The sequence below is a fragment of the Vulpes lagopus genome, chromosome 5, assembly GCF_018345385.1.
Source record: "Vulpes lagopus strain Blue_001 chromosome 5, ASM1834538v1, whole genome shotgun sequence".
Lineage (NCBI taxonomy): Eukaryota > Metazoa > Chordata > Mammalia > Carnivora > Canidae > Vulpes > Vulpes lagopus.
In genome coordinates, this window is record NC_054828.1 from 75,277,891 (window position 1) to 75,415,283 (window position 137,393).

The 137,393-nt window shown below is 45.4% G+C and overlaps 10 protein-coding genes across 26 annotated transcripts in view; 8 read left to right on the forward strand and 2 right to left on the reverse strand.

Moving 5' to 3' along the window:
• Positions 1-3,486: 3,486 nt before the first annotated feature.
• On the reverse strand, positions 3,487-8,267 carry LOC121492118 (hemojuvelin). 7 transcript variants are annotated; one of them, XM_041757429.1, is made up of 4 exons: positions 8,088-8,266; positions 6,147-6,183; positions 5,478-5,575; positions 3,487-5,024 (listed from the first exon to the last, which is right to left on the reverse strand). In XM_041757429.1, the coding sequence occupies exons 2-4, from the start codon at positions 6,151-6,153 to the stop codon at positions 4,401-4,403; spliced, it is 729 nt and encodes a 242-aa protein (XP_041613363.1). In that variant the 5' UTR covers positions 6,154-6,183; positions 8,088-8,266; the 3' UTR covers positions 3,487-4,400. The 7 variants fall into 7 exon arrangements, with proteins under 7 accessions (XP_041613363.1, XP_041613359.1, XP_041613362.1 ...); XM_041757425.1 differs by adding an exon at positions 6,581-6,752 and having other exon boundaries at positions 5,525-6,183; XM_041757428.1 differs by lacking the exon at positions 8,088-8,266 and adding an exon at positions 6,581-6,989.
• A 3,984-nt stretch (positions 8,268-12,251) lies between these two features.
• Positions 12,252-13,922, forward strand: LOC121490443 (hemojuvelin-like). The gene is made up of 2 exons (XM_041754126.1): positions 12,252-12,496; positions 12,950-13,922. The coding sequence occupies exon 2, from the start codon at positions 12,971-12,973 to the stop codon at positions 13,571-13,573; it is 603 nt and encodes a 200-aa protein (XP_041610060.1). The 5' UTR covers positions 12,252-12,496; positions 12,950-12,970; the 3' UTR covers positions 13,574-13,922.
• A 13,073-nt stretch (positions 13,923-26,995) lies between these two features.
• On the forward strand, positions 26,996-31,130 carry LOC121491687 (thioredoxin interacting protein). The gene is made up of 8 exons (XM_041756830.1): positions 26,996-27,526; positions 28,038-28,110; positions 28,251-28,398; positions 28,618-28,720; positions 28,856-29,112; positions 29,201-29,357; positions 29,466-29,617; positions 29,758-31,130. The coding sequence occupies exons 1-8, from the start codon at positions 27,277-27,279 to the stop codon at positions 29,791-29,793; spliced, it is 1,176 nt and encodes a 391-aa protein (XP_041612764.1). The 5' UTR covers positions 26,996-27,276; the 3' UTR covers positions 29,794-31,130.
• Positions 31,131-35,027: 3,897 nt separating this feature from the next.
• Positions 35,028-56,171, forward strand: ANKRD34A (ankyrin repeat domain 34A). Of its 2 annotated transcripts, none has more exons than XM_041756854.1 (2): positions 35,028-35,267; positions 53,675-56,171. In XM_041756854.1, the coding sequence occupies exon 2, from the start codon at positions 53,791-53,793 to the stop codon at positions 55,309-55,311; it is 1,521 nt and encodes a 506-aa protein (XP_041612788.1). In that variant the 5' UTR covers positions 35,028-35,267; positions 53,675-53,790; the 3' UTR covers positions 55,312-56,171. The 2 variants fall into 2 exon arrangements, with proteins under 2 accessions (XP_041612788.1, XP_041612787.1); XM_041756853.1 differs by lacking the exon at positions 35,028-35,267 and adding an exon at positions 50,941-53,123.
• POLR3GL (RNA polymerase III subunit GL) lies at positions 41,411-54,786 on the reverse strand. Of its 2 annotated transcripts, XM_041756857.1 has the most exons (11): positions 54,663-54,786; positions 53,977-54,188; positions 50,773-50,897; positions 45,851-45,890; positions 44,248-44,415; positions 43,808-43,937; positions 42,893-42,961; positions 42,502-42,558; positions 42,159-42,232; positions 41,913-42,026; positions 41,411-41,633 (listed from the first exon to the last, which is right to left on the reverse strand). In XM_041756857.1, the coding sequence occupies exons 5-11, from the start codon at positions 44,371-44,373 to the stop codon at positions 41,547-41,549; spliced, it is 657 nt and encodes a 218-aa protein (XP_041612791.1). In that variant the 5' UTR covers positions 44,374-44,415; positions 45,851-45,890; positions 50,773-50,897; positions 53,977-54,188; positions 54,663-54,786; the 3' UTR covers positions 41,411-41,546. The 2 variants fall into 2 exon arrangements, with proteins under 2 accessions (XP_041612791.1, XP_041612790.1); XM_041756856.1 differs by lacking the exon at positions 45,851-45,890 and having other exon boundaries at positions 54,663-54,784.
• A 1,750-nt stretch (positions 56,172-57,921) lies between the features above and the next one.
• Positions 57,922-76,586, forward strand: LIX1L (limb and CNS expressed 1 like). The gene is made up of 6 exons (XM_041756780.1): positions 57,922-58,314; positions 67,413-67,576; positions 71,365-71,505; positions 72,802-72,897; positions 73,202-73,279; positions 73,831-76,586. The coding sequence occupies exons 1-6, from the start codon at positions 58,023-58,025 to the stop codon at positions 74,071-74,073; spliced, it is 1,014 nt and encodes a 337-aa protein (XP_041612714.1). The 5' UTR covers positions 57,922-58,022; the 3' UTR covers positions 74,074-76,586.
• A 3,072-nt stretch (positions 76,587-79,658) lies between these two features.
• On the forward strand, positions 79,659-81,711 carry RBM8A (RNA binding motif protein 8A). 2 transcript variants are annotated; one of them, XM_041755577.1, is made up of 6 exons: positions 79,659-79,797; positions 80,073-80,132; positions 80,255-80,329; positions 80,471-80,607; positions 80,961-81,097; positions 81,197-81,711. In XM_041755577.1, the coding sequence occupies exons 1-6, from the start codon at positions 79,731-79,733 to the stop codon at positions 81,240-81,242; spliced, it is 522 nt and encodes a 173-aa protein (XP_041611511.1). In that variant the 5' UTR covers positions 79,659-79,730; the 3' UTR covers positions 81,243-81,711. The 2 variants fall into 2 exon arrangements, with proteins under 2 accessions (XP_041611511.1, XP_041611510.1); XM_041755576.1 differs by having other exon boundaries at positions 79,661-79,797; positions 80,252-80,329.
• Positions 81,712-86,644: 4,933 nt separating this feature from the next.
• PEX11B (peroxisomal biogenesis factor 11 beta) lies at positions 86,645-92,165 on the forward strand. 2 transcript variants are annotated; one of them, XM_041755575.1, is made up of 5 exons: positions 86,645-86,864; positions 87,659-87,774; positions 88,170-88,371; positions 90,960-91,400; positions 91,794-92,165. In XM_041755575.1, exons 1-4 carry the CDS (start codon positions 86,809-86,811, stop codon positions 91,363-91,365), a joined length of 780 nt encoding a protein of 259 aa, XP_041611509.1. In that variant the 5' UTR covers positions 86,645-86,808; the 3' UTR covers positions 91,366-91,400; positions 91,794-92,165. The 2 variants fall into 2 exon arrangements, with proteins under 2 accessions (XP_041611509.1, XP_041611508.1); XM_041755574.1 differs by having other exon boundaries at positions 90,960-92,165.
• Positions 92,166-92,313: 148 nt separating this feature from the next.
• ITGA10 (integrin subunit alpha 10) lies at positions 92,314-109,151 on the forward strand. 6 transcript variants are annotated; one of them, XM_041755568.1, is made up of 30 exons: positions 92,314-93,675; positions 95,316-95,427; positions 95,628-95,737; positions 95,944-96,044; positions 96,247-96,361; positions 97,041-97,168; positions 97,315-97,463; positions 98,144-98,294; positions 98,496-98,661; positions 98,794-98,867; positions 99,115-99,259; positions 99,447-99,595; positions 99,824-99,967; positions 100,107-100,310; positions 100,824-100,954; positions 101,551-101,717; positions 101,812-101,954; positions 102,349-102,462; positions 102,663-102,748; positions 102,905-103,046; positions 103,216-103,308; positions 103,448-103,524; positions 103,631-103,720; positions 104,154-104,232; positions 104,392-104,505; positions 104,761-104,841; positions 105,000-105,113; positions 106,397-106,492; positions 106,758-106,871; positions 107,169-109,151. In XM_041755568.1, the coding sequence occupies exons 1-30, from the start codon at positions 93,624-93,626 to the stop codon at positions 107,232-107,234; spliced, it is 3,507 nt and encodes a 1,168-aa protein (XP_041611502.1). In that variant the 5' UTR covers positions 92,314-93,623; the 3' UTR covers positions 107,235-109,151. The 6 variants fall into 6 exon arrangements, 5 of the variants coding, with proteins under 5 accessions (XP_041611502.1, XP_041611503.1, XP_041611505.1 ...); XM_041755569.1 differs by having other exon boundaries at positions 95,944-96,035; XM_041755570.1 differs by lacking the exons at positions 92,314-93,675; positions 95,316-95,427 and having other exon boundaries at positions 95,463-95,737.
• A 14,033-nt stretch (positions 109,152-123,184) lies between these two features.
• ANKRD35 (ankyrin repeat domain 35) overlaps positions 123,185-137,393 on the forward strand; it is a 16,930-nt gene continuing 2,721 nt past the window's right edge. The window contains exons 1-11 of one of the 2 annotated variants that reach the window (XM_041754054.1): positions 123,185-123,538; positions 128,927-129,057; positions 129,818-129,906; positions 130,260-130,324; positions 131,139-131,196; positions 131,388-131,458; positions 131,764-131,870; positions 132,694-132,881; positions 133,708-133,745; positions 133,911-135,902; positions 136,993-137,082. In XM_041754054.1, coding sequence (XP_041609988.1) covers positions 123,500-123,538; positions 128,927-129,057; positions 129,818-129,906; positions 130,260-130,324; positions 131,139-131,196; positions 131,388-131,458; positions 131,764-131,870; positions 132,694-132,881; positions 133,708-133,745; positions 133,911-135,902; positions 136,993-137,082 — 2,868 coding nt within the window. In that variant the 5' untranslated portion in view covers positions 123,185-123,499. Of the gene's footprint in view, positions 123,539-128,926; positions 129,058-129,817; positions 129,907-130,259; positions 130,325-131,138; positions 131,197-131,387; positions 131,459-131,763; positions 131,871-132,693; positions 132,882-133,707; positions 133,746-133,910; positions 135,903-136,992; positions 137,083-137,393 lie in introns of those variants that run through there. The other variant, XM_041754055.1, reaches the window with a different exon arrangement.

A 137,393-nucleotide genomic window follows, 5' to 3' on the forward strand; every position in this document is an offset into this window, starting at 1 on the left:
CAAATAGTAAACGTAGCTTTTGCTTTTTTGTTATAGTAATTGGAATGTCGGCTTTCACATCATGTTGTAGATCTGCCTTCTCCTTCCTCTATTCCCTCATCCTCCTGATAGTTATACAATTTGTATATCAATACATAGTGTTTGCATTACTGTCGCTGTGTAAATAATATCCACTGTGGAGCCAAGTAGTATATTTTTATTGTTTTCTGTCTTGAACAACACTTTGTTGTAAGGTTATAATAATTTATTTAAATAATGTATTTGTTTAACTGTGCCCCATCTCCAATTTATTCCTGAAATGTCAAATGTTTATTAGACTTTTCACTCAAATGATCAACATATCTAATAATCTAAGAAATCAAATTTCTTTTTCTGGGACACTTGCCCCAGCTCCACTGAGAATTCTTTTTAGTCACCATCGCCATCTGCTGACTGTTGGTGGAATGGAAAGACAGAATTATGAGGTGCAGGGCTAATATTTTTAAGCCAGAAAATGTCCTTACTATGGTATTTGACCTTTGGAATGACAATCTGGAGGAAGGAATATGTCCCTGTGATAGGACTAGAAAAGAGCATATAAAATCTTGAAATATTCTCTCTCCCTTATCCCGTCATCTTCTTCTTTTCTGTGTTTTTCTAGAAGAATGAGTTTGTTCTAAAATTCCTTGTGATGCTGTGGTCATTCTGAACCTTTGTCTGATCCAACAAAGGAAAAACAAAAGATGGGCTACCTGTTTTTTTGTGTGTGTATGTTTTTTTTTTTTTTTTGGTTTAATTACAGCTTCATTGGGTATAGTTGATGTGAGATAAACCACACATATTTAAAGTATATAATTTCAGGGGCTCCTGGGTGGCTCAGTGGTTGAGTGTCTGCCTTTGGCTCAGGGCGTGATCATGGGGTCCTGGGATCAAGTCCCACATTGGGCTCCCCACCGGGAACCTGCTTCTCCCTCTGCCTATGTCTCTGCCTCTCTCTGTGTCTCTATGAATAAATAAATAAAATATTTTAAAAATGAAGTATATAATTTCATGGGCTTTGACATATGTATACCCATGAAATTGCTGCCACAATCAAGTTAATGAACATGTTGCTCCTAAAATTTCCCCTTGCCTCTTTGTAAACCATCCCTCTCTCCCTTAACCCGTTCCCAAGCAACCACTGGTCTCCTTTCTGTTGGTGTGTATTAGTTTACATTTCCTAACACTTTATAAAAACAGAAACAAGCAATATGTACTTTCTGTTGTTGTTTGGCTTATTTGCTTGCATGATTATTTTGAGATTCATCGTGTTATGTGCACTAGTAGTTTATTTCATTTTATTGCTGACTGATATTCTATTGTCTGGATTTGTCACAATTGATATATCCATTCATCTGTTGATGGATATTTGAGTTGTTTCCAATTTTTTTGGTTATTACAGAGAAAACTATAATGAATATTTGTGCATAAGCCTTTGTGCTGACATATGTTATCATTTCCCTTGGGTCACTACTTAGGAGTGGAATGTTTAGATCATATGGTAGGCGTATGCTTAACTTTAATTCAAAGAACCTGCCAGACCATTTTTACAAACTGGTTGTACCATTTTACATTCTCACCAGGATCTTGTGAGAGTTCCACTTCTTGCCAATACTTGATATGGTCAGTCTTTTTAATTTTAGCTATTGTAGTAGTTGTGTAGTGTTTTCTCATTGCAATGAATCCGATTTGCACTTCCCTAATGACTAATGATGTTGAGCATCTTTTCACGTGCTTATTTTGACCTACTCATTTTTAAATACTTCGCTGGTATTTAAACAGGACTAACCTTAATTTTGAGCAAAGGAGATGATATTACATGACAGGTACCATAGAAGAATCTCATTCACCAGTTGGCTATGAAATTCTTAACTGACTTGAAATTCCCACACCTGAGGGATAAAGTTACTCTTTTGAGTTAAGAGAACCAATATAAGGAGCAGTTTCTAAAAAAGATGTTTTGAGGAAAAATGAAGGGACAATCTTGGATGTTTTCTCCCCCATTTTCTTCCATTAGAACAGATTGTTTTCTAGATTCGCCTCGGGTCATTTCAGAGAGTATAGAGAGTGTGCTTTGAGGGTATGGCAGAGTGGCTGTAGTCCTTAGAGGAGATAGAGAGGAAGGAATAGGGGATGAAGAACTGCAAAGGAATTTGAAGTGGCAGGCCAGATAGTACACCCTGCCTGGTAAGCTCTGGGGGAGTTCAGGGGGTGTATGGCCAGGTGGGTGAGACTAAGAGAAGAAGAGGAAGAAAAGTGTGAACACTTGATTAGGTCAGGAAAGGCAAGCCCCAGATAATGGAGTACCAGAAGGGGGAGACTAAGACCAGAAACAGGGGGGCAATGCCGAATATAAAAATTACCTGCTTCATAGATTTATTCAGAGCAGCGTTTGTTACTTTAGAACATTCTAGATTAGAACAGCTTCTATTCTCAGTCTTCTCTTCTACAAACTAGATTCCTTCAACTTTGGGCTTTTGTGTCCCTGTTGTCACCCCCCACCCCCACCCCCCGCCCCCTGCTTTCCCAGCATTCCCTTTGGGCTTCATGTAACAAAAGGATGTTGCTTAATGTGGAGTCAGCCACAGCCACAGCTCACTTCCTTGCCCACCTACCTCCATAACCAGAATCTTCAGTGGCTGTTTCCTTGACAACACAGTGTAGTGATTAAGAGTTAAGGCTCTTGGAGCCCACCTGCCTGAGTTGAACAATTATTGTCAATTAATGAATTAGTTAGTGTTCAACCATTTATCAGCTGTAACTGTGGGCAGGTTGCTTAATCTTGCTGTACCTCAATTTCTTTATATGAAAGTGAAGATGAGACTATTAACCTTCCTTAGAGAGTTGTGAAAATTAAATGAATTCATATTTTAAAAATGTTTCAAACATTGCCTGGTAGGTTTTAAGCTCTCAAGTGTTAGCTATTAATTTAAACTCCTTAGACCTCTTTCAAAGTGCCTCTAATTTGGCCTCTTCCCACTTTCCATTCCATTGCTTCCTATCTACTTCAAGTTTTGCTGGTTTCCTCGCTGAAGCATGAATCTATGCACAACTCTAGGTGGTTTTCTTTGCCCTGGAAGGCCCTTAACAATTCAAATCCTACTCAATCTTCAAAGATCACTTCAAATCCCATCCCTTCTATTGCCTCTTATTATTATTTCTTTAGTTCTCATCAACTATCTTCCCATCTGAATTCATAGCACCACAGAATTTAGGGAATGATTGCACACTCATCACTTCTTCATGTGAATCAGTCTTTTTCCTGAATAGCCTGTAAACATCCTGAGGGGTGGAAGTAATACCTGATTCTGCTGAGCCCTCTTTCAATGGAGTGAATACAATGTCTTTACTCCATTTCAAGCATCTGTAAAGAGATTCAACACAGGCAACAGAAGAGCATGTGAAGAATTCATAGCTTTATTTTTTTTAAGATTGTATTTATTTATTCATGAGAGACACAGAGAAAGAGGCAGAGACACAGGCAGAGGGAGAAGCAGGCTTCATGCAGGGAGCCTGATGCATGACTTGACCCCAGGACCCTGGAATCACGACCCGAGCCAAAGGCAGACATTTAACTAGCCACACAGGCATCCCAATTCATAGCTTTAATAAAGATTAGTTAGGGGTGGGAATGCTAGTTTCTTTCCTATCTGTGCCGTTCTCCAAAGGCAGAGTTTCCTTTCTCCTAAGATCCAGACAACCCCTATTTCATTTCTGAACGAAGAAAGAACACATCTTACCCACTTTTATTTGTCAAATAGACTCCATCCTTAATCATTTCTTCCTCTTTCCATCTTCTAAGAGAAAATATCGTTACATTTTTAAATCTCTCATAGGTAAATGATCATGTCTTCCTCTTCCAACTCTTTCCTCTTGAAAAAGTTTTCTACTGGTCATCAAGCTTCTAAGTTTGTTGGGGTGATTTCAGGAGTAGCTAGACTAGAACAATCGCTTATTATAACTGGGCCTGGGAAAATTGACGAAGAGCACTTATAGAGATCTAGATTGCAAAAGCTTTGCCCAGAATCCTTATTCTGTGATCGTTTCAGTCCTGGACTGCAGCCTTATCTGACTCCGGTTAAATGTCATTATTTCAGGTGTCTTTTTTTTTTTTTTTTTAAGACTTTATTTATTCATGAGAGACACAGAGAGAGAGGCAGAGACACAGGCAGAGGAGAAGCAGGCTCCCTGCAGGAAGACCTGTGTGGGACTCCATCCCGGCATCATTCCCTGAGCCAAAGGCAGACGCTCAATCACTGAGCCACCCAGGCATCCTTTTCAGGTGTCTTCTAGTTCCCAATGTTCTCTTCACTGATTTTCACGTTCTTCCCTGTCTCTAACCCCTGATCATTTCTACACCAGCCACAGGGTTGCTGGCCTAGTTACTGAATGCAAAGCCACAGAACAAAGAGCCCAGACATGAGTGGAGCCAGGAGGGTTCCTGAGGAAAGAGGAACCCCAGCATCTGAGGGGAAGACGTGCAGTTTTTCTAAGTCTGGCAGGAAAGCTCGGGCATCCTCCAAAGCTGCCTGAGCTGCCATAGTGAAGTTGGGGTCACCAGAGATCAAAACATCAAAGACACAGGAATGGAAGTAAGCATCTTCAACTGGCAGCCCTTCCTTGCACAGCTGTTTAGCAGTATCAATGTTTATAGCTCCCCGACGACTGCGATCTGAACGGGAGAGTCGCTGACTTGGGGGGCACCCCCCGACACAGAGCTGCAGGTCCTGCTCAGCTGAGAAGGCCCTGGCCACATCCTCCGCTACCTTGATGGAGAAGGAGAGCTGCCCGGCTGATTGTCGAATGATTATAGTTGTGCCAATATAGGCAGCTCGGATCTCCACGTGATTCCCAGGGTTAGCAGTTCGAATGGACAAACTTGAACCCCCAGGTCGGTGGCCTCCATTGATAGAACCATCTTCAAAGGCTGCTGGAAGATTGTCCACCTCAGCCTGGTAGACCTTCTGGTCAATGCATTCCTGCATGTTCTTAAATATAATGGTGAGCTGTGAAGGCAAGCAGGAAAACAGTTCATTTTGGGCTCAGTGCTTCCTCCACTTACCACAATCAGCCCTCCACGCAGTCAGGGATCTGATCTGGGCAGAGACGCCAGGCTTACTGCTGGGGTGGGGGGGTGTCTACCCCCACTCTGATCCCTTCTCTTGGTGCTCTAGAATTGCCCCAGCCCCACTCCACCCCTCCCTGTCCTTTCTGGTCTCAATCTCAGCAACTCACAGGGGAAGGGAGTTTCCCTCTCTAACTCCTCAACCTAGGACTCCTCCGCTCTCCTCTCAACGTTCTCTTGTGTCTTCTGCATCTGCGTGACACTCCCAGCCAGGGAAAGTGACTTGAGGAGCAAGTTCTTGGTGGGAGGGGGTGGCGGGAGATGCGGGAGCAGTCAGGAGGAGAGGGAAAAGCGAGCGTCTCTGCAGAACCGTGGGGATGGGAGGGAGTGGTACCGTGGGGCGACCGTGACGGGGCCTGGAGGAGCTGCTGAGTCCCTGACCTTCCGCGTGGCGGTGGCGTTGGCCCCCGATGCCACGGGGGAGCTGGTGGCCTGGACAAAAAGGAAGTCATTATCCAGCAGGGGCCAAGCTCCCTGGACACGGCACGTGTGAAAGTGGTGGTGGAAGCTGCGCACGTGGGGGTCCCCGAAGGAGGCGCAATGCAGGAAGCCCGGGGGACGACCGTGCAGCCGGGAAAACTGGCCTTCGTAGTCACAGGGGTCCGGGGCTGGGGGGCCAGAGGAGCGGACAGGGCCCGAGCCCGGAAGGGCTGGGCCGCGGGGCGGGGGAGGGGCCGTGGGGCCCTGGCGGGAGCAGTTGTGCTGAATCATCAGGTCTTCGATGCCGTGCACGGCCGAATGGAAGGCCAGGTCTCCGCGGCAGGTGCGGGCGGTGCGCCGGGTGCAGAGAGCGTAGGAGCGGAGGGCTCGGCAGAGGCCGCCGGAGCCCACGGCTCCACCCCGGCCCCCAGCTTCTGCCCCTCCTCCTGCTCCTCCAGCTCCTCCAGCTCCTCCTCCTCCCCCTCTCCTTCCTCCTCCTCCTCCTCCTCCTCCTCCTCCTCCTCCTCCTCGAAGCGCTCCCGGTGAACCCCCACCTCTAAGGCTCAGGGTGGATGATACATACTCAGCATTGCAGCGGAGGATCTTGCATTGAGAGTGAGCTGAGGACAAAGGGAGAGGATTGTGAGATGGCTCTTGGATCCCCACTTAATTCTCCCAAATCTGATGAAGGAAAATTTCAGCTGCTCCTAAAACCCAACTGATCCCAAGTTCCAGTCCAGTCCCTGGTCCTCAGCCCCCAGCTCCCTAGTGCCTGTGTTCACTACGTTTTGTTAAAAATGTGTAAGCCCGCTAGGTCTCTTCTCCCTATGGATCAAGCGCTTTTCCAGTGTCCTTCCCCAAGGCGAATGGGAAATAAAATATATATCTATTAGAGAGCCAGGCGAGTGACTGGAACTCTCCAGCACCTGTCCCTTCTCCACACACATGCTCACCTGCCCACCCTTGCACAGCAGAGGACCCTCTAGGTTCCCCAGCCCTTCCCTAGCCCTTCCTTACCATGTCCACAGAGAAGGAGCAGGAGGGTGAGAGTGCTTAGAGTTGGGGGGCTGCCATGGGGAGACCAGCCTGGATCCCCCATACCTATGCGGCCAGGTCCCCCCAGGCTCCGGCTTTTTCCAGCTGACGACCCTCCTACCTAGTGAATTTTGACCGGACCTCCTGTAAAGGACTGAAAAAAGAAACTTGGCTGGGCATGGGGAGAGAGAAGAGTCGAAGATCATTCAGGATGATGTGAAGAGAATCTGGGAAGATCAGGAAAAAGGATGAGCGGTCGGGAGTTTGGGGAGAATAGAGCTCCCCCAACTGTAAGTGTGGCTGTTAAGCCTCTGTGCCTTGTTCTTGTGGCCACTTTCAGGTCCCTTATGCAACACCCTGAGGTGGGGGTGGAAGGAAGGTTGACTAGACTGGTGGGGGGGGGGGCGGGCAGAGTCCACTGTATTGCCCCATCCTGAGCTACCAAACAGCAGAAATGTCAAAAAAAAAAAAAAAAAAAAGGAGGGATTGTGGGGATGGATCAGACCCCAGTCATCCCAGTGGGCTCCTCAATATAATTAGGATTTAAAAATACTTCAGAAACACACCTCTTATTTGCTTCTCCCCATCCAGAGGGACACCCTCCAGGGGGTGTCATTCATTTCTCTTCCTCCTTTGTGTCAGAATGTTTAGCAAGAAGGAGTGAGGGTAGAATACCCATTCCTTCTTTAGAACATCAGTATTCAAATGAAAAGGGACCAATCTCTTTCATCTGAGACAGCTAAGATTATAATCCCCCTCTCTCACAGAATAATAGGATGCAAACCAAGCATGCAAATCCATTCTTGTGTGTGTTGAGTCAACAGTTCTTGTATTTTTTTTATTTTTCCAAATCTGACTGAAGAATCACTCTTTTCATCTTTCCTTTGCAAATTCAGAAGTTCTCAGTCTTTTGCAGAGGACAGGCCTTGGGGCCTTGGGGCCTGTCCTCTGCAAAACTCCTCCTGCAAAACCCCTCCTGCCAAACTCCCCATTCTTGGCGTAAGGGTATGATTGGGGTCAAAGTCATGCAGGAGGGAGAATAGGGTGGGAAGACTGGAGTGTGTAAATAAATAATTTACAACAAGACATAGCCCCTACCGTTGGAAGCCCAATGTGAAGGTCACTGCCAAGTAGGGGCAGGTAGAAGGGTACCAGTGACTAATCATCTGAGGCTAAATCTGGCCATGGTGAGAAAACTACAGAATAGGGCATATAGGAAACTCCTAAAACTTCACCAGAAGTCTGAGGCAACAGAGTAAGGAGAGAGCTAAAACGGCCAGAGGAGAGACAGAAGATGAAACTTCAAGTGGCAAGTGGCCAGCAGCCAGAAAGAAATAAGACAGGAGGAGAAATGGAGATGGGGCACCTTGGTATGAAAAGAGATCCTAGCTTTTGGACTAGGGACATTCAAGTAGGTGTCATAATTTTCTGAAAGTCTAACTTCATTCCAAAAGCGTATTAAAGGAATTGCAATTTCATTTTGACTTACTGTTTCCAGAGGTCAAACATTACTCTGATATCCAATCCTCCAGCCATGACTGCCTACTCTGTCGGTCAGCTCCAGCCAGGGGATCCCCCGTCTTTTTCCATGTCTCCCCCAGGTCCCCAGACTGGCTGCAATCTCACTGAGGTTAGGGAATCAGAGAAGATTTGGGTGGGGGGAAGGGGGAGTAAATGGCTGGCCAGAGTACTGGACAGCTGAGCCGGGGAGGGAGGTGGCTACTGAGTTGACTGTTTTAAAAATAGCTAAGTCCAAAATTCCAGGAACGTCAGTGGCAGTAGGGTGTGGGTTGGGGGGATGGGGAGGGTAGAAGGATTAGAAAGAATATGGAATATAGAGTGCCAACTGGGGAAGGGGCAACAGAAATATTATAGGCAAGTCAGATATCCACTTCCAGGTTATGTGACTCTAGTCACTGCCTACTCCAGGCAGCCCTCCAGCATTCTCAGTAATGAGCTCCCAGCCTTTAAAAACTAGAAGTGGGAAATTACACTCTTCTTTCACCGCTTTCATCCCTGCTATGTTAAAGATTGCATTTAGTTTCTATTGGTCACATCTAGAAGGTAAGTGACTTCAGATAGGGTCCATAGCAGAGGTAGTTCACACCCCTTCCCCCATCTTTGCAGAGTATTTCAGAAGGACTAAAAAAGCCAGCTGTCCAGTGGAGAAATCCGAGCTCTGAGTTGCCTAGGTCTGTTTCAGTCTACCAGAACAGATCCTTGCAGCTGTCTATCCCCCTGTCTCCTCCATTTCATTCTCTTAGTTTATACAGTAATTCCTCTTCCTTCCCTCTTAACCAATTCACACACAAAATATAAGCTCCCTAGTTGTTAGAGGAGGAGGCTAGCAGAGGCAAAAAGGTGAAGAAGGAATAAGAATAGAGTTTTTTGAAAGTTATTAATCCACAGCGTTTGGGGGTGGATTGGGACTTGGAAAAATAAAGTGAGATAAGAAGAGATTCAGAAAGATACTTTTGTGGAATAACATAATCTTGTGACCTTTTAAGATATTGCAACCAAGGAATTTAGCCATATCTTATTTTTTGCAGTTATAGGCATCTGGGATCATCATCTTATATTTGCCAAGTGAAGTGAACACAAAGGCTGATTCCAAATAGTGTCACTAAGGCATTTGCTTAATTGGCTTGCATTTAATTCATAATCTAGCAGTCTGCACAGTACTCTTATTATGCATATATTTCTGAAAAATTTAGATTTCTCTCAACCACATGAGTCCATAGCACAAGGATTTTATTGCAAAAATATGAAATGCCAACCAAACTATTCAAGTGACTTTAAAACACAGTAATTTGGGATCCCTGGGTGGTGCAGCGGTTTGGCGCCTGCCTTTGGCCCAGGGCGCGATCCTGGAGACCCGGGATCGAATCCCACGTCGGGCTCCCGGTGCATGGAGCCTGCTTCTCCCTCTGCCTGTGTCTCCCTCTGCCTGTGTCTCTGCCTCTCTCTCTCTCTCTGTGTGACTATCATAAATAAAAAAATAAACATTTAAAAAAAAAAAAACAACACAGTAATTTGACTATGACATCCCAAGTGGGATTTACTCTAGGGACAAAAAGAAATGCAAAAATATTTTCAAGTAGTCCTATTGTTGGTGGTAGTATTGGTATTGTTATTGTGCAACTATTGTGGGTGGTAGTATTGGTATTGGTATTGTGCAACTATCATGGGTGTTATTGTGCAATTACCATTGTAAAATAAACAAACAAGGATTAATGCTAGCATCTTTGTGAACCAGGATTTTTGGTGTAGAATAAGGAGATACAGATTTATCATTGATGAAATTAAGTAAAAACTCTGTAATTCTGATTTAAATTGGAAATAAAACTGCGAGCTTGAGGCATATTTTATCCTAAAACATTTCCTAGCTTATGCTGATAAGGCCTAGAAATGATAACCGAATGGCCATGCCTACATCCAAACTGAGCTTTCTAAACACCATTTCCCACTGAAAGGAACTCATTAGAGAAATGGCTCATTTCAGGTATGAGTGAGGAATTGTCCAAGCTAAGCAAGGAAACCTTCAAAAACTATTAGGATTGCATCAAAAGGACTCAGAAACAACTGAATAGTTTGCACTGGCCAAAGATGAGACAATTTGAGTGTCAAAAGGATACTATTTGCGTATTTGATATGTTCAACTATCATATTTGTATCAAATATGTTTAAATCTATGAGTTTCCAACAATACTTAAAAACACAAACTCCTTACTGGAGAATGCTAGGGGATCAACTCATTATTTTGAAAACTGCTAGTAATTGGAAAGAATAAAACGTTTATCCTATTCTTACTGTGGGAATTCAAGATGAGGGGGAAATTTCTGTTTATAGAAGTTTTCTAGCAGATAACTGAAAAAGGAATGGCATAATTAAAAAATCAACATTTATAGTTCTCTCTTCTAGAATTTGGGCCTCTTTTGGATACTTCTGAACTAGAGTAAGCATAGCAATTTTGGAGTGAATATTGCCAAGAAGCAGAGTTATTTCAATGATTGGGTATATACTTGGGAGGCAAAAGAACTGAACAGGGATTGGAATTGAAACTGGTTAAAACAACGACAAAAAAGCAGCAATTACTCATGTTAGTCAGAAAAGGAGATGATTCCTCATTTTTGTGGTTGCAGAGGGTCTTGTCTGTATTTTATTCCAAACTCAGTTGTGGAGAGTCTGATAAGCTGAGAGATAATAATTATCAACCTTAACTTCTATACTCAGCTTAAGTATTATTCCAGAATTAAAAATAAGAAAAACATTTCAAACAAAACAAGAGCACCAATAAATCCACATCAAAAGAACCATTAAAAAGATTTACTAGCAAGAATGATTTTGAGCAAAGAAGGATGGATTAAGGTGAGAGAAGGAATGGTAAACAAAGAAATACATATGTGATTGAATCTAAATACTGAATACTGTATGTTTAAAAATGACTGCCTCTGGCAGTAAACACAATAATAACACATAAAACAGAATGGGACTTGTAATTAAAGCTGTTTGAGCTTTTCATATTGTTTGGGAAGAATGTGTCAAAACTGATTTTATGCTTTAATTAATATTTAAGTCTGTGTTGTAAGGGTAGGCACCAAAATAATAGAAAACATAAAGGAGGAAAAGGGAATTAAGATAACAAAACAAGACAAAAACTTGATCAATCCAAAAGAAGACAAGAAAGGAGAAAAAAAGAAAAGAAAAAGTGTACATTAAATCACAATAATAATTCACAATCTAAATTTTAAAACTGGGGAATTTTCACTGCTCTGTAGATATGATTTTGGAGAAAGGAAGGGTTGGAAGCAAAGTCCCCCATCCAGGACTATGACTGTGGTCAGGAAACAATGAGAAGTAGGCAGTGTTGAGACATATTTTAAAGGTAAAGCTACAGGACTTTTTGATGCTCAGATGTTCCCAGGACTGATTTTTACTACTTTTGACAATGACTGATTTTTGAAGTAAATGAGATCATTTCTTTCATGATTGTTTTCTTGTAAGGCCTTAAATTGCTCTGTTTTCTATAATTCCATGGCCTTTGACAGGAAAAGTTTTCCAACTCTTCAAGAAGATGGCCAATAGTTCTTTGTTGCACCCCTCAGGATGATTCAGAACATGGTTCAAGTCATTGAGAACTTTCCCATCCCATTTACAGACCCATCACCTTTACCCCTTTGGGGTCACCTCTACAATACTTTTAAGTTACTGCATGGTCCTTCAGGGTTATAAAGCTGTAAAGAAGCTGCACCAGGAAAGGTAGTGGAACCAGCTAGATAACATATTATTTGTACTAGCGTGAAAAATCCCACCCGTGGCTAAGAGGTGAGCAACATTTGAAAGCACAGACAAGGTTAAATGATAGGAGAAACACAGCAAGAGGATGTCGTGTGGGTTTTAGAAATGAGTACAGCGAATTGTCATGAGACACATTAAAACGGATCTACCTGGAAAAGGGTACTCATCATAGTAGAAATAGTTTATCGTTGATCATCTACTGGTACCACATGCTATGCTGAGTGATCTGATGATAGCATTTCTAATCCTTACAACAAAGCTGAATGGCAAATTTTAACCGCATTTTATAGAAGCTAAAGCTCAGAAAAACCATCTTGTCCAAGGTTATTTAATTCAGGGATGCCTGTGTGGCCAGTTTTCCCGGCTGCACGGTCGTCCCCCGGGCTTCCTGCATTGCGCCTCCTTCGGGGACCCCCACGTGCGCAGCTTCCACCACCACTTTCACACGTGCCGTGTCCAGGGAGCTTGGCCCCTGCTGGATAATGACTTCCTTTTTGTCCAGGCCACCAGCTCCCCCGTGGCATCGGGGGCCAACGCCACCGCCATGCGGAAGGTCAGGGACTCAGCAGCTCCTCCAGGCCCCGTCACGGTCGCCCCACGGTACCACTCCCTCCCATCCCCACGGTTCTGCAGAGACGCTCGCTTTTCCCTCTCCTCCTGACTGCTCCCGCATCTCCCGCCACCCCCTCCCACCAAGAACTTGCTCCTCAAGTCACTTTCCCTGGCTGGGAGTGTCACGCAGATGCAGAAGACACAAGAGAACGTTGAGAGGAGAGCGGAGGAGTCCTAGGTTGAGGAGTTAGAGAGGGAAACTCCCTTCCCCTGTGAGTTGCTGAGATTGAGACCAGAAAGGACAGGGAGGGGTGGAGTGGGGCTGGGGCAATTCTAGAGCACCAAGAGAAGGGATCAGAGTGGGGGTAGACACCCCCCCACCCCAGCAGTAAGCCTGGCGTCTCTGCCCAGATCAGATCCCTGACTGCGTGGAGGGCTGATTGTGGTAAGTGGAGGAAGCACTGAGCCCAAAATGAACTGTTTTCCTGCTTGCCTTCACAGCTCACCATTATATTTAAGAACATGCAGGAATGCATTGACCAGAAGGTCTACCAGGCTGAGGTGGACAATCTTCCAGCAGCCTTTGAAGATGGTTCTATCAATGGAGGCCACCGACCTGGGGGTTCAAGTTTGTCCATTCGAACTGCTAACCCTGGGAATCACGTGGAGATCCGAGCTGCCTATATTGGCACAACTATAATCATTCGACAATCAGCCGGGCAGCTCTCCTTCTCCATCAAGGTAGCGGAGGATGTGGCCAGGGCCTTCTCAGCTGAGCAGGACCTGCAGCTCTGTGTCGGGGGGTGCCCCCCAAGTCAGCGACTCTCCCGTTCAGATCGCAGTCGTCGGGGAGCTATAAACATTGATACTGCTAAACAGCTGTGCAAGGAAGGGCTGCCAGTTGAAGATGCTTACTTCCATTCCTGTGTCTTTGATGTTTTGATCTCTGGTGACCCCAACTTCACTATGGCAGCTCAGGCAGCTTTGGAGGATGCCCGAGCTTTCCTGCCAGACTTAGAAAAACTGCACGTCTTCCCCTCAGATGCTGGGGTTCCTCTTTCCTCAGGAACCCTCCTGGCTCCACTCATGTCTGGGCTCTTTGTTCTGTGGCTTTGCATTCAGTAACTAGGCCAGCAACCCTGTGGCTGGTGTAGAAATGATCAGGGGTTAGAGACAGGGAAGAACGTGAAAATCAGTGAAGAGAACATTGGGAACTAGAAGACACCTGAAAAGGATGCCTGGGTGGCTCAGTGATTGAGCGTCTGCCTTTGGCTCAGGGAATGATGCCGGGATGGAGTCCCACACAGGTCTTCCTGCAGGGAGCCTGCTTCTCCTCTGCCTGTGTCTCTGCCTCTCTCTCTGTGTCTCTCATGAATAAATAAAGTCTTAAAAAAAAAAAAAAAAGACACCTGAAATAATGACATTTAACCGGAGTCAGATAAGGCTGCAGTCCAGGACTGAAACGATCACAGAATAAGGATTCTGGGCAAAGCTTTTGCAATCTAGATCTCTATAAGTGCTCTTCGTCAATTTTCCCAGGCCCAGTTATAATAAGCGATTGTTCTAGTCTAGCTACTCCTGAAATCACCCCAACAAACTTAGAAGCTTGATGACCAGTAGAAAACTTTTTCAAGAGGAAAGAGTTGGAAGAGGAAGACATGATCATTTACCTATGAGAGATTTAAAAATGTAACGATATTTTCTCTTAGAAGATGGAAAGAGGAAGAAATGATTAAGGATGGAGTCTATTTGACAAATAAAAGTGGGTAAGATGTGTTCTTTCTTCGTTCAGAAATGAAATAGGGGTTGTCTGGATCTTAGGAGAAAGGAAACTCTGCCTTTGGAGAACGGCACAGATAGGAAAGAAACTAGCATTCCCACCCCTAACTAATCTTTATTAAAGCTATGAATTGGGATGCCTGTGTGGCTAGTTAAATGTCTGCCTTTGGCTCGGGTCGTGATTCCAGGGTCCTGGGGTCAAGTCATGCATCAGGCTCCCTGCATGAAGCCTGCTTCTCCCTCTGCCTGTGTCTCTGCCTCTTTCTCTGTGTCTCTCATGAATAAATAAATACAATCTTAAAAAAAATAAAGCTATGAATTCTTCACATGCTCTTCTGTTGCCTGTGTTGAATCTCTTTACAGATGCTTGAAATGGAGTAAAGACATTGTATTCACTCCATTGAAAGAGGGCTCAGCAGAATCAGGTATTACTTCCACCCCTCAGGATGTTTACAGGCTATTCAGGAAAAAGACTGATTCACATGAAGAAGTGATGAGTGTGCAATCATTCCCTAAATTCTGTGGTGCTATGAATTCAGATGGGAAGATAGTTGATGAGAACTAAAGAAATAATAATAAGAGGCAATAGAAGGGATGGGATTTGAAGTGATCTTTGAAGATTGAGTAGGATTTGAATTGTTAAGGGCCTTCCAGGGCAAAGAAAACCACCTAGAGTTGTGCATAGATTCATGCTTCAGCGAGGAAACCAGCAAAACTTGAAGTAGATAGGAAGCAATGGAATGGAAAGTGGGAAGAGGCCAAATTAGAGGCACTTTGAAAGAGGTCTAAGGAGTTTAAATTAATAGCTAACACTTGAGAGCTTAAAACCTACCAGGCAATGTTTGAAACATTTTTAAAATATGAATTCATTTAATTTTCACAACTCTCTAAGGAAGGTTAATAGTCTCATCTTCACTTTCATATAAAGAAATTGAGGTACAGCAAGATTAAGCAACCTGCCCACAGTTACAGCTGATAAATGGTTGAACACTAACTAATTCATTAATTGACAATAATTGTTCAACTCAGGCAGGTGGGCTCCAAGAGCCTTAACTCTTAATCACTACACTGTGTTGTCAAGGAAACAGCCACTGAAGATTCTGGTTATGGAGGTAGGTGGGCAAGGAAGTGAGCTGTGGCTGTGGCTGACTCCACATTAAGCAACATCCTTTTGTTACATGAAGCCCAAAGGGAATGCTGGGAAAGCAGGGGGCGGGGGGGGGGGGGGGGGGGGGGGGTGACAACAGGGACACAAAAGCCCAAAGTTGAAGGAATCTAGTTTGTAGAAGAGAAGACTGAGAATAGAAGCTGTTCTAATCTAGAATGTTCTAAAGTAACAAACGCTGCTCTGAATAAATCTATGAAGCAGGTAATTTTTATATTCGGCATTGCCCCCCTGTTTCTGGTCTTAGTCTCCCCCTTCTGGTACTCCATTATCTGGGGCTTGCCTTTCCTGACCTAATCAAGTGTTCACACTTTTCTTCCTCTTCTTCTCTTAGTCTCACCCACCTGGCCATACACCCCCTGAACTCCCCCAGAGCTTACCAGGCAGGGTGTACTATCTGGCCTGCCACTTCAAATTCCTTTGCAGTTCTTCATCCCCTATTCCTTCCTCTCTATCTCCTCTAAGGACTACAGCCACTCTGCCATACCCTCAAAGCACACTCTCTATACTCTCTGAAATGACCCGAGGCGAATCTAGAAAACAATCTGTTCTAATGGAAGAAAATGGGGGAGAAAACATCCAAGATTGTCCCTTCATTTTTCCTCAAAACATCTTTTTTAGAAACTGCTCCTTATATTGGTTCTCTTAACTCAAAAGAGTAACTTTATCCCTCAGGTGTGGGAATTTCAAGTCAGTTAAGAATTTCATAGCCAACTGGTGAATGAGATTCTTCTATGGTACCTGTCATGTAATATCATCTCCTTTGCTCAAAATTAAGGTTAGTCCTGTTTAAATACCAGCGAAGTATTTAAAAATGAGTAGGTCAAAATAAGCACGTGAAAAGATGCTCAACATCATTAGTCATTAGGGAAGTGCAAATCGGATTCATTGCAATGAGAAAACACTACACAACTACTACAATAGCTAAAATTAAAAAGACTGACCATATCAAGTATTGGCAAGAAGTGGAACTCTCACAAGATCCTGGTGAGAATGTAAAATGGTACAACCAGTTTGTAAAAATGGTCTGGCAGGTTCTTTGAATTAAAGTTAAGCATACGCCTACCATATGATCTAAACATTCCACTCCTAAGTAGTGACCCAAGGGAAATGATAACATATGTCAGCACAAAGGCTTATGCACAAATATTCATTATAGTTTTCTCTGTAATAACCAAAAAAATTGGAAACAACTCAAATATCCATCAACAGATGAATGGATATATCAATTGTGACAAATCCAGACAATAGAATATCAGTCAGCAATAAAATGAAATAAACTACTAGTGCACATAACACGATGAATCTCAAAATAATCATGCAAGCAAATAAGCCAAACAACAACAGAAAGTACATATTGCTTGTTTCTGTTTTTATAAAGTGTTAGGAAATGTAAACTAATACACACCAACAGAAAGGAGACCAGTGGTTGCTTGGGAACGGGTTAAGGGAGAGAGGGATGGTTTACAAAGAGGCAAGGGGAAATTTTAGGAGCAACATGTTCATTAACTTGATTGTGGCAGCAATTTCATGGGTATACATATGTCAAAGCCCATGAAATTATATACTTCATTTTTAAAATATTTTATTTATTTATTCATAGAGACACAGAGAGAGGCAGAGACATAGGCAGAGGGAGAAGCAGGTTCCCGGTGGGGAGCCCAATGTGGGACTTGATCCCAGGACCCCATGATCACGCCCTGAGCCAAAGGCAGACACTCAACCACTGAGCCACCCAGGAGCCCCTGAAATTATATACTTTAAATATGTGTGGTTTATCTCACATCAACTATACCCAATGAAGCTGTAATTAAACCAAAAAAAAAAAAAAACATACACACACAAAAAAACAGGTAGCCCATCTTTTGTTTTTCCTTTGTTGGATCAGACAAAGGTTCAGAATGACCACAGCATCACAAGGAATTTTAGAACAAACTCATTCTTCTAGAAAAACACAGAAAAGAAGAAGATGACGGGATAAGGGAGAGAGAATATTTCAAGATTTTATATGCTCTTTTCTAGTCCTATCACAGGGACATATTCCTTCCTCCAGATTGTCATTCCAAAGGTCAAATACCATAGTAAGGACATTTTCTGGCTTAAAAATATTAGCCCTGCACCTCATAATTCTGTCTTTCCATTCCACCAACAGTCAGCAGATGGCGATGGTGACTAAAAAGAATTCTCAGTGGAGCTGGGGCAAGTGTCCCAGAAAAAGAAATTTGATTTCTTAGATTATTAGATATGTTGATCATTTGAGTGAAAAGTCTAATAAACATTTGACATTTCAGGAATAAATTGGAGATGGGGCACAGTTAAACAAATACATTATTTAAATAAATTATTATAACCTTACAACAAAGTGTTGTTCAAGACAGAAAACAATAAAAATATACTACTTGGCTCCACAGTGGATATTATTTACACAGCGACAGTAATGCAAACACTATGTATTGATATACAAATTGTATAACTATCAGGAGGATGAGGGAATAGAGGAAGGAGAAGGCAGATCTACAACATGATGTGAAAGCCGACATTCCAATTACTATAACAAAAAAGCAAAAGCTACGTTTACTATTTGTGAATTAAGAAATAAAATAAGAGAAATATGAAGTAAGTGCCAGGCAAAAAAGCTAAAAGAATTGGAAGAGACTCTATCGAATGTCTCAGTAGGGGGGCATGAGAACTGAAGTTCTTTGTGTAAGCTCTAAATATTCTGTGATTTTAAACTACATTATGTTATGTTATTTTGATTTTTGAAAGGGAGGGCATTCCTGCCTTGGCCAGTCCTGAGCTTTTCCCCTTAACTTATTAACTTGTGGCCACTTCAGCCACCTCTTAGGTCCACTCAACACCTCCCTATCCACTTCACCCACCTTGTATGCTTGATGGCAAATTCTTTCCCATGCTTCTTCTCAAGGAAACAGGTAATTTCCGTGGTCCAGTAATCACGGTTCCCAAAACCAGTGCCAGGAAACTGCACCAGCACAAAGGAAAGGAAAGAAGGCAACGCATAGAACATAAAAGACCTTCCTCAGTTTTTCTGCCTGCTCCCAAACCAATTATTCATCATCCTTCCCAATAGGAAGAAATAAGGTACATATGTTTCCTGAGATAAAACTTGTATGTGAATGGAGAGTGGGCTTTGAGAAAGTGAAAGGGGAATCAGGCAGGATAACTGGACTCTGCCTTCACTACAGGGCTAATGATTTGGGAATCATTTTCTGCTCTTGGTTCAAAGAATCAATTACATATGTATACATACATATATATATACACATCAATTATATAAATACACATGTATATATATAACTATATATGTAACTACATATAACTGCATATAAGTATACATATAAAACTATATATATATATATATCTGACACAATGTTACATTAGTTTCAGGTATACAATGTAGTGATTCAACAAGTTTATAGGTTAGTACTATACTCACCACAAGGATAGTCACCATCTGTCACCATGCAACACTATACAATATCGTTGACTATATTCCTTGTGTTGTACTTTTCATCTCCATGACTTATTCACTCATCACTGGAAGCCTGTACCTCCCATCTTCATACCCTCCCCTCTGGTAACTATCATTTTGTTCTTTGTATTTATGGGTCTGTTCATTCATTCATTTGTTTGTTTGTTCATTTCTTGGTTTTTTTTTTTTCTTTTTTTTTTAGATTCCACATACAAGTGGAATCATATGGTATTTATCTTTCCCTGCCAGACTTATTTCACTTAGCATAATACCCTGTAGGTCCATGTTGTCACTGAGGGCAATATATCTTTTTTGTTTTAATGGCTGAGTAACATTATATTGCATGCATATACCACGTCTTCATGTAATCGGTCTTTGATATAGCATTTTTCTTCAACTCCTACCTCTGAGAAACGAGTTGTAAGAATTTTAAAAAAACCAATCAGCTTCTTCATCCTTCCCTCTCACCCCACCTTACCCCAGCCAAGAATTGACAGGCCCTTTGCTAAAACTACGGCATCTACAACAGAAAATGTTCTGCTGTGGTATTTTCTCTATATGGAGGATATAGCCCTGCACCTCCCACAGTCAAGCCCTACAGCTTCAAGGGAACACAACACCATCGGTGTTGGAGAACAGACAAGAATCAGGATGAGCAATGGGATGGGCTCTATATCGACACATTAGCTTATCAGGCTAAAATAACCCTACTGATTGATTTTGACTCTTGTTTAGAATTTTTAAAGCACCTAAGTTATGCCAGGCCATAAGACAAACATGGTTCCTACCTTTGGGAAGCATGATTTAGGTGGGAAGAAACAGACAGATAAACAGATAATTATAAGATAAATGATAAATATTAATAATATTTAGAAGTATGTCCAACATACTGTAGGGATACAAAGAAGGTGGCAATTAAATCTGTTTGTAGAAATCAGAGAAATCTTTACAAAGGAGATGAATTTTCTTTGTTTAAGAAGCAGAGATAGACTATTAGAGAGATCTTTCAGCGCTAAGTCAGGTGAATTTTGTCCTAGCTGTAGGACCTTGAGGCAAGTCACCTGAACTCTCTGAATCACAATATTCTCTTCTGCAAAATTTCTGCCTGCCTATTTAGTGAGAATCAAATGTTTATGCAATTGCCTAATAATGCACATGTGTAAATAGCTCTGTATACACTTTAAAATGCTATTAACAACGAAAGTATTGTTAAATGTCAGTCTGGATAAAAAATAGAAAACTGGTTTAATATATAGTTTCTTGGGCAGCCCGGGTGGCTCAGCGGTTTGGCACCGCCTTCAGTCCAGGACGTGATCCTAGAGACCCAGGATCGAGTCCCGCATCAGGCTCCTTGCATGGAGCCTGCTTCTCCCTCTGCCTGTGTCTGTCTGTCTGTCTGTCTCTCTCTCTCTCTGTGTCTCTCATGAATAAATAAATAAAAATATTTTTTAAAAAATATATATATATAGTTTCTTCCACTGAGCCATGAATATCATATTCTTTCCTCTACTCCTTCTTACAAAGAAATATCTTCATCACTCAGGGTTTCAGGTGTCAGAAAAGCTTCCGTGCATTTGAGACAATTCTTGGACTAAGGATTTAACAGTACATTAGTCCATCCACTGGGTGGCAGGGCTGAACCAAATGGATTCCTGAATTGTGTAAGAAAAAAATTCTCAGAAAAGAGGAAGTTGGGCTAAGCACACAATGTCCTGTGTCTCTCATGCTTATAAACATCAACATAGTCCAATTTTCCCCTCAGAAAAACAAACCATTGCCTCTCACTGCCTTACCACCCTTGCTCTAATATACAATTGGGCCATAGGCTTTGAGGAAGCACTGGTTATATATGTTCCAGTATAGCTGAAGGAAGTGAGGTTGAAGTTTAAAGTCTAACACTGATAAGAAACAATACTACGTTCTGATTAGTGGCATACTCTATTCTAGAGACACACCCCAATCCACCAAATTAAATTTAATAAACAGGCTAACTTACACAATATATTTAATAATATATTAACCTATGAAATGTATTCAGCTAGATGCTATAAGGAACACAAAGATTAAAAAGGTATACTTTCTGCTCTCTAGGAATTCATTATCCAGGAGAGAAAAGGAAATTCATATGTAGGTTTTATATGAGAAATATAAGTAACATTTGTGTCGCAGAACACTTAAAAGAGTAAAATTCTACTTAGTTACAAGGTGAATGATGAGGGGATTGGGAATCAAGAAAGATTTCATAGAAGAAAAGTCATTTGGCTGTCTACGGAAAAGTGGGTAGGATTTCAAAACACAGAGATGGGGGAGGAAGGGCAGGCATTCCAGGTAAAGAGAAAAACACGACCAAAAACACGACACAAAGGCAGAGGAGGATGTATTGGGGAACAGTGAGTACTCAGGTTTGGCCAAGGTATAGAGTACATATATGAGGAAGTATGGGAAATGGGACTGGAAAGTTTGATTGAGGCCAATTTGTGAAGGCTTTAAAGGCCAGGTTGAAGCATTTGGGTTTGATTCAGTAGTCAATGGGTTTCGGAGCATCACAGGAAGACAGGAATTCAATATTGTTAGATTAATCTCCTTGTGGTCTATAGATTATAGCAAAAAGATCAGTTATAAGGTATTAAAATAATATAAGCAATGGCACCTGGATGGCTCAGTGGTTGAGCATCAGTCTTCAGCTCAGGTTGTGATACCAGCATCCTGGGATCGAATCCCACATCGGGCTTTCCACAGGGAGCCTTCTTCTCCCTTAGCCTATGTCTCTGCCTCTCTCTCTCTCATGAAAAAATAAAATAAAATAAAATAAATAAAATAAAATAAAATAAAATAAAATAAAATAAAATAAAACAATCTAGGCAAAAGTAATAAGGACATGAATCAGAGTCCTGGCAGTGGAATAATAAAGAAGTAAATTCTAGAAACACTGGAAAGATGGCCTCCATAGAATTTGGCAATTGTTTGGATGTGGGGAATGTCATAGAGGAAGGGATCAAAAGCAATTCTTGGATTTTAAGCCTTGATAATTGGGAGAATGTAGAATAGTTCCATTAAAAGAAACAAAGGGAAGAACTGATTTTGAGCACACAGGGAAGATTATGAATTCTATATGGACAAGTTGAATTTGAGATGCCACCTGGAACTATGGAAACAGGCTAAAGGTAAAGTATAAATTTTACACAAATGATGTACAGATGGGCAAACTGAAGAGCAAAGCTTAAAGGAAGAAAAGGAGAGGGCCGAGGACAAGTCCTCAAGAAAAGCTCTTGGGAACAGAGAAAAAAAGAAATTGCTGGAAAAGGAGAAAGTCCAAAAGTCCAGATGAATGTCTAAATTTTAAAAAGATGGCAGTTTTCAAATTATATAGAAGCCAAGGGGAATAAGGCCCAAAAAACCACTCTGGTTTCCTCTGGAAACCTTGAAGAAAACTATTTTAGTGGAGGCAGAAGTCAGACTACAAAGGGACAAATTTAATCAATGTAGAAAGTTGTTATAAGTTATTCTCTTAAGAAATTTAATAGTAGGGGCACCCAGGTGATTCAGTGATTGAGCGTTTGCCTTTGGCTCAGGTCATGATCCCAGGGTCTGGGATAGAGTCCCACATTGGGCTCCCTAGGAGGAGCCTGCTTCTCCCTCTGCCTATGTCTGCCTCTCTCTGTGTGCCTCTCATAAATAAATAAATAAATAAATAAATAAATAAATAAATAAATAAATAAATAAAATCTTTAAAAAGTTTTAATAGTAAAGGAAAGAAAACAGAGGAATGATAGCATGAGAAGAGAAATACATTTTTGATATAATAAGTCAACTTTAAGAAGTATCTTAAATGAGTCTATAGCAATCCTGAATAAATTAATCTCCTTTTCCCCATCTTTCCCTGAAGCTGGGTAACTCCTAGATGTCCATTCTTCCTTCCACATAGTAGAAAAACAAACTCCAATAAACATGAAATGTGGGCTTCCAGATAAGGTATTGTTTTTAAAAGATTTTATTTATTTATGAGAGAGAGAGAGAGAGAGGCAGAGACACAGGCAGAGGGAGAAGCAGGCTCCATGCAGGGAGCCTGATATGGGACTGGATCCAGGGACTCTGGGATCACGCCCTGAGCCAAAGGCAGATGCTCAACCGCTGAGCCACCGAGGCATCCCCAGATAAGGTATTTTTAATAATTTAAGCTAAATGAAAAAACACAAGAATTCTCAGAAAGCATCCTAGAGACAAGAGTTCTAAGTTAAGTGTTAAGAATCCTGGGTTTGGAGAATGGCTCCACCAGGTACTAGCTGTTTGTCCTAGGGCATGTGTGTGTGTGTGTGTGTGTGGGGGGGTTGTTGTTTTTTGAAGACTGCTGGAGTCTACTTTGACTCTAAGATGTTATGAGTCTTGCCCTGAATCCTTTACAGCAAGGATCAAGTAAGATAGAATGTGTTGAAGTACTGAGAGGCAGGATAGTGCATTAGGAGTTCAGGGTGGGGATCCCTGGGTGGCTCCGCGGTTTAGCGCCTGCCTTTGGCCCGTGGCGCGATCCTGGAGTCCTGGGATCGAGTCCTGGGATTGAGTCCCGCGTCGGGCTCCCTGCATGGAGCCTGCTTCTCCCTTGCCTGTGTCTCTGTCTGTCTCTCATGAATAAATAAATAAAAATCTTAAAGAAAAAAAGAGTTCGTACTTTAGACCAGACAAACTTGGGTTCAAGATCTTGCTCTCTTTACAAAATCTGTGACCTCAGGCAAATTACTTAACCCTCTGAGCCTGACTTAATCAACCCTGAGTCACAGTTAGTGTGAGAAGTCAATGAAATAATCTCACCTTAAATCCTTTCTGTAAGAGGATGACATCTTCATTTATAAATAAGATGTCATTGAAATAGTTATGTTAAGGACCTGGTCCATTATAGTGCTCAATAAATGACAAAAAAGTCACTTTGAACTCTAAGATGCTATACAATTATTAATGTAACCTTATTAACGACTTGGAGGTGCACACAGTTGAGCAGCCTGGAATTCCACATTTCCTTTCCACCTTTATTTGTCGCCAAACTAACATTGCCTAGGGGAAAAATGGGAAAACCTGATAGTTTAGGGAAGGGAAGGGAAGGGAAGGGAAGGGAAGGGAAGGGAAGGGAAGGGAAGGGAAGGGAAGGGAAGGGAAGTCCACAGGTGGAGGTGACAAAGGGGTTTGTTTTGCATTAGGAACTATGAGTCTCTGGAGTTCTAAATGTTCCTCAGGCCAGAAGTTAAGGAAAAGAGAACTGCAACCAGCTCTGACTCTCACTGGCAACAGAATAGAGAAGACACTTCTCTCTGAAAGCTTTGACTTTACTCAACCAACTCCAGTAAAACAAACAACTATCACAATTTGGTTTTTTATTGGCAGAGAGGTAGAAGAGGGTAGGAAGACCCAGGTAGAGATTATCTCACTTGCAAAACTCCTGGACTTGCTCTTCTTCCTGGATCTGCCTTCCTCACTCCCACCCCCACACCTCACATGTGCTTGTACCCTGTTCGCAGGACAGGAACTTACAAGATTTTTTTCTTCCTTTGACTCAGGAACTGAAAAAGAAGAGTCAGGGAGCAAAAAAATTTTTTTATCGGAATACCGGGTTATAAGGTGAAAGGTCATAAACAACTCTGTCCAAGAGGGCTTCGTTTCAGAACATGCCTTGGCCAGGGGCCTGGTAGGCAGCTGCTTACTGCCAAAGCTAAATAGTTTTCTCTCATTTAAGGGAACCCAGACATAGCACAGAGCAAACAAGTGGTCTGTACTGAGTTCTGCAAAATGGAAAAGAAAGAAAAACCCTGATCCCAAAGAGAAATTTATAGTAAGAATTGCTTGACTTTTAAAAGCTCAAAAAATTCAGCCCCTCATAGATGTGCTCAAATAAATATCAGCATTCCCTTTTCCCTAAGATGTCCAGAATCAACACCAACCACCCTGATCTATTTTTATCCACCTCTCCTCCTTTCCCCTCAAAATCTATGTAGCTACATATCCCACAGTTTAACAATATTGATTCATCTCTCTTTTTCTAAGATTTTATTTTTATGTAGTCTCTATACCCAGTTCGAGGCTCAGATTTATAACCCCTAATCAACAGTCACAGAGTCCACGAAGGGAGCCAGCCAGGTGCCCCTGACTCATTTAATTCTTTGTAAACATTTTGATGTTTCATATTTATGTACACTCTCATAGCCATCAAATTGAAAGTTCTCTCAGAAGTCACAATTTTGAGTTTTTAAAACTACTTTGGTGAGAGTCCTACCCTGCCTGCTCCTGATAATTCAATCAATATTGTGGATTGACTGAAAAACAACTCAGGTCTTGTTGACTGGGTTTCTAAAACAGTGCCACCTCAAACTCACATCCTAAGGATCAACGTGTTCCCCTTTTTGTTCCCGGGGGTGGGGTGGTGGTGGATGGTGTGTGTGTGTTTTCCAACTGAGTTTTGACGCCTGAGTCTTGGGCTTGTTTAATAGCGGTGCTGAGTTGTAACTTGTTAGCCTTAGGGTGTCAACCCAGTTATGGTGTATGAAGAAGGAAGAAGGATCCTTAATTGCAATGGATAGCATTCTTTGCTGAGAATAAAAGTTCTGTACACCCACATACGTCTTATTTACTTCCCCATCTCAATCTTGGAAACACAGTCTTCCTCTTGCCAGCACACACACCCAAAAAAAAATGAGGTAAAAATCTCCTGATACTTCAACACAGACAGGAGAGGCCCAAGAATCAAAAAAAAAAAAAAGAAAGGGTGCGTCCATGTGTGCTGTGGGAATCCCTTTATCTCTGCAAGTTTGTTTGTTTGTCTGTTTTTGCATTTATGAATAATTTCTCAGGAGTCAGGCCCTTAAGGCATCTCATGCCAGGTTGGGGGGAGGGGGGATCTGACAAATAATAAAGAGTGATCAGTCAGGGTCTCTTTTAGCTTGAATACAGTGATCCTTTTGTCTTCTTTCCTCACTGGGATTTCTAAAATAAAGGGCTTAGAAAAACACTTTTGAAAGATACGGAAACTCTTCCTTCAAACAGGAATGCAGCCATCTCTTTACTGACACTTTGATCATATAAACACGAGAACTTTTAACTCGGCTGCGAGGAGTGTGGGCTACGGATTTAGAGATGCACCTCTGATTTGGTGAGTTGCAGAGGGGATGAAGACAAGAAAGAGTGCAAGCAGCTGAGGAGGAAAGTGAAACGAGGGAAGCATCTTGTTTTAAGTACATACCTTACTCAAGAGTAATATATTGGTAACTGGAGGAATAGAAACAAAGTGTTCCCCAATTTTGCAGGTAGAAACTGAAGAGATGAGGGGGAAAGGAACAGGATGTGAACACGCCCTGATTCCGTTCCAGGGAGAACAGAGCGAACGGAGAGAGAGGGTACAGGGGCTTCCAGGTTCTGGGGCGCCGCAAAGGGAGCGCGAAAGCCGAGCAGTGCCCCGGACCGCTGCCCACCGACGACTGAAAAGAGCTTTACAATTTGTGACAAGTTCTCCTTTCTGTCACAGTATTTAGGGGTTTTGATAGAGACCCGGGGGGCAAGAGAAAGACAAAGGGGCTCTTCCTGAACACTCACACCAAAGCTCCCTGGCCTCTGCCCCAATTCTGAAGTATTCTTGGAGTTATGGGATTATTTTTCACCGGACTTGCGACTTGTGAGCCGGAAATAAACGGTCGCCTCTAAATTTATTGCACTGCCTAAGGTTAGGCACGAAATTCCCACATAAGCACATTTTCTTTTCGCTACAAACGCTGCTCCCACCCCAGAAGCATCTGCACCCGCCCCCCGACGGCCACCCCCCGTGATAAATTCTAGGGTCCACGAGGGCCCGCTCCCTCCGGGCTTCCTCTGGGCGTCCTGCGGGCGGAGGGAGGCGGCCCCGCAGCCCCTCCGCTCCCTCCTCCCGGCGAGGCGGCCATGCACAACAACCATTTTCCCCGCCAGGAGCACACTGTGTCCACGCGCCGCTGCGGCCTCGCTGATTGGTTGGGCTCCTGGTAAACAAGGGGCGGGCAGCCAATGGGAGGGCTGTGCACGAGGGCAGCACGAGCCTCAGGGCTAGCGCTCGCGTGGCCGGGCGAGCCCGGGCGACTATATAAAGCAGTTTCCGGCTGCTCACCGAAACTCTCCTTCCGTCTCCTCTGGCGGGGTGGGCTGTTCGGTCTCTCCTAGAGTCGGAGCGCTCCTCCAGCTGTCGGAGAAAAGAACAGAAAGCTGATTTTTTTTTTTTTCCTGGGAATCCTTTGGCATCACCCACAGCTTACGTTTTTCCAAAATCTTTTTGAAATCTTAGCGGAGAGTTGAAGAGTGAAATAATTTTTTGCAGAGCATTTTTGGACTTGGAGTTTTGTTTTTTCTCTTCCCCCATTTATAACTGTCAAGGCAGCCCAGCCAATCATGGTGATGTTCAAGAAAATCAAGTCTTTTGAGGTGGTCTTTAACGACCCTGAAAAGGTGTATGGCAGCGGGGAGAAAGTGGCTGGCCGGGTGGTCGTGGAGGTGTGCGAAGTGACTCGAGTTAAAGCTGTCAGGATCCTGGCTTGCGGAGTGGCCAAAGTCCTGTGGATGCAGGGATCCCAACAGTGCAAACAGACCTCTGAATACCTGCGCTTCGAAGACACGCTTCTCCTGGAAGACCAGCCAACAGGTGAGTGGCCCCGTTGTTTGTCGGGAGGGTGAAAGCTGATTTGAGAATAGAGTTGAAACGAATGCTTGCAGCTTATGCTGAATATTTCAAGTTGCTCAGGTCGAGCAGCTTGACTTGTATGTTGTTTCCTTTTTTAGTTTTAACTTGCAGACTCCTAAAAAAAGGGGGGGGGTGATTTGTACAGTTTCTTACAGTGTTCTGTTCTGAAGGTGATCCTGAGGTATGCTGCCTTAACTATTTAAAGGTTTTCTGTGTGCATAAGTTGCATATTCTTCGCTTGTTTCCTGTTTGAGAGGGTACTAGCTTCACTGCCCTGGTTGAGCCTTTCATCATTGCAAGGCTTTGAAACTTTTTGCCCAACGAAATGCATCAGGATCTCTCAAGAACAGAAGGGGATGAAAATAGGGGACCTGCAATAGACTTGCATGCTGCCCAGGAATTCCTTCTCACACAGATGCATTTGAAGTGAAACAAGAAACCTGATGGGCTATTCTTTCTTCTTTCTCCTCAGGTGAGAATGAGATGGTGATCATGAGACCTGGAAACAAATATGAGTACAAGTTCGGCTTTGAGCTTCCTCAGGGGTAGGTGTCTACTAAATGCATCTTTGGACTTTTTTTTTTTTTTTTTTTCTTTGGACTTTTTTATCTCTAAAATTCGCCACCTTTGATCACCTACTGTTCTTGGAGAACATTTTTAGATTGCTTCTTTTTTCTTGACACAGGCCTTTGGGAACATCTTTCAAAGGAAAATATGGGTGTGTAGACTACTGGGTGAAGGCTTTTCTTGATCGCCCCAGCCAGCCAACTCAAGAGACAAAGAAATTCTTTGAAGTGATGGATTTAGTGGATGTCAACACTCCTGATTTAATGGTGAGGTTCATTTAAAAATTCTGTTTTCTTGGGTTTCGGGGATGGTAAGTCGTAAGTCAAATGTCTTAGGCTTTAGACTGATGTACCTCAGGGGATCCAGTCCTAAATGGATTACCAAGGTGGGAGGGAAAGTTGCCTATTCTAGGTAAGGAGTAGAAAGGAAGAAGAGAAGGATCTCTAGAAAGTCTCAAAATGTCTTTTTACCCCTATTTAACACAGGCTCCTGTGTCTGCTAAAAAGGAGAAGAAAGTTTCCTGCATGTTTATTCCTGATGGACAAGTGTCTGTCTCTGCCCGAATTGACAGAAAAGGATTCTGTGAAGGTAAAAACTTAATTAAAATGGTAGTCTGATAAGACAGGAACTGTGGGTTTGGGAGTGAGGGCAGGGTGTATAGGGGTAGAAGTCCTTAATTGTATTAAGCTTTGGCTAATAAGTTTTCATCTTTTTCATTGTTAGGTGATGAAATTTCCATCCATGCTGACTTTGAGAATACATGTTCGCGCATCGTGGTTCCCAAAGCTGCCATAGTAGCCCGCCACACTTACCTTGCCAATGGTCAAACCAAAGTGCTGACACAGAAGTTGTCATCCGTCAGAGGCAATCACATCATTTCAGGAACCTGTGCATCGTGGCGGGGCAAGAGCCTTCGGGTGCAAAAGATCAGGCCTTCTATCCTGGGCTGCAACATCCTTCGAGTTGAATACTCCTTATTGGTGAGTGAATGGAGTCCAAGAAACTGTTCATCTGTCAAAATAGTCATTTCTCCAAACCTCAAGTCTAACTGTCATTTTTCTTTTCTAGATCTATGTTAGTGTCCCTGGCTCCAAGAAGGTCATCCTTGATCTGCCCCTGGTAATCGGTAGCAGATCAGGTCTGAGCAGTCGGACATCGAGCATGGCCAGTCGAACCAGCTCTGAAATGAGTTGGATAGATCTCAACATCCCCGATACCCCAGAAGGTGAGCCAGACCTAATAATTTTTCTTCCTTTTTGGCCTGCTTGGGTTTGTGAAATTGTGACGGTCAGGCATTTCTTGGCCAAACTTCTTAGGCCTATGTTTTCTCTAGCTCCTCCTTGCTATATGGATATCATTCCTGAAGATCACCGATTGGAGAGCCCCACTACTCCTCTGCTAGATGACACAGATGGTTCCCAAGACAGCCCTATTTTTATGTATGCTCCTGAGTTCAAGTTCATGCCACCACCGACTTACACAGAGGTGATCATTGCCATTTTACAAATTGTCCTAAGCCTCTTACAGGAAGTTGAATGGGAAGGACTGCTTAACTGGGTGGTGGTTTTAGTTCTTACCCAAACTAAAATGATCGTTTCTTTTGTTTCTCTTCCCCCCCACCCCAGGTGGATCCCTCCATCCTCAACAACAATGTGCAGTGAACTTGTGGAAGAAAAGAAGCAGCTGTACTTGTTTCTTTCTGCCTCTCTTCCTGGACTCTGACTTTCTCAGAGACTGAACAGTCTCTACAGTTGGGGTATGGGTCCACCCCAGCCTCTGACTCCCCAGTGTAGGAGGTGCTCAGCAGGCCATCTCCAGGACCTTAAATGATGGTGCACACACATCCTCAGCCAGCGAGATGATGTGAAGTTGTGATATGGGAGTGTTTGCTGGATGGGTTTAAAAACATGCTAGAAAAACTCCGGCCCATCCCAATTTTGTCAAATCTTGGTGGCCTCCTGACGTGGTCTTCCCCAGGTTTTTTGGAGGGGATTGTATATCTTGAATGTTGGTGCCAATTTAGCAAACTAGGAAAACAAAAAAATCATGGCCAAATTTTTAGGACAAAATTGTTGCCCTTTGTACACTTACGGGGGTGGGGGGGGCCTTCCAGAGCAGATTTGGTTTGAACTTTGGAGAGAGCTTCTTCCCATGTGACTTCAAGAGAAGCGGCTCTAAGGTTGTCTTTGCTTAGATTGTGCTTTAATCTGGCTTAAAGCAGTTGTAACTATGCCCCACCAAAGGTCTTAAAAGCTGTTTTTAGAGCCTTTTGCACTGTGTTCTCCTGTTGACAAACATTTTCATGTGGGAGAGTGTTTTTCTTTTCATGTGACTCCTTGGAATGGATTCTGAGGTGATCATTCTTAGCACTTTAGTTCCTGTCAAATTTTGGGTTGTGGTTTTTTTTTTCCCCCTATATCAAATGTAAGCTAAATCTGGTCTACTATGTTTCTAGGGGTAAGCACAATGACAAAAAAATATAGTGTTATTCCTTACTTCCAAGACTTTGTCCCAGTGTACAGAATTCTGTGATTCTGACACTAATTCTCTGAGAAGGGTTGCTGCTATCAGCCTTGCCCACTGTGACTTCTCCACACCGAAGGAGGAACTCTAGATTGATGCCCACAGCACTGTGATCAGAGCTTCCAGACATTGCCTTGAGAAACGAGAGGGCAAGTGTCTTCACCCAAAGCCCCCAGGGCTCCTTTTCTTCCCAATGTTAGGAGGCAGGGATGTCGACAGCCCTCTCACTGCAGCCCCTAGCACTTGGTCAGTCACCCTCAGCCTTAGCACTTTGTTCACTGTCCTGTGTCAGAGCACTGAGCTCCACCCTTTTCTGAGAAAGTATGTCGGCTGAAGGTGGTTCATTTGTTTTTTAATTGTATATCTTTTTGTATGATAAAAACTATATTTTGTACTTAACCAGATATATTTTCACCCCAAGTGGGGGGTATTCTTTGTAAAAAAAATAAAAATAAAAGTTTTTTCATGAAAAAAATGGCTTTCTTGTGAGATGGTTTTGAAGCTATTAGAAAGTGCCTGAAGGAGCCTGCCCCTACAACTTCACAGTTTGGGATACCCTGTGGGGAAAACACTCCCTATGATACAAGGCCCTAATGACTATAGTTAGAGTGGGGGTTGGGGTGAAAGGGGAAGGAATCTGAGCTACATTTAATCTTAATTCCAAGGAACTAAACTATAGTGGGACATTCTAGTGGTACAGGCTAGTTCTCTGCACCTGTAGATACTCATGATGAAATTCCTTCAATTTTGGAGTGCATGACTTTTAAAAGATGAACTCTTGGGGGACCTGGCTGGCTCAATCAGGAGAGCATGTGACTCTTGATCTCAGAATTGAGAATTTGAGCCCCACTGGGTGCAGAGGTTACTTAAAAATAAGATCTTTTGAAAAATAGGGACTCCTGGGTGGCTCAGTGGTTGAGCCTCTGCCTTTGGCTCAGGGCCTGATCCTGAGGTCTAGGGATCGAATCTTGCATCGGGCTCCCTGTGAGGAGTCTGCTTCTCCCTCTGCCTCTCTCTCTGTTTCTCATGAATAAATAAAATAAAAAAAAAATCTTTTGAAAAATAAAATGAGGTCTTGAAATACACAAACATTGGTGATGGGATTTGAAAGGAAAGGTTATGGCTCCCTATTTTATAGTTTGGTTTCATCGTAGAATTTACTCTTGGCTAAACCTGGCTTGTATACAGTAAGATAGAAGATAATTATTCAGGACTTAAGGATCTAGACTTGTATTTGTTTTTTAAAGATTTTATTTATTTATGAGAGACAGAGGTAGAGATACAGGCATAGGGAGAAGCAGGCTCCATGCAGGGAGCCTGATGCAGGACTCGATCCTGGGACCCCAGGATCAGGCCCTGGGCTGAAGGCAGTGCTAAACTGCTGAGCCACCGGGGCTGCCCTAGGCTTGTATTTGTTGAAGGGCATCTACCATCTCCTATGTTCCTGTTACAGTTCTATCAAACACATGAGCGTAACTGCATATGTTTGCTGAATATTTAACCCCACCATCATCCCTTAGGACATGCTTCTGGAGTTCCCATTCCTTATAGAGTGATAACAATAAATGGTTACCACAACTGCCCCTCTACCTGAAAGGATTTTTATTATTCTTAAAGGGGGAGATGGGGATGAGCAACCCTGAGACTGCAGAGTAGTTAATATACTTTCTGGTTTCTGGCTTATTTAAACTTTTGTAGACAGATCTAGTCCTGGCCCTTATTTGGGTATTTGGGGCTTGGCTTTAATTCCAAACCTCAGACTCCTGAAAGTTCATAAAATCAGTGTGAATTGAGCACAACGTGAGATTGAAAAGATTCTTTCCTACTTCAGTCTTTGTTCATCTGTCTTTAATTCTCAGGAGCTCTTCTCTCTTTCCTTCTTTTTCTTTCCCAAGGTATGTGGCTCTAGCTCCCTGTTGCCGTGGTAACTCTACTCATACCTCAGCTGCCTCCTTTTCTTACCTGTTCAAGAGTTTAGTGGCTCCTCCCTTTCCCCTGAATTTGACCAGAAAACTAGGTCAAAGTTGATGGAAAGTTTTTTTGCCCAGCTTGTTTTCCAGGGACTGGAGGGGTGGGGCAAGGACGAGAGCAGGCCAGAGGGCAGGAGGAAGAGATGGAGAGAAAGCCTGACTGTTCTTGTAAATAGCCTGGCTAATGGGACAAGATCTGAGAAAAGGATAGCAGGGAGAAGGTAGATAACTTACACCTAAGTTCTGTTAGAGATCTGATTTTCTAACAGCCAGAGCATATGCATCCTCTCCTGATACCATAATGCCTCAAACTCAGCACTAATAGAACTTTCTGTGATGATGGAGTGGCAATTGAGCTCTGAATGTGGTGGTGTGACTGATTAACTGAATTTTAATTTTTGTTGGATTAATTTAAATTTAATTAGCTCCATGTGTGACTAGTGACAACCATCTTGAGCAGTGTAGCAAAATATGAAGAAGGAAAGAAGCTATTCACTCAGAGGAAACTCATCCTTGCTTTAGAGCACAAAAGGCTCCACTCTGACTTTCTTTTACCTTCTACACACAACTTCTACCTTAACTCAGGACATTTTTCGCAGAGAGGCTCCTTTAAGTATACTTCCCTGGGTACTGACCCAGCTACTTAAACGGGTAGATTTGGGGGTCATTCTTTCCAGTGCTCTTCTCACATGCCTTTTAATTTTTTTTCAAAGATTTTATTTATTTATTCATGAAAGACAGAGAGAGGCAGAGACACAGGCAAAGGGAGAAGCAGGCTCCCTCCTGGGAGCCCGATGTGGGACTCCATCCCAGGACCCCAGGATCATAACCTGAAGCAAAGGCAGATGCTCAACCACTGAGCCACCCAGGTGTCTCTGCCTTTTAATTTTTAAAGAACCAAAACCTACATGTAGAGCCGTTAGAGGAGATCCAGTTCTTAGTATCATTTATTCATTAAGTCCAACCTGATATACAAAGACCTGAGAAAAGACAGCAAGAAAACGAACTAATGGGAGAAAAGAGCTAGAGAAAGTAAAATTAAGAAGGAAAGGGCAGGTACTTCCACAACCGGGGTCCTTGGCTACCTTGATACCTCTGAACAGACTGAAAACACAAGGGTGTAATTTGGGCTGAGCCTCTGGGAGGGAGAAGTGTGGAGAGATCTGTCCAAGCACCTCGTCAACAAAAATAATCATATAGGAGCTGAAGGGTCTGGAGAGGGGTGAAGGAGTATCTTTTGCCCGGTTCTCTCAACAGCCTACAGACCCCTTCCTAGCATTCTTTCCTTGGATTATATATCTCTAGACTATGGAATACATAAGGTAGATCAGGAAAATAATTTACTGACCCTCCAATGGCTGAAATCCCTGTCCCAAGCCCCCTGACTTCAACAGTTCTGGACTAGAAGAGCAGGAATTTTTGTCTCCTTCTCTATTCTTACCCCTCCTCACTCACCTCCATTTCCTTTTTTTTTTTTTTTTTTTAAAGATTTTATTTATTCATAGAAACACAGAGAGAGAATGAGAGGCAGAGACACAGGCAGAAGGAGAAGCAGGCTCCACGCAGAGCCTGACATGGGACTCGATCCAGGGTCTCCAGGATCACGCCCTGGGCTGCAGGCGGCGCCAAACCGCTGCGCCCTCACCTCCATTTCCTAACTTGCAAACCACCCTGCAGAGTGCCTATAGATCCAGGGCTGCAGATCCCAGCCCAATAGGCTTTTCTATAGCCTAGAAAAAGTTTAGGGATCAGGCTTCCTATACTATTAAGGAGAAATAATACAGTGTGGAGTCAAACTATCTAAACCCCAATCCTAATTCCACCATTTAACAAGCTGTATAAGCTTGGGCCACTTGTTTAAGCTTTCAGAGCTATGGTTTGATATCTTGAAATCTCAGAAGATTGTTGTGGGTACCTGGATGGCTCAGTGGTTCAGTGTCTGCCCTTCATTCAGGCCCTGATCCTGGGGTCCTGGGGTTGAATCCCACATCAGGCTCCTCTCAGGAAGCCTGCTTCTCTCTCTGCCTCTCTCTGTGTCTCTCGTGAATAAATAAATAAAATATTAAAAAAGAAATAAAGAAGATTGTTGTGAGGGTTTTAAAAATAAATGTGAAGTGTTAGAACAATGGCAAACCAGTGCTTGCTATCTAAAATAAAAGAAGAGGCATATCTACTACCACCTTAGTTCAGATCCAGGCATGTCTCCAAAATTGTTCTTTTTCTGTGACCTAGCAGAAGTAAGGCCATTCTCTCTTTGCTCCTCTTGATTCCCTTCCTGTGTTAAGGGAACAAAACAGCATGAGAAGAAGTCCATGTATGGAAGCTGACTCAGCCTGGAGTTAATTTGGTAGGGAAGAGGTTGGGACTCCCATCTCCAGACCAGGACAGGCCCTCTACACACTCCCAGCACCTCATGGTAGAGCTCAGGGAATACTAGAGTTTTCTCTCTCATACTCCGAGAATGCTTCACCAGCCTCTGGATTAACCCTGTCACCTTCTGGAAATTAACTGAGCTTTCTTAACTTTTCATTATACAACTTCAGAGGAAAGCTTCTCACCATTTAGAGTCATAAACTGAGGAACAGAGAGTGCTGCGCAAACAATGTGACACAACAAAGAACTCTCAGACTCCTTATTTGAAGGTAATGCATCCCATTCAATTTTTTTTTTCCTTAGATGGACTAGAGTGAGTGGTACAAAAGCTAGTGGAGGTGAGCCCTCTGTTGAGGCCCAATTTAGCCTGTTTAGGCTATTTCTGTCTTGTCTTGACCTTTCCCTTGGCTTGACCCTGCTGTATTCTTTCCTGGGACCCTTCTGTAAGGAGAAAAGAATGAACAGGCTTTGAAGGCTGGAATTTTTGACTCCCAGTTGATTGGTCATCTCCATCTTCCGGTCAGTCGCAACGGAAGCGACTGGGAAGAGGAGAACAGAAAGAGCAAGGGTCCAGGATTGTGACTCTCGTGTGCCTTGAGTCCTGGGATGTCAAGCAAGGTCCATTCTCGTTCTTCATTGAGGTGATGGAGCTGCTAACTACCTCTCTAAGTCAATCAAATGGTCAGTAAACAGGTTCTTGGACATGTCCGGGCTTGGCCAGGTGCCCAGCTTGGATATTTTTAACTTTCTGGACAGATGGACAGAGGAAGGATTTCAGTTGCTGGGGGGTGAGGTGGGGGCCAGGGGCGTGAGAACTATGTTTCCCTTATATGGTTCTGTGGCTGAAGACCCTCCCTCTGTACTTCACCTGCCTAAATTCTGACTTCCTCTTTCCTCTGCCCCATTCAAAATGAATCCTTCCTTTGTCTCCTTTGTCTCTCCTTCTCCAATTTCACTCCATTCGTGGTTTTTCTTGCCTGTCATACCTTCCAACTCTAAGGAAACTTTGCTTTCTGTGCAAGACCCCAAAATGTTTTTAGCACCATATCCCTGTAGATCAAGGAAAGGGTGGTCAGTCTGTGGCCAATGGCTGCCTTGCTTCTCTTGAAGAAAGAAGTCTGCTAGTGGTACCAAGAGACTTCTCTTCAGCCCTAGTTCTTCAAGCTACCCTGTAGGAGAGCTCCGAACTCCCTTGCAACTTCACACACCTCACTGCTCTGAACCCTTGGGAATAGAATTTGAGATCTTGAAAGCTAAGATGAGCCTCATATAAAAGTAGAAGAAATATTAGTTGAGATCAGGGGCAGCAAACCAGAGGGTCATTGGTGGAATCAGCTTGCAGACATTTAGAAACCTGTACAGTTTCTTTCTAAAAATTTGAATTAGTGGTAAACATTTCAAAACCAGATTTCACCAAACTCTACTGTTCTGGCCTCTCTTAAAAAGCAGCCTGCATTCCTTCATGGCGTCCAGAGCCAAAGGGACCAGACAGGCTTTCATTTGTCAGTTTGTTGTCTCACACTCCCTGTTGTTTCAAACTCACCTGCTTCACCCTTTTATACCTGCCTGACTCCTGTATGTGGTATTTAGGTTTCTCTTAAGTTCTTACCTCTACGTAGAGCTTCTCAAATATTTCCTCTGAGGGGACCCCTAGGATTAGGGAGAATGAACCATTTCCCTCAGAGCTTCTGGAACCCTCAAAGTAGCCTGTCAGAAGCTTAAAATGTTGTTGAAGTACCTATTTTATGTATAAAGAGTACACCTTTTGATTAATACCATACACTATATTTGTGTAGTTTAACATAATAATTTTATCTTCCTCCACCAAATCTTAAAAGTAAAATTGCCAGCCTGGAAGATGTACTGTGTGTATTCTGCAACTCCAAATATTTCTCACTGCATCACCCATAAATAACCCAAGTTAAGCAGGAAGCAAAGAGAGACATGGAAAGAAAGACATGGAGCAAGAGAGTCAACAAGAGGAAAAGAATATAAAAGACAATAAGACTGAATGATAAGCTCTTTCTGGCCCTAAGTTCCACCTCCTGACCAGGCCTAGTCCAGCTCCTCGGAAGTTTGTAGACATCTCTGATATCTCTGGACAGGTGTTAGAGTGGTAGCTCACAGAGAAAAGCAAGTCTCAAAACAGGAGCCAGGCCAAGTAAAGGAGAGGTGAGGGGCCAAGAGCAGCCAAGTATGGTCAGATGGAAAAGATTGTTTAAGGGCCAGGAGAGAGGCTTGGGGACAGGAAGTGGAAGGCTGAGAAAAGGGCTGCTCAGCATTTACCCTTTCTCCCACTGAGCCCATCTTTGTTTTACTTCCTCTTACCATCCAGTGCCTCAGAAAAATGAAGTAAAAGAGTTACCTTGCCATCCTTAGATGAGGGACTCTCCTTTGCAGAATGGCTACATCTCCCACCATAGAGGAGCAGAAGGAGGATGAGTCCCAGGCTTCTTTCCCTGTCCAAATGGGGTTTCATCTTTTCTCTCCCCAAGATAGGAAATACTCCAGATCTGTGTCCCTGACTTGGGTGAGTTTATCCCTCACCATGACCACCCTCTTTGGTAAGGTGAAGACAGGTCTAACTAATCTCCTTCCTCTTCTAGTACTATCAATGCTGCCCTGAATGTAACAAAGAAGGTCAAAGACAGGATTTGGATGTTTTCCCTTGACCATTTTATACCAAGAAAGATGGACTCACAGGATGGGGAAGATTCAGGGAGAGGCAGGGGTCCAAATCTTGGGAAGCTTGGTTCATAGCTGAGGATCTAGGGAGGAGGGCTTTGAGAATAGGGAATAGTCCCAGACTCAGAGATCGTGGGGACACAGCCTCTCCCTGCATTGGTCAGGCCTGGGTCTGAGGACCCTTGGACCTTAAAAAGGTCTTAAAAGTCTTGGGCCTTAGCCTCTCAGGTCCTGCAGTTTGAGCCGATCACTATCTTCCCACTGAGTCCCCTTAGGCTGGCCAGGAGAACCTTCCTTCCCTTTAAGACACAAAACAGCAAATTAAGTTCTGTTGGAGATAAAGCAAAGGGCTTTCTGAGGTGATACTAGAACTTCTTATTTTCAGCATTCTGATCCCAAATGACCTTGAGGAGATAGTGGGGCTCAGTAGGGGAAAGGTCACTGGAGAAGGGGTTATACTCGTCTGGCCCAATTAGCTAACTGAGCTATTCCTGTCTAGCTCATTTCTCTTCTCTGTCCTCTGGCCAGACTTGCAAAACGCCCAGAGATAAAGAAGCCCTGCCCCCACTAGCCCCTTCCTCATTCAGAAATTTCTCCATCAAATGGTTTGATTTGAGTCCTGACTTGCAGACTGTGACCTTGAACTCTCCTGCAGGGGTTATCACCTCCCTCAATTGTTGATAGAATTGCTGATCCTCCTGCTACCGGGGCTGAGGCAGTTTCTTGGAAAGGACTGGCTAGATGCCTGAGGTATCTTAAGCTTGCCCAAGCTGAAAATAGGTGGGGAAATCCAGAGGATGGAATGAGCTCAGCAAGAGCCGGACACATCCTGACCTTTGTTCTCAAAACCATTTAGACTCTGGCAGGTGGATCGGCATCACTTTGAAGGGTTCATAGTGGATCTCTAATCCAAATTCTGTCCCATACGTGAGGCCTGCAGACTTGTGGTGACTTTCCCAAGGCACAAGGCTGTGGAATGGTAAAATCCCATAAACCATAACTCCATAAACATATGACCATAACTACTGCTTTGCTCAGTTGAGACAGCAGCCCTTCCCTTTGGCTTAATCTCAACCAGCCTGTGCCTCTAGGCCACCCTTCCTTCCTTTCAAAGTTCAAATAGCAACAAAAGTGAATTGAGGGAAATAAGTGTCTTTTCCTCACTACACCACGGGTGCCCTATCTACCTGATATCTGACCTTCCAATTTTCTTGGGTCTCCACTCCCAATCTTTTCAACAACATGTTGCATCCAGGTTTTCCATTCAGCCCTCCTTCACCTCACTTGGGTTCCTGTGGAGTTTGCAGACCCCAACTTTAAAGCTTCCTGCCCAAGGTAGGAGGGGACCAGAAGTTATGGATGGAACATAGGGTAGTGAAGGGTAGGATTCTTGCCAGAGAACCCCCCTCAGCCGGAGGCCAGCATGGGCCTGGCTGTGGGTATGGGAGCAATCTGTTCAATATAAAGCAGGCCCTAGCAGGCAAGGGGGTAGCACAGGGCTGAGCAAGCACTGTGCAGTCCTCTCTAAATGTTTGCAAACAGATGCTCAACCTTTAACCTCTCAGGTGGTCCTCCTGGGATATAAGCACTCGTGACTGGTTACTAGACCTTAAACTTCAGCCTCAGCCTGCTCAGGGAACCTATGGAAAGTAGGGGAGAGGTCAATGGAAACAATCTAGCTATGCCTGGAACAGTTCTGGAATCTGGGGAAGTTGCTAGATCCCGTGTCTCTGGCTTTGTTCAGCAAGGTCACCTGCCAAGAGTGGCAGGATGCCAGATAGGAAAGAATCCAAGAATGGTCTGATCTTTTTGCCACTTTGTTTTTGAGGCAGTACAACTGAACCCAAGTGGTCACTCTCACCTTTGCCCTCCTTTCTCCCTTTTTAAGGGGAAAAGATGCATGTGTATGTAGAGGTGGGAGCAGGAGTGTGTTCCCATCCTCCTCTACTGTTTAGAATTTTGTATCCACTCTTTTAAAGTCTCAGGTTGACAATAGGTGCGATTTGGGGGGATGGCTGTGCCCCCAACATGGACACAGAGATAGTTGGTTAGGTTAGGACTGGTATATGTTGGGGAGGAGGACAGGAGGCAAAAGGAGATTTTTCAGTGTCTTTTACATTTGTTTCTTGCTGACTTCTCCACAGCCACAGTCACGGGCTAAAGTGTAACAGGTCCCTTGGTCCCTCCCTCACCATTCCACTCACCCAGCACCTTGGAGAGCTAGAAAAGGAAACACACAGATCACTGCAAATTGCTCAGTAACTCTGGAATGTTCTCTTTCAATGCCGGCTTCCTCCTCTGTTCTCTTGGCTGCCTCTACCTTAACATCTATTACCATGGCCACACCAGGGTTTCAAGGTGCTTTCACTCAATGGAGTCACAGCCTCTATTCATTTTTTACAATGGGGTGAGAAATATCTAGCATGAGATTGCCAATCTCTATCACTTGAAGCTGAAGATTCAGTTTGCCTGCCTGAATATGGTTGGAAAATTTCTTGAAGGTTCTCTTACATCCCCTCTTTATGACTTTCAACTGTTTAGAAGGGTCGCTATGACAGCATCCCAGCTATCGGTGCCTGCCTCGTTATTCAGTCTCTATTCTGGACACGCAGCTCGCCCGTGACTGTTGCATGTCAAGTGGCTGCAACCAATCAGCTCATGAGGGCTTCATAGGAAGCCAATCAGAGCCTAGGGAAGTGACCTCACCCCAGGGAGAGCTGTGTGGGCGAGAAAGCATCTCTCAGAGCTATGAGTGTCCCTAAGTCACTCCCCTCCTCCCCACCCTCCTTACTTCCTGTAAAGTAATACCGCCTACCCCTCTACCCCAAGAAGGGAGTAGGAAAGGCTAACTAAATTCCACAAAGGAAGAACCAAAAGAGAAGCTGCAAGTCAGCCATAAAGCAGCTTCTGGAAGTGGAGAATGGGGATTCCCTTTTCAGAGACCTATCTTTCAATGTGGAGTCCCCCATGCCTGGAAGAGGGTGTGTGATGAGGAAGAATCAGCACCTCTTCCCTCCTCCCTCCCTGCACCTGGCTTTCTTGACTCTCTCACAAAAATAGCTGTAATCTTTCCTTGTAAACAAGGACAAGATCAAGGTCAAGTGTGGGAAAGAGAGGGCAGTGTCCACATATGGAAAGAGATAATTGTGTCCCATGGCCTGAGGACCAGGGGCTCAGAAGCCAGCTGGTCTTCAGGGCATGAGCTATTCTCTCCTACTCACTCTGCACAGCCTCAGCGATGAGTTCCTGAATATTCCCGGGCAGGGCTAGATTGGGAGTGTCCTACATGGGAGTGGGAGGACAGGGGTAAAGGACAGGAAAGCTGCAACCCCCAGTGTGTCACACTGGACTCTGATGGATAAGGAAAGAATGGCCTAGCTAGGCAACCTTCGTTTCCCTCAAGGCCTCGCCCACCAGGCCTCACCCTGGACAGAGAGACAGATAAAAACATTTTATTTAAAAATATAAAACTGGCCTTACGCCTCCTAACTGCACACACCCTCAATGATCTTTCACTATAAAAAAGTGGGTGGGGAAAAAAAAGTGGGTGGGGATACATGTACAGCTGTTTCAGCTCTAACAACTAGTTTCTTTCGACCCTTCTTTCTTTCATACAATTAAGACATTGGTCTTTTGCCCTTTTCCCAAGCTAAGAGAGGTGACACAAGGGTGGAGGGAGAGGAAGAGTAGAAAAGAGAGCTATCCGTCATCATTTTTCACTTCTGTCTCCAGGGCCAAAGAGTTTATCTGGACTCTAAGCAAATGCTTTGCCTGTCCACAAAGCCAAATAATAGGCACAGTTACTCTCTCTATCTTAAATCAAGAAAGAGCCGAAGGTCCAGGGTATCATTCAGGGTCCTTTTTCAGTATATAGCCTCATCCATATTGTCATCACTGTCACCCCCAAAGTCCTCTCCATTGTCAAAATACGACATGATGTAATCAGTTTCCTGAAACAGAACAAAAAGGAATCAAAGTCAGGCATGCTTTGGGCCTTCTCCTTCCTCCCCTCCCCAAGAAACCATCCCAGGCCTGGGAAGTCCCTTCTGGATACAGTTTCTTCTTTAGAAGAACCTGGGAACACATGAAGTGGAGGCCACTATTCTCTATAGCACATGTCCTTTGGCTCTCCTACCCTCTAGAGAGAACAACCTTGGAGGACCGAGTTGAGACCCACAGAGCTTATGAGGAAGAGAGGGGACCTAAAGGTGGAAGGAGAGCCCTTTCACCTCTTCATGTTCTTCTTCATCATACTCCTCTTCTTCTTCCTCTTCCTTCTCTTCTTCTTCTTCTTTTTCCTCGTCTTCCTCTGAAGTCACTTCTTCCTCCTTCTTCTCCAGGGTCTTACATGGAGATGAATAGAAGGAGAAAATCAGACGCAGCTCAGAGGAGGGAAAAGAATGAGGCACACATGGGCCAAAGGGCAGGGAATGGGACTGGGGTCCAGGTGGTCTCTATGCACACTTCCCCCTTACCTCCAGTTTCTGTATTGTTTCTTCCTTATCTTCTGTGTTCTTAGGGGGCCTCTTGGGGATTAGGATGGTGGTCCCTGGCCAAAGAATCAAAAGGTGAACCATTAGAACAAACTTCTTTTTTTCTTTTTTAGCAAACTTCTTTTTTAGCTTATTAGAGCTTATTAGAAAGCTCTTGCAGAGACAATGTCACTCTGCTGCCCTCATGTGGCCACCATGGCATCCAGCTACAATACTGGGTGGAACCAGTTAGAAACTGGGAGGGCAGGCAAGACCACAGACAGCCTCTGCCCTCCAGCTGATGAAGGAAATCTCTCCTCTGCCTCCTTTTCCCAGATACACTCACGTTCCTTCTGTAGCTTCCGCACTCGGATCTTTAGCTCCCGAGGTAAACGTCGCCAATCTGGGAACAGTGGGGACATAAAAGTCAGAAAGACCCTGCCTGGGGTCTCCTATGAATAATTGGTTTTAAAGAAAGGTAAGAGTCAGGATGATGGTGAGGAAGGAAGGGGTCGGGTCAAAGTTACTGAGAACAAAACTGTGGTTTGGATGCCTCCAGGGAAGAGGGGCTATTTCATAGATTTTCAGGTAGAGTCTGAGAGTGTTTTGTAGTACAACTAGGACTCCAGTTTATAAATACTGAGTAGAGTGGGGGAGGAGGAGGTGGACAGAGAAAGGTGAATGGGTTGGTGGCTTTTGGCAGCCAAAAGGCAGTCAATGAAAGGGCCATCACTTACCAGGGTTCCAATCAATGGCATTGTCAATCGGCCCTGACATCTGATATTTGTCTGAGTAACGCTCCACATCTGAGGGGTCAGAGGCCAAGGGTCAAAGTTTTATCCTTTCAGAGCCCTAGAACAGGGTTGTTCCTAAGGGCCCAGCCCTCTCAATACTCAGCATGCATTGTCTGTTCCTTCACCCCAAACCCAGAGCCCAGGTGGTCAGCTTCAGTGAGGATCTTCAACACTCTTCTACCTTGTCCCTTTGCCACCCCAAATTATAATGTTTTTGTTCTCTCCCTTAACCCAAAGGCACAGCCATACTGAGAGGTAGTTTGGTACATGGGAAAATATACTAAAGAGCAAGAGATCAGGGTTTCAGTCTTCCCTTTCTCTCTGTTAATAGGGCTACCAGGCAAGTCCTTTCACCCCTGAGCTGCAGCTTCTAAGGCTTCAACTGGAAAGCACTATTTGTCAATATACTCAAACACTGCACTTGCACACTTGTTGGTGAATAGCCATTATCCCAAGCCTCCTAAGAGACTCCCCTTCTCTGGTCCCTCCTGGTCTCCCTGACCTCTCCATAATCCTGCTGACCTTAGGAGGGCTTCTCAGACACCCAGCATTAGCCTCCCTTCTTATTGTTTGGTGCTTGTAACATCCAAACTGTTAAAAATGTTGATGTATTTCACTTATACCTATGAAATGAGCACCCTGATGTTTAACCTCTTACTATCTTAAGACTGTTGTGAGACTCAGAACAAACCACGGATACCATAATACCTTTCAAAGGCAGGAGTAATTGTTATCATCTCCCCAGTTAGACAGTGAGCTTCCTGTGCCTCTTCTGGCCTCTCTGGCCCTCCATGGTGCTGTGTCTAGGACACTGCTCATGAAAGGCACTCAGAACATGATGCTAACATTCCAACTGACCTCTCTTGGGGACAGCTGGCCGGATGAAGTAGGGGAGCTGCCTCATGGCCCCTCGTAGCTCCTGCTTCAGTGCCAGGACATATTCCCCTTCCTCTCCTGAGGTCAGAGGCACGGGGCGGAACTCCAAGGGCTAAGGAAACAGGGGTAGTGGTCAGTTCAGGCGGGGGTGAAACACTAGAGTACAAACCTAGAAGGGTCTCTCCCCCTAATGCAATCCAACGCTCTCACTGAACAGAGGGCCAAAGAAAAATGGGGAGAACAACACAGCATTTTGAAAGCTGGGGAGTTGGGAGTGTAAGAAACTACTTTGCCTAGAAAACATCCCATGTGGGTTGGAAGCACAGAGACAGGAAGAGGCAAGATGAGTTTTACAGTGGCCCACGAGGAATCCAGGATCATATACAGTCAGCCAGGGGCACACAAGTCGGGGAGACACTCACAGGGAAGAGTGGAGAAGGCTGCAGGGTGGGTGGAGGCAGAGCATCACCCTTCCCAATGCCCACAGCTTCCATGTTGAAGGTCAGCTGGCCCCGGCCACGACCCCGGCCCCCACCCCGACTGGCCATGGTGGAGGGGGCCTGGGTATTCAGTGATCCAGTGAGAAAAACCTGATAAAGACAAAAACAAAAAGTATAGTAGAATGATAGGAAGCCAGGGAGGTACAAGATACTCAATTTTTTCTCCTTAAGATCCAAAAAGCCAGTATAATTCAACAAATTTTGGTGGGGAAGGCATTGTACCAAGGAGGGTATTTATGGAAATACAGATATGGATGAGATATGGTCCCAACAGGACAGATATTTGCAATATAGTGTAACTGTAGAACAGAAAGAAAAGTAGGGATGCCTGAGCGGCTCAGTTGGTTAAGACTCCTTGATTCTGGCTCGGGTCACGATCTCAGGGTCATGATCTCTGGGTCATGGAGCCCTGCATTGGCTCCACACTCAGTGCAGAGTCTGCTTGGGTTCTCTCTCTCTCTCTCTACCCCCCACCCCCACCCCACTCTTTCTTTTTTTCTCCAATAAATAAATCTTTTTTTTTTTTAAGGTGAAAGTGATTAGACCCTCGGACAAAATTTCCTTCCATCCCCAAGATAATTTGATATTTGTCACCATCTGCATATCTCTATATAATCTTTGAACTTTTTCTCTCCCTGGCTTTCTACACCCAATTGGGCCCCAATTCAAGCTAGTGCAGTGAATTTAGCAAAACATTTATTAAGCATCTACTATGGAAAAGGTAGTGTGCCAGGCACTGTGGGGGCACAGGGAGAGGTCAGTCATCAGTCTCACTGTCAGTGGTGGGAGGTAGGGGTGAAGAGAATCATTACAATCAACTTATTATTATTTGAAATACCACTGAGAAGCACAGAATCTTAGAATTGGAGGGACTGATAGAAGTATGTAGTCTAAACCCCTTCCCAATGCAGTACTCCACTCTGTACGTTCTTAGTCATTCAAATTCCAGTGGCATTCTTCTATTGAGAGGGTGTTCATTCTTCCCCAAGCCCGCCCATCCCATAGTGACCAACTCTGATGAACTGCAAGTTTCTTCTACTACTAGACTGAACTCTGCCTCTTGTCACCAACCTTGAGGGGCCAGTCAGAAGCAGATAGGATGGAGGGTAAAGTTACCAAATGAAAATGAAACTTCCAAGAAATGATATTCCAGTGACAAACAGCACACCTAGCACCCACATCTTGGTCTCTAATACCATTTTCCAACAAAAGGAACCAGGGCTTCTTGGAGGAATGGCTGATTCTAGGGTTGGGAAGGAAACATATAAGGTGAGCCTGAAGCATGTTCTGGTACCAGAAAGCAAAGAAGTACTCAAAACCACAACACGCATACATTGGTGGGGCTATGTCAAAGGGGCACAAAAGTCAACTGAAAGACCTCCCAATGGCCAAAGCTGGAAGAATTTGACAATGAAATAAAATAAAGTAGTATTAGATTATAATCCTAAAGTATAATATAAATATCCACAAGTCCATACTGATATAAATACATGATTAAATAAGTTATGGGGGAGAAAAGACAAACCTCTTGTACAGGATTCCAAATAAATTATGTAGACTCCACCCTGAAAAGAAGGAGTATAACTAGTATAACTTTCCACTCTTTATTTTTTTTTATTTTTTATTCTTTTTAAAATTTTATTTATTTATTCATGAGAGACAGAGAGAGAGAAAGAGGCTGAGACACAGGCAGAGGGAGAAGCAGGCTCCATCCAGGATCATGCCCTGGGTCGAAGGCAGATGTTCAACCGGTGGGCTACCCAGGTATCCCAACTTTTCACTCTTTAAGTGTAGGCTATACATAGGGAATTTTGTCTAATTCAGCTTTGGAAAGGGGGGAGTAACTAACTCTACAGTGGAGAAACTAGACAAACACTACTTTAGTTAGGTGACCAAGGTCAAAATCAACAATATTAAATTATGTTGCTAGTAAGGGTACATACCCTTAATATGATGAGAGAAGGGAGAAAGCTAGGAAGACTGGGATGGTGAGAGGAGGCTTGATGAATTACAAGGTCTCAAGTTTGGAAGAGCTTCAGAAATCATGTAATCATTCATTCAACAAATAATTATTGAGCATTTACTATATGCCAGACATAATGCTAGACAATGGAGATCATAGTGAATCCTCTACTCTAGACATGTATCCTTCCTCTGATAAACCATATTTAGTAAGTTGTTTTCCAGTTTCTATTTAAACGTCTTGGGATCCCTGGATGGCTCAGTGGTTTAGCGCCTGCCTTTGACCCAGGGCGTGATTCTGGAGACCCGGGATCGAGTCCCACGTCGGGCTCCTGGTGCATGGAGCCTGCTTCTCCCTCAGCCTGTGTCTCTGCCTCTCAATCTCTCTCTCTCTCTCTCTCTGTGACTATCATAAAAAAAAAAAAAAGTTTAAACATCTTTAGTAAGAGGGCTCTCTAGCTCACTTTGCATATTATTCCATTTTGGATATTTGTTCTTCAATTAATATCCAGCAAATACTCTAAACAAGAAATATATGGCTCAACAAAATGCCCTGGTTCATGAAAAAAAAAAAAGATTTAGAAATATGTATAAGATCATCTATTTTGTCAAACACATACATACACACTTATGATGAAAAAAAGTTGTTCTTAAAGGATACACACTGAAAATTAATGTTGGTTAATTTGAGGTCATAGGGTTTTGCATTTTTGGGGAGTTCTGTGTATTTTAAAGTTTGTTTTCTATACTGAATAGGTATTGCTTTTGTAATAAGAGAAAAATAATAATTAAAAATATAGCAACAGAACAGCAGATGAGATTAATATATATCAGAAGAAGGAGGGAGTGGAAAAATGTGTGTCTGAAGAATTTGCAAAGGTTTAGGTCCAACAAAAAATGTAAGGAAAAATGGCTATTTGTTAATAGATTAAACTGTGATCTGATTGAAAGAACGTATTAGGGGAGAAAGGATGTTTCACCAACACTAGAGAAGGAGAAAGAATTTATGAGCATGTCTTCAGGCCCTTTCAAAGGAAAAGACACTCTAACCAACTGGTTCAGGTATCTTTTCACCTGACAAACCCAGGTCTAGCAGTGGGGATGATAACTGGTTTGATTGTGGTGCAATAAGGAGTCAAGAAAAGGCTCCACTTCTAGATACTAACCCAAGGACATGGGGTAAAAGGAAGACAAAATTTTATTTAATTGAGACAATAAACTGGTGGTTGGAAAACTGTAAACCATCCATCTCTACTTCACTTGGGTCAGGAATCTACGGTGTGTCTCTTCTATTAAAGATTGTGATTGAGTCTAAATTCTTGAGATATTTAGGGTCTTCTATAATCTGGTCCCATACAGCTTTTCCTTATCATCAACCTTCCCTAGAGCTCACCCTTATACTGCCTTTCCCCCAAATAAAATCTCATATATATGATACTGACTGTGCTATATTGTGGTAGAAATTACTAAGAAGCAGGCTTCAACAAAACATACAAAGACAGTATATGTAGTGGTTAAGAACATGAATTTGGGGCAGCCCCGGTGGCGCAGCAGTTTGGCGCCGCCTGAAGCCCGGGGTGTGATCCTGGAGGTCCCGGATTGAGTCCCACGTCAGGCTCCCTGCATGGAGCCTGCTTCTCCCTCTGCCTGTGCCTCTGCCTCTCTCTCGCTCTCTCTGAATAAATAAATAAATGAATCTTTAAAAAAAAAAAAAAGAAGAACATGAATTTGAATTCTGTCATTTCCTAGCTATACAACCTCCAGCAATTTATTCAATATCTCTAAATCTGTTTCTTCATCTGCAAATGGGAATAATAATAAAAACACCCTAACTCATTCAACAAGTATTTACTGGGTGCTTGTTGTATGTCAGACACTGTTCCAAGAGCCAGGGATATAGCAGTGAGCAAAACGAAAACTGCTTTGCCCATGTAAGATGGAGCTTACATTCTGGTGGAGTTATCAATATACAAATATTTCAAGGCCTGAGACTAGGTGGAATGCCTAACAGGGTAGATGTGAACAGAGGAAAGAAGAGATCCAGAAGCTGAGGCCTAGAGCACTCTAATATTTAGGATTTGCTCTATTTGTGATAAATAAGACAAGGAGTTAATATTCATTATATGAGAACTCATGGAAATCCAAATGAAAAAAATCATACCAATAGAATAAGTGTGCAAAGGACACTAATAGGCAATTGACAAAAGAGTAATTAATAAAACTGCTCTTCACCTACCAAAATTTTTTTTTAAGATTTTATTTATTTATTCATGAGAGACAGAGAGAGAGGCAGAGACACAGGCAGAGGGAGAAGCAGGCCCCATGCAGGGTGCCTGATGTGGGACTCCATCCTTGGTCTCCAGGATCAAACCCTGGGCTGAAGGCGGTGCCAAACCGCTGAGCCACCCGGGTTGCCCTTCACCTACCAAATTGACAAAGACTTAAAAAATAATCAGGCTGCCAGGTTTTTTTGAGATGGACACTCTCATACCTCATTGGAAGGATTGTGTTTATACACAATCTTTCAGGGGAGCTATTTGGCCATTTGAATCAACAGCCTTTTAAATGTTCATATCCTTAATCCAATAGTCCCACTTTAAAAATAATCCATCCTAAAGAAATCATCATATATATAATCAGATATATAAGGATGGTTATCATAGAGCTATCCATGGTAGCAAAACTTCTGAAATAACCTAAATGGGCCAACGAAAAATTAATGGTAAAAAAAAAAAAAATCAAATATCCATTTTAGACTATTATATAGAAAGAAAAATTACTTCAAATAATATTTTTTTCAAATAATATTTAAAGGCAAAAAAATGTTCACGATATAAAGTGGAGGGAAACATGATATAAAATTGTATTTGTTGTATAGCCTGACTTATGTAATACACACACACACACACACACACACACACACGTATACAGAAAAGAAATCGAAAGGATAAATATTAAAGTAATAATAATGGTTATCAGGGATCCCCGGGTGGCTCAGCAGTTTAGCGCCTGCCTTTCGCCCATGGCGTGATCCTGGAGTCCCAGGATCAAGTCCCACGTCGGGGTCCCTGCATGGAGTCTGCTTCTCCCTCTGCCTATGTCTCTGCCTCTCTCTGTGTGTCTATCATGAATAAATAAATAAAATCTTTAAAAAATAATAATGATTATCACTATATCATGGTCACGAAACAATAGGCATTTTTATTTATACACTATGTGTTTCCAAATTTTCTAGAATAGGCATTTTTATTTATGCCTTTATATGTTTCCAAATTTTCTAGAATAAATACATATTAGTTCTTTAATCAGAAACCAAAAGGGATAGTTTCCTTTATTTTTAAAAATGCTACCACTGGGACAGCTCTCCCTCTTTTACAATGAAAGTAAGGAATGCATTTCGTTGAGTACATATTTGTTTAGAATATTTTTGGACATTAATTGAAGAACAAATATCAAAAATGGAATGACCTGCAAATTGAGGTAGGAAGTCCTTTTTAAAATAGAAATGAGGTAACAATTTACCAACTATAGTTTATCAGAGTAAGGATGCATGTCTAAAGTCGAGGATTCACTATGATCCCCACTGTCCAGCTGCGTCTGGGTTACAGTAAGTGCTCAATAAATATTTGTTGGATGAATGAATGAATGAATACATGATCTCTGAGAGCTCTTCCACACTTGAGACCTTGTGATTTATCAAGTCTCCCCTTACCATCCCAGTCCTCCTAGCTTTCTCCCTTTTCTGGCCTATGGTGCTATTATATCACAAACCACTAATTTAAGAGATCTTAATTAGATTACTGTATTACATTTTAATTGTCTTTTATTAATTGTTCTCCAATTACGTTAGGAGTTTAAATTCTGCCTTCCCAACCAATTCCATTCAATTAACCTTTATTGGGCTGGGCACTTCCTATTAAGTACAAGAACCTGCCTGCAAAATCTTACAGTTTCAGAACAGAAACATTAGAGAGCTCACTAAGTGCTCTAATGGAGGTATGCGTAAATACTATCGTCAGACTGGGGAACGGCTATTGGGGGGTGGTAAGAAGGAGAAGAAGAAGAGGAGGAGGAGGAGGAAAAGAAGAAAAAAGGCAATCGAGGAAAGCTACAGGTAGGAGGTAATATTTCAGCTGAGTCTTGATAGGTAACAGGAGTTCGTCAGACTCTTAGACAAGGAAATATTATTAATAGATTCAGGGGAAGCTAATGCCGAAGCAAAGAGTCGGGAATACAAGGTGAGCCTTCCACACTTTGTGCTTTAATATCTCTCCTGTATGCATGAAAGAAAACTGCAGTTCTCTGGTATGTAATCGGTACAGCAATAGGAGCCCTTAAGGGAAAGGGAAGAAGAGTAGGAAACCAGAGGGGGCTGGATCCAACAGCCTCCCGGAAAGCGTTGTTTATCTCGCAGCTTGGCCCTGGTGAACTAGTTCGGGAGGTGTGGGACTGGACCAGGTCAGAGCCCCCAGGACCAAGCCTTACCTGCTGCCCCTCCCCCACGCGGAGCCCACGTCGCAGCCAACTTGAAATTTGCTGGTCTTCCTCTAGCTGGTGGCGCTGTAGGTCCGCCTCTCAGAGCTCCCCATTGGTGCGTCCTCCCGGCCAATCTAGGAGAAGACGAGGAGGGAGATCCGCCCACTTGAAGCCGAAGAGAAGCCGGGAGGGGGAGAGGCAGCCTGAACCCAGGCTTGGGAAGCCCCGCGCAGCGTGATGGAAGATGGGGTTGCAAAGTCAACGAGGAGTCGGTTATTTCCGAACTCATCTCAAATGGGGGAACTGCTGGCTAGCGAGAGTCCACAGAGGGAACCTGACACTTAGATCTCACCGAGGAACTCTGTTGAAGAAGCTCCCAGATAAATGATCTGTTGGTTCTTTAGGGATCAGCCTTTTTGTGACATGGGCTTCACAGCCTGGCCTCTCCTCCGTGACTCCGACCTTCCCTACTAATCCTACATTGCTTCCCTCTAGCGCCACAAATGAATACTTCTTTTCTAATTTTATTTTTTCCCTGTGCGTTGCTGTCATGTCTGCGAGAAGATGGGAGGAAAGTTTGGGGAAGGAAGGATTAGGAATCAGAGAACCAGAGTTGGGGAAGCAGGACAAAGCCCAGTGTTTCCCTCATTTTCTATTTCCTTCCAGCTCCTCCTAGCCCTTGGCGAAGGGGGCACGGTGGCAAGTGTGGATGGGGTGGTGGTGGTGGAAGGGAATCCTACTTTCACACCCACACATAACAAACCCCCACAAAACAACTCCAGAAACAGAGAGCAATAATAATTCAGAGTGGTGATAAAAATGTAGGAGTTAGTCAAGAAAATAATCCCAGACGTCAGAGAAAATGTTGCTGGGAGTGAAGCCTCTGGACTTGGAAGGCTGTAGGTGTAGTGGCAAGTGCCCAGTCTTTGAATAGGACAGAAACAGAGCTATGAAGCTTTGGAGAACTTGCTTAACCTTACTAAGCCTCAGCTTCTTCACCTATAACAAGGAGATTCCTACCTTACAACATTGTGAAGATTGGAAATAAGGTATGTGAAGTACTTGGCGTACAGTTGGTGTCTAGTAAATGGTAGCTAGTAAAAATGGGTAGCTTCCCTGCAATATTTCTCCCTCTCCTTCTCCAGGAACATTATTTTTAGTATCTTGTGTCTTTAGTATCTTTAGTATCTTCTGGTCTCAATTATCTCAGGTGAGTTTTCCAAATCCTTGGGATGTTTTTCCTCATTCTCCACTTCCCCTCATGCATTCCAGCTGGACACAAACTCCTTCCTAAAATATGCAGATGGAAGCTATGGTAACCATGGAGACAGGGCAGGTGGCTAGGAGAGGCAGAGACAGGCAGCAGAAGAGACCAATTAGGATTGCCACAAATAGGCAGAGAAGACTTAAGGAGTGATTGGACAAGGACCTTCAAGCAACATGGAAAAATAATGAGTCTAAGCAAGACTGAATGTAAAGAGATGCAATGAGAAAGGGATGTGTTACAAGATTCTGCCCCCTTTTCCTTCTCCCTCTTCCCCTCCAAGAATATGGGGAGGAAAGCATCTGGAAATGCCGCATGGTATACCTTAAAATGACCTCATATATCCACTCTCCTCATACTTATCTGAAGTCTGTACAAGGGATCTGAGGTCCAAGTGTCTGTGCTGTGCTCCGTTTGGGGGGAGATAGAGTGAGAATGTACCGCGCTGTGTCTGGCTCCAGCTCTCCCTGACATGTAAACTGCAAGGAGGCAGCCAGATCTCTTGCTTCTCTCTGCGCAGTATGGACCTGGCTGGGGATCCCAATCGCCTCTCTCCACCTCTGCACAGTGTGCCATGTGCTGTGTGTGGCAGGTCAGATCTGGCGCACAGGCGCGCTTAAACACACACAGCGCGGAGAATGGGGCTCTGCTCAACGAAGAATTGGGATGGTCCCAGTCTGGGTCGCGGAGGAGTCTCATAAAAAACATTTAGGTTTGTTGGGGATGAGGGGAGGTCGGCTAAGCAAGAGAAGTCAGGATTGGAGCCTCTAGTTTTTCAGGCTTTATGTCTGCATGGGTGGGGGAACGGTTTGGTGTCCGACGCCCCCACCCGCAGAGACTAGGCTATAAATAGCAAAGCAGAGCTCCGCCCCCCCCCCCCCCCCCCCAGTTTCTCTCCTCCGGAGCCGGCGCCGTGCCCGGGGCGCACCAGGAGGAGGGACCAGGATCCGGTGCCCGGGCGCAGATACTGACACCAAGGGAATCCGGGTGCCCCTCCCCACGCCATGTGGGCCCCCGGGAACCCAGCTCCGCCACCCAGGCTGCCCCATGGCCCTGGCCTCAGTCCTGGCCCGGCGGAGATGCTGCGGACATTCAGGTACCTATTTGGGCGCATAGCCTGGGAGGGAAAGAGCAAGGAGTGATGGGGAACCTAGCAGGGGCAAAAGAAACCCCCAATTCTCCCCCCCCCCACCCGTTTTAGGTCCCAAATGCAAGCTGCTTCCCTCCCCCCACTCAATTTTTGGGGCTGTGGCAACCTAAAAGAGGTTAGGAATGGGAATTATGTGTGTGAATGTATGGGTGCATGTGTGTGGGTGGGTGGCGTTCAGCATCCTAGGAAGGGGTATTCCAAGTGCGGGTAAGAAAAGGGGGATGCTGGAAAGGTCTGATAAGCCGTGGGGTGAGGGTGGGGGTGCGGTATCCCTGCGCGTGCACGTACGCATTTGCACGCGCGCTCGTCCTTCATTGCGGGTGCACCCTTCCCACCTCCTTAGGCATGCGCTGGGGGGAGGGGGCGGCTCAAAGGCATGAGATAAAGGAAGGGCTGTGTGCCGGTGTCGTAGAGATCACCCCACGCCATATCCGTCCACTGGTGCCTCAGTTTCCCTGCCTGACTCCGTCAATAATCTCTCTCTCTCTTTCTCGCAGGGATTGGCTTCGCCACTGAGCCCCCAGGCCTCCGCCAGCCACCACCCCCACGCCCCTAGACAGCCTAGGCGGGCCCCAGTCCCGGCTCCACTGGTGCTCTCGCCCCTGCCGCAGCTATGCTGCACACCGAGGGCCACGCTCTTCTTCGGGCGGTGGGTCAGGGTAAGCTACGCTTGGCCCGTTTGCTTCTGGAGGGAGGCGCCTACGTGAATGAGGGTGATGCCCAGGGGGAGACTGCGCTAATGGCGGCCTGTCGGGCCCGTTACGACGACCCCCAAAACAAGGCGCGCATGGTACGCTACCTCCTGGAGCAAGGCGCGGACCCCAACATCGCAGACCGCCTGGGGCGCACGGCGCTGATGCACGCCTGCGCCGGGGGTGGGGGCGCCGCCGTGGCCTCGCTGCTCCTCGCCCACGGTGCGGACCCCTCGGTGCGCGACCACGCGGGCGCCTCCGCGCTCGTCCACGCCCTGGACCGCGGAGACCGCGAGACCCTCGCCACGCTGCTGGACGCCTGTAAAGCCAAGGGCACGGAGGTCATCATCATCACCACCGACACCTCACCCTCCGGGACCAAGAAGACACGGCAGTATCTCAATTCCCCACCGTCCCCGGGGGTGGAGGACCCCGCTCCCGCTCCTCCTAGCCCCGGGGTCTGCACGTCGCCTTCCGAAATCCAACTGCAGACTGCAAGAGGAGGAGGAGGAGGAGGAGCAGGGGGAGGAGGAGGAGGACGGGGGTTGCTGTCCCCTCGCGCTCAGGAAGAAGAGGAGAAGCGGGACGTGTTCGAATTCCCTCTTCCTAAGCCCCCTGATGACTCCTCCCCTTCTGAGCCGCTACCCAAACCGCCTCGTCACCCTCCAAAACCGCTCAAAAGGCTCAACTCGGAGCCCTGGGGCCTAGTGGCCCCTCCTCAACCGGTCCCGCCCGCTGAAGGGAGGCCGGGGATCGAGCGCCTGACCGCGGAATTCAACGGCCTGACTCTGACCGGTCGACCCCGTCTGTCCAGACGTCACAGCACTGAGGGCCCGGAGGACCCGCCCCCGTGGGCGGAGAAAGTGACGGGTGGGGGTCCTCTGTCCCGCCGAAACACTGCGCCAGAAGCTCAGGAGTCTGGTCCCCCTTCAGGGCTGAGGCAGAAACTGAGCCGCATGGAGCCGGTGGAGCTCGACACCCCCGGGAATATGTGCCCCGACTCGCCGGAGTGCAGTCGCGTGGCCCTGGAGCGCCGCCGCTACAGCGCCTCCCCGCTGACCCTCCCTCCAGCGGGCTCGGCTCCCTCCCCGCGTCAGTCCCAGGAGAGTCTGCCCGGGGCTGTGTCTCCGCTCAGCGGACGGAGGCGGAGTCCCGGGCTGCTGGAGCGGAGGGGCTCGGGGACGTTGCTCCTGGACCACATTGCGCAAACGCGGCCTGGTTTCCTGCCCCCGCTCAACGTCAGCCCCCACCCTCCCATCCCCGATATTCGCCCCCAGCCCGGAGGTCGGGCGCCTTCTCTGCCCGCCCCTCCCCATGCGGGGGCGCCAGGCTCTCCTAGGACCAAGCGCAAGTTGGTGAGGCGCCACTCCATGCAGACTGAGCAGATCCGCCTGCTAGGGGGCTTCCAGAGTCTAGGCGGGCCGGGGGAGCCAGGGCGCTGAGAGGAGTGAGAGGAGCCGAGGAGGGTGGGGATCAGGGCCTTGATGGGACAGGTGGCAGAACCAGCTCACACACACACACATACACACACACCACGGACATAGGGGTCTCTTGCATGTGCTCCTGGGCATGGTGCACGCACACATGGGTAAAAAAAGTGTCCACAAGCACAGTACTCTTATTCGCAGGGAAGGGTAAGTACTCTCTTTACTGGGCGTATAGACACGTGCATTCATGTCCTGGTCACTTCACATGCATATGGGATACTTATGTACCCATTCATAGGGATGGCACACACAGGGCCACTTGTGCTAGGGCCCCTACTGGGTCCCAAAGTCACTTGCACTTGTTCAGAAGCAGTAGGGAACCCCTACCTATGGATAGTCTCCAATCTCTTTGCCCTCTTGCAGAAGCAATCCCCTACTTTCCACGTATGCCCTGCAACACAGCCCGTTCATGACTTTGCACACTCTAACCTCTTCCTGAATATCCCATCCTGTTGTGTAGGTCTTGCTTCTCTCCCCAGGCCTGGCTCCTTGTTCACACCCTGCTTCCAGCCCTAACCACTTTTCAGAATATCTTCTTCACTCTCCTTGGGATTTTCCTGCAGCAACTCCCAGCCTCAGTTCTGCTGCTGTCTTTTCTGCTCTCAGCTTTACTTCTCAACTTCCTGCTTTTTAATCCCACCTCATTCCCCCAAACAATACAGCAGGTTGTCTCATTTTCCCAGGGATGGGTCATGGGCTCTATGCTGCTCTTCTGTCTGTCTGAGCTTATGAACACCCCCACAGGTAGAAGTGGGGAGTAATCTTAAATCACTCCTCTCTCCACTTGACATATCAAATAAATGTGTTCAGAAGTCTGTGTTTTGTCACTTCTGCCTGAGGGTGTGGGGTGTGGGGAGTGAGGAATGGGGAGGGAGGGTGATACTAGCTATAATGATCTAGGGGATACTTAGAGGTTCCAGCCACCTTCTTTGTGGGGGACCAACTGACCAACTATGGTTGCAGAAGAAAAGACAAGTGTCCTGTGTCCTGAAGGTTTTAAGGCATTTGACAGGCTTTCATTGACCCATCTCCCCTATGTCCATCCTCAAATTCTTTAAGATTTCTACAAAAGTACTTCCTATAAAAATTACCTCTCTCCACCATCAACAGATATACCCGAGTAGATTCCATCCCTTTTTCAAGTTTCTTATTTCATGACCATTCCCAGTTATTCCTTTGGGTTCTAATTTTCATCTCACCAGGTGCATTTCTTCCATTTTTTCTACTTTTTTTTTTAAAAAGTTTTTATTTATTTATGTAATCTCTACACACAAAGTAGGGCTTGAACTCACAACCCCGAGATCAAGAGTAGCATGATTTTCTGACTGAGCCAGCCAGGTCATTTTTTTTTTTTTCACTTCTGGCTTTTATTTCCCCAACCTGAGTCACTGCAGAGTGAGAAAAGAGAGAGAGAAAACTAGCATAACCTCACCTAGGTAAAAATGGCATGATGGTCAACTGACAAATTATGTGTAGTGTGTATCTGTGTAAGAGTAATTAGAGGAACCCAGCCTGACAGGTTATGAACAAGGGTAACTGTGTGTTTTTTTAAAATTTATTTATTTATTTATGACAGACATAGAGAGAGAGAGAGAGAGAGAGGCAGAGACACAGGAGGATGGAGAAACAGGCTCCATGCTGGGAGCCTGAAGTGGGACTCAATCCCGGGACTCCAGAATCGCGCCCTGGGCCAAAGGCAGGCGCTAAACTGCCGAGCCACCCAGGGATTCCCAAGGGTAACTGTTTTAATCTGCCCCTAGACTTCTTAGTTTTCTGGTTTCTGCATATATTCCAATTCTCCCTTACTCTAATGGGAGGTAAGGGAACAACCCATTCCACTCCTCACAGGTTCCCCCAATTTAGAATAGGTAAAATCAGAAAATTACCTAATGACGTATAGTATAACAGAAAGATCAAAACATTGAGAATCAGAAGACCTATGTCTGAACCCCTCTTTGCCATCTTCTAGCTTTAATTTTGGTTAATTTATCTAGCCTATCTGAGTGTCCATTTCCTTATCTGTAAAATAATAAACTCTAGTCATTGTGATTATTCGGTAAGACAATGCACTAAAGTACATTGTGTCGTGTCTGACATATAGCAAGTATATGCTCATTAAATGTATTCTTTTCCTTGTTTTAGCTCCACCGCCCATTGCATGTGACCTTGGACAAGTCACATAACTTATCTGTCTCCTCATCCACATCTATAAAATGAAGTCATGGGACAAATGACCCCTAAGAATCCTCTCATTCTGCCTACAGTTCTCCTCAGCTTGGCATCCAGGCTGTCTCCCCGCCGCTCCCCCCACCCCCTGTACACGCTTCGCCCCAGGGATCTGGCTGGTCTTCCAGTGCTCCCCACTCGACTCCCAAAGAAGCCCCCAAGATCAGCTGCTCGGTTATAAAGAATGCCGCTTCTTCTCTTTGCAATTGGCTGCCCAGAACTCCGCCCTCCTCAGTAACTCGCCTATGGCGGAGCTGGAGCGCGGCAGCTCCCGCCCACTCTGGTGATTGGCACAGGACCTGGCTCCTCCCCGCCCCCGCTTGACTGACGGCTGGGCTGCGGCGCCGCCTCAGTCCTCGGGCGCTCGCCGGCGGGGTTGGCTGGGACCGTTAGCTCGCCAGGCTGGCAGGCTCCGGGCCGCTGCTCCGCGAGCGGCCGGGATGGAGACGATGCGAGCGCAGCGGCTGCAGCCCGGAGTGGGCGCCGGCGGCAGGGGCACGCTGCGAGCGCTTCGGCCCGGGGTAACTGGGGCCGCGGCGGCCGCCGCCACACCCCCGGCAGGCCCCCCGCCCGCACCGCCACCCCCCGCCCCGCCCCCACCGCCCCTGCTCCTGTCGGGGGCCCCTGGGCTGCCGCTGCCCCCCGGCGCCGCCGGCAGCCCAGCTGTGCTGCGGGAGGCCGTGGAGGCGGTGGTCAGGAGCTTCGCCAAGCACACGCAGGGCTATGGCCGAGGTGAGTCTGCGGGTCTGGCCTCCTACGGGACACCCTCTGGGAAGGAGCCTTGCTCCCATAGTCCTCCGGATCGCTTTTCCTGGCGCAGAGCCCGCACATGCATTTCCTTTTGGGGAGTTTCCTTCTGAGCTACGCACACACACATACAGAGGCACAGCTCATACACACCTCTCACCTCCTCCCCTTTATTGAGTTACTACTATATTCTCCAAAGACTCCTTTTTACAAACACAGCCATCTTTTCTTCCCAGCCTCTTCTCCTTCAGAAATGGAATTCTTCCTGTAGCTTAATACCTTCACATCCCTTTGCCTTTGAGGACCAGTCCCCATTGTGTAGGGTCCTATCCTTTATCTCAGGCCCAGGATATTTCTCATCCAGACCCTTTCCTCTGATCTCACAACTCCTGGGCTCCTCCATTAATTTACTCCACCTCCTTAACCTTTTTTTTCTTTTTTTAAGATTTTTAATTTTTTTTTTAAAGTGATCTCTACACCCAGCGTGGGGCTCGAAATTATAACCCTGGAATCAAGAGTCGCATGCTCCACCAACTGAGCCAGTCAGGTGCCCCTCCATCTCCTTAATCTTGACCTTTGAATTCTTTTCTTACTTATTCTCACTCTGAAATTTCCAGTGCAACTTCAGACTTGCTGGGGTATTCACAAGTCACTTATAATTGTGCTTTTAAAGGTGGAACTATACTATTGAGCCCAAACCAGCTTCCTGTGACTTAGTACCTCACTTTGGTGTCTCTTAGTATGGAGCCTCACAACTCTGGTCTCTCTGTCTGTCTGGCTCTGTTTTCCTGGCTCTTGCTCAGGAACTGAGGATAAATCCGAGGCCTTGGCTCTCTCAATGTTAAATTCTGTGGAAATGAGCCAGGCAGAAACCTACTTCCATTAAAAATCTTCTTCTTACACATGCCTAATTTCTGGGGTTTCTGAGAAGGGGAATGTGAGGATTTTCTTTGTTGTTTTTGTTTAATCAGTGTAGAATTTCCTGAGTTTGAGCTCCAGATTTATAGTGTAACAAGACACAATATAGTCAGGGGTGTGGGATACAGAATTTAGGTCTGGAATTCCTGAGACATCACTTCTTTCTGCTTGGTTAAATCTTGCCTGACCTGGAAGTGGCTACATCTCTAACCTTCTAGTTGGACAATAATACAGAGAAAGGTTGTAAGGCTTTCTCTATGGACAGTAGTGACTTTTTTTTTTCTTCCTGTGAAAGTGTAATGAAAAGAGCATATGCGGGTTTTGGAGTCAGACAAGCATGGATTGAATCCCAAATTAAATCTCTGTCACTTGCCTGCTCTGTTTTTGGGGAAGTGACTTAACTTCACCATGCTTCAGTTTCCCCAAGGGTTTTGAGGGGGATTAAATGAGATATTGCACCTAGCACATAATAGGTACCTTAAAAAATGATGAATATTACCTCAAATTTATTGGTTCATATTTCCTTGGAAAGAACATGTCTCATTCTCATTTTCTCTCATTCTTAGACCCAGACAGTGTAAACGCAAAGATTCCAAGGAAAACAGATTTTTAGCTCCATGTGTTATATGTGCCCAACGATACATTTACCATCAGATTCCTTTTGTTCTTCAACATTTTGAACTCCTGCCATGGGGCTGGCACTCTGCTAAGTGCTGGGAATGTAAACGCACATTCAGAAATGTGTGTTCTGAAATTCATCATGGGGAAATATAATTACTTGTCTCATTTAATTCCTAGATTTAACAGGGTTTTGTGATGGAACTGTCATCAGCTATTGTCCTGCTGCTTCCAGTCTTTTTAAAATTGAGATCAATGGAAGGTCTTTGCCTTTGAGCATAGGAGCAGTTCCTTAAGTGTGAACCCTTCCTCTTGGAAACTTACAGGTGTTTATTAGAATTATATAAGAGGGGATCCCTGGGTGGCGCAGCGGTTTGGCGCCTGCCTTTGGCCCAGGGCGCGATCCTGGAGACCCGGGATCGAATCCCACGTCGGGCTCCCGGTGCATGGAGCCTGCTTCTCCCTCTGCCTGTGTCTCTGCCTCTCTCTCTATCTCTCTGTGACTATCATAAAAAAAAAAAAAAAAAAGAATTATATAAGAGTGTACCCTTTTTCTTGTCTGTGTTACCTAGAGAGCCTCTGGTTTGGCATCCAAACTGAGTGTCCTGTAAAAACTTTTTCATTTCCTTAGACAGGATGAAGGAGCAAGGGGATTTTACTGACAAAGAGCAATCACCCTGGCTCCAGACTCTGTGACAATTCCTTCCTCCAACCTCCCTAGCTCCCACCACACTCCTCATTATTCCTGAGTTTCTCATTTCCAGTCTGGATGGCCAGCCAGTACTTTGGGAAAGTTTGGCAGATAGTTCAGCTTCAGGCAAGCAGAATCTCTGCTGATTTGGCTCAGAAGTCCTTCACCACATGGAATCACTTATTCTGCTTCGATTAATAGGCAAAACTGCCATTGGCATGTGCCCACATACCCTTGTGACTGATGGCATGGTATTTGGGGGCTGGCTCTATTTCCCCCAGAATATAATTTACTTTGATCTTTGCCTGGACCTTTATCTGATACAGTAATGCTTTACTGTATCATCTTCAATTCACATTCTTTACCTTCTTTCTGACTGCTCTAAATTCACCTTTTCCACCTTTAGGTTTACCTGTACCCATGTAGGACCCCAGCATTTATTTAAAAACACAAAAAGAAAACTCTTCTTCTATTTCACCTGTTTGTCCTATATCTCGCCCCCACCCCACACACACCAAGTTCCACCTAAGATACACACATAACTCAGTATGCTGTAGGATCTTAATCAGCTTGTGGTGCATAGGGTTTGCAATCAGAGAACCTCATCCTGTCAAACAGTGGCTGTGTGATTTTGAATAAACTGCTTAATCTCTCTAGGCCCCACCTGCTTCATTCATTCGACAAATATTTATTGATCACCAGATGCCATGGCGAACAAGACACTCAGTCCCCATCTTCATGGAGCTCACAGTCCACTTCACAAGTATGTGTGAGGATTAATGGTGCAATAAGGCAGGATAGGGCAATAGAAAAAGGGTCAGCTTTGAAACAAACATTGGTTCTAAATCCTGGGTCTACCACTGTGGCCTGTGCCTTAAGTTGTTTACTTTTTTTTTTTTTTTTTTTAAGATTTTGTTGCTAAATAATCTTTCCACCCAACATCGGACTCAAACTGACAATCCTGAGATCACGAGTTGCACACCCTGATGGCTGAGTCAGCCAGGTGCCTTAACTTGTTCACTTTTTAAAAAAATGTCTATTAGAAACTTACCTTGATAGTTTTGTGTGGATTAAATGAGAAAACGAGTGTAAGCCTCACAGCACATAGTTAGTACTACTCAGTGAGTAGTTGCTGTTATTATGCATTTGGAAACCCTTGGAGAACTGAAGATGCTAGGTATTCGTCACATTCCCATTTCCTTTGTCCCTTTTTACACATGGCCTGTGGTCCCTTTCTAATATTTGACAGCTGACAATCCCTAACACTGGCATGATTGACTGATCAAGTCACTTTCCTTGGTCTGGAGCTTCTGCCCTGCGCTCCTTAAATGTGTAGTTTTTGAATTACTGCTCTCTCTTTATATCACAGTATGTTGACATGCTTGGAAGTGCTGTCCAGCTACTCCACCAGGTTGAACAAATGAAACTTGTGTGGTATTTTCTGTTAGTTGTTGTTCCTTTTTCCTCGGAATCACAGACCGCTTCTTTGTCTACAAGTGACTGTGGAGTTAAATTGGTAGTCTGAATATTTCCAATTTTTGGAATATTGGATTAGATTCTGTAGTAGTTTCCTGCAGCTGCTCTAACAAATTATTGCAAATTTGGGGGCTAACCACAACAGAAATAGATTCTCTCACAGTTCTGGAGGCCAGAAGTCCACAGTCAGTATCACTGGGCCAAAATCAAGGTGTTAACAGGTCTGTGCCCCCTCCAGAAGCTCTAGGGGAAAATTTGTGTCCTTGCCTCTCCCAGCTTCTGGAGGCTGCCAGCATTCCTTGGCTGGTGACTGCATCACTTTGATCTTTGCCTCCGTGTTCACACTGTCCTCTCCTCTTCTGTGCTTTATCAGTTCCCCTTCGTAAGGACCCCTGGGATTGCAGTTAGTCCCTACCCGGATACTCCAGGATAATCACCCCATCTCAGAATCCTTAATCACATCTGCCAAGTTTTTGCCACCTAAGGTAACCTTCACAGGTTTTAAGGATTAGGGCATGGACATCTTAGCAGGGGGCATTTTTCAGCCTCCTATAGTCCTCGCCCAAAGTCACTGTCATTTTGCAATTCCTCCCTTCCAATGAGTCTATGCACTGGGCCATCCTGTTTCCCCAAGTTGAAACAGGAAATGTCAGATGGAATATTGTTAACCAGCTTCTCTGTCTTCATAATAATGTGAATTAAGCAGGGCCAGCCTATTCTCGCTATCTTATTTGATCACGGAGAACCTTCCCATTCACCTATCAGTTTGCATTAGCTATTTATCCGTGCTCCCTCACCACAAAATTGTATTTATTTTTATGACAATTTTTTTTAAAGATTTAATTTATTCATGAGAGACAGAGAGAGTGGCAGAGACACAGGCAGAGGGAGAAGCAGACTCCTGGCAGGAAGCCCGATGCAGGACTTTATCCCAGGACTCCCAGATCACACCATGAGCCGAAGGTAGACGCTCAACCACTGAACTACCCAGGCATCCCTATGACATAAAGTTTTTTTTATTGTAATTTCAGGTGTTGGGTTTTTTTTAATGATTTATTTATTTATTAGAGCATGTGCATGGGAAGGGGCAGGGCAGAGGGAGAGAGAATCTCAGGCAGACTCCCTGCTGAGCTCAAGAGCCCTATGTGGGGGACGCAAGGGGCTGGATCCTAGGACCTTGAGATCATGACCTGAACTGAAATTGAGAGCCTGCTGCCTAATGGACTGAGCTACCCAGGTGCCCCTAATGTGTTGTTTTAATGATTTCACCGTATGGTAGATAGATTCATCTGTGTCTCTCATCACACTTCGACATTTGTATTTTATCTCCTAAGGACCCAAACCAGAATTATTCTTTTTCGTTATTGTTCAACATCATGGGGCAAGCATTTAAATATTCTTTGGAACCTTGGTCTTGCTTGTCTTTTACCCCAGCATCTTCCAGTTACTACTAAAAAGCAATTGTAGCTGTCACATGTGTATGTCTTAATCACTGCCAGCTCCCTCCGACCTCACAGTTCTTCAACCATCCTCATGTAAACCACTAGGTGCATTGTTCCTTATCAGAAAATCTGATAAAACTATGGGCATCCCCCCTATAGTCTGCACACATGTACTATTTCACTATGCATTTTAGGGGACTTGTGATCTCCCATGAAGCTCAGTCATGGAACTGATCTTGGATGCTGGGTTAAGATCCCCAAATTGGAAAGAACATTGGCATCGGGATGTCTACATTCAATCCCTGGCTCTGCCATAGCATGTGACCACAAGCAGGTCATTTCCCCTTTTGTGACCTGTGTTGGACTAGATGATCTCCCAAAATACCTGTCACCTCTAAAAATCAATGAGTCTGCGAACAGTTTCAAATGTGGATCACAATTTATTGCTTTTCTCCTGATCATTCTGCACAATTTTCAGTTTTGTCCATTTCTAAAACATGACTCCCTATTTCCTTTGGGTTTGAGTAATCATTAAAAAATAGTCCTGTACTGTGTGCCAAGAGAGATTTAACTGGATGTAGACTGGATACACGCTTTTTAATAGGACCTTCCCAGTTACAATGGTTTCCTCCCCTTTCTCTTTATTTCAATATTCTCCCTTGTTTGCATGTCAGGAAAGCTGTCACCCAGTGCATTGTGCTAAATTGTCTCAGAGAGGGAACTGGGGCTGAAAAGATCTCAATGGAAAGAACAAAGATGGCTAAGCTTTCTGGGCAGCAGTGACCTTTGAAGAGCCCCTGCCAAAACTAAGGGTGGGAAAGACAGAGTTTCCTTTTCATGCTGCCTTTTAATGGAAGAATGAACATTGTAAAAAGTCAGTTAAATATAGGGTTTTAGGAAAGAGCTTGTGTGGCATCCAAGCTCCAGCTGGTACATGGAGTGCTTGCTTCAGTTGCAGAGCAGGTGAGATAACAGTTATTGGCCACTAGATTTTGAATGCCTCGCTGGCTGGCAATGTGTATTATTCATCTTTACATCTCTAATGCTTAGAATAGAGCTATGTACATATTATGTGCTCACATTTCTGCTTAATGTGTGTGTAGCAGCCATACAAATGTGCTGTTCAAGTCTCCTGCTGCAGGGGCATAACTGCCTGACAGCCTTAAGCTGCCATCCCCTCTGTGTCCATCACCACATTGCCCTGAAGCTACACATCGTGCAAGCTGCCCCCAGCCAGTGACTGAGCCCAGCATGGGCACTAACTCAGGCACATCCTGATGTGGATTTCCTTTGGCTTGTAGACTTCCTACTGGCCTGGCCAAACCTTTCTTGGAACTGCACTGCTGACGGAGATTCTCACATGTAGATCTCCTTCCTTCCCACACACCCTTTCTACAGTTGTCAGACCTTTAGCATGGTCTGAAGCCTCTCCCTTCTCCTACTTCCTCCCCAATAAATCTGCTTGTGTATCCAATCTTGATATCTTCTCCTTGGCAGACCTAAACTAACACAATATAAAAGAATGAATGAGTCCTCATAACTAAGAGTAGAGAGTGTCATGTTGGAGGATATTGGAGAATGCATGTGATCATTTATTATTGTGAGTCCTTTATTAAAGCCACTTGAAGGATGCCTGAGTGGCTCAGTGGTTGAGCCCGTGGCTTAGGTCGTGATCCCCAGGGTTCTGGGATCAAGTCCCACATCAGGCTCACTGCAGGGAGCCTGCTTCTCCCTCTGCCTATGTCTCTCTCTCTCTCTCTCTCTCTCTCTCTGTCTCTCATGAGTAAATAAAATCTTAAAAAAAATAAAATAAAAAGTCACTTGAAATATTGGGAACCCTGCAGTCAAAGTGATCCTTTCCAAAAGAAAACTGATTTCATCCTCCTGTCTTAAACCCTTCAATGGCTTCCCACTGCTCTTAAGATAAATCCAGTACTCTGATGTGGCCTGCAAGGTCCACTTGGTCTCATCCCTGCTAACTTTGCAATCTAATCTTGTTATACTTTCCCTCACTCTCTCTTTTCAAGCCACACTGGTCCCTTTTATTTGCCATCTTCTCTGCTGCTACAGAGCCTTTCTATAGGTTGTTCCTTCTCTTCAGATCCCTATTCTCACCTTTTTGCCTAGTGAATTTGTGCTCGTATCTGTATTTATATATCACTTTGTCAGGATAGCTGTCTTTGACCTTCTTTTTTTTTTTTTTTTTTTTTAAATTTTTATTTATTTATGATAGTCACAGAGAGAGAGAGAGAGAGGCAGAGACACAGGCAGAGGGAGAAGCAGGCTCCATGCACCGGGAGCCCGACGCGGGACCCGATCCCGGGTCTCCAGGACCGCGCCCCGGGCCAAAGGCAGGCGCCAAACCGCTGCGCCACCCAGGGACCCCATGTCTTTGACCTTCTTAACGAGGTCAGATGCCCCTATCACATTTCCTATCATTTACCAAACTCCTTTATAGCGCTTTTTCATTTGCTCGAGGTCCTCTGGTTAATCTCTCTCTCTCCCTCTTTAGGCTGTAAACTGCATAAGGAAAAGGAACAGGGTATGGTTTTGCTCGCTCTTATGGCCTAGCATCCAACACGTAGTCTAGCACAGAGTAGGTACTCAATACATATTTGTGCAATGATTGAGCCAAGTATTGGGGGACAAGGGGACTATTCTGGAATACAGTGTTTTGAGTCTGGGGTTTGATTTTATCCTAATATGTTAGCGGTTACTGTTTGACAAAAGGTGGCAGAAGTCAAGAGACTTCTGGGTCAGAGACAAAGGACTTTTTATTCATAATACAGCAGGTAGCATAAGCATCAGATTTGTTTGCATCAGTTTCCCTTGCCTCCTAAGTCTGATGTGAAGGGCTCAGGTCCATGCTTGCATAGGCCATAGGTTGCATTACAGAAGAGGAATGCTGAGCTTTCTGCCATTTCCTAACAAGCAGAGAGCAGGCTTGTTCTTTGTCCTAGAGAGAGACATTATCTCATCCCTCAGGTTTCTTGCTGCAAACAATCATGATAAATGACCCAAGTAAAGAGCAGCCAAGTCCTTCAAACCCTGGCATACCTAGCAAGATGGAAAAGGAGCACAAAAGACCTGTGAAGGAGTGTCTCTCAATATACAGTTCCTCCCAAAATTTCTTTTACCTAGAGAACTCCTCAGAAGACAAATTTATGCACACATACACACACACACACACACACAGTCTAGTGTGTACATATACATAATATTCCAGGATGGAAAAGGACTCTGGCTATAGGTTTGCTCACCTGAAGCATAGACTTGACGATGGCTAAAAGGGCCATTGTCACATTTCTGTGAGTGGCAGGATTGCACAAAGTTTAGGAACATTGACTCTGGAACCAGGATAGCCTAAGTTTGAATTCTTACTCTGCTACTTTCTAGCTGTTACATCCTTGGGCAAGGTGTTTAACTTCCCTATGTCTCATTTTCACTCATCTGTAAAATGGGGATAATGAAAGTACCTGCCTCATAAGGCTTTTGTGATTAAATAGGTGAAGCCTTGATAGCTGTGCATGACACACAGGAAATGTTCAGTAAATGCACTTCTTATTGTGCTGGAAATTATTATTCTAGGCCACCTGACCAATTGTGGAATGATCAACTTGCACTTCATGAAGCAGGGATAATGGTCTGCTAACCTGGAAACTCTGCCTCCAGTATTCAAGTTACTCAGCTTTGGTGTTCAGGACTAATCAAAATGTGAACCAGAGAGGTGGAGAAGGAGGCCAGGCATACTCTGGTCTTGCTATGCAAACCCCTTAATCACAGTCTAGGTTTATTAATTTAAATGTATTTAAATGGTGTTAGGGAACTAAGGCAGGTTAGATTCTTAATGGAGGTACAGGTTGCAGATACCGTACTGAAGCACAGAACCACTTTGGATATGTTTTCACTGCTGAATTTAACTGCTTCTCTATTTGTAGTGAATGTGGTGGAGGCACTTCAGGAATTCTGGCAGATGAAGCAGTCCCGTGGGGCAGACTTGAAGAATGGGGCTCTGGTGGTTTATGAGATGGTTCCCTCCAACAGCCCTCCTTATGTCTGTTACGTCACTCTGCCTGGGGGAAGCTGCTTTGGGAGTTTCCAGGTAAGAGTTACAAGGTGGCAGTAGCAAAGATAAATGCTTAGCTGTAGTAGTAGTTCTCTCCATCACTTTGGCCATTAAATCTTTGTCTGAAATCACATATTTGAGGGCCTGAACCAATTCTGGGCAGATCATTCTGGTAAGCATCTGAGGTTCATTTAGAACCTCAGTAGCCTTTCTTTAGCCTGTAAAAACTCACATCCATTTTGAATTGGAGTGATGATGAATATGCCCTTACTCAGTGTGTCAGACTACCGTCACCTACCCCATGTTCTAATCTGTCCAACTTCCTGCCATCTCTTTTGAGAACACAGAATAATATTCCCTACCCCCAGGACTTTTTCATAGGCAATTACTAAAGAAAGTAGTGTTTGAGTTCTTTAAGAGGTCAAAGGGGAAGAACTATGTATGGTGAAAATAGTGCTCATCTGAGTTAGAAGATCCAAATTCTCATTCCCCTCACTGCCAGCAGGGCAAGTCAGATAAATTCCCTGGGCCTCAGTTTCCCCATCTATAGCATGAAGGAGATAGGTTAGTTTATTTCTAAAGTCTTTCCAGTGCTAACATTCTACAATTATTTGAAAGAACTGTGATGTATGAAGAGTGGTTGCTATTATAGAGTAATAAGAAATTTGACTAGTGGACTTTGTCAGCTTGGACCATGACATACCGTGGCCAGGGCCAAAAAGTGCAGAAGGTGTTGTGCAGCCTATCAACCTCATCATTAGATACCTGCACAATAGATCCTGGATTCAGGTGTGGCTTTGTGAGCAAGTGAACATAGAGATAGAGGGGTGTATCATTGGTTTTGACGAGTACATGAGCCAGCCTCCTATTAGTTGATGCCGAAGAGATTCATTCTATTTTTTTTTAATTTATTCATGAGAGACACAGAGAGAGAGAGAGAGAGGCAGAGACACAGGCAGAGGGAGAAGCAGGCTCCATGCAGGGTGCTTGATGTGGGACTCGATCCTGGGTCTCCAGGATCACGCCCTAGGCTGAAGCCAGCGCTAAACCGCTGAGCCACCCGGGCTGCCCGAAGAGATTCATTCTAAAACAAAGTCAGGAAAACAATGGGGTAGGATCATACTATAAGGAGATAATATTACCCTGCTCCAAAGTGTCTCCAACTAGAAACAATCAATGAAGTGAAGAATTCTTGAGAAGGCCATGTAGTTTGTTTTTTTAGATGTCCTTTGTTGGGAGTGCAGTTCTAAAATATTTGTTTGTATTGTTTTGATTACCTTTATGTTAGTCCCAGAGGACAGTAAATGCTGTGGGATTGTTTTTATTTAAAAAAATTGACTAGTGTGAATATTGTCATCAAAGATGGACTTTTTACATTCCCCATAGGAAGGTAGCCTGCTGAAATGTCAACTAGAGTCTGAACAGGAATTTAGAGAATAGACATTTTTTTCTCTTTTTATGGTTTGAATAACCCTTAGACAAAGTTATAACCCCTGCCATGTGCTTCCATAGCACCTTGAACTTCCCTTATCATATCACTTATTTTTTTTAAAGATTTTATTAAAAATAAATAAGATTTATTTAGAAGATTTTTTTTTTTAATTTATGATAGTCATACATAGAGAGAGAGAGAGGCAGAGACACAGGCAGAGGGAGAAGCAGGCTCCATGCACTGGGAGCCTGACATGGGATTCGATCCCAGGTCTCCAGGATCGCGCCCTGGGCCAAAGGCAGGCGCCAAACTGCTGCGCCACCCAGGGATCCCTATTTAGAAGATTTTATTTATTTATTCATGAGAGACACACACAGAGAGAGAGGCAGAGACACGGACAGAGGAAGAAGCAGGCTCCATGCAGGGAGCCTGACGTGTGACACGATTCTGGGTCTCCAGGATCAGGCCCTGGGCTGAAGGCAGTACTAAACCGCTGAGCCACCCAGGCTGCCCCATATCACTTATTACAACATATCATAATTGGTTATCTCTCCTGATGGATTATGCTCCATGGAGGCAGAGATAGTGTGTGTCTTCTTTCTTGTTCAGTTTTAAATCCTTACTACCAACTCATCACCCAGCAAAAAGAAGGCACTTAATAAATCCGTGGCATGAATGAGGGCCATTGTAGTTCAGTTCCTGCCTCACACACAGAAAAATCCTAAGGAGACTTCATTTCAAATATGGTAACTAAATTTTTTACCTCAGAACCCCAGCCATTTCAAGAAAATAAATATATGCCCAAGATGACTAATGTTTATACTTTCTCTTGTAGAGAATAAGATCTCTCCTCTCTTCTCTCACCATATCTTACTGTTGAGTAAGGGTTTGATAATTTTATGGTGATGTCCATAATTGGACCATTATAATAATTTGATTTTTTTCCCCCAAAGAATAGAATGATCTATCTTGGCCTCTTTTAGCTTGTACTTTTTTATACCCATTTTGGCAGTGAAATTTCTCCTGCTGGTTTTCTTCATGGATGACTTTTCAGGAATAGCACCATACTGTAGAATAAGCAGCAAGCTAGTGAGTAGAGACAGACCAGCGAATAGAGAAATTGAAGATGATGACTTAGGGTTAATGCACCAAGCACCATATCCTGAGAGACCTGTTAGCTAAAGGAAGTTGGGAGTTATTGATACTAAGCGTAGTTAATTAGCAAACATATCCTGATCTACTTTTTTTTTTTTTAAGATTTTATTTATTTATCCATGACAGAGAGAGAGAGAGAGAGGCAGAGACATAGGCAGACGGAGGAGAAGCAGGCTCCATGCAGGGAGCCCAATGCAGGACTCCAGCCTGGGACTCTGGGATCACACCCTGAGCAGAAGGCAGATGCTCAACCACTGAGCCACCCAGGCATCCCCTGATCTACTTTTAAAAACTGTAACATTCCTTTCTTCCTTTCCTGTAAATCCTAATCATAAATGACAGAGGGCACAGAGGCCTTTGAGGCCACCAGTACTAAACCGCTGAATTATAAAGGAATGAATTATAAATGGAATGATGATGATGATGAATTATAAAGGAATGCTATGGTGTCTAGGGATTTGAGGTTGAAGGATTTAATACTTCTGAAAATCAGACTTGTTCTATGATACCTATATTGGATTCAATGTAAAAAACATGAGTTAACTTTCAGTTTTACTTGCTTTGTTCAAGCAGCTTTCCTTCCCCTTCCTACCCCTCTCTTCCTTTCTTCTAATGGGGGAAAAAGACTATAAATTCGTTCTTCAGACCTTGGACTTTGTTCAGGGATAGGTCATTGACTCACTGCATTATTGGGGGAACTGCCTGCTCGAAGCTAAAAGTGAAGCCCAACAATCCCAGATGGGTGCTTCTGGTGGAGAGTAGAGGTCTCTTCTGCAGAAGCAACCTAGACACAGATTTGTTCTACTCTTAGGCTATCTAGAGGGATGAAAACAAATCTTGCCTATGCACAGAACAGGAGAACAAGATGCAGATTTTGAACAGGCTGGTCAGAATCTGGCTTTTGAGTAATTAATTCTGTCTACAGTTTAAACTGTGGTATTTTTTTTTTTATATCCAGTGATTATAATGCTGACTTCAGCAGCCTTCTTCATTCTGGATTCAATTTGGTATGAGCTATCGCCGTCTCCAGTTCCTTAATGACTTCAGGATGTTGAATGAAAATTATGTTTCCAAATGCTTCAACCATTTTACAATATAAACTTTGGAGGGTGTGCTGAACAAACTGATTTATCCAAAGACTGTCCAAGTGTCTTCTAGCCCAGCGTTTCACACCCAGCGTTCCTTCCCCTTTTTTGGACACACAGACATATGTATTTTCTCTCTCTGCCCTGCCTAGTTTTGCCCCACAAAAGCTGAGGCCCGGAGGAGTGCTGCAAAGATTGCACTGATGAACTCTGTGTTTAATGAACATCCTTCCCGAAGAATCACTGATGAGTTCATTGAGAAGAGTGTCTCTGAGGCCCTGGCATCTTTCAATGTAAGTTACTGGGAGTTGAAAGAAAAGAGAATGGGGTTTGGAAGAACTGGCTGGTTGGGAAGTCTTGTAAATCACTGGGAAACAGAGCAGGAGTTCTTGTTTTCTTTCCTGTGTGTACCCCTTTCTGTTTATTCTATGGCAATGTTGTGTTTTACATGCTTCCTACGTCTCAGTCACTGATTCTATGTGTATGTTTATGTTTTTGTTGATATTTTGCCTCCTTCATTGTGTCTCTTTGGGATCTAGAAACCTTTGATTCAAGATTTATGGAATTTTAGAAATAAATCCAAAATAAAAATGGAGCTTAAATTCTGCTTTTCCCAATTTTGGTTTTAAGAACTTACTCTCTTCTGGGACACCTGGGTGGCTGCTCAACACCTCAGTAGTTGAGTGTCTGCTTTGGGCTTAGGGTGTGATCCCGGATCCCTGGATCGAATCCCCCATCAGGCTCTCTGTGGGGAGCCTGCTTCTCCCTCTGCCTGTGTCTCTGACTCTCTCTCTGTGGCTCTCAGGAATGAATGAATGAATGAATCTTTTAAAAATAAATAAAATCTTTTAAGAATAAGATGCATTTGCCCAGTTTTCCTTTAGGCTAGTCCAATTCTATATGCTGAACTCATTTTGTTATTTTGGCTAAATCAAGACTCTTTTCTATGTCCAATGTTCCCTCTTTGTAAGATAGGAAAAATTAGATTGACCTCTGTCTCCTGAGTTAATATGTGTGATGACTCTGGAGTCTTCTAGGTCTATGCTGACCAGCAGAATAGCCACCAGCCACATGTAGCTATTAGCACTTCATATGTGGCTAGTATGAATTGAGATGTACTGTAAGCATGAAAGAGACATCAGATTTTGAAACCCTAAGTATAAGAATGTAAAATATTTCATTAAAAACGTTTATGCTAACTATAGTCAAAATAATATTTTGAATATATTAGCTTAAATAAAACATGCTACTAAAATTAGTTTTACCTGTTTAATGTGGCAACTAGGAAATGTTATTTTTTAAAGATTTTTTTTATCTCAGAGAGAGAGAGCTTGCACTGTGCACAGGGTGGGTGGGCAGGAGAGAGAGAGAAACCCAAGCACACTCTATGCTGAGTGCAGAGCCCTACACGGCTGGACCCCACAACCCTGAGATCATGACCCAAGCCTAAACCAAAAGTCAGATGCCACCCAGACATCCATGGCATTTTTAATTAGGTTGGGGGTTTGCATTATATTTACTGGATAGTGCTGCTTGAGGTGATAATACCAATTGGAAATCTGTTTGTCTTTTCCTTTCCTCTGTTACAGGGCAACAGGGAGGAAGCTGACAACCCAAATACAGGGATTGGTGCCTTCCGATTCATGTTGGAATCCAATAAGGGCAAGTCAATGTTGGAGTTCCAGGTACTATTCCAGTACTTCTCTGGCTCTAATAACATGGATCAACATATGCAAATATATATATATATATATATATAGTTTCATTTGAAAACATCGCCTGCTATAAATATAAATATATATATATGTGTCCTATTTTTTTATGTGTCCTATTTTTTAAAATGTAAGTACCTTCCATTCCCAAAGGGCATATCAGAGTTGGTATGAGGTACTCACATAAATACATTTTGTAAAAAGTTCCCCATGTAATTCTGATGCAACCTCTCAATATAAAATCACTGTCCTGACACTTCATATTTTCTTACCCCAGGAACTAATGACAGTTTTTCAACTGCTGCACTGGAATGGCAGTCTTAAGGCCATGAGGGAAAGACAGTGCTCTCGGCAGGTAAGAGGTCCTATAGGTGAGAAGAGTCTGGCAGGAGGACTATGTTGAAGTGGCTGTTCTGTTAGAAATAAGCAGGCCTATAGTTACCAGTTTGTGAATACTGAAAGCCTCACTTAAAGTGCCCTCTTCATTCCTATCTTTCTTATTTAGATCTTAGCTGTGATTCTTTTGCCTGCCTTGCTTCACCCACCAGGAAGTTTCCCTTAAGAATCTCCTTAGAGGGCAGTCCCGGTGGCTCAGCAGTTTAGTGCTGCCTTCACCCCTTGATCTTGGAGACCAGGGATCAAGTCCCACTGTCAGGCTCCCTGCATGGAGCCTGCTTCTCCCTCTGCCTCTGCCTCTGCCTCTGTCTCTCTCTCTGTCTGTCTCTCATGAATAAATAAATAAAATCTCTAAAAAAAAAAAAAAAAAAAAAGAATCTCCTTAGAGGACGTAAGTGCTAACTTCACTTCACTTAGGGACACCAAGGCTAAGAGTTCCTAGTCCTGTTGGGTCAATGTGGTATGAACCCTGACCTTGTCAGTGATCTTCCTTTTCCTCTCCCCTTCCAGGAAGTGTTGGCTCATTATTCACACCGGGCTCTGGATGATGATATTCGCCACCAAATGGCATTGGACTGGGTGAGCCGGGAGCAAAGTGTGCCAGGGGCACTGTCTAGAGAGCTGGCCTCTACTGAGCGGGAGCTGGATGAAGCCCGGCTGGCAGGCAAGGAGCTGCGTTTCCACAAGGAGAAGAAAGATATTCTCTTGCTGGCTGCTGGGCAGTTGGGCAATATGCATTCTTCCAACTGCTAGGTGTCCACTCATATAATCCCCATCCTCTCTAGGCCTTTTTTTATAATGTCTTTTCTAAGACTTAGTTGATTTCTGTACATACTTCCTCAATTTTATACTTTTACATATATATATATTTTATACTTTAAAATATATATATATATATATGTATAAATATATATATATATATGTATGTATAAATTCTACACTCAGATTCCTATTTGCTGAGAGATCCCTTTTCTTCTAGTTTTTGGATGTAGTTTCATTTGAAACATTGCCACTCCACTTTGTAAGAAGAGCAGGCTGTCTTCAGAGTTTTGTTGGCTCTTAACACTCCTGGTTAACTCTGTAGTCATTTCAGTAGCACAAGGTGATTGACAAAGTGTTCTTATCATATAGCAGGGAGTTTGAATAAGGACTATGTGCCCCACACTCACCCTCATCCTGTTTTCTCATGGATTCCAAACAGGGTATGAGTATGAAGCTTTTGGCTTTGGTATATTGATCTAAGCCTACTTGGTACTGAGTTGTTCTTCAGTAACTAGGTATTTCCTGTCCTAGACTCCCCACCACTATCTTACTCCTCCTCTGACTTCAAGTGGTACTTCATTTTGAGGCTTCCTTTATTATTTGGAAGGAAATGGAAATTTGGTGTCTTGTTAAAATCATTCTTGAGGAACTTCCCAGAAAGAGGAGAGGAATTAGAAACACAGTCCATCGGTGTTTATCACCTAAATGCCTCTGGGGCATAGATACCATACCACGCTGGTAAACTAGCTTTCTTGATGTATTCTGTGCTCCAGAAGGGATCAGGGTTGAAGCTGCTTATCTTCCAACATTCCCTTTTCACTCCTCCTCCTGTGCTCACCCAGCTTAGTTGAGTCCAGTATTTAGACCTTCCTGCCTGCAGAGATTGGTAAAAGGGAAAACATATTTCCCTACTCTCTCTCCTCCCATCATTTTGCTCTTTGGAAACAGCTGTCCTGTTTGAGAGAGGCCATGTTCCTCTCTCTCTCCCTCAAAGTTGCTGCTGTTGCCACCTTAGATGTCCATAAATTCAGTTTTTTCTCTTTTCTCCATGTTGATTGCATGTTGAGAGCATGAGTCCATCAGGGAAATGAGCCTGGCATTATGGCACTTCCTAATTGGAACCTTGGGAGACTGCAGGAGGGCAAAGAGACTTGATGATCAACTATTTGTGTTTTTAAGACTCCCTCCCCCCACCCTCTCCTGGGTGAAATAGGAGATAAATGATCTTGAGTATAGCTAAAGCATTTCTCTTTGGGAGAAAATTTTCTAGGTCTCTCAAAGATGTATTTTCCCCTTGTTTCTATAATCTCCTTTATATTGTATGATAGTTCAGTGCACTTTCTAAAATGTGTTTGGGGAGTTTCATGTTTCTGCAATTGGACTTTTCATTTAATGATGATACACTTTGTTCTTAGAAATAGATTAGGAAATAGGCCACAATTTACTGTTTTGGACTAGATAGGGACAAGATGAAAGTCTGCTTTTTTGCTTTTGAAATAATCTTGGTGACCAGTACATATGGAATCAGCAGTAAGGAGTCTAGCAACTGTTTTAGTGTTTGAAAGGGACCTCCTTGAATTCTCTAAGCCCCATGTCTGTATACCATGAAGCTCATATAGAGTTGGAGTAGAGGCTCCTACATTAAATAGTAGGTATGTCTATTCAGCTTTTATTGATATTTATAATCCAGAAATCATAAACTCTCATTTCTCCTAAGATCCTTTCTCTGGGAAGTGTGAAGAGGTGTAAGTTATGGGAAGAACTTTTTCTTGCACCTCTTGGATTATTTTTCTCAAATAACAACCAGTAAGATCCCAAAGAACTTGAGAAAAATTGTTCCCTTATCTGTCCACTTTCATTGTTAAAGATTTTACTTACCATTTTAGTACTTCCTATGTATTTTATATGTATAATTTTATACAATTAAAAACAGATTTTTGTCTAGTGAGCCAGATTGATTCTTTCTTGAGACCTATATGTCAGAGGAGCTCTAAAATGACCCTTTCTTTTACAAGTACACTAAAAGAATTTTGATTAGTGTTTTTTCAGGTAGTAGAAATAAGATTGTTCTGTTGGGGGAAGGCGTTCTGCCTCCCCTTCTCCAGATATTTCAGGAGCCTAGATTTTCTCACTGGTCCTTTCTTCTCAAGCTCTATGCATTTCCTTTTTTTTTTTTTTAAATCTTATTTTTATTTTATTTCATTTATTCATGAGATACACAGAGAGAGGCAGAGACAAGCAGAGGGAGAAGTAAGCTCCCTATGAGGAGCCCAATGCGGGACTCAATCCCAGGACCCCGGGATCACAACCTGAAGCTCTATGCATTTCCACTGGCAATCTTACCCACCATGGTGACTTCAACTCTATAATACATACCATTCTCAAATCTATTTCTTTCACTGTTTTGAGCTTTTACATCTATATTTCCACATGTTGGACATCACCACCTAAATGTATTAACACAAGCTCTTTGAACTCATATTCAAAATAAAAGCTATTTCATATATGCTCCTCTTTTTTCTCCCCAAATCTATTTTTAGGACTTTTTAAAAGAATTTATTTATTTATGAGAGACACAGAGAGAGGCAGAGACATAGGCAGAGGGAGAAGCAGGCTCCTCTAGGGGAGCCCCATGTGGGACTCACACCCTTAGCCAAAGGCAGATGCTTACCCACAGAGCCATCCAGGTGCCCCTGTTATTCAGATTCTTATCTACCCAACTATCTAAGTTAGAATCTTAGATCCATCCTCAACTTTTCCCTACCATGATCTAATCAGAAGGGAAAAAAAGATTTATTTCTTTGAAAGACAGAGAATATGAGCAAGGATGGAGCAAGGGGAGAACAAGAGGGAATCCTGAAGCAGACTCTGCTGAGCACAGAGCTGGATCCCAGGACCCTGAGATGGTGACCTGAGCCGGACACTTAACCAAATGAGCCACTTGGGTGCCCCTCCTATATAAACTTCTTAATCTGTCCTGTCCATATCCACTGCCTTAGTTCTCAATCATTTATCATCTCTGGACTGGACCACTGTAATAGCTTCCTAACTAGCTCTGTCTTCATTCTTAACATCCTCCACACTATTGTCAGACTTCTTTCTAAAATACTTGGTAGTGTACCACTATTATGCTTAAACCATCACTTAACTATTATTGTCTTTAGCCGCATTCCCCAAAGTTTTATATGTGAACCCCTGGTATTATCTGAGACATTTTAGGTGGTAGATGGGCAAACATTTTTCATCTTCACTTATATTCTAATCTGAAACTGTAATAGAAAAAAATATATAGATTTTACCTTTATGGCAGTGATACTTAAATTCACTATAAGCTTGTTTAATTAATAAGTCAACTTAAGGAAAAATACTAATCAAGAGACAGCATGGGGGCTATCTGCAATTGTGAAAAATCATGAACACTCAAACACCTGAAATCAAGAAATCATTGCCTATGGGATAAAATTCCAAAATCCTTAGCATGGCATACATTTTGGCAGCAACCTGTACTTCCAGCTTTATTTCCTAGCCATGTAGCATCAGGTAAACAGAATTTCTTGCCATTCTGATATTTGTTCCTTCAATATGTATCAAATGTCTGTGTGTCTGTGAGCCAGACACTGTTCTAAACTGTAGGGAGGGCAGCCCGCGTGGCTCAGCGGTTTAGTGCTGCCTTCAGCCCAGGGCCTGCCTGATCCTGGAGTCCTGGGATTGAGTCCCACGTTGGGCTCCCTGCATGGAGCCTGCTTCTCCCTCTGCCTGTGTCTCTGCCTCTCTCTCTCTCTCTGTGTCTCTCATGAATAAATAAATAAAATCTTTAAAAAAAAAAATAAACTGTAGGGATATCTTTGTAAATAAGAGTCTCTGCCACAGGATTACACTCTAATGAGAAAGCAGACAATAAACAAGATAGGAAATAGAGTGAAGATAGTAGAGAAGAACCCTTCAGGTGAGGTAGTATTTTAGGGAGACCTAAAGAATGAGGTTGAACGAGCCATGTGAAGAGGTGGAGTAAGAGCATAAAAGGCAGAAAGTTGCAAAAGTCCTGAGATGGGAAAGAGACAACATAGTTGAAAAGTGTAGAGAGAACTTAATGGGAGGGAAAATTAGTGATGAAATGTCCTCACTGGGGGACAGGCAGAGCAGGTGGTATTTTAATTTTATTCCAAGTGCAAAAATAAAGGTTTTGGGCAATGATATTACCAGCTGATTTTTTCCAAAGATCACATTACCTACTGTGGAGAATTAGTGCCTCCTAGTCTCAGTTACAACCGCTTTACCTGGAGACTACACAGCCTTAAAGGCCCAGTTCAAATGGAAGCCTTCTTGCTCCCAGTCCTATTATAAACTTCCTAAGCACTTAGTGATAGCAATTGTCACTATCATAATGTAATTATAGAAAGTAATTGTTGATAATGTAATTATTTTTCCTCTATTGCCAGCACCTTCTCTAATACTAGGTACACACATTATAACTGTTCGATTAAAAAAGAATATGAAAACCTGCAGTCCACTATTGCTGAAGGCCTACATCAGGATTCCGAACTTTGCGGGCAATATGGGTCTTGAAACACGAAATACCTACACCATTCCCAAAGAAGCTGGAGTCCCCATTTTGTTGAAAGCCATGAATTTTTTTTCTTTTAAATTCCTGGAGGTGGTGGGAAGAGTTTAAGAGTTTATCTTTAAAAAAAAAAAGTGGGGGGGATCCCTGGGTGGCGCAGCGGTTTAGCGCCTGCCTTTGGCCCAGGGCGCGATCCTGGAGACCCGGGATCGAATCCCACGTCGGGCTCCCGGTGCATGGAGCCTGCTTCTCCCTCTGCCTATGTCTCTGCCTCTCTCTCTCTCTGTGACTATCAAAAATAAATAAAAATTTAAAAAAAAAAAAAAAAGTGGGGGGGGGATCCCTGGGTGGCTCAGCGATTTGGCGCCTGCCTTTGGTTCTGGGATCGAGACTCGCGTCGGGCTCCAGGCATGGAGCCTGCTTCTCCCTCCTCCTGTGTCTCTGCCTCTCTCTCTGTCTATCATAAAATAAATAAATAAATCTTAAAAAAAAAAAAAAAGGGGGCAGCCGATAGCCGTCTCAGCAATCCTAATTCACAACCAGATTAGCTTCCTTAAGAGAAATTGGCCGCTGCAGTACGAGCCAGATTCGGCTTTTTGAGCTAGCATTGCTGAATGAACTATTTTAAAAATGTTTCCATCACAGACCCAGCTAGCTGCTCCTCAAAACAGGTTACGGGGTCTAGAAGTTTTGAGAGAGAAAAAAAATTCAACTTCCATTTCCTACGGAGTCCAAGGAGACAGAAAACAATCCTCTAATAGAGAAACTGAGCTGTGCTTCGCTGACTACAGTATTTCTCCTTGGCTGCCCTAATTAATAGGAAGCCGCTGCCTGCACCTACCCACTAGTTTGTCCCTTAGAGCACCACTCCATTCAGCTCTCCACCTGCTCAAGATGGCTACAGGAGCACTTCCGACATCTTCCGGGACTAGGCCCGCCTTCTTTTGCGTATTTTCACCGCGCCGGGGGCGGGACTTAGGCTTAGCTTCTGATTGGTCAGCTTGACTAGTGACCTTTCCCCTCCGCGACAGTTTCCCGAGGTGCCTAGTGCCTGAGCGGCACCGACGAGAGTAAGAAGGCAGGCAAGATGGCGGACGTGCTGGACCTTCATGAGGCTGGGGGCGAGGATTTCGCCATGGATGAAGATGGGGACGGTGAGGACAGTGGAGGCAGCTGCGGGAAGCCGGGAACGTGCTAAAGAAGGGAGTAATAGGAAAATAATTGCCCTTCCCGGCAGGGCGGATGGGAGTAGAACTGAGTTTCGATTGGATTAGAGACTGCGCCCCCTTCGGGAGGAATGGGGGCGGGACCGGGAGGGAAATGGGACTGGAGGTGGTGGGGCTGCTTTCAGATAATGCCTCCGTAAAGAGACTATTGTTGTAAATACCTGTTATTTTTGTTACTCATTATTTCACTTCTGGGGATCCAGAGAGCATCCACAAATTGAAAGAAAAGGCAAAGAAACGGAAGGGCCGCGGCTTTGGCTCCGGTGAGTGTGGGGAAAATGGTGTAGAATGGCGACAGCTACGAGTTTTGGAGTCCCCATTCACACTCATGGGGAACAGTGGTAGAAGAGATTTCTGGTGATCTCTTGTATGTTCCATATAGAAGAAGGGTCTCGAGCGCGGATGCGTGAGGATTATGACAGTGTGGAGCAGGATGGAGATGAACCCGGACCGCAACGCTGTAAGTGAGATGGACACTAGTGTATTATGGACCTATGAAATAAAACCCAGTAGGAATGGGGTCGGAGATACCTTAATCCACTCTTGTGATCTTGCTTGAAGTTTTTCTTTTGTGCACAAACCTCCTTCCCTTCCCCAACAGCTGTTGAAGGCTGGATTCTCTTTGTCACTGGAGTCCATGAGGAAGCCACCGAAGAAGACATCCATGACAAATTTGCAGAATATGGGGAGATAAAAAACATCCACCTCAACCTGGACAGGCGTACAGGATACTTGAAGGTATCCTACTGTTGTTGCCTCTCTTTCCTCACAACCTTTAGACAGCTTTGGTAGTTCTCCCATGTTTTCTCTGATTGGCCAAAGAGCAAAGTTGAAATAAATGAGATTGAAAATTGATTTTGTTAGACACAGGAAAGAGGTACAGATATTTTGAATATATACACAGTAAGGATATATGATGTACATCTGTTGTATAAAGTCTATAGATTTTTCTATTTGAGTATGAGTTTAGATCTGAGGAAGAAGATGCTCAGTAGTGTTTGGAATATGACGGTTTTTTTTTTTTTTTTTTTTTTTTTTTTTTTTTTTTTGGAATATGACGGTTTTGATCTCTGTCTTTTCACTTATCCCAGGGGTATACTTTAGTTGAGTATGAAACATACAAGGAAGCCCAGGCTGCTATGGAGGGACTCAATGGCCAGGATTTGATGGGACAGCCGATCAGTGTGGACTGGTGTTTTGTTCGGGGTCCGCCAAAGGGCAAGAGGAGGTAAAGTGGAGAGGGCAAACTATCTTGGTGAAGGGAACATGAGCAGAATAGAATAAGGACATTGTATTATGTTTCTGATGGACCCTTCCTTTTCCCTAGAGGTGGCCGAAGACGCAGCAGGAGTCCAGACAGGAGGCGGCGCTAACAGGTCCTCTGTTGTCCAGATGTTCTCTCCAGAGATTCTGTTTGACCATGCAGCCTTGGAGAAATAGGGCTGAGGTGGAACTCATTGTTTATATTTAATCTCTTATCCTACTTAGTGGGTTTTTTTTTTTTTGAATTCTGAATAAATGTCCCATTTTTTGTTTTGTACATTTAAAATTACTTTCCTTTTCTAACATTGCAAGCTCTGAAGCACTATTTACAGTAAGGTCAATTCTGTGTGAATTTCTACATTAGATATAATCTCAAGTCTCAGAGTCAAAGTATTTCTTTTTCTTAGAAGCTAAGAGAGCAGGGGTAGAAGTGAGGTGTTATAAAAGCTTAGTTACTTTGTTCCTGTATACTCTGTCTGAGCAAATGGATGTTATAGGAATGTCTCTTTGTTTCTCCTGTCCTTTCTGTTGCCACATTTGTTTGTACTCCCAGCTGTCTAAGGGTTTGCATTTCCTGTCGGGGCATTCTCTCAGAATCTTTTTTTCCTTAGAAGAGTCTATACTGAGTTCTTGGTGCCTTCTTTGACAGCCAAGGGTAAAGGCCCTATAGAAGAGAGGATCCAGAGAAGCATTGAGAAGGCCAAAAAGGAAAAGGATGTGGCTGAGACTGGGGGAGACTTCATGCACATTTAGCATGGTGGGAGAGAACCAGTACCACAGGCCCAGTAGGTAATAAGGTGTCCGGCAGAAGACGAAGGTCAGCAAGACAAGCAGGGCCAGTCGCAGGGCCTGCAGACGTACACAGGAGCGGTTGTCTAAGGAGCGGCGGAGGGCAAATTCACTGGCAGGGGCTGGGATTTTAGAAAACATACTCAAATTCAGAATCACTCGGTTTCTGAATTGAGTGTAGGGTGAACAGATGAATAGGCAGAGATGATGAGCTGGAGCTTTCCTGATACAGGGAAGAGGATATGACAAATAGGTGGCAATGCTGCAAATCTTCTTCTTCCCCAACTGGGAATATATGCTCTCCCCTACCCCCCTCAGGGATTATGACAGACATGCTGGAGAAGAGGTTTTGATTGAGGTGTGGTGTTCTATGAAGCTACTAAGTCTACTTGAAGACTTGATGGTGTCTTAAGACTAAAGCAGAATACTAATCACCTTTCTCCTTAATCCTTGCCCGGCTAACTCAGCTTCAGAGGGTGGCTAGAGGCTGGTTAGAATTGAAGGCATTTGGAAAATACTGGCAGCATCAGGTACTGGGGTATGGTTATGATACCATTTTTGGTTTGATAGCTGTCAGGCTAGAAGCAGTAGTTTTTAGGGCATGGGTTGGGGCCCAGGGATTGTAGTCTCACCATAGTTCCCCTTCCTTGTCCGGATACTGAGGACATGGGCTATAGCAGATGGTCATGGCTGTCAGTGGCAGCAGAAAGAGGCAGCAGAAGGTGAAGAGGTTATAGGTGATCTCTTGCCATCAAAGCTGCCTTTGGTGACACACTGAATGAAGGGGACTGGGCCAGTTGGTGGACAGTGTGGAACAGGAACAGCTAGAGAGGAGTTTGAGGACTATTAGAACTGGTCCGCCTTCACCCTTCCCTCCAGTCACACAATTCCAATTCATCCTTCTTTCTGTGCAGAGCTGTGTAGTGCTGCGTCCATCCATAGTGCCATATTTAAAAGGTTAAAAACTTGAGAATTCCTATCTTCCCCTTAGGCTATGTAGCTAATCATTTAAGTTTGTTAAATCCTGGGACTTAAGGAATCTTGCCTTCTCAAGTACCATTCTAAAGTCCATTGCACTTTGCAAAAGAATATTTCTGCCACCTCACCAACAATTTTAGCTGAAATGATTTTTCTGATGTGTCTAAATCTGTGGAAGAATTTTTGTATAAAATGGGTGCTGCTAAAATTTCAGGCCATTTTGCAGCCACTCTGTGAAGTGACCTTTAGTAAATAGTCTTATGTACAATAACTATAACAGTGAAACAATATTAATAAAATTTAACATTTTCCAAATGCTGTTGGCTGCTCCTCCCCCTTTTTGGTAAATTGTTGAGTTTTGGGTTTGAATCTTAGAGTATTTTTCAGTTTAGAGCTTCAGGGTTAGTACCTTGGTTCAGGTAAGGCAGATTGAGTCCCTGATAAAAGGCAAGCCTAGTGGATGTCAGGTTCCTAGAGCTAAGGCATTGGGAAAGTGATTTCAGCAGGCCTGAGGGACTTTTAGGAAAGGTGAATAGTATCAACCACAGACATACAGGTTTATAAACACAAGCTTGGAGATATGATCAGCTACTCTTGAGCTAGTTGGGAAGTGGTCTTTCCTGTTCCCCTGTCTTGGTTCCATATATTTCTGGGGTTTTGTTTGGTGGTTTGGTTGTTTTGCACTGTACCTAGATACAGCTGACAAATTGTGAAAAGGAGTTTAAAATAGGCAAGGCTCCTGGACTTAAGAGCTTGGTCTGTAGCCCTGTTTCTTCTCTTCCTTCCCCCTATTATATGCAATTTTCCACCTACCACAGAAACCTTCCTTTCTACTACTTGTGATATTTAGAAACTTGAGCCTTCAAAGATAATTTGTAACCACTCCAGTACTCCTTCACTACACTAACACCACAGTTATAAAAAGGTTGTTGTTTTTTTTTTTTAATTGACCTATTAGTCCTTGGAGCAGTATTAACATTTTAAATACAACATATGGGCAATGTAGAATTTATACAAGAGGATGGTAATTTGGAACCAAAAATAGCACCTTTTGTACATGTAATGTCATCAGATTGCCATTGAAGCAGATGGAGATTGCCGTTGTCAGAATGTAAGAAAGGATAAAACTATATATCTTGTGGCCCGTTAGTTTCAAGTGATTTAGCCAAAGTCCTATAGCTAGAGTTAGTAGTAGAGCCTAGACTCAGAAAAAACAGAGCAATGAAAGCAGGCTTCTAACCTCCCAGTCCACATCTAAAACTTGCTTCATATAAACTAATACCTTTTGCACTGAGGAAGCAGTGCTGCTTTTTAATGCTTTGGGTAGCAGAGGTCCTGTTTGCAACATTGTTGGAAGCACTATTTTTTGTCTTAGAACTAGAATCAGACTAACTTTGTAGTTACATTTCTGATATTTGAGGATTTAAGGATCAATTTTTAAATCTGATTCTATAATGCATTATCATTCCAGAGTCCCTTCTAGATAATATCCTAATCCTGGTCCCCAAGACGCTGCTCTACTTCCCTGGTGATTTTGATTTTGGTCTTATAGGAATTGCTTCATATTTTGTTTTCTTCCCCTAAATTTCTAGTTCATTGTCAATATTTGAGATTTGATAACTGGTACTCAAGTCCAGATGCTCCGTTTTCTTTCTAGTTTTCATAATAAAGCTAGAGTGAAAAAATACAAATCTTTGTCACTCTCCACCTTCTACCTTGATGACTCTCCACGGCCCTCAGGATAAAGTACAAGCTGAATATCTGTAATCTGGCTCTTCCTTCCCATCCAGGCTCATTACCCATTTGTCTAGCCCTCAACTTTAGCTGCAACCACTTTGATTCCTCTACCTTCCACCCTCCCCCGCATTCCTTCTGCTTTAACTTGTCTGACACCTCTCATTTTAACAATCAATTTTAACATCTTTGAGAAGTTTTCCCTGACCAAGAGTGGGTGAAACATCCTCAATGTTCTTTAGCCCCTTATGCTTACTTTTAGCATAATGCTTGACTGCATGCTGTACTATAATTGGACACTACCATGTCTTTTGCACTAAGTCTAAGTTTACTGAAGGCAGGTCTTTGCTGCTCAATCCTTGATAGAGCATTTGAATGTACCTGGGGTGATGTACATTATTTATTGAATGGAAGAGTAAATTTCCACAGAGTTTTAACCAAAGCCCCTGATTTCACTGTCTTTATAGGCCTTCATAAATGTTTAATCCCTAGAGTTTTCTGCAACGGTCTCCTGAAGAAGATGGAACTGGGAGGATGCAAAAAGATGGGAGCCAAGCATAGCAAAACAAAGTTAAAGGAAGAGGCATAGACTGGCTGCCTGAGTGGCTCAGTCGGTTAAGCGTTTGCATAGCTAGGGAGGCTGTTGTTTTTTTGAGATTTTATTTATTTATGCATGAGAGAGGCAGAGACAGGCAGAGGGAGAAGCAGGCTCCTAACAGGGAGCCTGATGCAGAGCTCCATCCCTGGACCCAGGATCACGACCTGAGCCAAAGGCAGATGCTCAACTGCTGAGCTACCCAGGCAGGTGTACCCGTACCGGCACCTGGGGTACTGCTTTTAAGAGGTAGGCTCTTAATAGAGATACAGATTAACATGCAGTGATCTTAATTTGCAAAACAGAGGCTCTCCTCTGAGGATTAATGGGTGAACTCTGGCCAAACACTCCTTGACTCCAAACACTCCTGTGTACCCAAATTCTTGTCCAGTCTAGGCTTGAGTCCCAAGAAGTCACTCACCTGGGGCAAGGTGAGCAGGAAACTAAGTCCCCAGGCCGTCCCCAGAAGTTTCCTTCCAGCTCAGTGGGGGGTCCAAGTGGGTGGAGTACAGCCTCCTGGTGGTCGAGTCCAATGACCACTGGCAGAAAAGCTGCAGCATATATGGCCATTAGTTTCAGAAACCTGAGTGTCCGACAAGCGATGTCCCCAGCCGGCCACTGAACAGTGGTATTCCAAATGGCATCTAGGGCCATAACCACAAAAATGACTAGTAAGTCTGCACCTGCAAAGTGGGCAAAGAGTTGTATATAGGAGGGGCGGAGATGACTGAGTTGTGGCCGGGTCACTGACCACAGGGCGGCCAGGTTCGCTCCAGCTGAAGAAATGAACAGCACAATGGTCACTCCCACTCGGACCTTGGCCGTAGCTGAGAAGGTGGGCAGCTCTGAGCTCTCCACCTCTACTCCCTATCCTGCCCAGACCTCCTCCCCCGCTGCTAACCCCTGAGGGGTGTCATTGCCTGCACACATGGTGACCTGGAAGGGAAAGGGATGGGAGGATGAGATATAAGTATGAAGAGGTTAGCTTTGTCCACTGATTCTTCGTCCTCCTTATTAGGATCTTTGGTCCACTAAAGCTTCTGTCTCCGGAGACTCCATCTATATCCTGGAGGTCACATGCCCAACTGTCAGGGTCCTGCAGCGAACAGCGATCTGGTACTGGCTTCTACTTCCATAGACTTCTTTGGCCCCTACAGCCGCAGCGCGTGTGCGTGTGTGTTTGGGGGTGGGGTGGGGGCGTGTCTTGGAAGCTTCCGGGGGTCAATCCCATTCCAGCCGCGAAGGATAGATGCTGCTGTGCCTTCTTGCCCCGCCCCTACACCTGCAAGCCCCGCCCCCGGCCCAGAATATTTAAAGAATGTACCGCCGGAGGAGGCGTGCTTCGGAAATGGAGGCCATCCAATCAGAGTATATTCTGACAGAGACACACTCCAAAACGCCGGTGGTGGTTGAGAGACAAACGCTTCTCGTTCTGAAATTCCGAGGCCGGCCTCACTCGCTCTCTTTTCTGGCGATATTCGTCCCTCGCGAGACACCGTTGATCGTCCAGGAAGCGTGACGAGGGGCGGGAAGTGGGGCGGAAGTGAGGCGGGAGCTACGGAGCCGGGGCTGTCGCTGTCATGGACGCCTGGGTTCGCTTCAGTGCTCAGAGCCAGGCTCGGGAGCGGCTGTGTAGGTGCGGCCCGAACACGGGTGGGGGTGGGGACAGAAGAAGATCCTCGTGAGGCGAGGACCGTTCACACTACGGGGGTCAAAAAGGGTCAGCTCAGGCTACGGGGGCCCGGACGGACCGCCAGGCGCTGATTTGAGCGGGCCGTGAGATGATTCGTTTCTGCTCTGCCGAGAAATGGGGAAACTGAGGCACGAGTGGGCCAGCGGGGAGGCCGCTCAGCGCTGCCATGTCCATATGAGACCAACACCTTACTCACTGGGCGGTGGTGGCGTGAGGGGCATTCTCCCCGCGATGGGTAGCCAGGCTCTACCCCCAGAGCTGACCGGCTCCAAGTTCCCTGGTCCCCTCATCCTGCTGTCATCTGGGAACTCCTCTGCCTCCGCCCTGTTTTCCGGTCTCGATTCTGCCAAAGGGCCTTGAAAGCCCCTGGTTCACCTGTTGTGAAGATAATCTGCTCTCCACCTGTCCCCACTCCCTTAGTATCCCGTACGTGCTCACCCTGCTGTGCCTGTGATGGACCCTCTGCTGCCGTCGCGGTCCCCTTCAGACTTCATCATCGCCACATCTCTTAGTTTCTCAACTACAAGTAGTGCCCCTCAACCCCTTCTCTAGGCTCCTTTCTATCCTTACGCCTTCCCTTCCCCTGGCCTGAGGGAGAAACAGTAAGAGATGGGCATAATGAGGAGAAAAGGGAATGGCCTCAAATTGGGGAAAGGGGAAGTCAGTTCTTTCCTTTTGGAAGACAATTTTGAGAGGTTAGGGACGTCTCCACCTTACCTTGCTGGCCTCTCCTCCAGGGCTGCCCAGTATGCCTGCTCCCTTCTTGGCCATGCGCTGCAGAAACACGGGGCCAGTCCTGAGTTACAGAAACAAATTCGACAATTGGAGGGTCATCTGAGCCTAGGAAGAAAGCGTAAGTAACCGTGCTTTTGCTTTTATTACTGCATCCCCAGCTATTCTTCCTTAGTCCTTTCTTCCCATTGTTGACCTTCTCTGTCAGTTCTTCCCCCTCTTTCAGCTCTGCACTTACCCTCTGCATGCCTCTTGATTGAGAGAAGAGAGCAGGGGTAAGAGACTAATGAAGGATTGGAGAGAATGGGGCAAGTTTGAGAAAACCAAACTGGAATATAAATTAACTAAAATTTGAAGAAAAAATATTTTTGAACTGTTTTTTTCTTTTTTAAAAAAATTGTAATTATTGTTTCTGTCACTTGCTTGACTTTCACCTACTTGTTTCCTCTTTCTCTGCGTCTCACTCTGTTTGCCTCTACTTCCAAATCTTTGCTTCTCCTTGGTAATCTCCACAAGTTCTACGCCTGGGTAACTCAGCAGATGCCCTTGAGTCAGCCAAACGAGCTGTGCACTTATCAGATGTTGTCCTGAGATTCTGCATCACTGTTAGTCACCTCAATCGAGCCTTGTACTTCGCCTGTGACAATGTCCTGTGGGCTGGAAAATCTGGACTAGCCCCTCGCGTGGATCAGGAGAAGTGGGCCCAGCGTTCATTCAGGTTTGATATCCTTTTATCCTACAAGACCTTTTGTATTTCTCATACTGTATAGCTTGCCTTTTATGAGAGAAAGATCTTTCAGGGTCTTCCCAGAATATACACATCTTAATCACTTGGATCCGGTCTTCATTTAGATTTTAAACTATCAGAGAATAGAGAATGGAGGCAGATGGAAGACAGATGCCCTTCCATGATGAATGACTAAGATTGGGCAAGATAAGACATTATATTGCTTTAAATCTGCTATCTATGCCACAGGTTATGCCTCTCACTACTTGCTCATTCATTCATTCTAAAAATATTTAGGAGGCGCTTACTATGTGTCAGGGAATAAAGCACAGAGTCAGATATGGTTCCCACTCTCACTAAGCTTCTGGTCTACTGGGGGAGTCATATTAAGACACCACCAAACCAGGTATTTGTGGAAATGTACAGGGTGTTATAAGATATATAACAAGGAGAGCTGATTTTGATTGAAAGGTCAAAACTTCTGAAAACTCTTTGAGAAGTAATGTATTATTTTATTTTTTAAAAAAGGTTTTATTTATTCATGAGAGACACAGAGAAAGAGGCAGAAACATTGGCAGAGGGAGAAGCAGACTCCCTGTAGGGAGCCTGATATGAGACTCTGTCCGGGCACTTCAGGATCACACCATGAACCCAAGGCAGACATTCAACCACTGAACCACCCAGGCGTCCCTGAGAAGTAATGTTTTCATTCAGACTTGAAGTCTAAATAGAAGTTAGTCAAAGCAAACAGCAGCAGAAAAGACCTTCTCAAACAGAAGATAGCCCATTCTAAGGCTTTAAACCAAAAAAGATTTTGTGGAATTAGAGAAAGAGAAAGAAAGCCAGCATGTTGGAGAGTATTGAGTGAGGGGCATAAGTTTAAACTGGAGATATGGACGGGACCAGATCATTCATGCAAGGCCTCTTAGGCAATGTAGGATTTTTGGGTTAGTTTTGTTTAAATTTTATCCTAAGTACAATGGGTTCTGAATAGGGATGTGACATGATTCAGATTGTGTTTAAAGAACATCTCTCTTGCTGCAGTGGAAAATGGATTGCAGTAGGGCAAAAGAGAAGGAGATACCCTAATATGGCAAGAGATGTTGTTGGCTTGTACTAAGGCACCACCGCGACACCCCTAAATTTCATTTTAAATGGGATAGGAAGAAAGCCGTGGAGAGTTTAGAAGGGGAGTAATGGTGTGATTCACTATGTGAAATTAGATTGTTGGGGGATAGGGAACAAGAGTGGCCATGGAGAGACCAATCAAATAACTAAAGCAGTAGTTCGAGTAAGAGGTCCTGGTGGCTGAGACTGTGCTGGTGTGGTATAAGAGAAATGTGATTGGATTCAGGAGGTGTTTTTTGAGGTAGGACAATCATATTGAGTTCAGACCACTATTGTCAGAGTGGATTTAAAAAAACATAGATTGTTGGCATGCCTGGGTAGCTCAGTCAGTTTAGCATCTGACTCTTGGTTTCGGCTCAGGTCTTGATCTCGTGGTTGGTTAATTGGTTGTGGGATCGAGCCCCTTCCTCCTCTACCTCAGACTCCGTAATTAGTGCAAGTCTGCTTCAGATTCTTTCTCTCTCGGGCAGCCTGGATGGCTCAGCGGTTTAGTGCCGCCTTCAGCCCAGGGCATGATCCTGGAGACCCAGGATTGAGTCCCGCGTCAGGATCCCTGCATGGAGCCTGCTTCTCCCTCTGCCTGTGTCTCTGCCTCTCTCTCTCTCTCTTTCTCTCTCTCTCTCTCTCTCTCTCTCTCTCTCTCTCTCTCTGTCTCTCATGAATAAATAAAATCTTAAAAAAAAAAAAAGATTCTTTCTCTCTCTTAAATAAATAAAATCTTTAAAACAACAATAACATAGACTGTTTAATGGTTTGTTTTTTAAGTAGACTCCATGCCCAGTGTGGGGCCTGAACCCAGGACCCTGAGATCAAGACCTAAACTGAAACCAAGAGTTGCACACTTAACTGACTGAGCCACCCAGGCGCCTTGTTTGCTTGTTTTTTAAGTAATCTTTACACACAGTTTGGGACTTAAACTCATTACTCAAAGATGAAGAGTTGCTTTACTGACTGAGCCAGCCAGGTGCCCCAAACATATAGAGTGTTCTTAAGGAATTAATAAATCTAACACATCTAACAAGTTGCTTAACACTTCTGGGCCTCACTTTTTGTTTATGTTTGTTTTAACAAAAAGATGGGATTTAAAAGATCTACAATGTGTTCCAGTCTCTGAAACGACTGAAGCTTGTTCTCCGAAAACATTTGCATCATTACATTATCGTTCAGGTTGAATGTGTGTGTGCTAATGGGTTGCCAAGTGGACAAGTGAAATTTGAGGTTGTTCTTGGAAGGTTTGATGATGCTCATGATTTTAAGCCAGGATCTTAAGGTACATGTAAATGCAGATTAGTTATAGAAAGCTGGGAAGACATTCCTAATAGTGGGTAATAGCACTTACTGCTGGTGTTTTAATGTATAATTCTTTTGGGGGGAAAATGTTTAAGTGTTCTGTTTGATGTGCTAAGTGGCTATATGTGCCTTTACTGATTTTCCTGGCCTGTTTGTCTCAGGTACTATCTGTTTTCCCTCATCATGAATTTGAGCCGTGATGCTTATGAAATTCGCCTACTGATGGAACAAGAGTCTTCAGCTTATAGCCGGCGGCTGAAGGGCTCTGGAGGAGGAGCCACGGGAGGAACTGAAACTGCAGGACCTGGGGGTCCAGGGACTCCAGGAGGAGGTTTGCCTCAACTAGCTCTTAAGCTACAGCTCCGAGTCCTGCTTTTAGCTCGGGTTCTTCGAGGTCATCCCCCACTTCTGCTGGATGTGGTCAGAAATGCCTGTGATCTTTTCATTCCACTGGACAAACTAGGCCTCTGGCGCTGTGGCCCTGGGATTGTGGGGCTTTGTGGCCTCGTGTCCTCCATCCTGTCTATTCTTACCCTAATCTGCCCTTGGCTACGACTCAAGCCCTGATATTCTGGTACAAGATAAGGAGGGAATCTGAATTGGTAAGATGGAATCTTAGATCATCCCAAGTGTACCAGCCTCATTCTAATTGTACTCATTGGTTAAAGTTAAAATCCCAAGACTTAGAGGTAGAGGGAGGAGCTTTGGGGAAGGTGAGGTGAAGAACAGGGACTTGTGAAATCAATGGGATGATTCTAACATTTGGATCTTCTGGAGCTTTTGTTTTTTCCTCCTTCATTGCGATGTCTTTGTCTCCCTTGACCCTTTTTACTTTGTGTCTCTTAAGTCTATTTAAGATTCTGTCTCTGCATTTTTTTTTTATCTTCTCTATTTGCTGTCCTAGGAATTTAATCAGCAGAATTACTTTTTTGATAGGGAAGGTAGAAGGTGTGGTCTGTAAGGTTCTAACTGCTGTTTTCTTTCTCCTCACAAAGGTGACTTGTGGCAGATTTTACCCCTTCCGATGCCACCAAATCATAATTTTAGAGACTCTCTGTCCCAGTGGACTCTCTCCTCATGCACCAGAGATGATTTGGTACTTCCTCCTTTATGTCTACCTCACCAGCCTCCCTCCTGACTTGGCCCTTTTCCCTCTACTCACATCTGCAGATTTCTGCTTACACTTTTATTGCAGGGCTTTATTCCCTAGCCTGTTCTCACCCTTTCCTTGCCTATCCAGAAGGATGCTATGTCTAGCATCTTGCTGTAAATATTGTACAGTGATTCTGTGTAAATAGCTGTGGCCATGCCCACGATGAAGAGCAAGCCTTCCAGGTCAGCACATTAAAGATCAGTTTGCTCATTGATGTTTGGTTTGGTCCTGTGTGTTCTGGTCATTGGAGGTCTCTAATTCCTGTTACAGGGTGTGGGTTCTCCGTGGGATTAGCCAGTAGTATCATCACCCACAGGCTTTTATTGAGCACCTACACTATGCAGGGCATAATACTAAGAGGTAGCGATACAATAAGCTAAGAAGCTCCGTGGTCCCAACTTTAGAAGTTATAGTCTAGTTAAGAAGATGGGGTCTAGGGACGCCTGGGCGGCTCAGCGGTTGAGTGTCTGCCTTTGGCTCAAGGCATGATCCTGGGATTGAGTCCCATGTTGGGCTCTCTGCATGGAGCCTGCTTCTCCCTCTGCCTTTGTCTCTGCCTCTGTCTCTCTGTGTCTCTCATGAATAAATAAATAAATATTTTTTAAAAAGAATAAATAAATAAAATCTTTAAAAAAAAGAAGATGGGGTCTAATAATTCAGGTAATTCTACGGATTCCACAACACACACCCCACACCAGTTCATAGTTTCTAGTCCTTCCAAAAGGTATGATGCGGGCAGCCCCGGTGGTGCAGTGGTTTAGCGCCGCCTGCGTCCCAGGGCGTGATCCTGGAGACCCTGGATCGAGTCCCGCGTCGGGCTCTCTGTATGATGCCTGCTTCTCCCTCTGCCTGTGTCTCTGCCTCTCTCTCTCTCTGTCTCTATGAATAAATAAATCTTTAAAAAAAAAAAAAGGTATGATGCTGCAAGGCAGCACAGGCTGAGTCACAGACAGAACTAAGTGAAATGAGACTGGCAAGGTTTGGTTTGTGGGCTGGCTGTGTTCACATGTTGGGACTCCCCTGGGTGGGAGGGGAAATGATATCACTGTCACCAACTCTTTCATTTTCCATATCCCAGGGTGAGATAAATAAGATTAAGAAGTAAAAAAGTCAGGCAGCCTGGGTGGCTCAGCGGTTTAGCACCGCCTTTAGCCCAGGGCCTGATCCTGGGGCCCCGGGATTGAGTCCCATGTCGGACTCCCTGCATGGAGCCTGCTTCTCCTTCTGCTGGTGTCTCTGCCTCTTTCTCTCTCTCTCTCATGAATAAATAAATAAAAACTAAAGAAAAAAAAAGATTAAAAAAAAAAGAAGAAGTAAAAATGTCTCTTTCTCCCACGCCTAGCATCTATTCCAAAGCTGAGGAAAGCATTACTGCCTGGCAACACCAAAGAATAGGGAAAAAAGGAGAGAGAAACTGCAGAAATCAAGAATTGTGTTCTTTGGATATTGTGATGATGCCTCCAGGGGGCAGTACCGGGGCAGGGAAAGAGGCTAAGATGGCTCAGTCCTCCTTTCCTTGGTCTGGGGCTCCCGGTGTTCCCACCATTACTCCTCCCATTTTATTTTTAGCTGCCAGTGGGAGGGGGCAGGATGGGAGGGAAAGTAAAGAAAACAGAAAAGGAGAAGGACAGAGGCACAGAGGACTTCTCATACGGACAGAGAACAACCAGGCATGGAACTCCCCCTCATCCCTCACCTGCTCTTGCCCGTGGTGTTCCTGACAGGTGAGGGAGGTTGACCTCCATTCCTGCTGGGGAGAAAGGTGTATGGGTTGTTAGGCATTGGGACTTTTTGGGTTAAAATCTTTGGGAGTTAGAGTGAAAAGTTAACACTGATTCTGCACGGTCTGTGTCTGTGTGTTGTGCGTATACGTGTGTGTGTTTGTGTGTATGTGTGTGTGTCTTCATTTTTATGCCCACACCAGTGCTTGAGTATTGAGATAGGCAGGGCCTTGTGTCAGACTGGTGTCTAGTTATCTAAAATCTTTATCCTAAGCCCCAGAGGAGTGAGTGGACCAAAAAGAAGGATGTGACCTTCCACGTGGCTAGTCTGATTTTTATTATCCTCCATCCAACTTCTTTCTACCCATGGTGGTCTCTGGAGCCTGAGGCATAACTAACTCTGTGGTGAGAACAGTTTATCTAACCAATGAGCTACAGTTGCTGGTCGTAGAGCCCTGCCAGTTTCCCGGATGCAAAAAGGCTCACACAGAAAACACCTTTCTGAAAAGGAACATGGTTTGAGACAGCTTATAGCTATTGGTGGTGGGATGTGGGGGGAGGGGTGGGTGTGGCCTGAGGGGAGTTGCTTGAAAGGAGAGAGCCAGACAAGGAAGAACCGTGGGAGGGACCAGAGGCCTGGACGATTTCCTCACTAGTGCCCTGTAATCTTTGTTTCCTAAAATACCAGCTCTGATTTCTTTAAATTCTTTAAATTTTGTTTTATTTTTAAGTAAATTCTATGCCCAGCATGGGGCTTGAACTCCCGACTCTGAGGTCAAGAATAGTGTGGTTACTGGCTGAGTCAGCCAGGCACCCCATACCAGATCTGATTTTAAAGGGATTGGGGTGGGGTGGGGGGTGAGAATCAGCCAGGACAAGAGTAGGGGGTGTCTTTAGAGTGGGCTGAAAGTTATGGAAGAAGTGCAAGTAAGCGGGGAGCAGTTGGGAGAGTGGATGAGTTAGGAAAGGAGCAGGCTGTGGGGAACTTTGGGGTGATGGGACCCTTGGTAAGGATGGTTGGCAAACCATGTGTGTGGGCAGGCGAGTGGCCCCACCCAGTTAATTACCACTGAGGTTTTCAGGGCTGGAATCATGCACAGACCTAGACAGTGGAGAAACAGATTGAGAGTGTGACAGTGACTCTGGGAGTCATGAAGAGACAGACAGGAGACCTTGCCATGCAGTCCCCACTAGCCTCCTCTTGTCCTCTCTGGGGTCCTGTGTTTGGGGAGAATCTGGAAGGAACAATTGTTCTGGGCTGCAGAAAGGCCCCTCTCCCTCTATGACTCTTGCAGCTTCAGGAGGAGGATGTGTAGGAGGAATGATGTGCAAAAGAGGAACCTGACCCTTCCAGACATATTTGTGAATGAGATTTCAGGGGTGGGAATGGAAACACAGCTGTGACCAGCATGGCAGAGGGCCACAGGTTAGATATCTGGACCCAAACACAGGAAGCAGATCATCCTTGCTTGGAGGCTCTGAGTACAAGGTGTTGACAGAGGCCAAGACAACTTGTGAGTAAGAAACAGGGAGATAGACTGAGATCAAGACGTTCCCTTCGTGCTTCTCTCTGTTTGTGCCTCTCCAGTCATTCACTAGCCTCTCTGACTGCTGCCTGCTACTCTTCTGATCCTGCCTCCCAGGTCTGTGCTCCCCCTTTAACCTGGATGTGCATCACCCGCGCCTCTTCCCAGGGCCACCTGAGGCAGAATTTGGATATAGTGTCTTACAACATGTCGGGGGTGGCCGTCGATGGTGAGGAAAGACACCAGAGGGCCATGGGGTTGGGACTATGGTAGAGCTCTTAAAGGGGGTGGTGAGACAGATGGGAATCTAAAGAAATATGGTCTTTTGGAAGTGGCTGGGGTTCGGGACTTGCTATTCCATGCATTTTCCCTCTGTCCTATCTCAAAGGTCATGTTCACACCAAGTTCATACTCATGTTTTCCTCCCAGGATGCTGGTGGGCGCCCCCTGGGATGGGCCTTCAGGAGACAGAAGGGGGGATGTTTATCGCTGCCCTGTCGGGGGCTCCCACAGTGCTCCATGTGCCAAAGGCCATTTGGGTAAGAGGGTGCCTCACTCTTCCACTCCTAGCCCCTAACCTGATATGCTAGGACCTTTGGCCCCTCACACCTCACCTTCAACCCCATGTCCCACATACTCCGTCTTTGACTTGATCCTGACCTCATCCTCTTTCCAAATCACCCTAAATTCAAGAACTCCACATGTGACCCCATGATCTCATTCTCTTCTACCCCCTTCCAACCAGGTGACTATCCACTGGGAAATTCATCTCATCCTGCTGTGAATATGCACCTGGGAATGTCTCTGCTAGAGACAGACAACGATGGGGGATTCATGGTGACTAAGGAAAGGGGTCTCTGAAGGATTTGGCAGAGAAAAGGGTGGTATGGTGAGGGAGACGGGTCTATGTGGAGTGGTCAAGAAGTTTGAACCCCCCCCCCCAAAAAAAAAGTTTGAAACCGTAGAGAGAAAGGAGGGGAATCTCGGGGAGGGGTTTCTATGCCCCCCTCCCACGCCTGGGGGCAATATTTCCTCTACCTATCCCCAGGCTTGTGCCCCTCTCTGGTCTCGTGCTTGCGGCTCCTCTGTCTTCAGTTCTGGGATATGTGCCCGCGTAGATGCTTCATTCCGGCCCCAGGGCAGCCTGGCACCCACCGCACAACGTGAGCCAGCACCCAATGCAGGGGGGGAGGGAAAGATGGGGCAATAGGGTAGATGCTGGGCAGGTGGCCCACACAGCTTTCCTCCTTGTTACTTGATGTGCTGCAAAGGTTCCATGTCTCCTAACAGATTTGAATTCAGACTATTTGCCAGGGCATCAAGACTCCATAAAGTGAACTCACTCTGTCCCTCCACACACTGTACCTTGGCCATAGCAGTTCCCTCCCCATTCTCCTCTTTGTCATCTATTTTTATACCTCTGTGTCCTTTTATTTAAAGTGTTCTCCATGTAAATGCATCTTCTTATAGTCTCCTCTCCTCAAACATCTTCAGGGCTGCCTACTTCAATTCCCCACCGTCAGGCTGCCCCTCCTGTTCTCCTACATCGTGGTGCTCTGTTTTACCTAACACTTAAATTCTTCCTCTTTCTCTTCTTCCTCCCTTCTTCTTCTCCTCCTCCTCCTCTTCCTCCTTCCTCTTGTAAGTTGTATGCATGCTCAACTCCTCTTTTATTCATTTCTTCATTTACCCAGGGCCTGGCATACTACCTTCCTTGCATGTTCAGAAGTGCCTAAAAAGTGTTTGAATGGAATGTGCCCTCCTGTGACCTTTTCCCTTGCTGTCTTCATGCCCAGTATCCTTCTACACCTCTGTTCCTCATCAGAACACCCCTCCTCCTAGGCTGTCCCACCTACATGGATGTTGTCATCGTCTTGGATGGCTCCAATAGCATCTATCCCTGGTCTGAAGTTCAGACTTTCCTACGAAGACTGGTAGGGAGACTGTTCATTGACCCAGAGCAAGTACAGGTAAGAGATGGCCATTTGGATGGGCTTGGAGAGGGAGACACGGGGAGAGAGGAGGTGAATATAGGTAGTGTTTTCAGTAGTATCCAAGCACCCATCTCGTCACCCTCAGTACACACATGCCAGGTGAGTACACACTTCAATTTCAGGTGGGACTGGTGCAGTATGGAGAAAGCCCTGTGCATGAGTGGTCCCTGGGAGATTTCCGAACCAAGGAAGAAGTGGTGAGGGCAGCAAGGAACCTGAGTCGGCGAGAGGGACGAGAAACAAAGACTGCACAAGCAATCCTGGTGGCCTGGTGAGGCATTGGGAAGGGGAGCCTGGAAGGCCAGAGCGAGGAGGGCCTAGAAGTCTTAGGGGAGGGTCTGGAGTGCAGGGTGTCCATTCTAAGATGTCTGGCATGCTTTTCTTTGTGCGCACACTGGTGGGTGGGGAAGGCTAAGCCGGCTGTCACTGCATACCCTTCTCAACACATTCTTCAAACTGTTGATGTCTGTGTCTTTCCATGTTTCTGATTTCGCTATCTCTGTAGACCGAACTCTCTCTATCCCTCCACTCTCCCTTTGGTCTTGGCCTTCGGGGTCTCCACCACTCACATCCTAGCCCACTTGCCAACAGTGATTGAAGACTCATATCTGGGAAGACTCCCTTGTCCTGACCACTCTCCTTGATTTTACATCCTCTGACTGTATGTGTCCTCTCTTCAGTGTGCCGTTTGCTGAATGAATCTGTGAATGAATGGATTTTATACATATTTGCTTTGAGGATATGCTGCTTTATGTGTTCTCTGATATTCAAACATTGCAGCTCTTACCGTGTGCTGGTCCCCATGCCAGACACTGTCAGGGAGATGGTCTGTAAGGCAAGATGCCTGACCTTGGTGAACTGCTGACAGTGGTGTGTGTGTGTGTGTGTGTGTGTGTGTGTGTGTATCTGCATACATGTGATCATACTTCACTCTTTTTTCTCTCTTCTTAGCACAGAAGGATTCAGTCTGTCCCGTGGTGGCCGACCAGAGGCTGCCAGGCTGCTGGTGGTTGTCACGGATGGAGAGTCACACGATGGGGAGGAGCTTCCCGCTGCACTAAAGGCCTGTGAGGCTGGAAGAGTGACCCGCTATGGGATCGCGGTGAGACTCTGCCCTGGATTCAGAAGGATGGAGTGGGGGTGGTGACATTGAGGACAGAGAACTCAAAGAAAATGGACATCAACCACTTCCCAGAGATCAGCTATACTGCCCCTCCTTCATTTTCATTGGCTGTGTCCTGTGCCAGCCCTAACATCCTACTCCACACAGCTAGCTGACCCCACCTGGCTCTCCTGACCTCAGGTCCTTGGCCACTATCTCCGGAGGCAGCGAGACCCCACTTCCTTCCTGCGGGAAATCCGAATGATTGCCAGTGACCCAGATGAGAGATTCTTCTTCAATGTCACAGATGAAGCTGCACTGACTGACATTGTAGATGCCCTGGGAGACCGGATTTTTGGCCTCGAGGGTAACAATGACCCTGGAGAAATGGGGGGCAGGGGAAGGGGAGCTGTGGGTGTAGGTGGGGTTCTGTGGGGAGTTCAGTAAGTTGAAGAAAATGTCTTCCCTGATACTGCCTTGATATTTTCTCATGCTCAAGGGTCCCATGGAGAAAATGAAAGCTCTTTCGGGCTGGAAATGTCTCAGATTGGTTTCTCCACTCATCGGCTGAAGGTTGGACAGACTCTGACCCCACTATGACCTCTCTCAACATTTGACTTCTCCCAACCTGAGACTTGAGACTTGGGCAACTTCAACTCAGGGTTCTTCTAGATAGCTTCTTTAACCAGTGCACATGCTGACCTTCCCATGCCTTTCCAACTGGCCCCAGTGTACTTTTAGTGGCCTTCTCACTCCTGGGGTTTTTACTTCCTGTTTCCTGATGTCTTTTCAAGGGACCCCATCTGTTTCTGCCATACAGGATGGGATTCTCTTTGGAATGGTGGGGGCCTACGACTGGGGGGGCTCCGTATTGTGGCTCGAAGAGGGTCACCATCTTTTCCCCCCACGGACAGCCCTGGAAGATGAGTTCCCCCCTGCTTTCCAGAACCATGCAGCCTACTTGGGTGAGTAGCAGAGGGCTGCAGGGGGCTGGGGGACAAGGAGGAAATGCTTCACCAGTGCGAGGGTATGAGAGCAGTTTCTCACTAATCTGCTGCTCTCCTTGGGACCTCCTCCTGTGCCTCTGGCGAACCTTCCTACTCTGACCCCATCTGCTTTCCCTTTCGCCCTTGATTCCCTGCCCACCTCTAGGTTACTCTGTTTCCTCCATGCTTTTGCGGGGTGGACGCCGCCTCTTTCTCTCAGGAGCTCCTCGGTTTAGACACAGAGGAAAGGTCATCGCCTTCCAGCTTAAGAAAGATGGGGCTGTGAGGGTTGCCCAGAGCCTCCAGGGGGAGCAGGTAGGACATCCAAGGAAGGGTGGGACCCTCAGATCCTGAGGGACCTTCAGGCTGTGGGGAGGAAAGGGAAGGGTCAAGAGAGGAGCCTGAAAAGTCTTTGCTGAACTCTGGTTGGCAGAATCTGCAAAGGGTGTGAGGACCAGACTAGCAGGCTGGCAGATGCTTCTCATTTGTCCATAATCACCTTGTGTCTTTTCTCTGGGGTCACCACTCTCCACCATTCCCCAGATTGGTTCCTACTTTGGCAGTGAGCTCTGCCCACTGGATACAGATGGGGATGGAACAACCAATGTCTTACTTGTGGCTGCTCCCATGTTCCTGGGACCCCAGAATAAGGAGACGGGGCGTGTTTATGTGTATCTGGTGGGGCAGGTGAGACTTGCTGGGATCCCCTTGAACTTGTCTTGGGGGAGTGGAGGAAAGAAGGGAGAGAAGGCTCCTCCATTCACGGGCTCACTGACAGCTTGGGACTATCAAGCCAGCATCTTCTGTCTTCTTCTCCCTCCACCAGCAGTCCTTGCTGACACTCCAGGGCACGCTTCAGCCAGAACCCCCCCAGGATGCTCGGTTTGGCTTTGCCATGGGTGCCATTCCTGATCTGAACCAAGATGGTTTTGCTGATGTGGCTGTGGGGGCGCCCCTGGAGGATGGGCATCACGGAGCCCTGTACCTATATCATGGCACCCAGAGTGGAATCAGGCCCCGTCCTGCCCAGGTCAGGAGTGTCCAGATAAAGCAGGGACATGGATGGGAGGAAGGGAAGTGGGAGGAGTGGAGGGCATGCTCCTTGCTCCTCCATGTTTCCCTGACCTTGAGACACAAACTGGACAAGTGCTTTTTTATCAGTAGTCAAAAAGCTGAGGTGGGGATCCCTGGGTGGCGCAGCAGTTTGGCGCCTGCCTTTGGCCCAGGGCGCGATCCTGGAGACCCGGGATCGAATCCCACGTCGGGCTCCCGGTGTATGGAGCCTGCTTCTCCCTCTGCCTGTGTCTCTGCCTCTCTCTCTCTCTCTGTGACTATCATAAATAAATAAAAAAATAAAAATTAAAATTAAAAAAAAAAAAGCTGAGGTGGTACAGTAGGATACAGGCTGCTGTATTAGAGACTCCTGAACACAAGCTAATTTATCTTATTCCTTCTTATTCTTATTCTTTATTGTGTGCCTGGTGGGTGGCCTGGGTTGCCAGGCATGAGAGTCCCTGCTCAGTCTCCCCTCTCTTCCTCTCAGAGGATTGCTGCCATCTCCATGCCACAGGCCCTCAGCTACTTTGGCCGTAGTGTGGATGGCCGGCTGGATCTGGATGGAGATGACCTGGTTGATGTGGCTGTGGGTGCCCAAGGGGCAGCTGTCCTGCTCAGGTGAGAGGTCCCAGCTCTGGAAACTGGACAGCGTGGTGTGGCCGTTAAAAGCAAGGGCTTGGGAGTCAGACTTGGATTTGTATTTCTTGAACAACTTGTTCTGTTCCTCCATTTCCTAGTTCTTTTTGTTTGTTTTGTTTTAAAGATTTTATTTCTTTATTCATGAGAGAGAGAGAGAGAGAAAGAGAGAGAGGCAGAGGGAGAAGCAGGCTCCATGCAGGGAGCCCGATGTGGGACTTGATCCCAGGACCCCAGGATCACGCCCTGAGCCAAAAGCAGCCGACCAATTGCTGAGCCACCCAGCCATCCCCATTTCCTAGTTTTTAAAGTGGGAATGATCGTAGGGCCTACCTCATAGGCTTGTTGTGAGGATCCAATCACATTCAGGTAAAGATCTTGACACAGTGCCTAGCATATGGCAAGTATTTCTTCAATGTCAGCTATTATCTTCCCACTGGAAGGTTCAGGGGAGGGTGACACATATACATCTAGCCCCTTGTTCTTTTCTTTGACCTCTGGGAGGCCAACACTGGGGATTGCCTTTTTCAAAGGGCTTTCCTCTTACTGCTAGGATTTCTTTCCCACCCTGCTTCCAGCTCCCGGCCCATTGTCCACCTGGGCCCCTCCCTGGAGGTTACCCCACCAGCCATCAGTGTGGTTCAGAAGAACTGCAGCCGGCGAGGCCAAGAGGCAGCCTGCCTTTCTGCGGCCCTTTGCTTCCAAGTGACCTCTCGCACTCCGGGCCGCTGGAATCGCCGATTCTGTGAGTGGCAGGAGCCTCCTAAGCAACTCTCAGCCCCACTTGCCTTGGTCTCTGCCTGACCCCCTTCACTGTCGTTCCTGCCTGCCCTGTCCAGATTTGCGGTTTACAGCATCACTAGATGAGTGGACGGCAGGGGCGCGGGCTGTGTTTGATGGCTCTGGCCAGAGGCTGTCCCCTCGGAGGCTCCAGCTCAGCGTAGGGAATGTCACCTGTGAGCAGCTGCACTTCCATGTGCTGGTGAGGAGGGGCAGTAAGTGCTTCTCATCAGGGCCTGGGAGGAAGGGGAGGGCTGATGGGAGGAGGAATTCTGGCTATATTGGCAAGAAAGCCAGGAAGTTCAGCCTCTGGAAGCAGGCTGATCTGGGTTTGAAGCCTAGCTCCACTGGTCTACTTCAAGTCACACAACCTTCAAACCTCAGGTTCCTTGCCTGACAGGAGAAGACACTAATAACAACTATACTGTGGGAGTATGTTAGAATTAAATGTAATGGTATTGATAAACCCTTAGGACAGTACCCAGCACAGACAAGGTGCTGGGTAAATGATCACTATAACAATCACATTCTTCACGGGGCCTGGGCTGTACCCCTAACCCTGGCTCCCCATGATCCTTGACTCTGGTTTTCTTCAGGATACCTCAGATTACCTCCGGCCACTGGCCTTGACTGTGACCTTTGCATTGGACAACACTACGAAGCCAGGGCCTGTGCTGGATGAGGGCTCACCCACCTCCATACAAAAGCTGGTCAGTGGTGCCAAGCCCAGCCCTGTTTCTCAGTCCCGATGCTGCCCTTCTCAGTGACTTCAAGAGGCGTGGAGGGTGGAGACCTGATATTGTGGCAAAATCTGATCTGGGCACCCCCTCTTCTCTTTTCACTTTTCCCCTAATTCCATTTCTTTCTCCTTGCCTTCCTACCAGGCCTTAGCCCCTTCTTTCCCCTCTAGGTCCCCTTCTCAAAGGACTGTGGCCCTGACAATGAATGCATCACAGACCTGGTGCTTCGAGCCAGTGTAGACATCAGAGGCTCTAGGTAAGACAGGCATGAACTGGCCAAACTGGGGTGACCTGAAGCAGACTGGAAGGAGCTTGCAGGGAGCTGGAGGATTGTGTGTTGCCCAGGAAAGCAGAAGTGATGTTTTGGGCAGTTTTTCAACTTGTGGGCTCTCCCCTTATCCACCACTCCTAGGAGGGACCCATTCGTGGTTCGAGGAGGTCGGCAGAAAGTGCTGGTGTCAGCAACTCTGGAGAACAGGAAGGAAAATGCCTACAACACTAGCCTGAGTCTCAGCTTCTCCAGAAACCTCCATCTGGCCAGTTTCACATCTCAGGTACCTGGATGGAGGGTGGTTTAGGAGGAGTCAGAGCCAAAGGAAGGAGAAGACAGGGGTATGGGCCTGGGCTGTGAAGGCCCAGAGGGAAGCTCAGTGTTCAGAGGCTGCAGGTGGGAGAGCACTTGCAGCCTCAGCTTCAGCCCCATCTCCCTTCCTCTGCTCTTAGAGGGACAGCCCAGTGAAGGTGGAGTGTGCAGCCCCTTCCCCTCATGTCCGGCTCTGCAGTGTGGCTCACCCTGTCTTTCGGACTGGAGCCAAGGTGAATGGGAAAGAGGCTCTGAGAGAGCAGGTGCTGGAGTCTGTGGGGCCTGGGAGTTTAGGGAAGGAGGTACACAAGGGCTCTTGTTCTTCTGCTGGCCTCATGAAGAGGAATATACCATGACCCCATATGATCCCAGGTGACCTTCTTGCTGGAGTTTGAGTTTAGCTGCTCCTCCCTCCTGAGCCACGTCCTTGTGAGGCTGACTGCTACAAGGTGAGAACAAAGGAAACTTCCTCCCAGGCCTCTCCTGTTGGGTCTTGTGGGGGAAGGTGTGTCTGAGAGGGGACTAGGATGTGAGCCTCTCCCCCTAACCCTACAGCAATAGCCTGGAGAAAAATGGGACCCTTCAAGATAACACAGCCCAGATCTCAGCCTACATTCAATATGAGCCCCACCTCCTGTTCTCCAGGTATGGCTCAGCTCCCCACTATGACCCCATTCTGACCCCAGGCTCATAATCTATGTTTCCTCCCTTTCCTTCCATGTGTTTCAGTGTTTCCCCCAAAACTCTTGGGCTGCTCCATCTTTTTACTCTCAGTCCCACTCAAGTTGAACCTTTTAAGCATCTTACTTTCCTAGGTATAGGTATACCTATGCATCCTAGGTATAGGGCTTTGCTCAAGGCCCTGGGGAGGGAAGCTGGGGTGGGGGGAATGTATTGTGATCATAAAGTTTGTACCAAGTCTATGTCATGTCCCATTTCGATCTTCTTTATGTACACCCATCTCTTTATCCATGTGCTGGCTCTGCCTTCCCTGAATCCGTGTCTGTGTGCTGATCATGTGTCCCTGTGTCTGTGTCATGGCTGTGACCATGTACCTCCTGACTTGGTGTCCACGCAGTGAGTCCACTCTGCACCGCTATGAGGTTCACCCATATGGGACCCTCCCAGTGGGTCCCGAATTCAAAACCACTCTTAGGGTGAGAAGCTGGAGGGGCTTTGGCATGAGCAGGGGGAGGGGGAGGAGTCCTGAGCAAAGGAGGGGAGTCTCTCTCAGATTTCCAGTGGCATCTAGAGTAAAGCGACAGAAGAGGAAGGATCTTCTGTCTCCCACTTCTTCCCATTTCCAATCCTCTCAGGTTCAGAACCTTGGCTGCTATGTGGTCAGTGGCCTCATCATCTCAGCCTTCCTTCCAGCTGTAGCCCATGGGGGCAACTACTTCCTGTCATTGTCTCAAGTCGTCACTAACAATGTGAGTCTGGGCTAAGGGTGGATGGATCCCTGCCACCTCTATCTGGCGAACTTACCTAACCTCCCATCTGCTGGGTCACCACTCTCAGGGCTCCTTCTTCTGGAAGACCTTTCTTTAACACATGTGGCTTGTTTGGGGAGAAAGAAAGGGATTGCCCAGGGAAGAACCACAGAATGTGGGAGTATGTTCCTGCTCAGCCTGGAATGGCTGGCCTCTTGCCATCAAGAGGGTCTCTCACATTGCCTCTCCCTCTAGGCAAGCTGCACAGTACAGAACCTGACTGAGCCTCCACAGCCCCCCGTGCACCCAGAGGAGTTTCAGTACATGAACAGACTGGTATGAGTCACAAGAAGGTGAAGAAGATGTCCAGAGTGGGAATGCATAGGGGAGCAGTAAATTTCAGAGTCTTGGAATAGAATAGGGAATAGAACTTGGGGTGGAGAATAGGCGATTTTTCCACTCCAAGATCCTGATCTGTCTCTCTCTTCTGGCAGAATGGGAGCAACACTCGGTGTCAGGTCGTGAGGTGCCATCTTGGGCGACTGGCAAAGGGGACCGAGGTCTCTGTTGGACTATTGAGACTGGTTCACAATGAATTTTTCCGGAGGGTAAATCTTTTCTTTTTCTTTTAAAATCTTTTATTCTACTACCATCTTTCCACTCCTACCTGAAACTTCATGGGCTTTGGCATAGACTCATGTTCAAGTTCTAGCTTTGCCTCCTACTATCTGTTGGACCTTGAACAAGTTATTTTATCTCTCTCCGATTCTTTCTCTTCATCTCTAAAATGGGGAATATAATACCTACTTCATGGAGTTGTAAAGAATAAATGAATAAGGAGATGGATTCATTAAAGGTAGTTATTATCCTTGTATTTTCTTCTGTTTATCATCCCTTGGTGCTATGGCAATAACCAACATTTATAGGATATCTAAATCCAACAGTTAATAATCTATCACATGCCTACTATATAAAAGGACCTGTATTAGGTAGATACTGAGGAGAATGTCCCCAACACTTAGCACCATGCCTAACTCATTATGGTGACTCAATGCATTTCTCTTAAACAAGTAAATAAATAGTTGATATTATATGCATGATAAGTATTGGAGGGTAATGGGAGGCAAGATTGTAGAGCTATAGGGATCTAGGTTATGAAAGTTCTCCAAAGCTAGGGAGATGAAATTAAACTTAAATATGATAGGCAGTCAGCAGTCAGTGTGACTTTCTGAGCAGGGAAATGACATCTTAATTATAACAGCTATTTCTCACTAGGGGCTATTTACTTTGAATAGCACAAGATCCCTGGGATGTAGGTATATTTTATGGGAAAGTCTGAGATACCATCCTTCTCTAAGTCTGGTTCTCCCTTTATCTCTCCTCAGTATCCTTTTTCATTCATTTATTTATTTTCTCAATAAAGCTTTCTTGAGGAACTCATGTGTACTTGGTACTCTGCTAGGTACCGGGCACTAGAAACACATACATTTGTAAGACACAACTCTTGACCTCAAGGACCTTATAGTCCAGTGGTAAAAGAGAAGTAAACAGGATAATAAGACCTAATCCAGGGTGATGAGGGTTAGGAGGAAACATTTCTCTAATTTCCAGAGTGGATGACATCTAAATTTCAACCTAAAGGAAGGGTAGGGGCTAGCCAAAGAAAGGGGAGTTAAATAATACCACATAGAGCAAACAGCACATATGAAGGGCCAGAGACTTTCCATCTATCACCCTTCCTCTCTTTCTCCATTGGTCTCCAACCTTTTTTTCTGGTCTGGAAGATGTTGTAAGTTGTACCTACCAGCCTCATCTTTGCTGTTGGGATTCTAAGACCATACCACCTGATGATGGCTCACTTTAAATGTCTTCCAATCCACTTGTTCCACAGGCCAAATTCAAGTCTCTGACGGTGGTCAGCACCTTTGAGCTGGGAGCTAAGGAGGGCAGTGTCCTACGGCTGCCTGAAGCCTCTCGTTGGAGTGAGGTGGGATAGGAGCCTGAGTTTGAGAGCAGTGGAAAGAGTGAGGGTGGGATTTGGGCAAGGGCACCTGGAGGCCTTTTCAGAAGCCAGGCCTCCTCATTAGGCAGCAGCTGGGGAGTTGGAAGTGATAAATCAGGATGCTTGGGTCTGACTGCCTTATTCCTGCCTCAGTTTCTTTCTTTTATTCTTCTATGTCACCCCTATAATGGGAAGTAAGGCTAGCTGGGACAAAGGGTACAAGTACCAAACAGCTCTCCTCCCCACACAGAGCCTGCTGGAGGTGATTCAGACCCGCCCTGTCCTCATCTCCCTATGGATCCTTATTGGCAGTGTCCTGGGAGGGCTTCTCCTACTTGCTCTCCTTGTCTTCTGTCTTTGGAAGGTAAGCACTGCTTTGGTGGGAAATATGGGGCATGGTGCCCATGAGTTGAGGGCTCCTTGATTAGAGCTGGGGGAACTGGATTTGTGCTGGCCAGCTAAGTAGGCTGTGGGTGTCCTGCCTGGATCTCTTTCACTCTAGTCTACAAATGTTGGTTGGATTAATCTAAGCCAAATAAAATAAACTAGAATCTCATTTTTGGAAGCAGAAGAAAAGTGAAGATTTCAGATATGTCTGATGGCTGTTGGCAAGGTCCCCAGGCAGGACATTTGGCGATGACTCTTATCTCTTCCTCTACAGCTTGGCTTCTTTACCCGTAAGAAAATCCCTGAGGAAGAAAAAAGAGAAGGGAAATTGGAGCAATGAATGTAGAATAACGCCCTAGAAAGTCCTCCTTGGCAGCTTCTCCAAAAGACTTGCATAAGAGCCAAGGTTTGGGGGCTCAGATGGACAAGAAGAAGCCTTTAGACTGTCTCCCCAGACCTACAGCCTGACTTGACTTTTGAGTCATGAGGATGCTGCTGGAAGAGATGAGGCCTTACCTCAGACGAGAAAGGGTGTCACCAAAACCAGAAACACTTTCACCCTGTACTTCCCGCTTCGTGATCCCAGTTCCACAGCCAACCCTGGGGCCTTGGTTTGGGTTTTTCCTTAGCCCCAGGAACCAAGATTTTTTTTTGCCACAGCTCCCTGACTCCTTTTAGAATCCCCCTCCATCCTCCCTCAAGTTTGGAAAGGATGAGGACTATCTTCCTCCATTCCCTGAGTCTCACCTTCCTGCCTGCTCCATACTCCACAGAAGGGAGCTGATGTTGGCTTCAGAAAGTAAAGTCAACATCTGCTGCTTTCCTGTGGAGTCTGGTGATTCAGAGAGCCGGATGGGGAGAGTCAACAGGAAAAAAGGAGGGAGGAGGTAAAGCCACAAGAGACATTCTGTACAATTCCAAGGAACAGAGAAGCTTTTAGACGGGCAAACGCCATCCCCCTGAAACCTGAGACTTCATGGTGCAGTAGCCCGCCCTCAGGTGCCTGTGAAACTGAGCTGCCCCGGGGCCTGCTGGGCATGGGTTTCCCAACTCTCAGCAGTCCCTGGGAGCACAGCCAGGGTTGCGTGCCTGATTCTCCGGAGCCAGGAGCCCCCAGGTGGCTAGAGCTGGAGTAGCAGAGAAAAGTCCCAGGGTTTTGGTCCTGGCCATGGAGAGTTGGATAGCTGTGGGCAGTGTTTTCTCCTCTCTCAGCGGGCCTCACCTACTCATGAGCCCTCTTTGGGGCCACCTTTTAGAAACAAGAGAGAAGGGAGATGACTTCTTCTTGATAGTTGGAAACCCTTTCACCGGCTTTGGGAAGCAGCAGTTCCATGGAATCTAAACTAGTCAGGTCCACATTAATGAAGAAGCCAAAGTAGGTGGAAGGAGGTCTCTGGGGAGTAAGCCCTCACTCACTTAGCATGGGTTGTGTGGCTCTAGGCAAATGTTTCTGGGGCAACAGTAGGCATTCCTTGTAGGGCTTCTCTGGTGGAATGAGTTTGGCAGCCTTGCCTGATATTTACTGGAAATTCCCAATTTCTATCTCTGGGTCACCTCACCACCTCTCCTCCCGTTTTGTGGTCATGGCCAGTAGTAGAGAGAATTAGATTTTCACCAACAACTGGGTAACTTACATTTCTTTGTAATCAAGACTTTGGACATCAAGGTCTATTATTGGTCTCTAAGGCTTGGCTCTGACGGCCATTTGAAGAATCAGTACCAGTTTTGAGCTGAGAAGAGAGGAGGCCTGACTGGGCAGTTGACTGGTAGCCACAGAACTTGTTCTCCAGGGCTGCTCTTGAGGCCTGGCCACAATGTTTATCTTGGAATGTCTCTGGCCTTTTGCACAGGACTTTGTCTCTGTTTCCTAGCAGGGTGGACGGGTATATCAGTTGGTCAGAACAAATAAAGTTCAGTGTCAAATGATTTCTGATTCTCTTTGAGTTCCCAAGGATATGGATGGCTCAGGAATGGTGAGAGGGAAATTCTTGGACCACCTGAGACCTTATACAGTTGAATTTCTGGAAGGTAAAGTCATAAAATATTTGAAATGTTTTCTGTGATTCTCCCACTGGAGATGTATTCTAGCCTGCATTCCTCATCTACCTAAGTGACTACAGAGTTGTAGGCCTAGATTGAAACCCCAGGTCTGCCATTTATTAGCGGTGCGGCCTTGGACAAGTCATAATTACCCTGAGGCTCGGGTTTAAATCTCAGCTATACCACTTAAAACCTGTTTGACCTTGGACAGATTTAACTTCTTTAAGTCTTGGCTTTCTTGACTTTAAACTTCCTAGGGTTGTGAGGGCCAAAGGAGATAAGTAAAGTAAGCATATACTAAGTACTCAATAAAGGATAACTATTGTTATAAAAATATTTTATTATAAAATAATTTACCTTGCTGTGTATTGTGAGGGTTAAGTCAGAATGTATATCGAAGCACTAAGTGGTGCCCCTAATCTAGTGACCCACTCCTACAAGTCTTGAAGATTTGTTTTGCCTATGTGCTATTGTCTCCTGCCACTAAATCTTTTTTTAAAATTTAAGTTCAATTAACGTATAGTGTATTATTAGTTTCAGAAGTAGAGTTCAGTGATTCATCAGTCTTACACAATAGCCAGTGCTCCTTACGTCATGTCCCGCCATTAAATCTCATCCTACGCCTCATTCCCTTTGAAGCCTTCATGCCCACTAAGGAGATAATTAGAAGGTTCCAATGGTAGAAATCAAATATCTTTGATTTTTTTTAGACATCTAGTATTCTTCTAGTACTTTCAAGGAACATGTGTGCTTAAGACCATTTCTCTCCCTCTATTGTTTAACTCCAAAAATGGTGGCTGGTCTGGCCAATAGGCAGGGACGACATTCTGTGGCACGCTCGTGAGTTTTTTGTAGTAGGGGGAGTCCATAGTGACCCTTAGTGCACTTCATATAGGCTATCGCTTGATCAACCTTTATGAAGCATGTTTTCTGAGGCTGGAACAGAGGCCATGGTTATATGGACAGATCTCCCTCTTTATTCCCAGTCAGCACCAAAAGGGAGATGCATTTCTTTGAGGACTGTTCATTTAATTCTCTATCCATTTAATTAAAAGAACATTTTAAGTATTTTTCCCCACCTAAAGATCCTGCTCTTCTCTATCCTTCAACTCCAGAGTGGGACTTTCTCTAACCCAACCTATTCTTAAACAAGCCTCTGAAGCAGAGCCAGTTTGAGAAGCCACTGTAGAAACAGCAGGGTCTCCTCAGACACAGGACTATGCCTTCCTTTCTTCTCATTGTTGCATCTTCATTCCCTCCTTCATCTTTAGTTCATTCACTCACCAGACATTAAGCAGCTAATATGTGCCAGGCAATGAGAACAATATAAAATACAACTCCTACCATCAAAGAGCCTCGTCTAGTAGGAAAAACAAACTCGGAAAAAAAATAATGGCAAATACAGAAAGGTGGTTGACATACAACATAGCATAGTATTAGAAGTATGTCACTCACAAGAGACACTTTTTTTTGGGGGGGGTGACAGAGATGTAAGAGAAATCTTTTTTTTTTTAAGATTTTATTTGTTTATTCATAAGAAACACACAGAGAGAAACAGAGACATAGGCAGAGGGAGAAGCAGGCTCCCCACGGCAAGCCTGACGCAGGACTCATCCTGGGACCCCAGGATCACGACCTGAGCCAAAGCAGACGCTCAACCACTGAGCCACCCAGGTGCCCCAGGAAATAGTTACAGGAAAAAAAATTGGCTTGAGGGGCCAGCAAGCATGAGAGGAGGCATTCCAGAAAGGATTAATCCCTACTCAGAAAGGGAATTGTAGTGGATTGAAACAGCTGGAGCATTGGGCTACTTGTGAATGTGGTGAGAGATGAGACTGGAGAAGGCAAGGTGTAGCTCCTGATGAGCCTCACAACCACCTGAAGGATTCAGAGATTTAGAAGGTAGATTTTTGGCTTTTGTCTGCCTTTAAGTGGTAGCCTGGTCAGAGGGAAGAAAAAATGTCGAGGGATCATTGAGCATGATGGTCAAGAGGGAAATCTTTTTTTTTTTTTTTTTTTAAGTAGGCTCCATACCCAACATGGGGCTTGAACTCACAGCCCTGAGATCAAGAGTCACATGCCTTACTTACTGAGTCAGCCAGGTGCTCCAAGAAAGAATTCTTGAGAAGTTGTGTGATGCAACTTAGTAAGTTTTGTAGGTAGGACAGGGATACGACCTGTGGACAGAAACAGCTGTGCTTTTGCCAAATGATGCTGGCAGTTATATGCTTAGTGCTCAAGGAGGAGGGGACATGCAGGGAGTTTTAGATCATAAGTATAGATATAGTGTAAGATATAGATCTTCTTCACATTTGTACTTGTAAAACTACCTTCACAAGATTTCCTTGGTAATTATCATTCAATTCAATATTAACTATCAGTGAGATTTATAGGCAGTGATGAGACCCTTTAAGAATGTAGCAACCAGCATGCATTTGATCCTTACCAAAACTATGCAGGCCATATAGGTGAGCCTTCTGGGCTAAAGGTGAACATTTTTCTGCTTCTATCCCTCATCATTTCCCCCTGACCAATCTTGGGTCCTTAAATCTTTAAGGTTGTTGAAAGGCAAAGGGCTCATCTTCTGTAGTTTATTCACAGTGACAAAAATCATAGAGATGTCCCTGCCTGTGGACCGAAATCGATCATAATCTGTCCCTACAAGGAACTATTACAGAAAGCCGTTGCTGTAGAGTCTAGAGGGGACATTGGGGTGAATTTGTTTTGAGTAGTAAGAATCATCTATTGGCTGGACAAAGGAGTGAGGAACTCTTTACATGTATCTCAACAATAGGAGAGAACAAAGCAAAAGAGACAACATGTTAGGATTCATTTATTTATTTATTATAATAAAAATAAGTGTGATAAGATCCTTTAGGATTGACCATAGTCTACCTCTCAACCAGGAATTTAACCAATCATTAAGGTCTTTAAGATAATGTATAGTGTTTAAGAGCCTGATTTGGTTATTTATATTTTTGTTATAATCTGGAATGTAGACCCAACATTCTACTTAAATAATGACATCTGTTCCTCATGGTGCTGCTGTTAAGATATCTAATACCATTCTATTTTGTAGAATTGCTTTACACATTTGAGTTACTTTAGTGTTTAATAATGCAATGCTATTTTGAGAGTCATTTAAGGCCTTAATTGTGTACTTATCAAGGGCCTCCATGTACCATATGAAATCTTCTAAAACTTTTGATGGAAGAAAAATAGATGTCAGATGGTCATACCAATGGAACACAGATCGTGTCTAACATTGTTTTAGATATGGAAGATGAGCTGGACTTGTGCTAGTTTTAGTGTTACGGCTGTGAATCCAGGCATAACCAAAGTACATCTTCCAATTCAGCCTGGTGGAAGCCATGGCCACAAATTTGGCCCACATAACCATTGTGTTCCATTAGGCGCTAGCCATCTGACATCTAGTTACCTTGTCTAGTCAGTAGCAAACCAATTGGTTGCCTGTAAAATGATGGTAAAATCACTGGCTTCTGAGGGGGTTGGGGGGAGCCATCCCATTTGGCAAGTACTATTGGACCATGAATCAAGGGTATGGTTTTTCTTCTCCCAGCATAAAAGGGTCTTTTGGCTTAATTGTCCTATTGTGGGAGTAAGCCATATATATCCATCCTATACCTCATATAATCTTTCCTGGGTGCCTTGATAGGAAGGACTACATACTTGGGGAATTTGTTGTCATGAGCCTATCTATTTTGATAGATTGAGGGGTAGCTGGGTGGCTCAGTTAAGCATCTGCCTTCGGCTCAGGTCATGATCTTGGGGTCCTGGAATTGAGCCCTGTATTGGACTCTCTGCTCACTGGGGAGTCTCCCTCTTGTTCTCACACTCTCAAATAAATAAATAATCTTTAAAAAATTATTTTGAGGGGATCCCTGGGTGGCGCAGCGGTTTGGCGCCTACCTTTGGCCCAGGGCGCGATCCTGGAGACCCGGGATCGAGTCCCACGTCAGGCTCCCAGTGCATGGAGCCTGCTTCTCCCTCTGCCTGTGTCTCTGCCTCTCTCTCTCTCTCTCTGTGTGTGTGTGTGACTATCATAAATAATAAATAAAACAATTTAAAAAAATTATTTTGATAGTTTGAGGATAAGAGAAAATCTTCTCTTTTTTAAAAGATTTTATTTATTTATTCACGATAGACATAGAGAGAGAGGCAGAAACACAGGCAGAGGGAGAAACAGGCTCCATGCCGGGAGCCCGACGTGGGACTCGATCCCAGGACTCCAGGATTGCACCCTGGGCCAAAGGCAGGCGCTAAACCGCTGAGCCACCCAGGGATCCCTGAGAAAATCTTTTTATGGCCTGGAGAGTCCCATGTAACATCATAGGCAAAGAAACATTCTTTTTATTTTTTATTTTTTATTTTTATTTTATTTTATTTTTTTATTCATGAGACACACAGAGAGAAGCAGAGACATAGGCAGAGGGAGAAGCAGGCTCCCTGCGGGGAGCCGGATACGGCACTTGATCCCAGGACCCCAGGATCATGACCTGAGCCAAAGGCAGATAGATGCTCAACCACTGAGCCACCCAGGCATCCCAAAACATTCTGTTTAGTAGTAGAAATATCCCCGTATATTCTGGTATTGGAGTGACTTCCTGTTGAGTTTGGTTAAAGGTGACTAATGTATACTTGGCTAATGCTTTTACTTGCAATTTTATATCGATAGAGGTGGCTCCCAGGACATACATGGCTAAGGGATAAAACCATTAAGAAGCCTTCTTTGCCTGACATCTACCTTAGCAATATCCTACTTATGAGAAATCACTAGCAAGTGGGAGATGACTTGTCCTGGGAGATAAGAGCATCCCCAAGTGCATTCTTCAATCCAGTTATAGAGAAGGTGGGGTCATCCATTATCTCCACAAGTTCATAGTTAACCCCATGGAGTGGCGTATGCTTTGACTTTAAGGAGTGATTTTGTTTTTTGTTTGTTTGTTTGTTTGTTTTTAAGATTTTATTTATTTATTCACAAGAGACACAGAGAGAGACACAGAGACATAGGCAAAGGGAGGAGAAGCAGGCTCCATGCAGGAAGCCTGATGCGGGACTTGATTCCGGGACTCTGTGATCATGCCCTAAGCTGAAGGCAGAGACACTCAACCACTGATCCACCGAGGCGTCCCAGAAATGATTTTGTTATCCCAGCCACAAAGAATTGATTAAGGTGACAGCTGAGTTACACAATTGTTGGGGACTCCATCCCATTGTCCAGTTGTTTAAATAATCATAGGTCCATGAGGTCCCTTCTATTATCCCCACAGAGTAATAAGCAGAAAGGCTCTCTGTATATGAGCTATGATCACAATCTCTCTGCAGTTTACCTCAAGTTGTCTAGCTTAGGCAAACAACAGATATTTGAAGACAATTAATCAAAACTAGATTCTAATATTGAAAAAAAGATGTATTACTGAAACAGTTTTTCTCTCTAAATTCACCCTTCTTTCCAGAGATAGTCAAATCAAGACTAATTTTTTAAAGATTTTATTTATTTATAAATGAGATTTTATTTTATTTATTTATTTACACAGATAGGCAGAGACATAGGCAGAGGGAGAAGCAGACCTCCTGAGGGGAACCCAACACAGAACTTGATCCCAGCACCCTGAGATCGGGACCTAAGCCAAAGGCAGATGTTCAAACACTGAGCCACCCAGGTGTCCCCTAATTCGGCTTTAAAATAAGTCCAGCTTTAACAAACTTGGCCTCAATATTTACAAAAGCTCAGCAAGAATAGTGATTGATCTTGTAAGGGTTTTGTTTTGTTTTGTTTTTTTATTTGCTTTGCTGGAACTTTTTATAAGGAATCTCTAGCTTGAACTTTTAATGGCCTCTGGAGGCCAGAGCCAATCCAAATAAATGTCATCAGACTTGCCTGTAATACCTGTAGATTTGGGTATGTTCCTCTTCTCGAGGTCCCCAAAATATCCTGAGGTTCCTGCACTTGCCAGGAAGTGACATTCTTTACTCACATGGTAAGACTGCTGGGAACTCTGTGAGCAAAATATCAGGCCACCATTTCCAAGGGGCTCTATTGGCTCCATAAAGTCAACCTTAGTTCTTTAAAGCTGTCTATGCATGTCTCTCTCAAATATGACATTTCAGCTAAAGCCTTGGTAATACTACCAATGTTTCCAATGGTGTCCTATTATAAGGAGAACAGATAGATTCTTATGAACTAATGCAAATAACTGTAATTGCCATGGAAGAAAGAATACTTAATACGAGTTTCTGATTTTTGGAAGGTTTAGGTAGGGAGAAAAATTGCTTCAATTTGTTCATAAAAGAGTATTTTATCATATTCCTATAAGTTATGGATATTTTAATTTTTTTTTTTTTTTATGATAGTCACAGAGAGAGAGAGAGGCAGAGACATAGGCAGAAGGAGAAGCAGGCTTCATGCACCGGGAGCCCGATGTGAGATTCGATCCCGGGTCTCCAGGATCGCGACCTGGGCCAAAGGCAGGCGCCAAACTGCTGCGCCACCCAGGGATCCCAGTTATGGATATTTTAATAGAAAACTCATCCATCTGGAGGAGCAAACATTAGAAAACCAGCAATGTTTCTTTCTTTTTTTAATTTTTATTTATTTATGATAGTCACAGAGAGAGAGAGAGAGGCAGAGACACAGGCAGAGGGAGAAGCAGGCTCCATGCACCGGGAGCCCGACGTGGGATTCGATCCCGGGTCTCCAGGATCGCGCCCTGGGCCAAAGGCAGGCGCCAAACCGCTACGCCACCCAGGGATCCCACCAGCAATGTTTCAAATAAGAGTCGTAAGAAACTGTATTTGGGGCACCTGGGTGACTCAGTCTGTTAAGCATCTGTCTCTTCAGCTCAGGTCATGATCTGAGATCCCAGGGGTTCCTGTTCGAAGTCTGCTTCTCCTCCCTCTGCTCCTCCCCTCCCGCGTGCTCTCTCACGCAGGCTCTATCTCAAAATCTTAAAAACAAAAACTTTAAGGAATTTTGTATAATTTTTAGAACAATTCTAGCATTTACCAGAACAATGCTAGCTAATGCTTATCATTATTACTTTAACAGTGCTTCTAGTGTCACTTAACACACCAAATAAAAAAGTCTAACAACTAGTCAAAAACTTCATTTACCATTTAAATCTCAGGAAGTGTGTTAAAAATCTTAGAAAGTTTTAAGGCACATATCTAAAAAGGATTACAGACTGTTATAAATTTAATACTAACATTTAACCAAGGGGGCAATAAGGGATTCTACAGGAAGCTCTATAGTTGTTAGTAAGCTCCTTTAACACTGAGATCTTTTAATTTCTTAGGTAATCAAAGAGAAAACATAGAAGCTTTGGTTTTCTGGGCTGATAGAGAAAGAAAAGAGAAAAAAACTTTGTTTACATTTTCTTATCAAGAGGAAGCCAACAAGCCAAGAAAACTTGCTCTTTTTAACAAAGAGAAAAGCAGATTCTTTTTTAAAAGTTTGTTTATTTGTTTATTTATTTATTTATTTATTTATTTATTTATTTAAGAGAGAGTGAGCAATAGAGAGAGAGTACAAGTGGGGTAGGGGGGAGGGGCAGGGAACCTGCTGCCAGTGGGACTCCATCCCAGGATGCTGAGGTCATGCATGACCTGATGCTTAACCAGCTGAGTCACCACCCATGCCCTTGAAAAGCAAAATTTCAATCTTATACCAGTGTACTTTTAAAATCCACTCATTTCAAGGTTAGTCCTGACCACAAGTAAAATTGTCTCCCAAGAGAGAAAAGGTTATATAAAAGAATTTTTGGTTGACTGATGATTATAAACTTTTTGAGAGCAGGAACCACATGCTATTCATCTTTGCCATGATAGAAGTCACCTGTCAGGTGCAGATGGGAGAAAAAAGGAGTCTGATCAACAGTATGGCAGGAGCCTGTCAGGAATAACCTCATAGAAGAGGCTCCATACCTCCATGCCATCTATCAACCCAACACCCAACAAGTGGGCTGGGAAAGGAGTAGTGTCTACGTTGTGTAAGTGAAGAAACTGAGGCACAGGGTGAGCAAAGTGCCTGATGCTGTACAACTACATGTAGTGGTGAATGTGCGATTAACACTTGGATTTGTCTGGCTCCGGAATCTCTGTGCCTTCCACGACAATAAAACTCATAAGTGAGAGACAAAGGAGGACCTTCGCAGAACTGTAAAAATTGATCTAGTCACCAGGTTATGAGATTATTCAGAGGCCAATATGGAACCTTGCGATTTTCTTTCTCATCTCACTCTTACAGGTGCCTGCACTGATCTTTTCTGATAAACATAAGGCTTCCTTTTTTTTCCTTTTTAAAAAGATTTTATTTATTTATTCACAAGAGACAGAGAGAGAGAGAGAGGCAGAGACATAGGCAGAGGGAGAAGCAGGCTCCATGCAGGGAGCCCAACGTGAGACTCAATCCCAGGTCTTCAGGATCACGCCCTGGGCTGAAGGCGGCGCTAAACCGCTGAGCCACCTGGGCTGCCCTAAGGCTTCCTTTTTATTCTAGAAAACACTAATTTTCATTGACAAATGATGCATACCTAAGCAAATTAAGGAATATATAGTAATCACTAAATGCTCAACTGGAAAGATTGTTGTATTGCAGCTAGTTCTTTCTGTAAAGACAGTAGGATTATAAAATCAAAAAGTGGGGGCACCTGCTGGCTCGGTTGAGTGTCTGCCTTTGGCTTGAGTCACAATCCCGAAGTCCCAGGATTGGGCCCCACATTGGAGTCCCTGCTTAGTAGGGAGTCTGCTTCTCTCACTCCCTCTGCCTCTGTTCATGTGCTCTTTCCGTCTCTCACTCACTCTGTCTCTCAAATAAATAAAATATTTTTAAAAATAATAAAATAAAATTAAAAAGTGGCTCAGCGGTTGAAAGTCTGCCTTTAGCTCAGGGCGTGGTGCCAGCGTCCTGGGATCCAGTCCCACATCAGGCTCCTTGCAGGGAGCCTGCTGCTCCCTCTGCCTATGTCTCTGCCTCTCTCTGTGTCTCTCATAAATAAGTAAAATCTTTAAAAATAAAATCAAAAGACAAAGTGGACTATTTCTGCTCAACCAAGCATATCAAACCACATTAGAAGTTTGAAGCAATATATATATATTTTTAAGATTTTATTTACTTATTCATGAGAGAGGCAGAGCCACAGGCAGAGGGAGAAGCAGGCTCCACGCAGGAAGACTGATGCAGGACTCGATCCTGGGTCTCCAGGATCACGCCCTGAGCTGAAGGCAGACGCTCAACCGCTGAGCCACCCAGGCGTCCCTGAAGCAATATTTTGTATTATTTTAAGAAATGCTGCATGGAATTATTACCTGGTTGCAAGAAAACATCATGTTAAATGACAATATTAGAAAAAATCAGAGAGGGAGACAGAACATGAGAGACTCCTAACTCTAAGAAACGAACAAGGGGTAGTAGAAGGGGAAGTGGGCAGGGGTACGGGGTGACTGGGTGACGGGCACTGAGAGGCGCACTTGACGGGATGAGCACTGCGTGTTACACTATATGTTGGCAAATCAAACTCCAATAAAAAAATATACCAAAAAAATAGAAATTAAAAAGAAAAGCATGGATGAAAGTTAAAAAAAAAAACTAAAAAATAAAAATTCTTTCCCTGAAAATCTCCTTTTATAAACCTTGTACAATTTTCTACTTCATTCAGATTTTGTCCTAAGCCATTTCTCTCTAAACAAGGATCTCATTTTAAGACAGAATTACTCTCTTTTTCCCCTCAACAAAATGTATTTCCATTCCTTATATATTTCCTATTTTCCCACCTACAGAGTTACTTCTTTCCATCAGTCCTAATTACATTTAGCAGAATTTTAACTTTTAGAAACCTTAGTCTCCAGTGAAAATTAAGTAGTAACCAACTGTGACCTATTACACCAAAACTCTTTAGATCGGAAATCTATGAGTATATTTCATAATTTCTAAAAACATGTTTTCCCATAGAACAATATTTCAATAAAGCATAAAGTACATTTACCAAGAGACTTCACTATCCTCAGTTTCTCTGTGATAAGAAGGCAAAGCAGGTAAACCTATGTTCAATAATCAATGCTTTAATATTTTATCTCATTTGGAAAAGATTTAGATATCCAATGAATTCAATACAATTTATCATTTAACTGAGCAAAACATCAAGGTTTCAGGTGGAAAGATTTTGAAAGCTGTTTTAACAATTACCCATGAGAACTTTTTGAGACAGACAAAATTTACTGTCATTTTAACCCATTTTTGGGGACAAATTGAAAGAGAACATGAGCTTATTTGACCATTAGCAATCACTGGTAGAATAAAAGTTTTCTATTTAATGCTGATAACTCATAACTAACAAACTTACATTAGCTTAAGTACTGAGTATGTTGCACATGGGTCAACTTAAAAGTCAGTCAATTTGTTAAAAAAAGTCACTGTGACTTTTCACTTTTTCTCAACTCAAAAGTCAGTGTCAATTTTTAGCTGGGGCACCTGTGGGGAAATCTAAGTGGGCCATTTAAGTCCAAGGAGGGGTGCTGTCCTCTCCTTGATAGCAAGGGTAGGAGGAGGAGGAGAAGCCAATGGTGAGCACTGGAGACAGAGCACACTAGAGAAGTCAGTTATGCAAGCCCTGCTCAGGCGGTGCAGAAACAGAAGAGGGAGGTGGAGATAGTGGAGATGAGGTGTGGCCATCAAGGCTGAAGGCGGGTAAAAGCCCAAAAGGCAGAGAAAGGGGACTCCTGGTTCTAGAGTTCAACAGCTCAGACAGATGAACAGACACATGTTTTCTTTACACCAAAAAAAGTGAAAATAAACGGTCCATGTGGGGCCAGAGAAGACAGGGAACCTTCTGGATACAAAAGGAGTCTTGGCAGTTGCTTGGGAATATTCCTCAAGGTCCCTGTCACAAGGTAGACTAACCACAGACAACTGGCTCCAGTTATCATAGCCATTAACCCAGAAGTGAACGAGGGGTACCACTCCCCGCCCCATGCAACAAGAGTCAGGCAACATTCAACATTCATCCAGCAGTCTCAAGATATATTTCTTGAAAAAAAAATTTTATTTATTTATTCATGAGAGGCATAGAGAGAGAGAGAGGCAGAGGCAGAGACACAGGCAGAGGGAGAAGCAGGCTCCATGCTGGAACCCGACGTGGGACTAGATCCCTGGTCTCAGGATGACACCCTGGGCTGAAGGCAGCACTAAACCGCTGAGCCGCCCGGGCTGCCCTCAAGATATATTTCTGTTACACAAAAGAGAAAGCAAACAGATGGGAAACAAGTAACTCAGGAAAAAGAGGGAGGCATGTACATGATCTTGGCAGCAACCTGTGTTTACGAGAGAGTCAAAGGGGAACACATAGAGAACGTGATAGAACACAGGCAAGTGGCGGATTAACAGGAGTCGGAGGGCTCCAGGCAGCTGTGCTGATGGTGGATTGAGGGTGAGGGGAAGGGTGTCCTGGGGCCCTCTAATGGTGTATGAAATAGATCAGGATTTTGGTACAGGGCCATAAAGGCCTGGCTATGTGGGATTTCAGTCCACTTTCCTTGACACTCACAAAAAAAGGTCTAACTAATAAATAGTACTGAAGTTTAAGGACCCATAAATGGGCCATTTTTCATCATTCTCCAGAGAATATTGAGGACATGCATTATCATAGAAGAAGATAAGGTGGTTCTTTAAACCCTGTTGTCCAAATTGACTACAGTGTGTTAGAAGACAGGGCATAGGGCAATCTTTCAGGATTGAGGAAATTGAATCCATAGTCAATTCCTACAAAACAAATGAGGAGAGCACATGAACTAACTAGAAGTCCATTACCAAAATCTTCCTTGGCTTCCAAATGGCATCCTGTCAGGAATATTGATGGAGGTTCCTGGGGTTCAGAGTGGGGGAAGATGTTTTTCTTTCTTGACTGTTCTGACACTTTTGTATTACCTGAGAAGGGATGTCGACCTCCCCTCACTTCCCCATTGCAGACTACAGCAGGTGCTGGTGAATGGACTCAAATGCTGCAGACACTGGCGCTGCCTCTTTCCATTTTGGGGGAGCCTATATATTTGACCAATAATAGTACCAATTGGAAACCTCTAGATCCAGTATTAATGGATGGGATAGAGGTCCAGGCCTTTGTTAAGAAAGGGCAGCTATTTTATATCATATTAAGTATCATATATCTAAGCTAGAAGTACGTTCAATCTGAGAGCAGGATGGAGAACACCAAACAACCTATGAGTGAGGACAAAATCATAGATATGAAAAAACAAAAGTATGGAACTCCTATCTAATCTGGGCAACTTTCTCTTTTCTTTTTTTTTCTTTCTTTCTGTCTTTCTTTCTTTCTTTCTTTTTTTCTTTCTTTAAGTAGGCTCCATGCCCAACATGGAGCTTGAACTCATGACCTTGAGATGGAGAGCCACATGCTCTATCAATTGAGCCATCCAGATACCCCTAGGCAATTTTGTTGTGAGCTTTATCTATAAGCCAGTTCCAAGGAAGCAGTCCCTTGTTGGGTGAGTGCCCCAACTAGGTAATAGCTCCAACCAGTCGCTTTTGGGAAGCACACAGTCAGATGTATCTTGGATTTTTATGTTCATCAAGAGATCATGCCTTATTATTTAGGGGGAAACCTTACACTACTGGAGTCTTGAGATTGGCAGCTGTCCTAAAGACATATGTGGCTGTCCCATGCCTAACAAGAATATATGTCTTAACAGAACAGGAAAAATAAAGAGAATCTGATTTCTGAGCCCAATGTCTTTAGGACCAGGAAATAGTGTTCAGCCAGATAGCAAGAGTCTCTATCCCTCACTGTAGTATAGCCATGCGCAAGAGGTCCTCTCCTGAGCACTTGGCCAAGACACATTCCGAAGGGTCATACTATTTAGGACATCTCTGAAAAAGAAAAAGAACAGGTAAGAAACACACTGGGGGAGGGGAGAAGATTTACTAAGTTGCATCGACACTCTTGTATTCACTCCATTGTCCCTAAACAGGTCACCAAAAATGTTGTGGGATCATTGTGTGATAGTCAACAAAGAACTCTTGAGATGATGTACAGGGCAACTTGGTAAGTTTATTTAAGTAGCACAGGGATAGGACCTGTGGGCAGAAGAGCTGCACTTTTGCTTCGTGAAGCTGATGGTTATATGCTTAGTGCTCAAGGGGGAATAGACAAGCAGGAAGTACTAGATCTTAAATGTCTTCTTCGAATCTCTGCTTTCACAAGATTCCCCTGGTGATTATCATTCATTTCTATATTAACTATTAATGAGATTTACAGGCAGTTGTAAGATCCTTTGAGAATGCAGCTACTTTGGGATGCCTGGGTAGCTCAGTTGGTTAAGTGTCTGTCTTCAGTTCTAGTCCTGATTCCAGGGTGGTGGGGTCGAGCCCTGAGTTGGGAAAGTGCTTACCTCTCCCTCTGCTGCTCCTCCTGCTTGTGCTCTCTCTCTCTCAAACAAATAAAAATAAAATCTTAAAAAAAAATGTAGCAACCGTCACCTATCTGATCATTATCAAAACGATGCAGGCTATAGGTAAACCTTCTGGGCTAAAGGTGAATATTTTTCTACTTTTGTGCCTCATCAAAAGGACGAGACAGGCAGACTAGTTAGGTGCAACTGGCTGTTCAAGCAAGAATTGCTGAGAATCTGAATTTAAAGGGCAGTGCAAATAGGGAAGACAGTTTTGTGGGGCTTATTTCAGCTAGGGGCTGCTTAAAATAAGAGTTCTCTCCTCCCCCTCTGCTATTTTCCAATTTAGGGGTTGCATTACAATAGGAAGCCCGATCCCCCTTTCCTCAGGTTTTATTTCCCAGGTTGCGAAGGGTCAGGCACCATTCGTGCTCAGCCCCCCCCCCCCCCCCCCCCCCCCCCCCCGCCCACCACAATCTCCTCTGGTTTCCAAGCTTCCTTCTTCAAAGCCTCTTTTGTGCTTGGGTTTTTGGTCAGGGAATGGAGGAAGGAAGCAGAGGTAACCAAGCGGGCCAGAGATCTCTTGATACAATAAAAATGTCGTCACCAGTGGTTAAATGTGACAGTTGGTAAGACCACAGCACACCCAGCGAATCCCGGACCTGGCCGCCCCCCCACCCCCACAGCAGCGGCGCCTGGAGGGGCGGCTGGCGGGGGCGGGGGCGGGGGCGCCCGAACCCGCGGGGCGGGGCGGGGCGGGGCGGGGCGGGGCGGGGCGGGGCGGGGCTGCGGGAGGAGTTTTCGCTTGAGCCCGAGCGGTACCTTCTCCCCCTGAGCGGGTCGCAGCTGCCGGCGGGTTCGGTTTGGAGGGCGAGGCTTGAGACCCTGTCCAAAATCTCAGCCAAAGACTGCAGGTTTTTGGCTTCCGCAACGTCAGACTAGGGCAGGGCCAGGGGAGGAGTTTGAAGCCCAGTGCTCGGGTTCTTGCATCTGATTGAGCCCAGCGGGTCCTGGGGCGGATCCTGGGCGGGTCCCACTTTGCTTTTGACAGCTCTCTCGCGCGGAGCCGCAGCCGAGTCCCTGGTTCGGGAACTTGTAGCCCCGCTCTCTGCGCGTCCCCTTCCCCCCGTGGCCCCGGCCCCGGCCATGAAGCGCTTCTTCTCTTGCTCCAGCTCACAGGTGGCGGTAGGTGCCAACATGTCTGGGAGGATGGGGCTGGGGTGCAAGCCCTGGTGACAGAAGTCCTGAGTCCCATCTTCACGCACCGTCGCCTTTTCTCTTTATGGGTCTTTCCAGCGCTTCCACTCCCGCAATGCAGCCTGCCAGCCCTGCCTTCCTCAAGACCCTGTCTCCTCGCCTCTGACTTGCCTTCCTAACCTCTGCTCTCCCCAAATTCCTTCCCCTTGGCCCTTTCTTGTCCTCCTAGCATGTACACCCCCAACTTCTGAGATGTTTCCTGCAGGCTCTGCCCCTCCCTGAAGGTCCTTTCTACTTCTGCTGTCTTCCAGGACTGAACACCTCCAAACATCTGCTCTATCCCCAGCCCCTGCTCAGTCCCAGGTCCTGCTCTATCTCCCAAGTCCTGCCTCAAGGCCTCATTTTCAGCCCTGACCTGTCCTCACAATCCTGCCAGCCCATTTCCTCTTGGCCCAACAAACGCCCAGGCCGGTGCCTTCCCCTAGTCCTGTTTCATAGAGTTTTCTCTGTCCTTGCCCCCTTACCCCTTCCACTCCTGTTCTCTCATCAGCACCACTGGCTCTCTGACATCACTCCAACCCTCTTTCCAATGGGTGCTCCCACACAGGTGCAGCCTCCTCCTGTTCCCCCTTCAACTGCTGCCCCTCTCTTTCCAGTGGTTGTTCAACACCACGTTTCCCCCTTTTGCCCCAACCTCCTTTTGCCTGCTCTCTGTGGATTAGTCTTGCACTCCGCCATCCTCCCAGGCACTGGCAGAGGAGGCATAGTTGTCTGGCTGCTCCCCAAGACACTGGGTAAGTTGCCTGCAGAATCTACCCTAGCCAGCTCACTGCAGTGTCTGGTTATCAGACTGGTTCTTGGGCAAGTCAAAGGCCTTCTGCCTTCTTCTCCCCAGAATCTTCCTTCATTCTAAACCCTCACCCAGTTGCTTAGGGCTTGTATTCTCCGCTTCTCTGGACTGAGTTGGGGAAAGGTGACAGTAGAAGAGGATAGAGTAGATGCACTCTGTGAGCTCCCAGTAGAAGTCACTCTTCTCGCCACATTCTCCCAGAACACAACACAAGATAGATTACAGAAAGTGGGGCACAGAGAGGGTGTAGCTGTCTCTTCCCTGAAGATCTCTTAGAGAGACCTCCTATGTGGGGATGGCATTTTCTGGGGAGGTTGGGATGATGGCTCATTTAGAAGTGAGGTAGCCAATGACCCGTGGGAATATGACACAGCCGAACCTGACTTAGGAGTGTCATTCATAAGCAAACATGAGAAATGCTCAGCTCACTCTTCATGGGCAGGCCACAGAAGCCTGGAAGTGAGTGAGCTATGAGGCAAGAGTAGGGACTCTGTTGAGGCCTGTTCTTGTCCCACTTGGATTTCTTCTTCACCTGGTCTCCACGCACAGATCAACCAATCAAAATGCATTTACTGGATGACTAGGACAGGTACCAGAAACTCCATCTTAACTGTTAATGATTTTCTTATTCACACGGATTCTTCCTTAGTGGCTGAGAGTCCTCCGCATTGCCCTTCCCTTTCACGTCTGTGGAGTCTGCCTGCCCTTAGAAATGGGAGATTATTTCATTTATCCTATTCCCCAATCCTTGGGCTCCAGTCTTTCCAAGGTGGTGGAGTGAGCACTGGGCTGAATGTTGGAATTTGGAAATATCTCTCCCTCTGTTCTTCATCCCAGCTCTACAGAGTTTTGGCCATGAAGAATCTCCACTCATTCTAAACTCTCTTTAGTGTAACAAGCTTATAGGAAGTAAATTGGGTGGATTTAGAACTATCTAGCTGGAAAGAGCTGTTTTCTTCGTCAGGATAGGATCGCAAAAAGTTTAAAAATAGGCCAGTGTCAGCTGCAAATTGTTTCCTCCTGAAACTTCCTTACCCTTATGATAAATTTCTCCACTCCCTGGGTGGCTAACTACTCTGAACCCTTTGTCAAAGAAATAGGGCAACAGCCTTCCTGGCCACTCCCAAAGCCTGGCTTCCCAGTCATGCCAGAAGATTGCCCCTGCCTGTCCTCACTCCCGCCCCTGGGTCCAGGGCCAGAGCCCTGCACCCTTTGATTGAGACCAGTACTGACAGATCAGTGATCATTTTCAAATTAATCTAAATTATCCAAAATTTAGGAAGTCACACACACACACACACACACACACACACACACACACACCAGCTCTTACAATCTCATTTTATTTTAGTCAAATAGAGGATGCCTTTGAGGATGTCTTATGTATTAGCTTACTCTGCCTATGTAGGAAGTGGACCAGAAAATAGCTTTGAACAGTTGGCCAGTGCTTACTGGAATCAACTTAGAGGAATGTCCATTGCATTTAAAAATATATAGGAATCCCTGGGTGGCGCAGCGGTTTGGCGCCTGCCTTTGGCCCAGGGCACGATCCTGGAGACCCGGGATCGAATCCCACGTCGGGCTCCCGGTGCATGGAGCCTGCTTCTCCCTCTGCCTATGTCTCTGCCTGTCTCTCTTTCTCTCTCTGTGACTATCATAAAAAAAAAAATTTAAATATATATATTGAGAGTCAATTCCTGGATCCTCTAGGGCAGCCTTTCTATATCCATTCACCTGTCCTACAATGGTAGCTACTCTTTCTCTTCTGTTGGTGTGTTCCATCTCAATAGGATGCTTATAGGCACCCAGCCAGAGATAAGGAGAGGCTGCAATTACTCCTACAAAAGCCCCCTAATCTTGGCTACATATATACAGAGCTTATCCTTGTTTTTGAGTCTGCTGATTAATGTGGTGATTCTTCCCTTGAGGCTGTGATGGTAATCCAGTGCCTCTCTTCCGAGGACTGGATCTTGGAATTTGGAAGCATCCCTCTATTCTCCATCTTAGCTCTGCAGAGGTTTGACCATGATGAATTTCCACCTATTCTAAATTCTTCTTAGTGTAACAAGATTATAGGAAATAAATCGGGTGGATTTAGAGCTGTCTAGTTGGAAAGAAAAGTCTCTACATTGCTAAGAAGCACTTTTACCATCTCTATAGTCTGGCTGTTATACATTGGCTGATACAAGCAAGATCCCTTCCTCTCACTTCCCTGGGGGAAGAACTCTGAATTCAGAATTGCTGGTACATCCAAAATGTGTCCAGCAAAGCTAGGAAGGTTGACGATTGGACCCAGCATTTATTGTGCACCAATTCTGTGGCAGACAGTGCTAGGTGCTTTGTGGTGTGTTATATCACTAGGAAGCTAAAGTTCGGAGAAGTTGTTACATACTTAAATTCACCAGCATAGAAAGTGTTAGAATCAGGATTTAAACAGAGAACCTCAGATTAGAGGTCAACCGATGGCAGCATCCTGTGGTGGAGGTATAATTATAGCTTTCTGCTTTTTCTGAGGGCAACTGGTCCCTAAGGGACATTGGATAACATGTTCCTACATTCCAGAATCTGTTTGGTATGTGGACCAGTCATTTGGCTTATTTTGTCTTTTGAGAATTATCCTGTTCAGAGACTCTTCTCTGTGTAGGGAATAGCTTCGAGGGTGGGTGGCTTTGGCCTGGAGGCAGTCTTAGACTGTTTGCATGGTAATAAGTAAACCTTCTTCCAGGGCTCTGTCGTAGTATATATGGTCTGCTGGTGAGAACCAGGTTGGGCCCGTCAGGTGGCCTGGGTTCTAATTTCAATTTTACCCCTATTTTGTGATGTGAACCTGGACAATTATCCAAACTCAGCACACTTCAGTTTCTTCTGCTTTCAAATAGATCAAATAATATCAGCCCTAACTCCTTTCCAGGGATGTGGAGAGGCTAATGGAAACAGCACTTGAAATGACTATGAAGAATTACAAGTGCTGAACAGGAGTATTACCTTATCATCCATCTAGCCCAAGATCATTTTATGGCTTGGGCATTTCAAATCTTCCCTGATTTTGCTACATAATTTGCCCTGGCTAGGTAGACAGTATTTGAAAATTAATTATTTGGCTTCCATAGAACCTATTTTTTCCCACCTCCTCCCAAAGCCTCTTTCTTGTTGAGATTATACCTCATAAAATGTGATGTGCCACCACCAATCCTTCACTGCTTCCTGTTTGGTTATAAGGATACCATGCACTTGTATTGTTTTTTACAGTTTATGAAGAGAATTTATATACCTCATATGAGGTTAGCTCATTTAATGCTCACAACATGATGAGGTAGTTATTATTTCCCACATGTTATAGATGAGGAAACGGAGGTGTTCAATTGCTTACTCTGGGTCACATAGCTGAGAAAGTAGGACTGCTGACAAAATATTCATCCAGGACCCTTTCCACCGTCCCACAGATTTTTGCATCCTTTCTTCCTTTCCCTTCCCCTCTCTGGATCCAATCAGGCTATTCTGTGCCTTCAGCCCTGGGTGTTTTTACACAGCTCTCTCTCTTTCACACCCTGTGATACCTCAATTATTGTAATTACCCTACCACCCTCAAAAGGCAAGCTGGAATGATAGAACAATGCATGCCCAGGTGTGGCTGTGGCCTGGGACAGCTGCTCCCTGCCAGAGAAAAGAGTAGGGAGGGGAGGGAGGAGCAGGAGAGCTGCCTCTTGCTGCTTCCTCAAGCCTAGCTAGAGACCTATTTTTGCCTTTGGGTGGTTGTGCCATGGAAGGGTAAGAGCAATCAACTAAAGGACATAGAAACGAGATGGGAAGAGAGAAACTCTGCTTTCCCCTCCCAGTTTTGGGGCCCACAGCCAAAAGGCTGGATGGTATGGCTGGATATTTGGACTCCTAGCTGTAATGTGAAGCTAGATGCCTTGATGTCTCATAAATCTGAGGACAAGAAGCAGAGCAGCATGGGGGGGTGAGAGGTAATGTGAGCCCAAAAGGGAGTGGTCAGCATGGCTCAGCTTGCTCCAGCAAGACCTAGAGAGCAGAAGGGAAAGGAGTCATGGCTAGGATTGCTCTGAGCTGGTGCACCTAACAACAATAATCACATGATGATTAAAACAAAAACAAAAACAAAAAGGACATCTGAAAAACTCTGCCCTCAGTGCTAGAACATGATTTTTTAAAAAAGATTTTATTTATTCATTCATAAGACACACAGAGAGAGGCAGAGACACAGGCAGAGGGAGAAGCAGGCTCCTCAAGGGAAGCCCCATGTGGGACTCGATCCCAGGACACTGGGATCATAACCTGAGCCAAAGGCAGACACTCAATCACTGAGCCATCCAGGCACCTGTAGAACACGATTTTTAATCCACTAGTTCAAGTACTTTTTGGTCCAGGGCTGGCAATACCCAGCAGTAGTTTCTCGGTGGCCTGCAGAGGTCTCTTTTCCCTGGCCAGGCATCCTAACCATCTCCTTTCCTTTTTCTACCCCATCCCCACTCCCTGTGTTCATACAATCTGTGGCCCTGGACCAGGTGGAGAGATGGAACCGCCGTGATCAGAAGCTGCTGGAGGCGGTACAGCGGGGGGATGTGGGACGTGTGGCTGCCCTGGCCTCAAGGAAGTCTGCCCGACCCACCAAGCTGAACTCCAACGGCCAGTCTCCGTAAGTAAGCCCTCCTGGGCCCCCCTTGATATGTGGCTCTCTTTGAAAGCCTCCAACCCTGATATGAGGTAGGACTAGGGAATGCCTAAAGCCCCAGAGCCTTTTTTTGTTTTAATCAGCAAGCATATCCATCATTGTTTGCTACGGATCAAGTGCTGCAAACAGGGAGGGGAGAGATAGCGTCTCTGAGTACCATCTGTCTCATGGCCCAGATTGACAAACCTTGAGGGGGGGGGAAGCCCCCAAAACAAAAGGACATCAAGCCCATGAAACAAACAGAAAACTGCTACATTCCCTAAATACAGTGTTTACTTATTGCACAAGTAGGAGGGTGTGTAGCTTGGGAAAATAGGAACAAAGTGGTTGTAGCCGAGAGCATCAGCTGGCTAGGTGGGATGGTGAGGCCAAGAGGGAGATTATCCCTCGTCCCTTCCACCCAGCCTTCTGTCTGCTCCAGCTGCCTCCTCCTATGACAGTCCAGGCTATTAAGGGTCCTGTGGTCAGAGCAACAGGTAGTTCCATGTTCGCTGGACACCCCACGATTGTCTAGGTGGCTTGAGACCTGTAGCTCTTATTTCTGTTTTTGCTTCCAGCCTCCTCTGGCCTTTTCCTCAGGAAGTCAGGCTAGGGGAACTTCCCCGTCTGTTTTTGGGATTGGCTTTGGGGTGAAGAAGCATAGCAGGCAGTGCTTATGAAGGTTCTTGTATCCCTCATCCGCTGGTCCCTTCATCCTTCTGCCCCTTGGCCTTGATTCCAGCAGGTTCCATTTGGCAGCCTCCAAAGGCCTGACAGAATGTCTAACTATACTGCTTGCAAACGGGGCTGACAGCAACAGCAAGAATGAGGACGGTGAGTTAGATCTTGCACTGGGCCGCACTGCTGGTCTCTCCCTTCATTGCAGCAGCGGTGAGGGCTGACTGCTGGAGGTTCCAAGTGTGGTCTCCCACTTCTCTCCCCATCAGTTCTGGCCAGCATCCTTCCGGGGGCTCCTCTCCCTGCAAGATGGTTTACCTCACCTCTACTCCCACCTCCAGCACAGGTTCCAGGCACTGGGGGAACAGGAATTTCAGGCCCTGTGTGGCTGAGAGCTTCTCTCTCTAATCTCCCCCTGATTATCTGTGCGTCTCTTGCCTTCCCTCCCTGTGAGTCATCGGCATGCATGGGGCCACCCACCTTCCATCTCCCCCTGTTTCTCTTTCCAGGAAGCACTGCCCTGCACCTGGCCACCATCTCCTGCCAGCCACAATGTGTCAAGGTCCTGCTGCAGGTAAGAGCACCCTCTTGATACTACTTTAGTGAAGGGAAGAAATGGGCCCAGAATCTTCTAAATCTTCTGTGTCTTGTGGTCACAAGCAATGTTTGGTCAACAGGACCCCTCTCATCCCAAGTAAGAGAGCTGATCATCATGTATTCATTAATTCACAGATATTTATGTAACACCTACTATGGGCAGACACCACACTTAATGCTGCCCTTGAGGGCAGGTTATAAAGCAGAGCTCCTGGGGACTGCCTGCCAGTCATCCACATGCCATTGGCAGAGCCCCTGCAGAGACTAACCACCCAGCAGGTGGGCAAGTGAGAGGAGGACAGGAGTGTTCAAATTAATCCAGTGTTCCACTGTCTGCTTTTAAAGAGCTTGCAATCTGGGAGCACTAAAAGAAATATATATGTGAAATGACACGCAGACAATCTATAAGCCGGTCTCCAAAAGTCCAAGAGGCATAGCTCAACAGGTCACTGGGCGAATGGCTGTTCTGCTTTTGTTCTTTCCAGATCTTTCCAAGTTCCCCAATTATGATCCTAAGATACCAGTCATGGACTCAGAAGTCATTTTCCCTAATGTGCCTATTTGTCTATAATCTGATTTTTCTTGGGCCCTAGGTTTAAGAACTGGGGCTGAAATTCAAGGCTGCCTATCCTCTGCAAGGAGTAGACTGGGCTTGCCTAGTAGTTGGCCAGAGCCACAGTCCTCCTTTCCCTCCCCATAGTACTATGGAAGTTGATGACTCAATAGGGTGGGTATGTGATAAGGATGGTACTACCATGCCCCATGCTGCCTCCCTTGGTGGCTCTTTGCAGCATGGTGCCAATGAAGATGCTGTGGATGCAGAAAACCGAAGTCCATTGCACTGGGCAGGTGTGTGCCAAGGGGCTGATGGGAAACAAGGCTGCAGGGACCAGGGGGCTGGAAGGGAGGGGAGGACAACATTTGGAGAGCAGGGTAGGCCAGGGCTGACTGCTAAAATGGTTGGAGGGAATGCGGGGCTGTAGTCTGAGTAGGTGTCCTTCCTGCTTCTCCTTAACCCAATCATCCCTCAACCCTCCCAGCCTCCTCTGGCTGTGCATCAAGTGTGCTCCTGCTGTGTGACCATGAAGCCTTCCTGGACGTCCTGGATAATGTGAGTGTCAGCTGGGCAGTGCCCTGCACAGGGAGGCTGTTGTTCTCTCTGAGCTTGACTAGCTAAGCTCTGTGACCAGGGGTTATGCACATCTCCTCTTCCTTCTCCCTCCACTCCTCCTCCTTTCTCTCATGGAGAGGTTAGTCCTTATCTTCTGGAGAGCTTCTAACCTTTCAGAAAGGAGAATTTTGCCCCTGGATCTGGGCTTTTTTCTGGAGATGTGTCGGGAGAGGGCAGTTGGTAGAATTGTCAAGCCCCTGGCTCCCCTGGGCTCCTCTTGAACTTCCTTCCCACAATCTGTGCAGGATGGACGGACACCCCTGATGATTGCATCGCTGGGTGGTCACGCAGCTATCTGCTCACAGCTACTGCAGAGAGGTGCCCGAGTTAATGTCACAGACAAGGATGACAAGTGAGCCTTCTCTATCTCCCCATCCCAAATCCAGACATTGGCCACTCTAGAAAGGAGCCCCGGGGAAAATGTATCTGCATGTACATGTGTACGTGTATGTGTTTGTGTGTATGTGTGTGTTTGGGGGAAGAAAGAAGATTGGTCTCTGTTTTCTCAGGAACCTCCTTCATTCTGAGCAGTTGTTTGGAAGAGCTCTGGCTGCTGTTTTGCAGTTGAGAAAGTTTTCCTTAGACTTTCCTATTCAGTTGCTACCACCAGCATTTTCCTGGCATAGATGACTCTGGAAGTAGAATCCATTCTTCTGGATCCATTAGTTCAATTTACTGGTTTTCAAACTATCTTCTAAGCAATGGAATCCTTTTTCCAATGAAGAATTTATGCAGAGGGATGCCTGGGTGACTCAGTGGTTGAGCGTCTGCCTTTGGCTCAGGGCATGATCCTGGGGTACTGGGATCTAGTCCTGCATCGGGCTCCCTCCAGGGAGCCTGCTTCTCCCTCTGCCTGTGTCTCTGCCTCTCTCTGTGTCTCTCTTGGATACATAAACACAAAATCTTAAAAAAAAAAAAAAAAGGAATTTATGCAGAACCTCAATATATACAGTAGTTGAAAATAGAGCCCTCCTAATTGGCCCTGGGCTTTCTGATGTTGCAGCTCCAAGAAACAACATTTGAAAAGTTCTGGTCTGGTCTAATGCTTTTTGTTGTTGGTTTGTGGTTCTCCTCACCACATTGAGTGAGATCTGACTCCGGGAGTGCAATTCTTGGAACCAGGACTCCTGGATTTCCTGGTGAAAGCCTATGCCTAGATTTGTCGCAACCCACAGATCGGCTCTGATCCTGGCCTGTGAGAAAGGCAGCGCTGAGGTGGCCGAACTGCTTCTGAGCCATGGAGCAGATGCAGGGGCAATGGACAGCATGGGGCACGGCGCTCTGCATTACGCTCTCCGCACACAAGACAAAGTGCTGTGCCAGCTGCTGCAGCAGGCTCTGAACCGCCGGGGGCAGCGGGGAGGTAAAGCTGAGTCCCTTTTGTAACTTCAAAATTCTTCTTAGGATCAAAGAAGCTTCTTAGAATGCCATTTGTTCCCATAGAAATAATCCCTCTGAAAAATAATTGTCACTTTAGGTGAGGGTTTACTTATTTATTGCTGCTACTGTGAAATGACCCCAATATCCCAAAAGCATGGTCACAAAATTCCTTAATGCAGCCTTGTCTCTCTGAAGGCAACTCTGGCTTATACTTTTGCTAGCATTTATGAGTTGTTATTGTGTATCTGTTTGTGTGACTTGTGAGTCAATCTCCATCTTCCCTACTAGACCAGAACCCCCCCAGATGACAGGCCATGGCTGTTCTGCTTACCAGAGGTCCTGGTGCCTATATCAGTGCCTGGCACAGCGTCCAATTAAATAAGTGAGCAAACAAAATGAATGAGCTAGCCTATCTCTGGGCTAAGGGAACCAGGAATGTTAGATACTTGGGGACCCATTCAACAGCAGTGGCTCCTGGAACCACAAAGATGTGTGTGGGAAGAGTCATCACATTGGGGGCTGTTCCTCTCAGAAAAAAATGGAGATAGGGACAGGTACCTGGGTGGCTCAGCGGTTGAGCATCTGCCTTTGACTCAGGGAATGATCCTAGGGTCCTGGGATCAAGTCCCACATTGGGCTTCTTGCAGGGAGTCTGCTTGTCCCTCTGCCTATGTCTCTGCCTCTCTCTGTCTCTCATGAATAAATAAAATCTTAGAAAAGAAAAGAAAAACGAAAGAAGTCTGGAGATAAAGCGAGGGCTAGAAGAAGACCTGTCTCCACTTTCATTTTCCCCATGCTTTTTCATATAGGTCAGGGGCTTGTTCAACATCCAGATCTTGCATCCCAGGTAAGACCCTATGTGTCTCTTGCTTCTGACCCACCCCAGGCTATCCCACTGGGGCATCTCCCAAATAGTGATCTTTGGGGACAACAAGACAGTCTAAGAGAGGAAAGGCCCTCCCGGGGCTAGACTAGCTGCTGCCTTTAACTCACTATTCCTTTTTCTATGTAGGCCTCTCCATCTGAGCCTCAGGTGGGTTCTCCACCTAAGAGCCCATGCAGAGCAGAGCCCGAGGAGGAGCAGGAGGAAGAGGAGGAAGAAGACCCATGCTCAGATGAGTGGAGGTGGAAGTATGAAGAGGAGCAGAGGAAGGTTTCCCAGTTGGAGCAGGAGCTGGTGCAAAAGACTGAAGAGGCTAAGGTTCAAGCTGCAGCCTACCTGGGCCTGGAGAACCATATTCGAGAGCAGGTGCACGAGCTGGGCCTCCTCCTATCCCAAGAGCCTGGAGCTCCAGGAGGGCAGAGCTCTAGTCTCCGGCCTGGAGGAGATGGTATGGAGCATGGCTGTCCCTTGGGCCTGCTGGCTCAGCGCATTCAAGAGCTAAGGAAGCGGCAGCAGGCAGCAGCTATAGCCCCAGCCAACTTGGTGTTAGCTTCTAAGAAGGCTGAGGATTCAACCACAGGGGAGATTCAGTATGAAGCCCACAGAAAGTTCCAACCAGAAGAACAAGAGCCACCCCAGAGCCCAACTTGTGAGACCATTGGGAAAGCCACAGGACAGCAGCTGACCACCAACGGTGGACAGGCCCTTGGCCCTGATCATACTGACAAGCCATGTACCAGCCAGAAAGAGAGGCCCTGGGCCCCAGGGGCTGAACCGACAGGCACAGTGGCTGAACCCCTGGGCACAACAGCCATGAATCAGCTCCTACTACAACTGAGGGAAGAGCTGGCTGCGGTGTGGCGAGAGAAGGATGCTGCACGGGGGGCTCTGTCAAGACGGGTCCTGGAGGGAGCTCTGGGGACACCCCAGGCTGAGGCTGCAGCAGCTGCCTGGGAGAAGATGGAGGCCAGGCTGGAGCAGGTGCTGGTGAGGCTGGATCGGGCAAAGGCAGGATTACAGGTGAAACCTCAGGCTGCTGCCCAGGAGCCCAGAGAGGGAGCCCCAAAGGCAGAGCCAGCGACCATCACCAAAGAGAATGAAGGTGGGCAGAAGAGGGCTCCTGGGGACCCCGGGGAGCCTGGAGGGGAGCAGATGCGAGGAGGAGGTCTGGCCAAGGGACAGCTGGAGAAGGAGGTAGCAGCACTGAGACTGAGCAATACTAACTTGCTGGAGGAGCTGGGGGAGCTGGGGCAGGAGAGGCGGCGGTTGCAAGGGGAGCTGCAGTCCCTGAGCCAGCGGCTGCAGCGGGATTTCGTTCCCAAGCCCGAGGCGCACGTCCAGCTCATGCAGTTGCGGCGGAGTGTGGGGCTGCTGACAGACGAACTGGCCCTGGAGAAGGAGGCCACCGAGAAACTGCGGAAGCGCCTGGCTTCCCAGACCAGTGGCCTCCAGGGGCTGTGCGACTCCCTGCCGCCCGACCTGGTGGGTGAGGGCAGCACGGGGCGCGGGGCGGCGGAGCCCCTGGAGGAGCTGCGGGCCTGCATCAGCGCCCTGGTGCAGCGGCACCGCGAAGGCCAGAAGGCGCTGGCCCACCTGGAGCACGAAAACCGGCAGCTGCGGGGGCCCCCCGGCCCGGCCCTCTCCTCCAAGGCCCCGGCGCCCCCCGAGGTGGCCGCTCTGGAGCAAGACCTGGGGAAGTTGGAGGAGGAGCTGCGGGCCGTCCAGGCCACGATGAGCGGGAAGAGTCAGGAGATCGGGAAGCTGAAGCAGCTGCTCTACCAAGCCACCGAGGAAGTGGCCGAGCTGAGAGCCCGGGAGGCCGCCAGCCTGAGGCAGCACGAGAAGACCCGGGGTTCGCTGGTGGCCCAGGCCCAGGCCTGGGGCCAGGAGCTGAAGGCGCTGCTGGAAAAGTATAACGCGGCGTGCCGGGAGGCGGGGGCGCTGCGCGAGGCCGTGGCCGAGGAGCGGCGCCGCAGCGGGGAGCTGGCGGCGCGGGCGGCCGAGCAGGAGCGCCGGGCCGGCGAGATGCGCGGCCGCTCCCAGCAGTTTGAGGAAACGGCCGAGCGGTTCAAAGACAAAGTGGAGCATCTCATCGGCGCTTGCCGGGACAAGGAGGCCAAGGTGAGCCGGCCGGGCAACCATCGGAGCAAGGGGTGCTTCGGGGTCCGCTAACGTGCATCTAGCTCGGTTTAGTCGGATGAATACCTTGAGCGCAACAGCAAGTCCTTTGCAAGGACCACCGTGTTCTCCCGGGTCTCGGGGTTTGGGGGTCGGGATCCGAGGTGAGGCTAAGGTATAACTAGAAGAGAGAACGGGGCTTACGTATTAAAGTTTGGGATTCAGGATTCAGAAGCCGAGCCGTCAGAGCTAGCCAGCTCCTGCCCTGGAGTCCTACGGCTTATTAACGTGTTCACTTAAGTAGATTAGCCCAGGAAGAGGCCTGGTCATATGGTGGGTTGTTGTGGTTTTGCTAGGGTTCTGGGGAGGTCACTTGGGGGCCCATGGGTTTGGGAAAGTAGACTAGCCCGAAGCTCCTCTTCTCCCCTCCCACTTCAGTCAGAGTGAGTTCTACAAAAGATTTCCACTGGCAAAGAGAAAACCAAGGCAAATAAATAAATAAATAAATAAATAAATAAATAAATAAATAAAAAATAAAAAATACATACATACATACCGCTGTTAGAAACCAGAGTTTTCCAATGATTCCTCCCAAAGTCAGTGTAATGCTTCTAGGAGACATGTCTAATGAATTCTAAAAAATCAATTTCCAAACGAGTTTAGTAATTTTAGAACTACCTGTGAAATGAATGAAATCAATGAGATCAGATGTCTTATTAAAAGTTGTGTACATGCTCAAATGTAGAATGATATAAAAAACATATAGGGAGTATATACTTCAGAGCATGGACCATGCATTCAAGGAGATCTTGGTTCAAATCATTATTTCATCACTTATTAGCTGTATAGTTTTGACAAGTTACTTAACTCAGTCTCCTTATCTACAAAATGTGAATATTAATACTTCCCTCAGAGAAATATTGTTCTCCTCAGAACAGAAGAAGAGCTTTCTTGAGTGTTGAGACAACGTGTGTAAAAGTATCTGGCATATAGTACATATCCACTAAAAGGAAGTTGACCTTGACCCTGGGTGGTATTGGAGTGGGGAATGACTTGGGCCTCCTCAGTTCCCTTTCTTTCTTGGTGGCTTCAGATCAAGGAGTTGTTGAAGAAGCTGGAGCAGCTTTCAGAGGAGGTCTTAGCAGTTCGGGGAGAAAATGCTCACCTTGCTCTGCAGCTGCAGGTATGTTCTGCCCTCAGGGAAATAGACGCTGCTAGAGAAAAGGGTGGCCAATGGAAGTGATGCACGTGTGGGAAAGATTCTGGGAATTATAGAGGCCTGGCCACGGAGTGGGCCAGGCTGGGCAGTGGTGGGCTAAGGGAGACTGAGCTGATCACTTCATTCTTCTTCTTTTTTTAATTTTTGCTTAATTATTTCAAATATTTTATTTATTTATTCATGAGAGACACGGGGCGGTGGGGGGAGGGGAGGCAGAGACACAGGCAGAGGGAGAAGCGGACTCCACGCAGGAAGCCTGACATGGGACTGGATCC

Bases quoted from the DNA above. Each gene is read 5' to 3' on its own strand.
- RBM8A (XM_041755576.1), top strand. From the start codon at position 79,731: ATGGCGGACGTGCTGGACCTTCATGAGGCTGGGGGCGAGGATTTCGCC. The intron at 80,133-80,251 runs GTGAGTGTGGGG...TGTTCCATATAG, and splicing joins GGGCCGCGGCTTTGGCTCCG to AAGAAGGGTCTCGAGCGCGG. The intron at 80,330-80,470 runs GTAAGTGAGATG...CTTCCCCAACAG, and splicing joins TGAACCCGGACCGCAACGCT to CTGTTGAAGGCTGGATTCTC.
- ITGA10 (XM_041755568.1), top strand. From the start codon at position 93,624: ATGGAACTCCCCCTCATCCCTCACCTGCTCTTGCCCGTGGTGTTCCTG. The intron at 101,955-102,348 runs GTGAGGAGGGGC...GGTTTTCTTCAG, and splicing joins AGCTGCACTTCCATGTGCTG to GATACCTCAGATTACCTCCG. The intron at 102,749-102,904 runs GTAAGACAGGCA...CACCACTCCTAG, and splicing joins GTAGACATCAGAGGCTCTAG to GAGGGACCCATTCGTGGTTC.
- PEX11B (XM_041755574.1), top strand. From the start codon at position 86,809: ATGGACGCCTGGGTTCGCTTCAGTGCTCAGAGCCAGGCTCGGGAGCGG. The intron at 86,865-87,658 runs GTGCGGCCCGAA...CCTCTCCTCCAG, and splicing joins GCTCGGGAGCGGCTGTGTAG to GGCTGCCCAGTATGCCTGCT. The intron at 87,775-88,169 runs GTAAGTAACCGT...AATCTCCACAAG, and splicing joins TCTGAGCCTAGGAAGAAAGC to TTCTACGCCTGGGTAACTCA.
- LOC121490443 (XM_041754126.1), top strand. From the start codon at position 12,971: ATGCAGGAATGCATTGACCAGAAGGTCTACCAGGCTGAGGTGGACAAT.
- LIX1L (XM_041756780.1), top strand. From the start codon at position 58,023: ATGGAGACGATGCGAGCGCAGCGGCTGCAGCCCGGAGTGGGCGCCGGC. The intron at 67,577-71,364 runs GTAAGAGTTACA...TGCCCTGCCTAG, and splicing joins GCTGCTTTGGGAGTTTCCAG to TTTTGCCCCACAAAAGCTGA. The intron at 72,898-73,201 runs GTACTATTCCAG...TTCTTACCCCAG, and splicing joins AGTCAATGTTGGAGTTCCAG to GAACTAATGACAGTTTTTCA.
- ANKRD34A (XM_041756854.1), top strand. From the start codon at position 53,791: ATGCTGCACACCGAGGGCCACGCTCTTCTTCGGGCGGTGGGTCAGGGT.
- LOC121492118 (XM_041757425.1), bottom strand. From the start codon at position 6,662: ATGGGGGATCCAGGCTGGTCTCCCCATGGCAGCCCCCCAACTCTAAGC. The intron at 6,184-6,580 runs GTAAGGAAGGGC...CTTTGTCCTCAG, and splicing joins GCTCCTTCTCTGTGGACATG to CTCACTCTCAATGCAAGATC. The intron at 5,025-5,524 runs GTCAGGGACTCA...TTGCCTTCACAG, and splicing joins ACGCCACCGCCACGCGGAAG to CTCACCATTATATTTAAGAA.
- POLR3GL (XM_041756857.1), bottom strand. From the start codon at position 44,373: ATGGCCAGTCGGGGTGGGGGCCGGGGTCGTGGCCGGGGCCAGCTGACC. The intron at 42,233-42,501 runs GTGAGTGTATCT...TTCTTTGGCCAG, and splicing joins GCGGAAGCTACAGAAGGAAC to GGACCACCATCCTAATCCCC. The intron at 42,027-42,158 runs GTAAGGGGGAAG...TCTCCATGTAAG, and splicing joins AAACAATACAGAAACTGGAG to ACCCTGGAGAAGAAGGAGGA.
- LOC121491687 (XM_041756830.1), top strand. From the start codon at position 27,277: ATGGTGATGTTCAAGAAAATCAAGTCTTTTGAGGTGGTCTTTAACGAC. The intron at 28,721-28,855 runs GTAAAAACTTAA...TTTCATTGTTAG, and splicing joins CAGAAAAGGATTCTGTGAAG to GTGATGAAATTTCCATCCAT. The intron at 29,113-29,200 runs GTGAGTGAATGG...TTTCTTTTCTAG, and splicing joins GAGTTGAATACTCCTTATTG to ATCTATGTTAGTGTCCCTGG.